The following is a 144,179-nucleotide window of genomic DNA, read 5'->3' as shown; positions in this document are numbered from 1 at the left end:
AAAGAGTTCAACAATTAGTCTGATAAAAGCCTTTCGCCAAAGGAGGGAACAGAAAAGCTCTCAGGGAGATGTTCCATAAGTGAGGTGACTTCACCAAAAAGCCTCTCTGATTACCATCCTTGCAGCATCTAAGGTAGAGACACATAATAGCCATATTTGGAGAGGAATTCCATTACCTAACAAGCTTTCCAGTCCTATTTAATACTGTGTAGAATCAACCATTGTAAAATTTAAGGAAAATTTAGAAATCTGGAGACAAGCAAAGGCAGTCTAGTCAAGTAATGCTATATTCTTATCTTGGGTAATAAATAGAGCTCATTTTTTAAAAAAATGTTTAATATCCTTCATGCCAGCAAACAGGGCTCATTGATATTACATACAGAAAAAACATAGGATCCTTGTTACTGATAAATTGTAATAAATTAAAAATATTGAATTCATAAGTGGGATGAGGAAGAAATCTTTTGCAACCAAATTATTCATACAAACAAGGCATCAATATGAAAATACTGGTATTCACAATTCTCTTTATCCAGTTTATTTGAAGCCAAAAAATATAAAAAGTATAAAAATCCCATCTTGGGAAAATTCTGAAAAAGCAAACTCCTAATCTCTTACATTTGATGTTACCCATTCTTCTTAAGTGGCATAACTGACTGTCAACATTCCCATATTCTTTTTCTTGTAAAGAGGTTACAAAATTTCATCTAAAATGGGAATAATAATAATAATACAATTAGAATAAAATCTTTTAACAGAGTAAATTTGCTCCATAAAACTGGTACATTTATTTTTGCTCTGTTTCTTTAATTGCTATTATACTGCTTACTGTCTTTATATTTTAAGGTAACTGTTCATTTCATTTTGTTTTCAAAGAACTTTTCTTTCATTTATTACAAATATCAAATTTAATGGATCTTCACAAATACAGACAGAGTAATATAAATTATCCTAGCTCAATATTTTGCCATAATGAAATAAATACTACAAAGCAACAAGAAAAATCTAGCTCTGCTGGTGCCAAAACTAATAGTCTTGGCAGCTCAACAGTGAATGCAGTCAAAAGACACATTGGCATAGACAAAGCATTTTCTTTGTGTTGGTAAAGGTCTAAAAGAGCTGTGCCATTTGACAAATATCTCTTGCTGAAAGAAGTGGTACCATGTAGCAGTACAATTGATCAAGGAAATATATGATTAAAATAGAGTAGTTTGTATTGCTGAAACTACTGTACATAGCATACTGAGATGGGGAGAGATATTTCTTTCTAGCCCTGTGAGACCAGATCAGAAAACTGATTCCAAGAGAAAGCTGGAATTAGATGCTACTGAGACAGGGTATAGTAACAGAATCTTGCAAATTTTGCATGCATTTTTCCTTTTCTCCCTCTTATAACTTAGGAAATCAAGGAGGAGCCAGTCGGGTTTTTTCCTAATACTTTCATACCCACCGTCTCTGATCAACATGCTTCGTCTGCACCCATCTTTCTTCTAAAATGGTTTCTGGATGCTTTCTCCAAGGTCATCTCGGAGGCTTCAGCTGGTGCAGAATGCAGCTGTGAGAGTTGTTATGGGAGTTTCCCGATACTCCCATGTAACACCTCTTCTCCGTGAGCTGCATTGGCTTCCGGTTGCCCTCCGGGTGAGATTCAAGGTGCTGGTAATGACCTATAAAGCTCTAAATGGCTTGGGTCCGGATTATCTAAGGGAACACCTGCTGCTGGCATCAACTTCCAATCGTCCTGTGCGCTCCCACAGGGAGGGCCTTCTTAGGGTACCGCCGGTTAGGGAATGCCGGCGGGTTATCCCCAGGGGAAGGGCATTCTCTGTGGGCACGCCGGCTCTTTGGAACCAGCTTCCCACGGAGCTTAGGACCGCCCCCAACCTTCACTCATTTCGTAGAGACTTGAAAACTTGGTTTTTTGAGTTGTCTGGCCCAGACTGAGGGGTTTTAATTTTTAATTAATGGGGTTTTAGTTAAGTTCAGGGATTAATTTAATCTTAGTTTTAATCATTTTTAATTGTATATGATGTATTTTAACTTTTAATTTTCCCTGTAAACCGCCCAGAGTCCTACAGGAATAGGGCGGTATATAAATTTAAATATAAATACAAATATAAATAAATAAATCTCTGAGGTTCCCTACATCTTTGAAAAATATCTCAAATGATTCCACCCTTTTATGGTTATGAGAAGAAATATGTTTATAAAATAAGAATCTAAGTTTATCTTGGCTACTTCTAGTGTTGTGAGAGGGAGATCATGCCCATATTCCCAAGAAATGCATGGAAAATGATGCTGCCAGGAGAAGTGGGGCTAATCTATTCTACTTTGGTTGGTTGACCCTTTCTGGGATTGAGAAAGGAGAAATGGGGCACAAGCTTCATTTATTTATTTCTTTATTATCTCAGGATCTGAACAGTTGAAAGGTGCCAAGTGGCTAATCGGGTTAGGCATCACTGGCCAGCTTTGGCCAAAGTACGCTAGCAAAAAAGTCAGTTTATACTTACAGTGGGAAGAGACTATATTGCTGGATTTTTCAACCCATGCCTCAAACCTCATTTCAAAAAACACTTTTGAGTGATGTTAGATATTTTCCTTCCAACTAAATAGCCACTTAGTCACTAATTAAATGAGAAAAAGGAAGAAAACCCTGTTTTTGACTTGGGCTTACTCCAGTGCTGGGTGAGATCTGATTGACCATCATGTCCCCAGACAACATCTTCTCCATATGATGATTAGAAATGAACTGCTAGTCAGAAGAGAAACAAAGAGCATCTCCCTCTGGAATTATAGTCCAGCAAGAAGAGGGAACAGGAGGAAAAGGATTTGGAAAGTATATTTGCAGGGACTGGTTTAAGGGAGGCTGAGAGTCCAAACCTGGTCATACCTCACCCTGTCAGGGAGTTAGGGCTAGGAATATTTTTAATGCTAAATATGCAAATATTGATAAGATCTTGTCAGGTCCCTATAGATCCCTGTCGGGATGCTGCCATTCTGATGGGAGGGGGGGCTTTGGAGCTTTCTTGTGATGTGCTTAGCTTTGCTTTGTGTACTTTGATTCTCTTTGCTTTGATTTACCTTCCTGGGGAATGGGAGGGGGAGGGAAGAGCCTGGGGCCATCTGCTTTGCCTCACCAAGGCCTGAGAAGACACCTGGGAACATCTTCTTTTTGCATCCTCCATCCAGAGTTCTCACAACACCTTTGCACCTCAGATCAGTTCCTTATGGACTGGGCAGTTGGGAGGGGTTTTGAACAATGCGGTTAACCTAACGTTTTCACACAGGAACTTCAGATCCTGCCTGTTTTTCCTCCTTTCACTATCTCTCAATAAAAGTTACTTTTGAAATGCTGCCAGTTTCAAGAGTTCTGCTTTCTTGAGGGAATCAGCTGAGGCAGGGCCTTACATTAGGCAGGATCTGCAAGGTGGTAAACCCAGAGAGGCTCCAGCCCTACCGTGGGGACCAAGCAAATGATGTCTAATCTAGGCAGTAAGCATGGAGAGGCTGAATGTTGGGGAGATACCTCTACAAAAACTCACCCCAACACAATCTCTGGCAAATGGATGAAGGAAGTTGCTGCCCTGGAAGATCCTGAGAAGCTGAGATGCCCCATTGGAGTGGGGAAGAAGGAGGAGTGGGAAGAAAGAGCCAAGGGAGTCACCCTTGCCTGCAGTAGCCAACAATGTGGCTGGAGATGCAAAATGGAAAAACTCTACGATGATGGTGAATCAGAAGAAGAAACAGACCATGGTGATCACCTCATGAAGTAAGCCATGTGCTTCATGATGGAAGCATTCCAAAGCCTGAAAATGCAAGGGGCTGTAGCCCACCTGGAAAGAGAGAGCAGGAAGTACGAGGAGGAGACCTATGAGGGGGGGAATCACTCCTTCCAGAGATGGCTGCAGGTGCCACCAAATCAGCTGAGAGGGTGATTGCCACACCAGCCAGCCCTTCCTGGAGGGACCCAGGAAGAGCAAACACTTTCAGGGCCCATGGGGGGCAGCCCCTCAGCAGGAACTAAAGGCACTTCCCCTAGGCATCAAATTCAATGGAGACCCTCAGCAACTGGGATGTGGATTTTTCCTCATCCACATCCTCACCTATATGCAAGAATATGAGTGAGACATCCCCACCCAGGGGACTAGGATGAGAGTAGTCACCCTAGCCCTGGAGGGAGCTGCTGCCTGCTGGATGGTGATCCTCCACAATGCCAACACTTCGGAGCTCTGGAATTTCAACCATTTTATGATAGCACTGAGGTGGAGGTTTTAGGACCCCCTGGCTGACCGGAAAGCCAGAGACCGCATCAAAATGGTGAGACATTCTGCGCCAATAGCAGAATATACTGAGGACCTAGCCTGCTGCTTCAGCTGGCCAGAAGACATCCTGGTGAGCTGCTTCAAGGATGGGCTGAACAACAACAACCATGCCTGCATTGCCAGAGGAGCCCTGGCTCACCTCCATGACTGGTGCATTCTGGTTGAACAGGCAGAGTTCGACCAAGTGGGGAACCAGTACCAATCAGGCAGAGTGTGGAAATGATCTCTGTCCAAGAAGAGAGGGGAGATGGTCAAACCCCAGACAGTGCTGCCATGCTCAACTGCCTGCTTCAAGTGCAGCAAAGAGGGTCACCAAGCAGCTGACTGCCAGATGAAAACCCCAGCAAAGAAAGGAGAGCAACTGCTGGTGGTGAAACAGGTGAAGCCCTCACCCTGTGCCAAAGATACAACTCTAAAGAGTGCCAAGGTTGTGGAGTTCCGCTTCCCTCCAAAACCAGGAGAGGGAACTCCGACCCCATCGGAAGACAACCTGGGACCCTTCGACAGCGATTACAATGACAACCTCCTGGTAAGTAGGCCGATCACACCAATAACCATGCCCATAGAACTATTAATCCCAAGCCTGGAAAAGAAAGTGGCCCTAAAGTCTCTGCTAGACTCGGGTTGCACTGAATGTTTAATAAGTCCAAATCTAGTAGGAAAATTGAGGGTCTGCCTGAGGAGACTTAAGAACCCAATCTCTTTTTACCAACTAGGTGGGTCGGTTGCTGGGGGCGTCCCTGCCACTTTCACCACTGAACCCATGGACCTAACCATGGGCCACCACTTTGACTTTTATTGTGGTGCCCGGGATGGAATGGTCCCTGGTCCTAGGTTTGACCTGGCTCAAAAAATGGAACCCACAGGTGGATTGGAGGAAGGGACTTCTAAAGTTCCCAAAGAAAGAGCAAACCCCATGTGACTGCAGCCATAAAGCAAGTAAGGAACCCAGCCAAGCGGTGGTGGGGTGCAGAGCAAACTGCAAGAATTGCTGCAGAGCAAACTGCAAGAATACCACAATCTGGCCAATATGTTTAGTGAGAAGGGCTCAGATGAACTCCCTCTCCACCGGCCCACAGACTGTGCCATTGAGATTATCCCAAGGGCCAAGCTGCCAAAGCCAAAGTTATACTCAGTGACCCCAAGGGAGCTGGAAGAACCATGCAAATTTATAAACAAGAACCTAGCCCAAGAACCTAGCCTTGGTGGAGCAGTGGGCTAATGCCTCCTTAAGTAACACCGGCTGCCTGCAATTAGTGCAGGTTCGCATCCCGCCAGGCTCAAGGTTGACTCAGCCTTCCATCCTTCCGAGGTAGGTAAAATGAGGACCCAGATTGTTGGGGGCAATTAAGCTGACTTTGTAATAATGCCGCTTGGGGTGTGTGTGAAAGCCCTAATAAGCAGGCATATACATAGAATGAAGGCTACTGCTAAGCTTGTAAGCCGCCCTGAGTCTTCGGAGAAGGGCGGGATATAAATGGAATTTAAAAAAAAAGATTTCATACAAGGCCCAAGATGGCCACCCTGGTTCTGTTCCGAGAAAAGAAGGATGGGACTTTTATCTTTCAATAAAAGTTCCTTTTAAAATGCTGCCAGTTTCAAGAGTTCTGCTTTCTTGAGGGATTCAGCTCAGGCAGGGCCTTAGATTTCTAGAACATTTTTAAAACTGAACCTGCTTACAGTTAATTTTTTTTGGTTATTTAATAAAAGTCCATCTGTTTCTTTCTTTCAGTAAATCATCCATCAATCCTCTCTTGCATCTTCCTCATATTTTAAGTTGTTTCACTGCCCCAAAGAATTTCTAAGCCAAAAATGCTTTACTGACAAAGCAGACAAAAATATAGGAAAAGAGGGTTTGCAAAGTGGGGCCAGTGGAAGTCCTAAACCTTAAGCCTCACATTTAGGTACTTGGTTTGTTTTAATTAAACGTTATTCACATATACTCTACATACACTCATCTTTTTTTTCAATATGTCATCATTTTTACTTTTATTGCTGCCAGAGGACTAAAAGCTGATATGATGAAATGGATCAATACTTTTCATTTACTGCAGTAAAATCCATCTGTTAAATGTAATCTCAAGCGTTATTTTAGTGTTTGAATTTCCTATATACCCTCTTTGGCAAAAAAACAACAACAGAGAAAACATACATTAAGATGTAACAAGAAGAAGAGAGAGAACTCTCAATTATATTTTCTGCTCCAGCCATCTGAAAATCTTTTTAAAAAACATGCTCCCACAGCAAACTGACCCACTGATCTTTCCTTTTTTAAAAAAAAGATATCCCATTCCCATAGACTTGCAAATCAAGCTTTTGAAAACTTGAAAACAAATAAAAACAGCTTTTACTGGTGAAATCACCGTGATGTCAAGAAGAATGTATCTGACATTTCCATCCATTTAAATGTTAATTAATCTCCTCTTTTTTTGATGGCCAAGAATGGCAATCTTTATTCCACTGAGATTCAGTTCTGTGAATCTTACCTGGAACCAACCTATCCTTCCTGGAAAACTGTTTGCTGATTTCAGTCACAGCAGGTGGATGTAAGGCATATCCACAAAAGAACCAAATGAGATCTGGTGTTTCATATTCCTATGTTACTGTGATGTAACAACAGGGTAGATCAGCTCTAGGCAGCCTCTGCTTCTTTATTTAACTGAACATCAGGGTCTTCAGAGTTCCTCAGAAACTGCAGAAAAACCGAAAATTGGTAACAGAAGAGTAGAAAAGATGAAAAAAATATAGTAATAAGTATAAGCACATATGATAACACAGAAAACCAACGAGGAGCCTGAATTTTTTTTAAAAAAAGACATGAATTGAATACTATGTGAACTTTACAAATTCCAACAACACAAAATTGTAAAACTAATTCTAAGTTATTGGAAGAGGGAAAATCAATTAAATATAAGAAGGGTGAAAGACACCATTTCCAGTTTCAACAAAGCTTGAAAAAGTCAGAAAGATTCTCAGTGAAGCCAATTTCCTACTGGTTCTTCATATTCAGAGGTTGTAGCAAGAATATGGATTATAATGGGATAAATCCCCATCATCCTCTGTCAACTTTATACAAGCTACCATTTTGGATCTCATCAAACTGTTGGTTCTATTCTTGAAAATTCTAAATAGTTCAGATCTAATTTATAACTCAATGAACATCTCGTATGAGTACTAAGATAATTAGAATTTTCTGATGAAGCCCATACTTTAACTTCCATTTAATAGGTTTATCCCAACTTTACCTAACCATTTAATAATCATCCTGTTGTGTTGACATCAATTCCAAGAATCTTCCACAATAGCTCTAATACAAAAACAATTGAGTATTAGACTCCAAGAAGTGTATCCAGTTCTGGGCACTACATTTTTAAAAAATTTCAAAGGCACTAGAACAGGAATGGAGCAATGAGGATGATTAGGACACTGGAAAATAAATTTTATGAGGAAAAACTGAGGGAATCTTTTAAAAAGTTGCCTACATGCATGTATGATGCCCAAAGGGGTATTACACATTGAAGTATCAAGACCCATTTTTCTGTATCATCTTACAAAACAGGTCGTAGACAAGCCACCAGCTGACATCATAGCATGGGTGTGATTATATTTGAGAGTTACACACCAAGAAAATGTCTCCAGATTTATATCAAAGAAAAACAGCCAGCAACTATTAAATAGTTCAGCATAATGCATTAAACATAAGATATAAGGATTGTGTCAGGTGTGATATGGAATTATATCAGGTGCATCCCTCAGGACTATTAAAATGAATAAAAGCATATGTTAAAATTATGTTTACATAATGCTAGTTGTACCATTTATTTTGAGCAAAATTGCTTCTTATTTATGCTTAGTATTTGTTTTGCCAATAGCACAAGTTTTACCTAGGCAAAAGATTCTAAAGGGAGGAGAAAAAAGTGCAGGGTAAAAGGGAAAATAAAAAGAAAAGCCCTAACTTCCAACTGTTATTAGCACAGTAGAATAAGGTAATAATATACAATCTCAACTTTTTAATTTTACATATTAATATGTACAAACCAATTCTATACCAACAAACCTATCTAATAATCAAAATCAAAGTTTCATTTTTTCCATCTCAAGCACAAAGTCCAGAATCAAGCGGTTTCCAAGTAGAAATAAAATTAGTTGTATTCTTTTCTTTAATTAAAACAGTCAATTAAGTCATCTCTGCTAACTCCATCAGCTTTTTCAACCAATCATCTATTGTGGGAATTAAGGTATCTTTCCATTTTGTGCATAGACCATTCTTGCTGCTGTCAGCATATATACGTAACATCAAGTTCCAATATTTTTTTAACTTCTTTGTCCACTAGACCTAAAAAAAACCTCTGTTGGTTTTATCTTTATATTCACTTTAGAATCTTCTCTGTTATGACTCCTGCTCCAATATATTTCTTTGCTTTTTCACAGTCCATCAAAGATGGTAAAAAGTTCCTTCTTTACATTTACACTTCCAGCATGCATCTGAGGTACCTTTATACATTTCTGACACTTTATCTGATGTTAGATACCAACATTACATCATTTTATTAAAAAAAAATTAAATGATAATTTAATATAAAATGTAAACCCTTCATCCACATGTTTTCTCATTGCTCAAGCATATTATATCCAAAATTCTTTGTCCATTGGATCATACAATGCTTCACATACTCATCCTCCAAATTTAGTTTCACTAACTTAGTTTAGTTTAGTTTAGTTTTATTTAATTTGTATACCGCCCTTCTCCCTAGGGACTCAGGGCGGTTCACAGGGCATATATAAATAGCAATACAATATAATACAAAAGCAATAATATGTTCATCATTACCACACAATAGAGTTTCCAATTCATTTTTTACAAAGTAAAATCCATAACCTTTTAAATCTAATTTAAACCTTTCTTTCAATTGTATGCATGTAAACCAGTGACAGACTCGTCTCACCATAGTTAAAAATATTATTTAATTGTAAGTCCCCCAGTCAGTCTGACCTTGCCACCATTTCTTTTCTAAAGAAAGCTTCCTGGGATGACCCCAAAGAGGCATCTTTGTGGAGAACCTTGTTTTATATTTATTCCAAACGTTTAGGATGGCACATCTAACAAAATGGTTGTTGAAATCCATATTTATTTTAATATCATACCATAAGTAAGCATGCCATCTAAATCTTAAATCATGGCCCTCCAGATCATGTAACTTCTTGTTCTGGAGAGACACATCCTCTTTAAGCCAGACCAAACAAGCATCAAAGTACAATTTCGAATCTAGTGAATCCAAATCTTCTCTTTCTTTAGCCTCATGCAGTAAATTGTATCTAATTCTTAGCTTTTTTTCTCTTGCCATATGAACTTAGAAAGTGTTCATTTGCCACTGTTTAAATGAAGTATCAGTTGTAAGTATTGGTAAAGTCTGAAATAGAAATAACATCTTTGGTAAAACAGTCATCTTAATTACAGAGTTTCTACCAATAAGGATAGTTGAAATTTATTCCATCTTAATAGGTCTTTTTTGATATCATTCCACAGAACAATCAGAATTGCAAAATTCTGTTATAACACCCAGTTTCAATAGAAAATATTTTAACCAGTGCGGAGTTGATTTCTTTCTCTGGTCTACTTGTGGTGACTGACAATCTAATTCATAATCTGCTCTTTGTTTATTAGTTACTTGAAAGGCAAACCTCTTGATTGTGACTCAAAATCCTTGCAGTAATTTAAGTTATCAGAAATGAAATAGAAAACAGAAATTAAATCTGAGTGGAGTCATCTTTTCACATGCAATGGGGAAAAAATCTCCCTTGCTATGAAATCAGTACTGTGAAGGAGGTACAACTTGAAAGACTCTTGAAAGACCAGATGATCAATCGCTGTATAATTTTTTTTCTGCCACCCTAACAAGAAAACTTGTTGCAAATCAGCTCACTAACTTTATTTAAGAAGAAAAATATTTTCACTCTTCCAGCAATTTATTTTCTTTGAACTAAGTCCAGTTAAAGATAAAAATAAGATAAAAGATAAAAATAAAACCTACTGAAAGTAGTTACTGCTAATCTCAGCTTCTTTAAAAAATATCCAGCAAAGCTTCTTGTGGGCCAATTTGATGAGAATGTCTAATCGATACTACATAGATTTAAAGTAAATTCCATGAACTCCAATCCAAGCATTATCAGATGCTATATTTGATTTGATTTTTATCTTGCTATATTTTTATCCCTTCTTTCTGCACCATATTAGTCTTGTAAGGTAGATTATCCTGCAATCGTATTGTGCTGAATAGGATTTGCACAAAGGTTAGTATGTGGTAGAACACATTAACTATTATATCACACTGGCTATTTTAACAGGCAATAAAAACTTGACATGTTTCATAGAGCCTTCTGCCATTTGGCTATTACCTTTCTGGTCAGTCTACATTTCCATGAGCAAAGATCACTTAATAAGCATGGAAGAAGAAAGTCAATTGAATAGGATCCAAAATTAATATATGGCACAAATAACTATACATAATACATGGCAATTTTAACCCATATGAAGATAATCAAAAGACACATTTACAAGAAAGTGTCCCTTCTCCCTTCTATAGAAAGAGATACAGATATCTCTCATTCTTTAGCCTGCTTGTTTCTTTAGAGTTTATGGTCTCCATAGCTATGTAATGCAGGTAAAGGTTTCCCTGTCTGGTGTGTCTGATTCTAGGGCGTGGTGCTCATCTCATCTCATGTCCAAAGACATTTTCCATGGTCATGTGGCCAGCATGGCTATATGCCAAAGGCACACGGAATGCCATTACCTTCTTATCAAAGTGGTGCCTATTAATCTATTCACATTTGCATGCTTTCAAACTGCTACGTGGGTCACCCCATTGAGCAGCACTTGGGTCTTGAACCCAGGCTGACAAGCTCAGCATCTTTAACCGCTGAGCCATCACATCCCGTTGAAATAAGTACTGCATGTTTAATCCATTCTTCATGTAGATACACACATTGTTTCACCTCTCAACCAGTTATAAAATTTATTTACTGGCTTTTTTGCATCAAAAAATCTAGCCAATAGATTTTTTTTAATGCAACTGACAGCATTATCCAATAGTGTGCATGACCAAATTGTGTATCCCACCCATTAACCCTAAAGGAATATCATGAAACACTGTATCTGTCAGGTGCGAAAGACCAGGACAACATGAAGTTCCAATTAAGCTGATTTATTACTATTCATGCCAATGCTCAGGAATCTACCCACCTAGTGGTTGGCACTATTTTGGTGCTGGATAAGGGTCAACAGATTTCAAGAGGGGTTGGACTTAGTCTGTTTGTAGCTATGTAGAGACTCTAGGCTGATTCCCTTTTGACTCTGTCCCCAGGTTCTGCCACTTCTTCTCCTTCAGTATCATGTATTAAGGCAAGGGACAAAAGTGACAGAAGAGCATGGAAACAGCAGTAGCTATTGATCATTTGCACACTTCCTTGCCTTCGATGATCCAGTTCCATACTAGAATCCAAGCAGAGGCTCCTCTAACATTTCAGATACTGACCTACCACCAAGGAAAATGAAGCTTTCAGATGGTCAAATTTACATTCCACCAACATTTCTATTTTGATCTAGTCCACCTTGTCAAACTTTCCTGCATATTCAAACTGTTAAGTCATTGCAATCATGAACAATGTGGTACCTAAGCCTGTGTCTGTGCTACAGATGTATCTGTCAGCCAGCAGCAATTGCCAACATTACAGCTGCTCTTTTGCTATGTATTATTATGCTCAGAAGGTATTGTTACTGGATTGCTGGGGCTCTTTGTTGGTGAGCTCAATTCACTAGCAACGCAACATGCAAATCCAGCTATACATAGCACATAAAAATATAGCAATCCACAGGCAATATCAGAATGTTAAGGATATAGTTTGGGATTGGCAGGCATATCTGAAGCGTTGAGAGAACATTGCCTGCCACAGGGAGCAGTAGAAGATTTGTTTATTCATAAAATGCTTGCCATAGCCAGTCACACAAACAACCCTCACCCCCACTTGTCTGAAAACAAGCTTGGTAAGACTGCTCCATGCTGATTACATGCTTTTACTCAGATCCCAAGCCAAAATAGTGTTTTGGAAAAGATGGCAGGTACATTTGCTCCATCTTTTAGCATCTTGAATACAAGCACAATTAAGCCCAAAATTTCTGTTGTTAAGTGATACATTTGTTAAGTGAGTTTTGTCCTATTTTACAACTTTTCTTGCCACATTTGTTAAGTGAATCACTGAAGTTGATTAGTTAGTAAACTGGCTGTTAAGTGAATCTGGCTTCCCCATTGACTTTGCTTGCCAGAAGATGCCAAAAAGTGATCACATGACGCTGAGACAGCAAAAGTCATAAATATGAACCAGTTGTCAAGCATCTGAATTTTGCTCACATGATCATGGGGATGTTACAAAGGTCATCACTATGAAAAATGGTCATAAGTAACTTTGAACAATCACTAAATGAACTGTTGTAAGTCGAGCATTACCTGTAGAAGCTGCACGGTCCTAAGAAAATAAGTATTTGAATTAAGGAGCATTTGACAGGATGTAAGAAGACCATTTTACCCTCCCTAAGGGCTCCTGAACTCAAACACACATTTTTGTGGGACCATGTGGCTACCATGGGAATGGAGGAAAAGTCACAACTTCTTTAAGGAGATGCTAAAAGGTTCAGCAAGATCCCCTTTTCCGTTTGGATCTGAAAAGGTGCATATCTCTATGGCCTACCAGCCAGGTTGCTGTCTACTATCCCATCTTCCTAATGTAGAGGATGTGCTTGCAAACACAGCAGTAGGACACAGCCACCCATTATAGTTATTTCCAAACATGCATCTGGAACTTCTGTGAGTCTCCGAAATTTCTTTGAAAATCATAGTTGTAGTAGGTGATATTGATTTGCATAATAGAAACTTCCCATTTATTTTTCATTTTAAAGGTGCAAAGAAAAAGGGAAAGAAAATATGGGGACTATGGTATGCATTGAAAAAGATCCTTCTTGGGTTTTAAGTTGTCTTTTTCACTTCACTAAAACCAAGGAAAATGCTGGAAAAAAAGATTGCAGATTTTTGCACAAACATTTGTTCAAATGAAGTTTTTTTATCCCCTCACCCAGATTAACGTAGCTTTCTTTTTAATAACACATAAAATTCATTTTTATAACTTGCCTCACATGGTAAGTCTACATAATGCAAAAACCCTAGTTTTCCTTTCCTTATTAGAACTTGAAAATCCAAATTAAAAGGGAATAAGGGTTGTGTGAGCATATATACATATAACGATTCAACCACTCTTTTGACCACAGTTTGACTTTTCTAAGAAAAATTCAATATTAATTGAGGCCCAAGAGAACAGTTATGCTCAGAAGCAAGTACAGCCTTTCATAGTTAATGGGATCTTTAATGCAAAGCATGAGAAATGAGGAACTCTTGGTTTTTTTGGTATCCTGAGATTCACCTCTAAAAGCATCAAAAGCATATTTTTACCTCTAGTAGGATACATTAAAAAAAACTCTTGGCAGGATAGTGATGTAGTCCCTACAGGAAAAAAGGGTGAGAAGGACCAATTTATAATTTAATTATGATCAAAGCAATAAATCCTTTGCTTACAACGTTAAATCATAACTTTAAAAACTCCCTAGACATTATGTTTGATTTTAACCCATAATAAGACAAATATTTATGTTAGTACTTGAGGGGCAATAATTTTTCAATAGACTTAGAAAGAATTTTAGGAAGAGAAGCCGCTGAATGGCAGGCATTCATTAAAGAAAAAGAATAAATGTTTCCATTCTTCAAGGTTCTTGGCAGTGACCTACCTTCCTTGCTGCTCATAATACAGAATTCCAGCTCAACCAATTAAACTGATTGGCAGAAAACTGGAATACAGGTAAAAGAAATAACTTCATTTACCATCTATTACATACTTAATACAAGGGACTGTTGTAGGATGCAGTGCTAGATACGTGTTGAGATGACCTCAAAAGGAAAAAGAACCCATAGAGAATAGCTGGTAGTATCCTTTTAATTCTCAAGTAGGAACAAGTGCTACTGACAACTGATTATTTGGGGTGGGATAAGAGAAAAGAAACAGCAGTCAAAAACTTGTGCCTTCCTAAACAGCTTCTACAATCTTCCAATGGGGAAAAAATCTGCAGTCAATGGACAGCTGGGTTGATTCTATGTTATTTTATTAGTACAAAGGTTTAATTCTTTTTTTTTTTTGCTTTATTCTTGTCCCCCTAAAATCTCCCTCTAAAGCAGAGGTTTCTGCTTAAGATTTAAACTGAAATAGATTTAAACTGAAATTAAATAGACTGAAACATTTTTGTATAAGAATTTAATGAAAAGGAAATCTTAAATATGACCATGAGGTTTATCTCCACCACCCAATAGCCAGAAAAGGCAGGCCACCTTCTATGAAGGACAAAAACAGATGGTATTGTCCTCTATTAATCCCCTACTCACCATCGAAGCAACTTCAGGACAAGTTTTAAATTTCCCTTTTTTAAGTTGGGTTGCCTCCAAGCTGCTCTCAATTTTGGAAAGCACATTTGTTAACCTAAGCACTTCCTTGGCTACCTTCAAAGGCTCTTTCAACAGTGCTTCTATAAGGCTACCTTTTTATTATAAGTCTCTAATAATACAATGGTTTTGGCTTCCAGTTTGCATGCGTGGCGCCTGAGGACGTGCGAGAAGAAGTCTCTCCCTGTCGTCTGATCTATCTTCCTTGGAGGACCCTGAAAAGGGTTGAAAGTCGCCCTGGAGGGGTGACCACCATGAGGAGGCCCTCCTTGTAATCACAGAAGGGCAGCAGCCCTCCGTTTGATCCAGAGCAGCTCCTCTGGCCCAAAGAAGAACAGATCAGCCGTTAAGATGGCCAATCATTAAGCCGTTCCCTGCCGAAAGCCAAAAGCACCATCAAGCACAACGAACGAATCTGGAGGATTTGGGTGAGACCTTACCTTTCTTATTCCCCTAACTACTTTCCTGTGGGACCTTTTTGAAAATCTCCCCCTTTTAAAAGATCGGCGACTGCTTACTTGGGGAACAAAAATTTTAAAGCCTTAAAAGAAACCAAATGACTAAGCTAAAAAATTAAGCAACCTTATTTGTACTTTTGAAATTCCTGGGCTATTAAAAGGCTTTTATTTTTGCGGGGACCTACTACTCTATTTTCTGCTTAAGCTGTGAAAGAAGAAGAAAAGAAAAATACTGGTTAATTGGATAAAAGCCTCATATCAGTCTGGAAAAAGATTTTACATCTTATTTTATATGCTATTCATGACATCTTGTGGCAAAACCTGGTATAGCAGCTAAATCTTTTTTTATTATTATGAGAGCTGGCTGAAACACAGATTTGTCCTTGACACTATCTTTAAAGATAAGAATTGGGAACACCTGGCACCGAAAACAATCTCTAGGAATAGTGGAGGTGGACACTCACTGACTTTTATTAAAATAGCCTCCACGAAAGACCTACCTGTAAACATCAAAGAAATGGAGGATTATATTCCACCACTTAACTATAAACTGATACTGGAAACAATTCTGGCACTGGCTGAGCAAATGAAAGCCAGACTGCAAGATAAATCTGACAGCTTAAATCTACCAAGTGAAACTTTGACTTTAAATGACGAATTGACAATTCAAAAACAAATAGAAGAAGAGGAAATTAACATCAAAATAGGAGACCCTAAAGAACAACAAATGCAATCTATTGAGAACCTCGATGCCCAAATCTCAACTTTAACTATAAAACCTACAATTCAAAAAACAATAGAAGCCGAAGAAGGCAACACTAAGATGGAAGATACCAAAGGCTTTCAAATACAGTACGTCGAGAACCTAGCCAACCAAATAATAACTATAACATTGGTCATCCCCTCTTATCTAAGCCAGATGGAATTGGAAGAAGAAGAAGACCAGACTGAACTAATGACAACTATACCATACCAAACATCGAGAATTGATTACAAAGGGGACACTTTCTTTGCAAAACTGACAATTGGATGGTCTCCCTGGATTCAAACAATGTGTGTTGGAAGAAAGGGAGATACATTTGAGAATCTAAAGGCACTGATATGGAAGCCTGATTGGCACAAAAAGAAGGCGAGAGTTAGATTTAAAAGATTGGATTTCTCTTTCTGTTGGGACTTGTAATGATAGAGCTTAAAATTTCTTTTAATGGGCTAAGGGGAATCTTTAAAAGATATAAACTGATTCTATACTTAGGTTTTAGCTCTTTAAGGGAAAGCAAAATTAGCTATCAGAACATAACTTTGAATTAACAGAGTGGCACTCACTCACTGTTACTCGTCCCAGCTTCTGCCAACCTAGCAGTTTGAAAGCACATAAAAATGCAAGTAGAAAAATAGTGACCACTACGGTGGGAAGGTAACAGCGTTCTGTGCGCCTTTGGCATCTAGTCATGCCGGCCACATGACCACGGAGACGTCCTCGGACAAGCGCTGGCTCTTCGGCTTTGAAACAGAGATGAGCACCGGCCCTTAGAGTCGGAAACGACGAGCACACATGTGCGGGGGGAACCTTTACCTTACCTATAGAATTTGGAATATAATAAAAACATTATTTTAATAATTGATGAACTATTAAGATGATAAATAGAATATATTTGTTGTAATGATAGAGATTAAAATTTCTCTTAATGGGCTAAGGGGAACTTTTAAAAGATATAAACTGATTTTATATTTAACTTCTAGACTTCTAAGGGAAAGGAAAGTTAGCTATTAGAATTAATTCATATTATAGAATCTGGAAGGATACAACTAAAGATATTTTTTCAATAATTGGTGAACTATTAAGATGATAAACAGAATATGCTTGTATAAAATAAGAATGCACTGAAATGAACAATGTATATATTTTAGACAGGATAATTACTACATAATTAAATGGGGGAAATGGGGATTACCCAAAAATTAAGTTTTCTTCTATATATTACAGGCTACTTTGAAATATTCTATTGCAATTAGGTGAAATTCAAAAACAGGACATGGATATGTATAAGTGAAAATATATTGAAAATTGTTCCAATTGATTGTGTCATAATTAGAAATGTATTAATTTCATTAATTTGATTATGCTATCATAACTAAGGGAATTGGAGAGGGAATTCTTGTTGATGTAACCTGAGCTATCTACAAATGATTTTGTTATTTGCTATTGTTTACTTTTAACTACCCAACCACCGTATTGCTTCATGAATGTAAAATTAAAAAAATAATAAAACTTGTATTAAAATAATAATAATAATACAATGGTTTTAGCTCTTGTCATGTTAACAAAATTTACTGGTTTGAAATGTGGTTCAAAATATTCCAGTGAATGGAAAAAGAATGAAACAATACAGAGGAATACGGAAACGTAGGGAGCTCAGGAAAAGATAAAAAATCTACTGGATTTCAAGCCAGCAGTGTTCTGTTTATGGGACAAGGAATATAGACCTCGTGTTATTACAGCATTAATGATAAAGATGGGTCTAATGTCTAAGGCATTAGAAAAAACCACCATAGTAAGGATATTTTTTAAAGCTGCTAGTTGTACCTACGTTGATTTTATATATAAACTCAGTTTAATTTTGTGTCTACAGTATCTTTGAACAAGCCGGCCTGGCCTGATGGGGGATGGGCGGGGTTTTTTATTGTTATTTTAATATTTGTATTTACTGGTTTTAGTGGGCATATATTTAATCCTTTTTAACTTTTGTATCTCTGTATTTTTTATGCTTGCCCTGTTCACCGCCCTGAGTCCTTCGGGAGAAGGGCGGTATATAAATAAAATTATTATTATTATTATTATTATTATTATTATTATTATTATTATTATTATTATTATTATTATTATTATTATCTATGTATATGGCCACCAGGACCTGCCCATAGGAAGGAAAGAAATTGGCAATCAATTGATTGTCTACTCTTGGCCACTAGACAACCCATACCATTCACTGCTTCCTATAAATGTTTATATTCAGGCTCATATAATTTCTAAATCATTTTTTCTTATTTTTAAAAACTGAAGAGCTGAAAACACCACTCCTCAGGAACTTAGACAAATGTGGGTAATTGAAGCTCAGGAACTGATGACAGCCAGAGTCCAATTATATCTGGAAGACTCCAGGTTTCCTTCTTCTGAAACCAAAGGCCCACCCACTAGCTCGATATGTTGTCACTTTAATGCTAAACTGGATACTTTTCCATTTTGAAACTGGACAATAATTGTGAAGTCCTCATAGTTGGCACTGTTACCCCCCGATCAGATCTACTTCAAGACATCCATTTTCTTTGAAATGCTTACTTCCCTGTCTCCAAACTATGCCTCCCACAATTTCTAAATATTGGGGCATACTTGCTGCATTATTCCGGGAGCTCATTGAAGTTGACCAGTGCTGTGGAAAATAAATTCTGTGTAGAAAATTGGAAAATTTAGATGCATTTAATCTGAACATACATCCAATGGGAAAAGTCTTTAAAATAAAGACAGTGTATTTATTATGCCAATATAAGGTTTACAAAATGGTTGATTTTTTTTCTACCAGTAAGGGAATATAGGTAGAAAAACAATAACAAAACACAACAAAGATGGATGATAGTATTCCTCCACAGAATGGTTGTGAATTTTCAGACATCCAAATTGAATTCCATTGGGAAGAGAGTTGTACCAGTGGAACTCCCAAATTTGTCAAAGAGAAACAGGCATCATTCTCTTAAGTTTTTCATTTTTGGAAATATAATGGAATAACAAAAACATTGCCTATTCATTCTGTCTAGATATGGAAGGGTTGCTGTGCAGAAGGAAATCACTCATTTTCTGCTTCAAGTGACAAGATTGGTTCTAACAAGCTTAAGTTATGGTGGATAAGTTAAGCAGTTGCTGTACATTAAAATAAACTTGTTAATGATTTCTTTAATTACCATGTTTTTATCCCAATTTTCTGGCAATTATTGTGGCTTGACATGTTAACAGTTTCTTTAATTGCTATGTTCTTATTTCAGTTTTCAGATGATTGTCTCCCACAGCAACTTACAACCACGGGGGATGCATCTCCATCAGGTTTAGGATCAAAAGAGAGAATAAAATACTGAACTATAAAAGGAAGGTTTATCTCCAATTTGACCTGGTTAATATATCTTTGCTGGTGTTTTCTTGTGAGTTTTTCTGTGGCTCTTAGGCAGATGGAGAGAGAATGTATTTTTTCTTCTCCCTTCTTTGTGCAGGTCCAGGACAACAAGCAATTAGAGACAAGTAGCTGGAAGCAAGTTTTAGCAGTAGCCCATGAAGACACACTGGCTGAGACAAAAGGGCCCAGTGTTTAAGTAGAAGAATGATCTAGTGCAGGGGTAGGCAATTAATTTTCCCAAGGTGCCACATGAAAAACTGGGATTGTTGTGGAGGGCCCCCACTATCTCCCAGCCCCCACTGTCTTTGTTGCTGCTCCCGCAAGCCAAACACAGACAGTCAAACGGCTGGATGTGGCCCATGGGCCATAAAATGCCCTGGTCTGATTTAGGGCAACCCTACCATGGTTATCCTATTGTTGGGTGTGTGTTTCACATTGTGCATTCCTTCTCTGGCAACATTAGTATTCATCCACTGTCCAGAGGCTCTAAAGTCCTGAACATGGCATTGAGAAGTGTAACATCTTAGGAATGTCACTCTGAAAATCCCCTCAATGATACGTACAGTATACAAGGATGGGCTGCTTGCTGGAGATTAATCGGTGCTGGTGCCACCAAGAAAAGGCTGAGAAGGAGGACACTGTGAAATTAGCAGCAAACTAACTGTCCTCTCAACTCAGGCTATCACCATCTCACAATGCAATTTGGGGACTCTCAGAGCAACAACTATAACAGGCAAAGGGCAGCAAGGCAATTGGGAGAGCATGATGTCTTCATGCAATGAAGCAGCTGCTGCAGAGACATATTTAGCCCAACATGTTGTTATCCCAGTTGACTTGGGCCTGGAAAATTCCCTGTAGCTCCTTCTTTTGAGGCTTGTTTGAGCAAAATACCAAGATTTATTATGTCCTGAAAGGTGTCCAGAGTTTTTAGATAAGGCAACTAAGAAGCAGTGAGCTGAAAAAGCTTTGTGTGCTAGGCCACAAAATTTCTAAAAGTTATACTCAAAACTGGGTGGTAAACTAAACTAACTGAGAATTAAAAGTCCACCTGATATTTATCACTATAGGTCACAGAACCTCAGAACAGTATGTATGCTAATACCAGTAGTCAGATTGGATAGTACATCAGTAGAAGCTCTTGATGAGTGGCTGTTTGGAATGTTCTTCTAAAACAGTGTTTTTCAACCTTGGCACTTTTAAGATGTGTGGACTTCAACTCAAGCAATTACCCAGCCAGTATACTGAAGTGCACAGACTGATTTGGGTTGAAGGCCACTGATTTGAGTTGAAATGCACTGCTCTAAAAGAGCACCAAGGATAAGTATCTCATTTGTTCAATACAATATGGAAAAAATGGACCTTCCTTCGGAAAGGAGCAAATGTTCAGGAGTTTAGAACATAACTTATTTTTCCTAGGCTAGAGGATTGCTGATTACTTTTATGAGAAACATGGCATTACTTAATAAGTGTTCTTCTCTAGTGAAAAAACAACAACAATTAATATTGTTAATTCCCCAACGTCATTAGATTTTCTGTCACAGGGTTGGGTATGTTCTGAATGTGAGAGACAAGTTTGCTCAGTTTGGGCATGCTGCCTTATTAGTGATAAAATTATTTTTGTTTTGCTTCTCTGTGCAAGGCTGCTGCCAACAGGCATTTGTGCATGATGGCCTCCACATCTAATTTGTTATTGTAATTATCAACTGTGCCATTTTTAAAATTAAGCAAATAAAATCAGGATAGGTATCTAGCATAATAGTGATCAGAGTAATAGAACAAGGAAGTATAAACTTGGTAATGTTAATTCAAATGTATCTATTCGAACCCAGAAAGAATATAAATCACCAAATGAAAAGAAGGAAGTAGGAAGGTAATGTTTCCATCCTTAGATTTTCAAGCCAACAGAGATTGTTTGTTGCTTTCTTTGCTTATAGATTATAGTTCTGAGAACAGCGTACATAAGACTTGCTTTGAATTCACTCTCAGTACAGATTTTGCTAATTCATTTCTTTCATGTAAAAGGTTTTGAGGCAACAGAATTTTTAATTATGTAACTTATATTTCCTGCAAGATTTCCTTAGCTTCATTAAGGCAGATTGTTGGCACCCAACACTGGAAACCCATAAAAATAGGGGATGTGCTGCAAGAATAGAACAGCCTTGTTAAAAAGTTCTCCATGGAGGTTGAAAAAATAACCAAACAGAGCTGTTTTGTTGCATTGCTAGAATGGCTGACTATACGCATGTTGGATTCACAGCTATTCTTATCAGAGTGGTAGTATCTCTGAAACAATCACAAAACAAACTGTTTCTGTTTCTTCCAGTGCATCATCCTAACTAAAACCAAGGAGGATACACAACTACTGTTATGGAGACCTAGCAAATACCAAAGGTCACTCCAACAGAAGTTCCTTTCTGTTCTTTATACTTGAGGGAACTAGAATAGCTGCCTGAAAGCATTACCTGTCTTCCACTCAGTAGCCAGAAACCTTACAAATACATTATGAATGATCCATTAAGGACCAAACTATATAGAATCTTAGTCACTGCATCTTTTTTCTGTCCCGTTTACCTACTGAAGAGATCATTAGTTTAAGTTGGGACCAGAATGCCATGGCACTGATCTAGAACACTTCCCATTTCATCTCCAAAGTAGCTACTATTCAGTAAAGAAATGCAGTAACATGTGAAGGGCTGTCATGAATGCTTTAGTAATGGCTATTTTAATCTGTAGTAAAATTATATGCCATAATGGGATTCTTTTTTGGACTATCATCCTTTTGACTGTAAATGCAATAAAGCATTTATTTATATAAAAAGATTCTATGATCACAAAAAAGCCCCTAAAGAGGTTTTTTTTCCCTGCATACATGTTGTTGTTAGCTGCGAAGTCGTGTCTGACCCATCGTGACCCCATGGACAACGTTCCTCCAGGCCTTCCTGTCCTCTACCATCTTCTGGAGTCCATTTAAGCTCACCCCTACTGCTTCAGTGACTCCATCCAGCCACCTCATTCTCTGTCGTCCCCTTCTTCTATTGCCCTCAATCTTTCCCAGCATTAGGCTTTTCTCCAGTGAGTCCTTCCTTCTCATTAAGTGGCCAAAGTATTTGAGTTTCAGCTTCAGGAACTGGCCTTCTAACGAGCAGTCAGGGTTGATCTCTTCTAGGACTGAACGGTTTGATCGCCTTGCAGTCCAAGGGACTCGCAGGAGTCTTCTCCAGCACCATAGTTCAAAGGCCTCAATTCTTTTGGCGCTCAGCCTTTTTTATGGTCCAACTTTCACTGCCATACATTGCAGCTGGGAAGACCATAGCCTTGACTATACGCACTTTTGTTGACAGGGTGATGTCTCTGCTTTTTAGTGTGCTGTCTAGATTTGCCATGGCTTTCCTCCCCAGGAGCAAATGTCTTTTAATTTCTTGGCTACAGTCCCCATCTGCAGGATCTTGGAGCCCAGGAAGTGAGTTGCTTTGTATCACCCACAATACACCTACACACCTGGATTTGTTTATGTGTAAGAAAGAAGTAAGCAGAAAATGTTGGGAAAAATAATTTTGTGAAGTTGACAATCTTCAAAATTGTTATGCCAGTGGGCTGGAGCATAGACTTTCTATATTCTTTCCAGTGACTTAGTGTGCACCCCAACACAATTAGAAATATAAATGTCATTTTATTTTCATCAGTGTGATGACTTGTCAGAATGCATTCCTACTGACTCTCACAATAGGAATGAAAATCTCCCAATGCAATAAATACCAAATTGAAATGAAACACATGGATGGGAGAATATATTTAGAAATTGGACATTAAAATGAAGTTATGCTGGGTGAAGTGAGGGAACAGAGAAAAAAATATAAGAGGGAGGTATGTACTATTGTTTTTCAGAAACAAAGTCTTATAGATTATAATTGTGTTATAATCTCTCAATCATCAACAATAGCAAGAGTATCAAATGCTGCTTTACTGTACAGTATAAACAAAGAGCTTTCAGTAGAAGATATAGAACTCCACATTATTCCAGAGTTAATTTGAGCAATATGGTGATATATAGGCATCTTTAGACTATTCCACAGATCTGAAGAGATCCAATGGCACTCACTATAAATGAAGAACACAATTTGTTTACCCTGAATAATCCAATCAGAGAAAGCATCAACATCCCTAGAGATGCCAATATAGCATTCCTCCAACATGATGCCTTTAACAAATTGATACAACACCCATGATTCTCAACCAAATTAAAGCGAAATCAAATAGTCCTATTTCACAGTATGCTTTTTCTATGACTTACTGGGGTAAATTTTACTGGGCTTCCATTTAATAATAATTATGGGAAAGTTTGTAACAAGAGCTTTAAAGACTCTTAGCAACCACATAGACTTTCTCTATGATGATCTACCCCTAACACAGCCTTTCAGGCCCAATGGTGCAATAATCACCACTGTAACTATGTCCATCTGCCATGCTGCTTCTCTTTCTTTCCACCTTTCCCATCAGTAGAGCCTTCTCCAGATAATTAATTCTTTACATTATGTGATTGAAGTAGGATAATTTGACTCTGGTCATTTATGTCTCAAGTGAGAACTCTGATTTGTTCGATGATTTGTTTGTTTTCTTGACTTTACATGGGGCTTCATCAGGAGGAGAAAGCAAAAAAAATCAGTAATTTGTATATTCTTAACCAAACTGGATCCCAACATGACATCTTTCACATCTCCTACAGTGCCTGACAGGCATCATCCCTTATCAGATTTTATTTTATTTGAATTCTTCTAATTGAAAAAAAAGGAGATAGCATGGTGTAAAGCCAATTACTAACTCGAACATATTTATTTCTAAGACTGCTTATGGACTCTTTGTATCTCTTGGAAGAATCTTTAGAAATATTTTGTCAATGCTGCAAACACTGACATGTTTTTGCACTGACAATATAAGAGACAGCCTTTGGTTTAAACTGCTTCACTTTGAATCTTGAAGGGAGAGAATTTTTCTAACGTCTATTCTGAGAAGATAAGAAGCCCGGGTACAGAATGGGAGACCTCATATGTGAAACTAATTGGATGTGATTTATGACGTGTAGATAAGGGTGGGGATTATGTGTGTGTTAGATGGGTTTTGGGGGAGGAGATTTCAGATTCTGGCATCCCTCCATGAGTGCCGATGTTTCGTTTCATTACTAAGTCTTTATAGATAAATAATATGCCTTCAATTTGTTTGATTTGTCTTATTCATCGGATCCATGACATATAAATAATGGGGAACTTCAGCCCAGTTTTCTGATTTGAAGTATGCCTACTTGATCTGAAAAACAGACAGATATAAACTGGAATGGTAGAAGACTAGAGCAGGTAGATGGGAGCAAACCTACTAGTTTGCCTTCTAATAAATGGATTTTTTGTCTTCTTTCACGCAGCAATTTTTAGAGTGCCCATTACAACCCTGCAACATTGAAAATGTACTCACTTGATTGCAAAGTTTAGAGACTTTTGACTTAGCAAGTCATGCAATAGTCTAATTGCAACCTGTCAGTCATGACCATGGCGGTGTCAGTCTCTATACATATAACTAAAGCAAAGACTTGGATACAGTATAGCAAGAGGACATATGCCCTGCTGGATAAGACCCCTTACCCATCTAATCTAGCAGTCTGTTTTCACAGTGGCCAATCAACTGCAGTAGAACGTCCGCTAGTTTCCCAGCAATGGCCTTCAGAGAACATGACCCCAACAATAAGTATATCCTTTGCATTCAAAAACTGCCAAGTTTGTTTGGTGGCATCTCCAGTTCAAATATATGAAAAAATAAAAGTAAAGATCCCTGCCAAAATACACAAAAGCAGCCACAGAACATACAACACAGATCACTATGGGCACTAATATGTGTATTAATATGTATACCAATATCCTTATACTTAACAGCTTTTTAGCTAATGGAGTGAACAAAAATCATGTGCTAATTTTAATTGCTGAACAACTTCATTTGCACAATATCACTAAGCCATAAACAATCAAACCACATTATAGCTTAGTGCAATGCGTGAACCCAGCTACTGTTTTGCCAATTCTATTAATGAACAATGTTGAGGCCAGGAAATGCTTTAGACAATAATTTCTGCCTTGACAATAAAGATGCTTGCATGTTATACACTGCTCTACAATATATCCCAAAATGCTGTGTACTGATTGGAAATTGAAAACATTTGAAAGGGTACCTCCAAATAAAGACAATATGATCCATATTTTCTAGAAAAGGCCCCATTCATTAATTCTAAAGGCTGTTTTCCCCTTACCTGAAAAACTACCACACATATTGCCTATACCACAAACACTCAGCCCTGGTAGAACTAAGCAGGGGGGAAAAATTGTACAAAAAAATTGACAGTTAAACGGCACTTTAACTCTTTCAACAGTACCACAATTTACATCCCAAAACTGTCACTGTTGCTGCATTCCTATCACTTTTTTTTCAGCTGCCAAGTACTTCAAAAAAAGAAGAGAAAGAAAATGTTTTTTTTTTAAAGAAAAGTACTTGAGTTTTAATGAGTGAGTTTACTTAGCTTTAGAGGACTTCTTAGAAAATTGAGCAGTACTATATAGCCCCTGGAGGATCTCAATATTTATCTGGGAGAGAATATTATTCTCAATAGCAGACTATAAAACTAAATATACCAGTTTTGTCAATCAATTTAAACAGATTAAATGGTTAATAAATAAATTAGTATACTAGTAAAAACAGAGTTTTCATTAGAACAAAAATATTCCTTTTGTTCATCTAGATTATCTGTTTATTTATTGAACTTGGAGTGACACAATGGCTCGGCCGTTAAGTTGCTGGGCTTGTCAGCTGGAAATCAGGGTGAGCTCCCATTCTTGGCCTTACTCTGCCAACCTAGTAGTTGAAAAGCATGCAAATATGAATAGATAAATAGGTACCACTGTGGTGGGAAAGGTTACTGTGTTCTGTATTTCATGCTGATGGCCACACAATGACAGAAGCGTCTCTCAGACAATGCAGGTTCCCTAGACTGAGAATCGGAGTTGAGCATCTCCTCTTTAAGTCAGTCACTACTGGACAGAGGGAAACTTTAAACTTTTTTTTTAATTAAACGTGAATGTTATCCATCTCCACTAGAAATTAAAATATTTTTTTAATTTTGTCTCATTATTAGCTCATAATTATTAGCTATAAAATATTGGAAGCAAACATTCTTGTATTTTTGTGATTTGTTCAAGAAATAGAGTAATATGTGTCATGTAAGAAATTCCACAAAGATCCACTGAAGAAATATGGATATAATATGCCACTAATCGACAGTTTCAGAGTCTTGTGCAACAGTGGAAGACAAATTAATTTATTTTCTTCAAGTTGTTTGAAATGTTTTGAATAAAACATGAACAAAATATACAGTAAAGCTTTACACTACATTAAGGATAACAATTTTAAGTCTGGAATCCCATGGAAGTCATATAACAACACCCCTCACCCTTAGTAAATGCTTTTTTTGTTCTATACTTCAGAGCTAAATATATTGACACAAGCTATGGGCTTCTAACAAATAATAACAAAATGTCATGTCTCTTGTTTCTGTGTCATCAACATACCTGCTAATGACAGAACTGTGATTTATTCCAAGTCTGTCAAATGCCTGAAAGTATTTCAGAGGATGCCACAGATATATATATTTTCAAAAGTAAGATTGAAACAAGAATTCTTCAGTGATTGCAGCAAAATACAACCCAACATGATACAATTTATATATACATAAACAGCACCAAAAGCATAGCTTTATGGTCATAATAGTATCCAGATCCAAAGCAGTTAAAGGTACTTTGGATCTGGCATGGAAAAAGTTCAACAGACAGAACAAGAAGATGCCTATGTCAGTTCTGAAGCTCTTCTGCCCACTTCAGGGCAGTCCAACTAGGTATCTGTATTATTGTTATGTATTTCCCAACTCTACTTTTCTGACTCTCTTTATGTATGTGGATGAGAAAGTGGAACATGATTCCTGAGGCTTCTTCTTTACTATTGCATGGGAGTAAGAGGGGACAAAATAGTTGGTGTTTCAGTTTAGAGATTATGATCAGAAAAAAATCACAAGTTCAAGTGGTTTTAGTTATGTATCATGAGGCACCGTTGATGCGGGAAATAATTCCATTTACAAAAGAATTATTTTTCCTTAAAACGTAGTCTTTTAACTCCTTTAGTTTGGTCCGGATTTCTTCTTCAGACATTTCTGTCAACGGCATTGATTTCACTTGAGAAAGGAAATCTTGAATTATTTGTTCCCCCTCCTGAAAAGGAAAAAAGAAATGTAAAACCATAGTGCCTGTATCCTTTAACTGGGAGAAACGGTGTATCATAGGGCAAAACTTTTTTGACCAAGGTACCTAAAATGAGCTAACTTACAGAATGCATCCAAAATCCAGGACCCCATGCCTCCAGTGGAATCGAAATTTGGCAAATTTTATTAAACATTTTATGACATAATACAAAATGTCATAAAATATTTCTGGGGTCAGCTGCTGATGTTTGTGCCACACTGTATGTTTCAACATGGGCTATTTTCAAAGCAAATACATTTCTGAGTATCTCCCTGAATTTCTTTTAAAAAAATTTAAGTCAAGATAGTACATGAAACTCTGCCACTGTTGAAGATATTAAGGAATCTGGCAAGGAAATATTTCAGAAATGATGACCTAATGAGTTATGGATTATCTAGTAACTTATAATATTGTTATAGGATTTGTCTGTCTTGGTAATTATTGACCAGCTCCAAACATTTTATATCAATATGCATCTTGGTATAAATGTTACCTTTTCCCCCCATTTTTCTTCCTATTGTTGCACTGTAATTATTTCTTTAAAGTTTTGTATCTACTGTGTGGCTCCACTCCACTATCCTGCTGCCCTGCTGCATCCTGCACCCCTGCCACCTCTGTTGCCCTGCCCTCCACCATGTACCTGCCATTCTACACTCTGCTGTCTCTACTGCCCTACACTTCACCCTGCATCCCGCCTGCCCCCCTGCCCTACACCCCTGCATTTTGCAGCCACTGCACTCTGCCCTACACTCTGCTACCCCTGTTGCCCCCAGCTGAACTTCAGTGTCTTCTTCTTCCTGATGCTGACAAGGTATGCCCAACCTGGCCCTTCATGAGTACAGGGTGGCAGATGTCAAGACTGAGATGTCAAGGTGGAGTGTAGAGCAGTGGAGATGTAGGACTGAGCACAGAGGGGCATGGGCAGCAGAATAGAGGGCAGCCAAAAGGACAGAAATTTGTGGGGGGGGGGAGGGAAGAGATAGGTAGATGCAGGAAACTGAAGTGCACACTGTTGTCAAAAATTTGAGAGGGCTGCCAATTACCCACAAGACTGCAGGAGCACTGCAACAGCCGTAACTTCAAGGACCAGGTATAAATACCATTTAAACAGTCTGTTCTGAATCAAGTCACATGACACCTCCACCCCTGGGCTCTCTGGGGATCCTGGGTCCCTGTGTCTGATGGCCCTGGTTCCGACTCATCCTCCTCCTCCAAGTCAGCAATTGAAGGGGCCATCATGCAACCATTGAACAAATGGTCATTAAGTGAGGACTACCTGTAGTTCAATATTTATTGAACTTAGTTAGGGTTTAACACTTTCCATCAAGGCAACTATAAAGAAAAATAGAGACTAGAAATAATCTTTTAGTTCATAACTCTTCAATTTTTTTCCTATGGTTATTTAAACAAGAAGTAGTACACAATGAAAGAAAAAAAAAGGAAACATTTACTCAGAAGATGCACATTTACCTAAAGAACCTAGTACATGATTAGGATTGCTTTCCCTTTCCCTTATACTTCAGCAAAGGCATATGAGCACAAATACTGTGGAAACAGCCACAGAAGTTTAGTGAACTGGCCCATTGATTAAGTTTTACTCCACCCATATGCCAGGTGGAGAAGGTCCTAAAGCCAGGCCCTTGTTCACTCGATTTCTGCCACCCACAAGCTCTCCAAGAATGTTCACTTAAAACAGCCCTAATTATCACCTTCTAGAAAAAAAACATATTTGCCTGGAAATGGTATTTAAAAACTCACCCATTTTTATTTAATAAGCCCTTGGAACAATAGGCTAATTCCAAATTGAGCTGACAAAAAAAGTGAGGAGAAAAGATGCACTCTCATACTTGCTCGGATAGCAAATGTTATTTATCTGGAAGAAGGCATATGACTTGTTCGACACCATAGTGACTGATGATATATCTCTGCATTGCAAAGTGCTCTCTTTCCAAACACAGAGATATCTAGATTCCTATGAATGGCCTGTATGTTTTTCTTATCCGTTGTAAAATGATTTCTTTGTCATTGGTCAAATGTATCCATCAGCTCAACTTCAATCTCTATAACCTTATATAAAAACTTGGTTGACTAATCTCCAATGTTTTTTGTTCTTTCTTAACAGCAGGAGACCAATGACTCAGTATAACTTGTTAGCTTTAATAAAACAATAGCTGGATCATCTCTAATTGTTGACATGTTCTGACATGACCTTTTCTACCATAACTGTGAACATTTCTCGTGTCACATCTAAAAAAGGATGTGGGAGAAGTGGAAAAAGTGCAGAAGAGAGGAACCAAAATAATCAGGGGGCTTAATCATTTCTCTACCACAAGTTGAGGTGATGGCTATTAGCTTTGAAGGAGGACTTCAAAGCTTTGTGCAGAACAAGTGTATCAAAAGTTATTGGTTTTAAGATTCAATGTTATCTCCAAACACTACTGCATGGGTACAACAGGGGGAGGAGATGCCTTTTCCTACTTACAAACATCTCAGAAGCCTCTGGTTGGCCATTGTAAAATAGAAAATGCTGGATTAAAATGAACTGTATATTGATTTTGCAAGCCACTCTTATGCCCAAGCAAACAAGCAAATTAACATTTTCTTCAATAAAGGGTGAGCACCAGAAATAGCATACAAGTTGAAAAGACTGCTTGAAATGGCTGCTGCTGATTCCCTAAGATTTCTTTCATAAAAAAAAAAAATCTTACAACCTGAAGCTAGAATCCAAATCTCCATTTAGCAATGTTCTCTGTTTCAAAATGTTCCTCTCGTATTCATCTTTGCTAGGCCCAACTATTTTTAATTCACAATGATAATCTATGTTTATTTTCAACTCAGGATTTCATTTATTTTTATTTTTTATTTATAAAGTCAAGATTATTGATTGTAAATATGAACTACATTTTTTTATTCGAAAGATTTGTATGGCTGCTCATCTTAAAAACATAAATCTGTTGTCAAGTCACAATGGTTGTGTTGACACATCACAGGCAAATGAAATGACATTATGGTAAGATATATGAATTTTTCCAAAGAATTATAGAAAGCAGAATATAGACATACAGAAAAATCCAACAAACCTGCTTCTCCCTGTGGCATCTTTTGGCAGCTGGTTCTTCATCTTCCTCCTCCTCCTCCTGAGACATTCCAATGTTCTGAAAGTCCTCCAGTTCCAGAGCTTTGGCCTTGGCACACTCAATCACATGTTTGGGAAAGGCAGCCAATTCTGCTACATGGATACCAAAGCTCTGGTCACAGGCCCCTGGAAGAAGCATCATGAGGAAATCCTTTTATTTTAATGTTAACTTAGTAACCTGAGAGCAGAAGGTGCACCCAAAACAAGATATTGGGTGCTCAAGTCAATAGCAACAATACAGGTAATCCTCGACTTATAACCATTTGTTTAGTGACTGTTCAAGTTACAATGTGCTTCACACTTAGGACTGTTGCAGCATCCCCTGGTCATGTGATCATAACTTAGATGCTTGGCAACTGGTTCATATTTATGACAATTGCTGTGTCCAAGGGTCATGTGATCACCTTTTGCGACCTTCTGACAAGCAAAGTCAATGAGGAAACCAGATTCACTTAGCAACTGTGTTACTAACTTAACAAATGCAGTGATTCATTTAACAACTGTGGCAAGAAAGGTCATAAAATGGGGCAAAACTCACTTAACAACAAAAATTTTGGGCTCAATTATGGTTGTACGTCAAGGACTACCTGTAATCAACCCTTTGAAGAGTTGGATAAGACATACCACAGATCTCTCATAGTTGATAAACGCATCCCAAATTGACAGAAATTAAATTGGATAATTTTTCTATTTTGGTACAATGTATAAAGTGCAATGTAATTTCCAAGACAATCTTTACCATTTGAATACGTTTTCCATATTTTATTGTATATTTTTAATTGAAATATCATATAATGATTTCAAAATGTAGTGACAATAATTATAAATAAATAACAAATGCATATACAATTCTATAGTACACAGTCACGATATCTTGAGCAGGGGGTTGGAATAGAAGACCTCCATGGTCTCTTCTAACTCTGTTATTCTATTATAATACTGCACAAATACTAACTTTCAAATTATTATTGACTTGACTGATTATTCTGATATAAATATTCAAATTGATAAGCTTTGTATCAGCTGTTATAAATTTAACTCCTTGCTTACAAAAAAAATGAATTTTAAAATGGGACAAATTGAAGATGGTCAATTTTGAGATTTTTAATTCTCCTAATATACGTTCTTAATTTTAAGTATATATTTTAAAAGTTGTAATCAATGAAACCATTTCTGAATCACTATCCTCTAATACCTCATTCTCCATTTCTAACTGTTTACTTAGATCTCATATTGAATCTGTTAAAATCAGTCCAACTCAACAACCCAACTGGCATTTCTCATAAAGAAATTGTTGTTAGATTAGATCCTAAGAGCTATATTTGCCCAAAATCAAAGAAAGTAGAAATATAGGAATGTACATTTTACAATATCTTAGACAATTTTTCAACTTTGCAAAGAAACGGTCACTCATTCTACAATAAAATGAAGCAGATTTTCTCTGTCCCAGTTCACTAATGCTTTTCACCTTTTTTCACACGGTACAACATTGTCAGGGTTTCCTTTGTAGTTAATGCCGTAACATGCAAGTTATTTACAGTGGGTATTTGATCAGCCAGTGCTGTCAGTTCATGAAAATGAGTAGCAAACATAGCGAAAGCTTTCATTTTGCTGGCAATATATTCAGAAATTGCCCAGGCCAATCCAAATCCATCATATGTCGATGTTCCTCTCCCTAACTCATCAATGATTATCAAGGAATGTTCCGTTGCGGTTCTAAAAGAAAAAAAAAGATATTAGACTCTACTTTTAAAGTAGAACAATTCAAAACAGTTTTTCATAACATATTTGTGTGTGTTATATCCACTAATATGTGCATTTTTGTTTGCACCTTCTTTGCACTTGCTTACAAATTTCTTTCTGTGTGTGTGTCTGTGTCTGTGTGTCGTGTATGTGTCTGTGTGCATGCATGCGTGCACAAGAAATTTACATTTCAGTTTACATGCCAGTTTGCAAATACATATTTTAAGTTTGTACTAAAATGTGACCTGATGAATTTCTCCTCATCTCTAAATAGAAAGCAGAATTTCTCTATATACTTGATCTAAACCTACAGATGGGTTTGAATCAAGCAGACATATTCAGGACAAGGGAAGTCTGTAAGGAAGTCTAATTTGCAGAATGCTGCAGCCCTACTATTCTCTCTTGTTCAATTCCTATATTTTCCATCCCCCATCCCAAACATCAGTATTCTGTGTTTGAACTAGAGATTTTCAAAATTTTGTGATTTCTCTTGAATCTCCCTGGCTCAATAAAATTTCCTTTTGCACAAGGACATTCTTGTGCAAGTGATCATTTATGCAAGCAATTAATTGGAGATAAGGTAAAGGTAAAAGTTCCCCCGCACATGCGTGCTAGTCGTTTCCAACTCTAGGGGCCGGTGCTCATCTCCGTTTCAAAGCCGAAGAGCCAGCGCTTGTCCGAGGACATCTCCGTGGTCATGTGGCCGGCATGACTAGACACCAAAGGCGCACGGAACGCTGTTACCTTCCCACCGTAGTGGTCCCTATTTTTCTACTTGCATTTTTACGTGCTTTCGAAGTGCTAGGTTGGCAGAAGCTGGGATGAGTAACAGGCGCTCACTCTGTTACGCGGCACTCGGGATTCGACCTGCCAAACTGCTGACCTTCTGATCGACAAGCTCAGCAGCGTCCTAACCCACTGAGCCACTGTGTCCCTTAATTGGAGATAGAAGATAATAAAGCCCCGAGGGTAGGCATAGAAAAGTAGAAAAAAGCTATTGATTTATGTAGGAGCAAGAGCAGAAGGAAAGAGCAATTTCTTATTGAAGCAACTTAGCTAGGAGAAAAAATGGTGGGGGGGGGGAAATGAAAGATAGCAGTAGCAATAGATAAGTGAAGGCAGAATAGATCTTACACTCATTTGTATGTTCTTTAGAGGCAGATCAGGAAGCCTGGAGAAACAGTCTTTACCTTTCACACTTCTGCTGAACAAAAGTTGTCACTGCTCTTACCTAAGGATGGAGGAAGTCTCCAGCATTTCTGCCATGAAGGTAGATACCCCTTTCAGCTGACTATCTCCAGCTCCAACTCGAGCCAGGATGCAATCAACAATAGTCACTTCTGCAGAGTCACATGGCACAAAACAGCCAATTTGGGCCATAAGAACAATCACCCCAGTCTGTCGTATGTAAGTTGATTTTCCTCCCATGTTTGGCCCTGCAGAGCAAGCATTTCCCAAAAGTTAAACACAGTTGCACAGGAGAATCAATGAAGCTTGAGTGTCAGGATTCTCCTGGTGACTCACATTCATGACCCAAATGCAGATAGCAGCAAAAGGACTTATTTTCCCAGCAATTAAAGCAACAGAGCCTTTGTTATAATAAGAGGAAGAGCCCTTCCTCTTATTATAAGCCTCCGCTGTTCACACCAATTTGCCTCCTGATGGTTCATGACCAACTGGTGAATGGAAGGAGGTAGCTCTGCCAAGATTAACCAGAGGTGAAAGGTCCCTTGACCACGGCCTAGCTTGGAAGAACTGTGGCAAATGAGACTCTGCATTTTTAGTTCTATGAAATTATGCCTAAACACACAATTTTATATATATATATATATTTCTTTTTAAGTACAGGATTTTGTGCAAACTCCATGAAACTAATGAGTACTAAAAAAATAATAATAGTAACCTTAGGCTAATGTAATCTTCTCTTCCCACCAGGAAAAAAAATAAAGCTTACATCTAAGAAACATCAAAATTAGAAATGGTCAGTTTCTTTTAAAAATAAAAAAAAATACAAAAAACATTACTGTAGGTTAGATTGCAAATATTAAAATTGTCTCAGAAGGCAGCAGTGGAAAAACATTTCTACACTGTTGCCAAGAAATCATCATACATTTACCGAGTTTGTAAATACTAGGAAAGTGTAGGTATGTCCAGGTTTGTTTTTTGGGGGGGGCGGGGCGGGGAGCTCTCCCCAGCAACCATAAAATCACAACAAAGCTGTTTTCCCAGAGGTGTTATGGGAAAGAGAGATTGGGAAATGCCTAGAGAACTGAGAGTAATATAACCAATAATGCATCCGTCAGACTTCCATGTGTTTATTTATAAGGGAGAGAATTAAAATCTTTGGGGTAAATGAAAGCACCATAAAATTACTTGGGCATTTTTTTGAGATAGTATTCTATAAGAGAGTGGAGAAGTCTGGCTTTGTTACAGGGAAATAAAGGAGAGTTGATGTTTCAAATACACAGGGATACGCGAGAATTGAACAGAACATTCAAATGCCCTCACTTGCACTGAAAACCCCTAAAGTCATTTTACAGATTAGAGTGCTGCAAATCGATCGTTTTCAAGGTATGAGTCATTAAATCTGAAGAATTGCTGTAGAAAACAATATGTTAAAAAAACCAAAAAAAAAACCCTTGATTTACAACTAAGCTGGGGGTGGAGGAGGGAAAGGTTATTTCTATTTGGGACTTCCCGGAAGAGGAAATGAAGAGGAGGAACAAAACAACAAGAACAGGGAACAAAGTGAGGGTGTGGGTTTGCTCCAGACTTTTTCCACAGAAAGCACAACTCCCACCTAGGCAGCCACAGCTGTTCCATGTTTATTGCTTTATTTGCATATCATGAAAATCATCCCCACTAATTTGGAGAGCAGCAGTGCATCAATTCCCTCCTTAAAAGTGAAATTTGGGAGCATTAAGCTTACTTGAAAATGCCTCCTTCTAGGTCAGGGGTGTCAAACTGCCAGCCCGCGGGCCAGTTTCATCATACTGAAGCCGCGCCCACCCCACTGCCGGCAATGGTGAAAAAGCTCCGATATGTTGCGTGACGTCACATGACGTCGTGAGTTTGACATATCTGCTCTAGGTGACTGCACACCTAAACAGAAAACACCCTTTCGGAACAACTGTTATGCCATCTTTTTCTGTCTGTTTAAAGGTAAAGCTTCAAGTCTTTTAAAGCATCCACATAAAAACTTGCAGCTAAAAGTGGGTCACAGGAGGAAAGACCATAAACATGATATAAAAATGAAGTCTCACCAGTAATGATGTGGAACGTCTGTGTGTCCTTCTCAAAAGTAACATCATTTGGGATGAAGGCAACATCATCTTGAACTTCAATGCAAGGGTGCCTGGAAGCTTTCAAGATTATTCTTCCTTGCCCTTTTTCTAGAATAACTGGGCGCACATACGGTATTGGTGCTGCATTTGATGCATGAGCAAAACTGACAATGGCATCTAGCTGGGCAATGACATCATTGAGAATTTGAATGGGTTCTTTATACCCTATTGAAAAGAAAGAATCTTCAGATAGTTTTCCCACTATGCAGAAAACCAAAGGGAATTCCCAGTGATATTTTAGTACCATTCTGTTTAACCAACTCTGGCCAGTTTAACATAGAATTTCACCCAATATATTCTTTTCATTTAGTGTTGGGACTTTTATTTCATTGTATCTTTATAACCAGGGGAACTAGACTGATCTTGAACTGATAAAGTTAGTCCTATTTAGTAACTTGGATGGGAAATCAACAAAAAAAGACCAAGACTGTGGGCTGAACTAACAAGGAAAAGAAAAAAAAATAAAACCCAGAATATAATAGGAAGTCACTCTCACATCATTGTTACATTTATTAAATCAGCAGGAATCAAATTGGTTTTTATAGCCTAGAGAGAAAAGGTCACTGGGGGTTCTAGCTTGATAGTTTCAGCTTTATATGTTTCAGTTTCAAAACCCTTTCAGATATTAAGATTCAAATTCAGTCAAAGTTAAGTTCCAGCAACTATGGATCTTAGACTGCTGAATCCAGCTATCCAATTAGTCCTTCTTCTCCAACTTAGTGTTTAATATACTAATGCCATCAGTAGGTTCGGTATTAAAAGCCCATTCATGTAAGAGATTCTCAGAACAGGATATAAAGAATGCTAACAAACCTGGCACGTACAACTGAAAATGAAAAATGGAAGACAGAAAGTCCATTACACAAAAGGAATCAATGGAAAAGGGAGCAGTGGGTTTGTATCAAAATGAGATACAACATCTACATATTGTTTCAAGGGTATGAGAAACTTTAGCCAAATTCACGCTGGCCTAAATGAGCCTGAAAAAACAGCATGTCGGAAGCAGTAAAGTTTTGTTAGGTCTGGTAGTAGATTGCCTAAGGATATGTTTAAATGTAACTATGAGTTTGTTGAAGAATAGCAGATTAAAGGATTAACAAGCTAGCAGAGGGGGGAAAGTATGGTAGTAGTGACACTACACTTTCATATCCTGAAATATAACATGTATGACACATGTTATGAGCCAGGCTTGCAAACAGACTTGCAAAAGCTACTAGTCTCCTCATACTATAAGTAGAACAGAACTGGATCTTACTTCTATGTGAAGGAATAATGAAGCGGTTTCCCATGCCATGTGAATTTTTGAGGACTTAGGTATCCTTTTTAGGTAAGGGCTTCATTTGGTCATCACTTCATATAAAAAAACTCAGACTGGTTTACGTAGAATTGTCTTTGGAGAATATTCATAAGCAGCAGCTAATACAGAATATTTCAGTTCATTTTCTCAAAGAAGTTGCAGACAACATACTCTCAAAGTCAACTGCAAGGCTACCATGCTTCTTCCAGTGACATATCAAGCCTGAGTATCTTGAAGGAGTTTCTTCTACCCTTCCCTCTCAGATAAAAACATGCTACAATGGAATGGTCTTCTCAATGGGATTCATTTGACAGTTCTTGTTAAGCAACAAGTGAAGACCTGGCAAATTATGGTCATAAATCATGGCAGCTGTAAAGTGTTTTTACCTTTGTTGCAGCAGTCATTAAGCAAAAGCCATGGTTTTAAAGTGACTGCCATGGCCATTAAGTGAAACTATTGCTTGTTATGTCCTGTTTTTGCCGAAAATCAGAAGTAAACACCAGTTTTCAGGACAAAGTTATACATAGTAATCATGTGACTAGGGATGCTGCAAACAGCCATAAATGGCTGAACACACAAAATGCAGTTATATGATTGAATTGGGGGGGAAGAGCGGAAAGCTGTTGGAATTTTACTACTGGGTGGTAAATACCTTCTAAGTTGTCTGTCATAGCTTCAAATGGTTGCTAAGCAATTGGCTGTTAAGGACTATCTGTATGTATCTATCTGCCAAAAATCAAATGACCTGATGGCATACAATCAATTTTGGTTTGATTTTACTTCTTTCGTTTTCAAACATATTGAGAACTATTTTTTTTAGTGTTTGCAAGTGCACTTTGGGTATCACTGTTTAAGCAGAAACTCCCATTGATAGTTATGTAAAAACAAGCATGCCAAATACATATAAACATAATTCATACAAATGAAGCATGTAGTTTTTCATTACTCATTTTTTATGTTTTGTAGAGTTTTCTTTTTCTGGCTAAAAAAATATATTTGATGAACAGATTTCTATATGAGCGAAAGTAGATTCTTGCTATACTTATACTCAATCATATTCAGACAAAAAATAGAACAGAGGGGATAAATGAGCTTTTTGCCTTTTCCCTCCCCTAGCCCATAACAGTTTAAGAACCATCGGCTTTAATCACTAAAGACTAGGAATGAAGGCAGTAAAGATACCACTATAATCATTCACCACAGGGGCCCTTTTGTCAGCTAACCATAAAGAAAAATGATTAAAAGAAATTCAGTTATAAGGATAAAATATTACTTTTTAATTACACAAAACAATACAAAGTAATAACTTTTGCTCTAACTTTTGCAATCAGAAATTCATGAATCCCGTGTTTATCAGCAGAACACGGGATGCTTGTACACAAGAGTTACAACCATGGTTATATACACCACTGCCTATTGCTTTGAGCAAGTAAAGGTAAAATGCCTTCTATCACTTAGCCACATTTGGTATGATATGCTAAATAATGAGTGGGTTTTATCAAATTCGGAATGTAGCAATATATGTGAGAAAGGACCAAAAATCCCATCTATAATTTTTTATAATTAGATGCTTTGATTTTAAAGGAACTATCGTTTATTTCTTTTCAATGGGAACTTCTCTGAACATTTGTACAGTATTCAGCAAATAAGCAGCTACACTTATTAATATAGATGGTCCTGCAGCGATGCAGTCATGAAGTGGCAATCCCTACAGTCCCAGTTACCATCATTAACTGAATCCCATGGTCGTTAAGAGAGGCAACTTCCTGCTGACTTCCCACAACCAAAATTAGTGGGGAAGCTAATAGGAAGTTGCATGTCCTAAGCTGTCAGGCAGGCAAGTAGCAGGCATATACATAGAATGAAGGCTACTGCTAAGCACATTGGTTTGTGCTTAAATTGTAAGCCGCCCTGAGTCTTCGGAGAAGGGCGGGATATAAATGGGATTAAAAAAAAAGTAGCTACTGCCAAATGGGGGAGGGAGGGAGGGTGCAGGAGAGGTGGGGGGAGGATTGGGAGGGTGTGTGGTGGTGCAGGAGAGGTGCCATGTGGGTCAGGGCAAGTCTGGGAAAGGTGCCACCTGGGTTGGGGAGGATATGCTGGGGTACACAAGTGGTCAGCAAGAGCACAGAGGAGCTGGGGAGGGTATGCAGGTGGAGACATGCTCACAACTTGTGATCTTCCTGCTGCTTCCCCACTGAGTTTTTGGGGAAGCCATCAGGGAAAGTTGCAAATGGTAATCAAGTGATTGCAGGATGCTTGGCAAGAGGTCCTAAGTGTAAATGGGCTACCAAGCACCCAGATCACAATCACATTACCATGGAGGTGCTGTAACTCTGAGGACCAGTTGTAACCACCGTTCATTCCGCACCACTGTAATTTTGATCAGTCACTGAATGAATATTCATACGTCAAGGACTATCTGTACATTAATAGACACAGTTATTTGAAGACTTTCAGCATTTAGTGGACAAATTGATAAATGGGCTTCATGGCATTTAATTATGTTTTATTTCATTCTATAGTGGAATGTTAAGATTCAGCAAGCAAGGAGGTTAAAGACTGTGTAAATGAACCTTAAATCTTTTTTTAAAAAAGAAAAATTCCTAGAGGTTTATACTATCCAGTACATTTAGAGACATGGGGAAAATGCAGCATAAAAATATATTGCTTTCCAGAGCATCTCGTAAGTCCTTCGGTGTCAATACATCAGGAGGATGCAACGCCTGTAATGAAGATTGTTGCACCGGAGAAGTTCCAGCACTCCGAAGAGTTTTAGGGGGAGGTTTAGCCGCCATCTTTTACTTTCAATTGTGACGCACTTTCACTTTAAGTTTAAAAAAACCATCAAGCTCGAGAGTAAAATAAAATAATCCTCTTCACCTTTTCCTCTTGTACCGCTCTGCCTGCTCTTATTGCTCCATAGTCCTTCCTTCAGGCAGGGGTGGTCGCAGACGCCTGGCTCCGCTCCATGAAGTCAGGAGCAGAGGCGCTGGCCAGCTGGGAGCGACCCAGGCTACGGGGGAGTTCGATCCTTCGGCCGCCCAAGCTGCAAGCTCAGGCGGCCCCGGAGAACTCGACCCCTACCTGGGGCCTCACCCCCTCCTCTTCTCCCGAGGAGGGGGCTTCAAATTCGCCCGAACAGCTGATCGGCGCTGTTTCGGGCGAAAATCACACAGCTGAGCCGCGGGCAGCCCGGGAAGGCTGTCTCCGGCGCCGCGGAGCCACCGGAAGTGCCCAGGTAATTTTGGAAGCAATGGGTGATAAATTTGCACAGATGGAGGAGAAATTGAAGAAGTTGGAGGAGAGAATGGAGGAGAGGATGGAACAGAAGTTCAGTGTGATGAAGGTAGACATTTTGTCTTCAGTGTATAAAGTGGCTGAATGTGTGGAAGATTTGGAGGAAAAAGTGGAAGATTTGACTCAAAAGAATGCTATATTAGAAGCAAAAGTATTGGAGAATGAAGATTTAAGAGACAAATTGGATAGAGAATTGAGTCTTGCCCAATATTTCCAGATGCAGTTTGCCATTAGAATCAGAGGTTTAAAGGAGAATATTAAGGAAGATCTAAAGCAGCTGGTTTCTGAGGCTCTCGAAGTGGTATTGAACCAGCCAGCATCTGAAATAAAAGGAGGCATGGATAAAGTGTTTCGTGTGAACTCATGGATTGCTAGACAGAGAAAGTTGCCTAGAGATGTGGTGGTTTATTTTGCAAAAAGGGAAATTAGAGATGAAGTTATACGAGCTGCCTATGATACTAAAGTCGTGATTGCTGGTCAAGAAGTTCTGGTTCTAAAAGAAATTCCTCCAAAGATTTTAAGGAGAAGGAAGGATTTTACATTTCTTGTGCAAGAGCTCAAGCAACGAGATATAAGGTTCAGATGGGAGATCCCAGCTGGGTTGATGGTGATGCATGAAGGTAAAAGGTACCGTCTGGTTACTGTGATGCAAGCACGTGATTTTTACAATAATGTTTTAAAAGCAACCCCATTAACACTTCTGGAAGCTGCAAAGGGATCTGGAGAAGGAGAACATCAAGAGGCTGAAGATGGACAGACAGAGGAGAATGGTGCTGGAGGAGATCAAGATATAACACCTTTGGATGATCCCAGAGAACAGAGGGTGACACGTGCTGCTTTAAAACGATCAAAAAAGATAAAAGAACAAGATCAGCAGAAGCCTATGGAACTTTTACAACGTACTTACAGCCAAGTAGTGGGAGGTGGGAAAAGATTTGGATGAGGAATGTATAATTTACACAAGTTTGAAATCTAAGAGAGAATTTTTACAAAATGTTTTATAGATGGTACTTAGATTTTAAAAAGCTAAGTATGTATCTGAATTATTAGCCTAAAAGTTGGAGGTGCAGTGATGAAGACGCAATATATTTTCATATATGGTGGACTTGTAAAAAGGCTAAGGCTTTTTGGATAAAAGTCTGGTGGAACACACTAAGTTGTTGTTGAATTTAACTACGGCAGTAAGACTTTTGATAGGTTAGTACTGGAAAGAGGAACTGCCGACTATAGAAGAGTGGACTTTAAAGGTTTCCGACCTGGTTGAAATGGCGAAGATTTCGGCCTATTTGAAAGATTACTTGCAAGAACGTTATATTATGGAAGGGAGAAAATGGCTTGAGTTTATCCAGAATAAGTATAGGGTTAAGAAGTTTCATATTTGAATAAGTCTTCTTTCTTTGTTTCTTTTTCTATATTATTATTATTATTATTATTATTATTATTATTATTATTATTATTATTATTATTATTATTATTTTATATATATATTTAATACTACTAAGGTTTGTTTTATCCTATATAAGCTAGAGAGTGATATATTTTAGAGTTTATGATTGTTAGTATATGGTTGTTTATGATTGTTTCTTTTTTATATATCTTGTATTTAGCTCTGGGAAGTCGGGGGGAGGGGGGGAGGGGGGGAGGGGGGAGAGGAAGGGGGGAGGGAGAAGGGAGGGGGAGGGGGGATTTTTTTTTTTAAGGGAAAAATTGTATGTTAAAACTTTTCAATAAAAAAATATATATATTGCTTTATTCAAAGCATTTGGATTGAAGGTGGATTGCGGACTGAATCTACTTTGTTAAATTCCCACAAGCCTATTCTGACATATATTCAATGTCTAGAATCAGAAATTACTATTTAGACTAATGAATGTAAAGTATTGGTTATTGCTTGGAACATTATGTACCAAATGTTTAGGCAGCCACTAGTCATGAGCACTCATGCAATCTGGAACAGCTTATGCAACAGAAAACTGCTAACTAGTCTATTTGCTTGTATCATAATCTTACTCATGCTTATGTTATCTATTCATCACTTCCAGGGAAAAGCTTTTTCTTGTCTACCTGCAAGAAGTGATCAATAAAAGTACTTTGATTTATCATTCATTTATACCAGGGCAAAGGTACAGATAGGCAAGAATATTTGCCAAAATTCATCTGTGTAAATGACAAGCATGATGCAAGTTTGTTTTTAAAATGGCAAAATTAGGATTTAAAACTCACAAACTGTTAATTCTAGTTAAAGCTAAAATCCCATTTAGTCAATGCTGTGACTTTTAAGAGACAGAAATTCAGAGATCCTGCATTCCCTATCTTGAAACCAAATATCTTGGGGTTCATGTTTGTCAAGACACTGTTGGATTTTTATTGTTGTGGTTGTTTTTAGACCAGGGTCTCTTTTATGGTTTTATGTTTTTAATACTCTTAATTATGTATTGAATTTTGTAAGCCAACCAGTCTACTGGAGTAAGCACCTATAACAAATTTAATTCATTCTATCTATCTATCTATCTATCTATCTATCTATCTATCTATCTATCTATCTATCTATCATCTATCTATCTATCTATCTATCTATCTATCTATCTATCTATCATCCATCCATTTTGGTTTTAAAGAAAAATGGATATAATTTGATGGGAATGAAGACTAAATGAGAATGGCAATATGTTTTAGCAGAAATTAGTTGTGGAAAGTTTCTATATGCCTTCATTTTTTTGTCTCTAGAACTGGTATTATTGTTTATTACACCAAATGATGAACCAAACGTAATTCTGACTGAGAATGGATATTAACATATTGATAAATTCTCATGCTAGAATTTAGGGGAAAAATGTACAAATTAACATTCCTCATGGACCTTTTGAACATTTCCAGAAAGATAATTATATCCTGTTGTTCTTTCAAGTCATCATCATCATCATCATCATCATCATATAATTATAATAATTGCGCCTTGGGTGCAATCCCAAAACAACTGGAGCACCACTTGAACATCATTGGCACTGACAAATTCACCATTAGTCAATTGCAAAAGGCAGCCTTACTAGGAACTACTTCCATCCTGCAACGATATCTGTAATACCATCAAACATCCAGATCTGCCTATCCCAGGTCCTTGGTAAGGACTCGATAGGTAGACAAAAATGCCAAATCCAGCCTGAACATCTGGCTGACTGTGCAATGATCAATAATAATAATAATAATGTTGGAAGGGACCCTGGAGGTCATCTAGACCAACCCACTGCTGAGATAGGAAACCCTATACCATTTCAGACAAATGGCTGGCCAGTCTCTTCTAAAAAACTTCCAGTGTTGGAGCATTCACAGTTTCTGGAGGTAGGTTGTTCCACTGATTAATTGTTCTAACTGTCAGAAAATTTCTCCTTAGTTCTAGGTTGCTTCTCTCTTTGGTTAGTTTCCATCTGTTGATTCTTGTCCTGCCTTCAGGTGCTTTGGAGAATAGCTTGACACCCTCTTCTTTGTGGCAGCCCGAGATATTGGAACACTGCTATCATGTCACCCCTAGTCCTTCTCTTCATTAGACTAGACATATTTTAGACATGTTTTGAAAGTTCTGCTGGTTCCCATGTGAATGCATGGCTGCTCTGCTCAATGCTTTAATCTAGTTTGCCCTTTCTATTGAATTATTCTAACATATATGGCAATTTCAGAAGGAAGCACATAGTCTTACCTGATGCAACATTGATTATTTCTTTAACTACAGCATCTTGCATTTCTTCATATTCTTTTCTGCTCTTCATATACTCTTCATTAATGTCTTTCAATGCGCTGGACATAAACAAAAAACTCAGAAATGTTTGCAACATTTCACACCAGACATGTCAAACACAAGGCCCGGGGGCCGGATCCGGCCCGCAAAGTGGTTTCATGTGGCCCGCGAAGCCATCCTGGAAACAGTGAGGGAACGGCCCCCACTGCCTTGGCCCTGGCCCAGAGACCCTCCTTCTGCCAGAGACCCTCAGATCTGTCCCACTCCTGCCCAGGCCCCCATAGGCACCCTTGATGCGAACAATGTAGAGCTGGCCACGCCCACCCAGTAGGCCATACACACTCTAGCCACGCCCACCCAGGCCACGCCCACACAGCCCCCTGAGGGCAACTGCAATGCTGATGCGGCCCTCAATGAAATTAAGTTTGACACCCCTGTTTCACACTGAACAGTAACATTCCACTCTTTTCCCAGGAACTCAATCATTTTCCAAGTAACATACTTAAGAGGCTATTCAGAGCTAAAAGCAGGAACAGAACTGACTGGTGATTATGACATTACCTGTTAGAGAATTTCACCCCATTCTTCTGGGTTTCCAAGATCTTATATTTCAAATTATTCCGCAGAACCTTCTCTTCTCTGTAGGTAATTCTGAAAAAATGTCCAAACTGTGCATTGCATTCTAATTTGATACTCTTGCCAGCTTCCAAACCTTTTTTTTTAATTTGGGAAGAGGAAACAGAATACATGACTGATTATGGCACCATATAAGCATACAAATGATACCTTCATTATCCTCACTCAGTGATCAATTTTTTTTCCTTGGTTTTGCTGCTTAATGTTGTACCAGGTCCCTTACTGAAAAGCCAACTGAGCAGTCATAGAGCTTGGAGAAAGTCGTCTCATCAATCTGGCCATATAAAAGCATCCAAAAAAATTTTCATTAATGTGTCTCCCAACAATAGAGGCATTTCTAACACGTAACATTATCACAATACTTAAAACAGTGGTAAAAGAACTAGGCTGTTATTAAATATTTTGTTTCAGAAATCCCCTTAAGCCAGTCTACAATCAAGAAGTATGCAAGTTTCAGTTTTAAAAATGCCCACCTCAATCTATATTCCAACTTGGTAAAGGCAAGGTAAGAATAAAGATAACCTAGAACTTGACTACAATGATAATTTTGAGGGGGGGGGATACAGAAGTAATTTGTCACTGGCTTCTTTTGGGATGTTTTTCAACTTCCCATAGAAGTAACAATTTAGGACCAATTTTGCTTAGCTTCGAAACTCAGACAAGCACATGCTGCCACTTGCTAAGACAAATAAAATGTAGGTATTTAAATAAGACCACTTATTGAATTGCTTTGGACAGCATTATCAAAGGAAATTATAATTAATCTGTCAATAGTGTAATCTAACCTTCAGTTCAAAATTACATTCTAGGACTAGCAATAGCCATTTTCTATTTATTCTTTATATAATAATTCCCATTAGGAATATCAAATTAGCAGTCAAAGTTACATCAGGTGAATCTCAACGTACTGACCTATACAGAAAGCCTAAGGAGAGATGCAGTTCAGATGTATGGTGCATCTGACTCCACAGCTTTTGCAGTTTTTAACATTTTCAGTAGTAGTGAAATAACAAGCAATTAATTGGGGGGGGGGAGGAGCTACAACATCGATGACTGGGCATCCTTGAATACTGAAATAATTTTCCAGAATTCTTCCTTCAGAGTGTCTTTTCCACATCAAGGACCCCTGAAGATACGCATAAAACCGGTATGTATTCATTGGAGACACTGAATGTGTAGAGTGAATAAAAGGAGGGTGCTACCAGAACCTTAGAAAGTCATGTAATTTTAAAGTAAATATTAGTAGCACTGAGAAACCTTTTCTGACTTTCATTGAAGAAACCCTAATAAGTTTCCAAGAAGAGATTAAAAGCAACAATATGTTGCAGCTTTACCTAACCTGGTGCCTCAAGATGTTCTGGGGTTATAACTCCCAGAAATACCCAGGTTAGAAAAGGCTGACATGCTGCACTGGATTTTATAGGCTGTGAAACTTTCTTAAGCAAGTCAATATGGATGATGACTTGAAAGGAGGGGAAAAAAAACCTCAACCAACTTAAAAGTACTTCATGGTAAAATAATTTCCACCCTCCAACATACTCAGTTCCTTGGCTGCAGTTTTCAGCACACCCTGCATTTTTCTTTCCAGATTATCCATATTTTCTCTCAATTCAGCAAGATTGGGGTCAATGGAAGGTTTCACAAGGTATTCATGGGTTTCCACCTAGGAAACAAATTTCACAAAATTTGCACTCATATTACAAACTCAGTTAACAAATGAAATATAGTGACTAAGACTTTCATTAATCAAAGGTTTGGGGAAATAGTCACAAAAATCATTTAATTTTTCAGCCAAAGGGCTTATCAGACCTTTCAGCAAAAATGATGATTTCTTGAACTGTACCACTAAAAAGCATGTGCTGGAATCTCCCTTCATGAATTATTTATTTATAGAAAATCAACACAGCAGCAGGTGAGGGCATTATGTTGATATAATGTACATTATTTCATCTAGGAAAGAACACCAGTATAACTCAAGGAAATCTGTTCAACTTTCCTTCTTCTAAAGAGATTCTATTTTTATCATTTCAAAGGTACTATATTCATATCCTATTTTCTTTCTTTAATAGAGGACTAAATACTTTTTAAAAAGATAAACAAAAAACAAGGGTTTGGAATGGAAGACAACATCTGAACCCTCTTCTCATTACACTGTGTGAACAAGGCAAGGAGTCTGCACAATCAAAGCTATATCTGGAAGCATCAATCATCTAGGAATCTGTGTCACAGGAAAAAGGCATTCTTTCTTCCATAAACCAAAGCAACAAACTGAAAATGCATCGTTCAAAAGAAATTTAGAATGCAATTTTGTTAAAATGATAGTGGAGTTCTACAGCACCATTTTATGATTTTTCATGCTACAGTTAAGTTTGTTGTTAAATGAATCTGGCTTCCCCATTGACTTTGCTTGGCAAAAGTTGGACACTTGACCCTGAGGCAAACTTCGAAAGAAAAACAGCTGAAACGAAAAGATGGAGATCCAACTGTCCGGTCGCTCCTACTGAAAATTGCAACCATTGAGATTCCTCTTCCCAGGTAGGTCTACGATCATCCAAGGATTATCTTGGGTCATTCCTAGTCGCTCCCATTCAAATCTGGGGAGAGCGCCACCAAAGCTGGCTCTTTGGCAGCAAAATCAGCTGTTTGTTGGCAGAAGGAAAAAATCGCCCTGCAGCTCAGTGCACCATTTTCAGAGAACTCCAGTCAAATCTGACTGAATGGCTAACAGAGCTATGGTTTACCACAGTTTTTAACTGACTGCTTTAATTACATAAAGATACTGATTTTTTTCTTGAATTTAAAATTTAAATCCAGTAAAGAACTGGGACATTGCAACCATCATAAATGCATGCCAGTTACCCTGCAAATGGTCACTAAGTGCAAGTACCAGTTGTAAGTCATTTTTTTCCCAGCACAGTGGTAACTGTGTTAAACAAATGGTTGTTCAGTTGAGAACTACCTGTGATGCAAATTTCTTTCCTTGACAACAGAAGTGGGTGGGTCAGCCAGACAGTCTTCAAATCCACCATGCCTCTCTCGTGGGAAAGCAACGTGGTGCGTTACAGAGAAAAATACAGCACTTAAAGGAACAACACTCAAGTCTTCAAATGCATAATCTTGATGGTTTACCAGTTGGAAACAAGAGGACAAAGAAATGACTAAGAATTAAAGTCTGTAAGAAAATATTATGGGGGAGGGGGGAGAATAACTGTCTAGGAAAAGAGGCAGAAAGCGTGACCATGGATTGTCCAACTTGGATTTATGGAATTCACCGTCAGAAGATAGTTTCAAAGTTTGAAATAACTGATGCTCTCTCCTAGCCTTTTAATAAAAAAACATTTTCTGTACTTGAATTATTTTAAAATTGTTTCTATGGTTGGACTGTATACTGCCTAGTCACTTCTCTTATGATTACATAAATGAATAAAATGCACTGATGGTTACTAATACAGGTGACTCTAAAAGAAACAGACAACAAAATTACAGATCTTTTTGTGGCTACTAACTACAAAGGCACAGCACTATCATAGATCCAAGCTGTTAAAGAGCAATAGTAAAGAATGGCTATTGCTAACATACATAGCTTACAAGGATTTTTATGCTCCAACACAACTGGGCAATCCTTGCAAAATTTCAACATGAGAACTCAACTTTTCTTTCTATTAGTCACATAGAATCAATACAAAACAAACCTGGCAGAGTGCCCTTTTATCTACTCTGGATATATAGGAAAGGGTGCAGTTGCCTGTTGATCATCTTGCCAGAATGATGTCATATTTACCCAGCACAGTTCAGTTTAGCAAGAAAGAAGAAGAGACCACAGATGCACAGATATGTCAGAATTGCTGATACAGTTCTACAAAGGAATTTATGAGTATGTCATTTGCACCTTTATAAGTGTCTGGTTTGGCACAACAACCAAACGAGGCAGGCATAGACTTCAACGAATAGTTAGGACTGCAGAAAAAAAATACTGCAATCAGCATGTCTTCCACTGAGGACCTGTATATACTGCACGAGCCAGAAAGAGGTCTATGAAAATATTTACAGACCCCTCACATCCTGGACAAAAACTGTTTCAACTTCTTCCCTCAAGATACTATAGGGTACTGCACACCAAAATCACCGGACACAAAAATAGTTTTCCCCCATGCCATCACTCTGCTAAGCAACTAATTCCCACAACACTGTCTTATGCCCTAGGACAGGGGTGTCAAACTGCCAGCCTGTGGGCTGGATACATCATAGCAAAACTGCACCCAACCCACTGCTGGCAATGGCTAAAAAGTCACAATACATCACAACACGTCACGTGACGCTGCAAGTTTAACATCCCTACCCTAGGATGTCAAACCATCTAGTAGGGTTGTATTACCTATTATTCTTCTCATATTGTCATTTTTCCTTATGACTTGTATGATTATGATCATGATTTATCACTTGTTGCTTTTATGTACGCTTGAGAGCTTATGCACCGGAGACAAATTCCTTGTGTTCAATCACACGTCTCCAGTAAAGAATTCTATTCTATTCTATGTAGAGTAATGAGACCACAGAGATGATCTATTCTAAACATCAGCATTGCCTTGAGAGAAGCACAGATGAGCCAAATCAAGTGAAAAGTTTAAAAGCCTGCTTCTGCATTTAGCAGTGTACAAGATAGCCTGAGTAGTGTGTTGCAAGATATCTAAATCCAGGGTCTATAAATGAACTATAGCTATACCCGAAACACTGAAAAACTAAAATGCTCCACTTGCTTTTACTACTGAACTACAGATTGACAATATGTATCTTATTATATGGAAAGCTGAACCATTTTATTTAAAGCTGAAAGACCAAATATAGTCTTTCTTTAAGGTGAATGCAAAAAATATATCCTACAGACGGAAATCTGGCTTATTACACATTATACAATGTGTAATGGTACAATTGTTCCTGGTTTTTGGAAGGTGTTGTCAGTCAAAGCTAAAAATGCATTTTTTCAAAGGTTTCTCAAAGGACTTTATCATTAAATTGACGCACTGTTTGCATTTTTAATATAGTCCAAAACTCTCCTGTAGTTGAGAGTTCACAACCAATATAGACAGTTTGGACAGGGGACGTAGATGTACCATAACCAGAATAATTACACAAAGAACTGAGATAATATTTTCCACAATGAAAAATCAATAGAGAAAAAGGGAAATTCCCATCCGAAGTTAAAGGAATTAAGACTAGAACTTTTAAAAATTAATAGCAAATACAATCCTTATAGTGAAAATCTGACTTAAATGCAAATTAAACCTGATCACTTTCACTACTCAAGAGATTTCCACTGACTTCCATACAGCAAAAATGAAAATGATTCGCAACTGTTCTTATGTTAGAAATGAAGCAGTAAAAAACCACAAAGAATTCAAATTAAAATCCAGCAAAGGGTTAGAATAAATCTGCATTCAACCAGTCAATTAACAGTTAAAGATAAAAGTCAAAATGAAGAAAGAAAGTTCAAGAACTGCAGTTAAAAACTGAGGCATACTTGGGAAGAAAAACAGCTGAAACGAAAAGATGGAGATCCAACTGTCCGGTCGCTCCTACTGAAAATTGCAACCATTGAGATTCCTCTTCCCAGGTAGGTCTACGATCATCCAAGGATTATCTTGGGTCATTCCTAGTCGCTCCCATTCAAATCTGGGGAGAGTGCCACCAAAGCTGGCTCTTTGGCAGCAAAATCAGCTGTTTGTTGGCAGAAGGAAAAAATCGCCCTGCAGCTCAGTGCACCATTTTCGGAGAACTCCAGTCAAATCTGACTGAATGGCTAACAGAGCTATGGTTTACCACAGTTTTTAACTGACTGCTTTAATTACATAAAGATACTGATTTTTTTCTTGAATTTAAAATTTAAATCCAGTAAAGAACTGGAAAGAGTTTACAGAAGAGCAAAGAGATTTGGAGGCTAAAACCTATAAACAGTGGTTAAAGGAATGAGTATGTATAGCTTAAAGAAGAAGAAAAAAAGAATAAGGGGAGAGTTGATAGCCATCTTCCAATACTTGGAGCTGCCTGTAAAATATAATTCTAAACAATGATTCTATATGAGAGCCAGGTTGGTGTAGTGGTTAAGGCATCAGGCTAGAAACTGAATTCTAGTTCTGCCTTAAGTCAGCAGCTCTCTCTCAGCACTAGAAAGGAGGCAATGGCAAACCACTTTTGAAAAACCTTGTCAAGAAAACTACTGATTAATCCAGGCAGTTGCCAGGAATTTAAAAGGGGACGTGAGGAGGAAAGGTCTTGAAAGGATCAAAAGAGGGGAGGGCTCTATATAACGAAGATAATGTGCCTTTCACAAGGTAACATGGTGGGTTCTAAATCTTCAATCTATACACGAAAAGTTTATTCAGCAAAGGTTAATAATTTGGTTGCTATGGTGACTTGTAACTTCACCATGCACTATGCAAAGAGGAGAATTAAATGATTCATAAAGGTTTTCATGTCGAACTGAAGCCCATAATATCTCCAATTACAAGTGTCTAGCTTTTTACACTTCAGAAAGTTTACTATCCCAGTAACCAGAGGTGAACTGTTCATGAATGTAAAAATACTAAACAGCCTGGCACAGAATGCTCTATTTATTTAGATGTATGCCCTGCTCAACCATTTCACATCACTGTGTGTAGGAGTTTCATTTTACAAATCGCAATTTTGTTGTTTGATTTTAAAGAAAAAACAGCTTAGCTGGAAGGAGTGGAAGGACAAAAGGGAACATTAACTGCAAAAGCAAGAACAGAGAGTACTAAGTAATTCAAGAGTTGAGTTCTAATTTGTAATAATTTATTTATAACTTTACCAGCATTACACAGTAAAATCTTATTCAATCCTTTTTTAAAAGGGCAACAAGTATCCTTTAGATCCAAATATTATATCTGCAATTTTTAATCCTTTAACTGACTGAATAGAAGCCTTTATATTTCTGGAATAAGATATAGTTTTACTGCATTATGGATAGGAAATCCAAAACTTGAGGCATGAACTTGGAGAAAGTTAATGTAAGCATTTGATGGGAGTGGAGGCAAAAAAACCACTTAATTTTTCTGTTCACCTCTGACTTTTGTTTATCATTTTTTGAGTGGGTCTTCCCAGAAAAAAAGAATTACTTATTCAAACAGTTCTGCAAAATTTTCATTGCTAAGACATACACACAAATACATAAGCTCTTTCCATAATATGTTACTAATATTAATCTGAACAATAGGAGTTGCAATACATTTGGTATACATGGTTCTGAGCTACTAATTTGATCCATTTTTCTGAGTGTCTATCACTATTCTACATGAACTTTTTCACTGATACTGATACAATACTGACTTGTAAGTTCTAAATTACAAATCCTAACTTCCAGAGAAGTGTGTGATCATGTTTGGGATAAAAGTATTATTGTAGCATATTGTCCAAAATGTACCAGAACTGAGAGTACTGTTCTTATTATTAAAAGGGAATGCTGCATGTGGCATTGGTATGACTAAGACAAGTTATTTTATAATATTAAAAAGTATTGCATGAAAACTGTGATTGATCAAAGCCATGATGGGCAGCAGAGGTTAAGCTATGGGCCCACTACCATAAAATATGCAAGACTGTAACATGCAATCCAGGAAAAAAACACTTTACTATATGATATTAATAGATGAGTAGAAACAAGAGAATATGAAAAATACTACTGGGCCATTTAGTCGCAAAAATGAATGAGAATAACAATTCCTTTGTAAGTATTTGCTTAGAAAAAGCTCTGTTTCAAATAAATGATTTATGCATAAGTCTATTCGTGCATATACATGGATAAAAAAACTGAATGGATTTAACTTGATTGCTTAGGAAGAAAGACAGAGAATATTAGTGAAGCGTAGAAAGTGATAAGAAGTTTTGAGTATGAAACAATCAAGAGTGAATCTTGGGAAATACAGACATCAAAGAAATGTAAGAAATAAGTGTGAAAATAAAGCTACTTCAGGAAGAGAAAACAATAATGAAAAGGTATTAGAAAACAGGTTACCTTCCCAACTGAATAAATAGAAACTGGACATTAAGAAAGGGAAGCCTTTGTGGCGTAGTGGTTGGAATGGAATATTGCAGGCCAACTCTGCCCATTGCCACGAGTTTGATCCTGACTGGCTCAAGGTTGACTCAGCCTTCCATCCTTCCGAGGTCGGTAAAATGAGGACTCAGATTGTCGGGGGCAATATGCTGACATTTGTAAATGTCTCTTATTGCTCAGAAAATGCTGTAAAGCACTGTGGAGAGGTATATAAGTCTACGTACTACTGCTATTGTTTAAGTCTAAGTACTATTGCACTTTATAAGTCTAAGTACTATCGCTATTGCTAATATAAAAGCTTCCTGGAAAGGAGGGAAAAGAATTATATCACTAAGTACCATTGGAGTATAGAGGAGGTTGGGGAAATATAAGTAGCTATGGTTGGAAAAAAAATAAGAGCAGTCATCATCATTCTTAATTATAGAGATGGTAAGCATAACTTGCTTACCTGAAAAGTAATAGCAAAATGAGGATGTAGTTATACAAGTACCCATGGATAGGGAAATCTACTACTGAAAATCTTATTATTGTATTATGCAATGTTCTTATTATTAATGTAATTAACCAAAGCATCCAGAATTATCAAAATGGCAACTAGAAGTACTGGAAAGGTGTCCAACCAAAAAAAAACTTTGGGTTAGACACATAGTGCTTCTAGTTGGTATACAGATAATTAGGAAATTTAAGTTCCTTTGAGTTTTCTGAACAGGTCCCACTGCATGTTTTTAGCACCTGGAAAGAGAAATCTGTGCTTGCCCCTTTCCTGGTATGGCAACATGTCTCTGCAAGTTCCTTCCTGACGAATTGTGCTCTATGCTATAAACTGGCATAGAATATATATGATAGGGCCATAATTCATTCTACTTTCATAGATTACCGTATTCATGTCCAAAGTTTCATCAATCATCTTTTGGAAATTGGAGAAATCACAGTTTAGCTCTTTAAGAGGTTTTGTAAATACCGCATCTAGTAGCATATTGTAGTTTCCTGCCAAAAAATAAAACACACAGAAAAGAATCACCAATAAGTAAATTGACTGACAATCTCATTTGAATTTATTAGCTATGTTTAAATAGGTTAGCACCTGTAGAGCAACTTACTAAATATAATTTGAGAATCAGTTTGGTTCAGTGGTTAAGGCTCCAGGCTAGAAGTAGGAGACTATGAGTTTTAGCCTTGCCTTAGACTGGAAGCCAGTTGGGTAACTTTGGGCCAGTCCCTCTCTCTCAGCCCAGGGAAGAAGACAAGAGTAAATTACTTTTGAATCTTGCCAGAAGAACTACAGGGATAGCCCAGGCAGTCTTCAAGGGTTGACAATAATTTGAAAGGGAAAAAATATAGTAATTTACAAAAGTGTACATTTAACTATATGGTCAGGACTAGAGAGAATTTTAACACTTTCATGGATCCCCAGAGTCTTGATCAGCTTAGCATTTTTCCCCTTTTCATAAGGAATCCTGAATGAAATCAATCCATTTCTAACATGAGAACAGTTAGACTCTTTAATCCAGTCATTTGGAATGTATGATAGAGATAGATAGATAGATAGATAGATATAGATAGATAGATAGATAGATAGATAAGAGACAGACAGACAGACTGAAAAAATGAATTAAATTAAATTTGTTTGCACTGCTTTCATTGTATCTTGAATAGAAAGGCTAAAAAAGTTCTAATTATTTTTTAAATTATTATTGCTTAAGGAGTCCACAATTCTAAACAAAACCTAATTTGTTCATAATTTGTTCCCACAATGTAGCACAATATTGTAAATTACTTCCATGCCATTAATGGAACAGGTGCAAATGCTGACTTTTGGGTAACTCTAGAAAATATTGTTCTGCCTCCCAGATAAATAGTCCAACAGAGAAAGGATAAGTCCTATTCAGGTGAGAAGCTGGGTCAGAAAGATTTTTTCTTTCTCTGCCCTTAGAGGGAAACTCTCTTTCACTATTATTTATGACAGCAGTAACAGAGGCCAAAGAAAGAGGGTTAGCATAGTAATATTCCTTAGGCTTATAGAACTCCCTGCAAAACCAACACTTGCATTCATGAAGCAATCTGTCAATCTTACAATGTCAGAAAAATATGGAATGGTGAGCCCAAGTGAGCCCAATTTGACTCCTAATGGGTTGCTGAACACGTGTGTGACATTATTATCCAGGTAACTATAAGATGGGGAGGCAGGAATCTTTCATCTCCAAAGAGGTGCAAAAGGCTCTTTTGTACCATTTATTTGGATACCAAGTACATGATGGAGTACAGTATATACTCTCCGTGGCAATCTCCTGTCTTCAAGGTCAGTTCCTAAAGAAGCTACCTATTTTACTTGCACCAAATCAGATTTCCTAATAGGAATGTACAAACAGGTTTTTGGGGTCCTTCCATATGTGGCCAGACTCTCAATACAAACAACACAAGCTGTATAAGTAAGGGAGGTAACCTTTGCAGAAATATGCAATAACTATTATCTAGATAAAGGGGCTGAAACATTCTTTCAGTCCTAGGAAACACAGCTCAAGCAAATGGTTCTCTGATTCTCTGTCTGGTCTATCTAGTATGGTTGATATAAACGGAGCTATTAACATCAGTATATTATATCCTTTCTCCATCAATTTTATAAGGCAATTTCTGCTTCTGTTCAACTTTAAGAGTATCTCTAATGTTGTAAAATAAATACTGTTTGCCTGGATTAAACTCACTTTGGCAATTACTAATATAACCACCTAAAATCAACCATATAAATGACGAAGTGTATACTACTAGCAGTGTATACTAATGTAAGATTTGCAAAGGCACATAGAAAAATTAAAAGAACAAAATCCAGAGGAGAGAAACTTTTAAAACTATTCAGTAAACAAGTAATATACAGAGTAAATTCAGTGGCTATAGAATTTTGACTTGAGCAAAAAGATAATATATAACAGAGCCCCTTGAAGAAAGTATGACTGATTGGCTGACATCTTCAACTAATATACTTTCACACTATAAATTTCTTTTCTAGATCCTATTTTTAGAAGCTAACACATTTCTGGTTTTATGATTTCAAATGCAGTTTGCTTCATAGGGGTATAATTTTTTTTTTAAAAAAAACCTTCAAATTTGTAGTAGCAGTCAGGCAGCAAACATGTTATAAAGGTTTTAATAGATAACAAATCTGGCATTTTTCATGCTGCCAAATTAAAGATCTTTACAAAAATGCCATTTAATTTTCTCAGCTACAGTACTGGCATATTTAAATCAAATGGGCTATTTTTGCAGAAGTTAGAAGGTTCACCTTTTGTTCACTTAATGAACAGTCTGATCTTTAGATTTGCTATTTGATGTCAGTTGCAAATTGACATTTATTATACTGAAAGCGAACAGCCTGATCATTCAGTTCAAGCTGTTACAAAATGTCCAAAAATGTCCAAAAGATTAGAGACTGTAGTGCACTTGGACTATTCATACAGTAAAGCAACAGCTCTGGTACACGCCCTCTTTAAAAATCAATTTGTTTTCATTCAACTTAATAGCCAGGAATTTCCATCAGATTCTGATTCATTCCTGGACGAAGTTACTTTATTTTTGCCACATCCTATAGACAATGAATGTTATTAAGCCTTTGTTTAAACACTTTCAATGAACCTGAATAATCTGTTTTCTTTTTGATATCCCACAACAATCAATTCCAAAATATACTCAGGGTTCCCTTGGATAATAGAATATTTATCATGAAAATTTCCCTTTTATTCTATAAATACTTGTATCCTATCCACATGTACAGACTTCAACTCCCAGAGTTATCAACAATGGCCATGATGGCTGGGGAGTTCTACAAGTTGAGATCTATGCACCTAGTGTTAAATTTGGGAAAGATTTTTCCAGAGATAGAATGTCAGTTATCTTTAGCCACAAACTACTTTGCCCATGTAGATCCGATCCCTTGGATCACTGAGCAGAGTCAGGAGTCAAAGAGGTGACTCTTTAGGTAGCATTTTTATCAGTGGTGGGATTCAGCTGGTTTGCACCACTTTGGCAGAACCAGCAGCTAATTTTTTGTTGCCCAGATGAAGAATGGACTTCCGGAAGCAGCATCCACACAGAGAACCGGTTGTTCACATATTTGAATCCCACCACTGATTCTTATATGTCTAACTCTATAACACAGTAGGTTCTAGTCCTTCTGACAGGGGGAGAGGAGGTAATTTGCAGAAGACTGTGCTACTTCTTAAGAGCTGCTAACAATATGGCTTATTCGTTTATTGGATGGACAAGCTGGAAATTCGAGATGTTCTGCCAAGATTTTTAGTCTCATACTCTCTTAGTCACAAACATGTTTCTACTTTCACAACTACATTAGATCTGGTCCCTGTGTATAATTTAATCAGTCAGGGCTTCATTGGCCACTCCTCTATTAACAGGAGTCTATCTATATCAGCCCCTTTAAGACTGCTCATTTTAGTATAACAAATATTGCTGGTTCTTTGTGGACAATATGCTATATAAAAGTCTCTAGACAAACAGTGTGAGCACTACATTTTAGAATAGAATAGAATAGAATAGAATAGAATAGAATAGAATAGAATAGAATAGAATAGAATAGAATAGAATAGAATAGAATAGAATAGAATAGAATAGAAATATATAATTGGAAGGGGGCTTGGAGATCTTCTAGTCCAGCCCCCTGCTCGAGTAGGAGAACCTATACCATTTCAGACGACTGACTGTCTAGTCTCTTCTTAAAAATCTCCAGTGATGGAGCGCCTACGATTTCTGAAGGCAAGCTGTTCCACTGGTTAATTGTCCTCACTGTTAGGAAGTTTCTCCTTAATTCCAGGTTGCTTCTCTCTTTGATCAGTTTCCAACCATTGTTTCTTGTCTTGCCTTCTGGTGCTTCGGAGAATAGTTTGATGCCCTCTTCTTTGTGGCAGCCCCTCAAATACTGGAATACTGCTATTGTGTCACCCCTATTTCTTCTTTTCTTTAGACTAGCCAAACCCAAGACCTGCAGCCGTTCTTCATATGTTTTAGTCTCCAGGACTTTGATCATCCTAGTTGCTCTTCTCTGTATTATTTCCAACGTCTGAACATCTTTTTTGTAGTATGGTGACCAAAATTGGTTGCAGAACAAAAGATAACTAATGCTTGCTATGATCAACCAAGGAATGGTATATTTTGGCTTCATCTTATTCTAAAGTAAACATATCCATTTATATCTTACTCTTCCCCCCCCCTATTTCTATTTATCTTTCCTTGTTAGCATTTGACTAATCCTGAGTTACAAATATTTCTAAAGATTAGCTCCCAAACTTGCTTTGTTATTATTCTAAAATTCTGTTTTTATTTAGCAAATTAAATTTCTCTGTCTTCCTCTCTTTCTATTACCACAATTTGTAGTAGCATGCTAAGCCACATAGTGGCTGTTATCACACAAACTGAATGGTTTTTTATTTAGCATATGAAGAATGTGACTTTTTAAAATGAAAAACTCTTAATAATTTGGAAAAAAGGCATACTTAACACAACTCTGAGAAAGATGTAATTATGGGTTCACTGGACATACAGGTAACTTTATATGCATATGTAAATAAGTTCATGCAATAATAAGTCATGATTGATACAAAAGTGTAGCTAATCCTGCTTTGTTGTAAACAAACTTGGTTATATCCAAGCATTCCTTACTTCAGAAGTGAAGTGAACTATCTTGTATAATTATGCTCTGAATAAAAAATAACCCAGCCAGATTTTTTTGCTTATTGCTCAGTTTAGAAATTTCTAATTGTTGAACTGTTTCACTGCATCAATTAGCATATTTTACTTGCCATTTTCTCTATTGATCATGATGTTTTTAAATTTTTATTGATTCAGTTCTTTGGTTGTTCTATACTTGAGAGATTGAGGCTATAGCCCTAATACCAAAATGACTGGTTTCCAGTCAATTCAATAATCAGAATTGTTTTTTATTTATTTATTTTATTTATTTATTTATTTTAATTCCATTTATATCCCGCCCTTCTCCGAAGACTCAGGGCGGTTTACAAGCTTAGCAGTAGCCTTCATTCTATGTATATGCCTGCTTATTAGGGCTTTCACACACACCCCAAGCGGCATTATTACAAAGTCAGCTTAATTGCCCCCAACAATCTGGGTCCTCATTTTACCTACCTCGGAAGGATGGAAGGCTGAGTCAACCTTGAGCCTGGTGGGATGCGAACCTGCACTAATTGCAGACAGCTGGTGTTACTTAAGGAGGCATTAGCCCACTGCTCCACCAAGGCTCCATTTTGCCTTCACTAATTGTTTTCTTCTTATATGAAAATGAACAAAGGAATACAAATGTCAGATGATAAAGCACTCCAAACCACAATGCTTAGCTTTTTACACACGTATGTATCACTAACACTGGCAGTAAAACAATTCTACTGATTCTGTAAAAATCCCTTTGGCAAGTGAATAGATTGTCTTTTGAGCTTATGAACCGGGCACACGATATTTAGAAAATATCTATTTTCTAAATATCTAAATTTCTATTTCCACAAATTTCTAGAAGTAAAATCTCTAATTTTTTCTAGAATTTAGAAAATTTCTAAAGATATTTAGAAAATAAGAAAAAAAATACCATTATTTTTTTCCAGTGCCTGTATCACATTAGGTATCTGATTAATTGCCTGATACATTTTGTAACAGTCCTGCAGAGTAGCTTTCTTCTGAAATTTTTTTCCTATTCGACTGAAGTCTGGGAAGCGGCGGAGAATATCTTCTTGAAGAATTTGTCTTACTTCTCCATCTTCCATGAAGGCCCCCACCATATCTAGCCTAAGTGTAAGATAAGTTAAAATAGACAGGAAAAAAAGTTTAGCATATGGGACTTTCATGATTTTGAAAATTATGACACATTTCCAAATTATCTTTTAAAATGGGAGTTTAAAATTAATCAGAGTTCTAGGCTGGGAATAATTATTCTAAGATGTCAATGACCATAACTATAAATCATTTCACCATCAGAAATACTTTTTTGTATAAATTTTATTAAGAATTTAAAAAGAAGATAAAAAACTAACAAAAACTAATACAAAGTAAAGGAAAAAAGAAAGGGAAAAGAAGAAAAACAAAAAAGGGTAAAAAGAAAAGATAAGAAAAAAGAGGCTTCCAATTTCCTTTGCAGCAAATACAAGTATGATTAGAAAATTATCTTACTCTATAGTTACAAAAAAGGCTCTTTTTCTATAATCTAATGTTTTCCCATCATCAAAACCATAAATCCAAAGTGGTTTTTTTTCCTATTTCATGCAAAAAGTGTATAAGGCAGTGGTCCTCGACCTTTCTGGCTTGGTGGCCTGGGAAGGGGGAGGGGGAGAGGAGATAGTTCCATGTGAGTGGCAGGCAGGCATGCGCAAGTGCACACACTTCCATTTGTGCAAGTAGTGGGCACACGCCACTCACATGAATGGAGCGTCATGCACGAAAGGAGTTTTGCACACGAGCTCAAGCGGCAGCCGCGTACACAAGGGGAGCTTTGTGCACATGCTTGCGCAGCCCAATTCCGAACAAGCCATGGACCAGGGGTTGGGGATCCCTGGAATAAGGGGTTTCCGGTAAGCAACAAATGTAGATGTTGTCTTTTCTCTAATCAAAGAAGTTAATTTAGCCATCTCAGGAAATTCCATCACCTTCACCATTCCTCCATTGTGGACAGTATCAAACCCTTCCCATTTTTAAGCATATCATAATCTTGCTGCAGTTATATATAAAAAGAAAATTCCATGACTTTTTTCCAGTTGCTTATCATTTCTAAAATTAAATCCTCTAGTTTCAATTGTACATTAGTGTTTAAAATCTTCTGAATTAGTACATGCCATTGTCAACCCAAATTTTCTGGCTTTTTCACATCCACTAAATATGATAAAGTGTCCCGTCATATTATTTCAAGAGAAGTTCAAGGACAAAGAAAAAAATTCCTACCAAATATTCAGCTACAGAATTACCAAGATCATACTCTAGTAGCAATAATCACAATCATAATGAATTTTTTACTAAATGTATATGTTGCTCAACCCCCAGTAACTTGAGTACCGTATATACTTGAGTATAAGCCGAATTTTTCAACCCACTTTTTGGGCTGAAAAATTCCACTTCGGCTTATACTCCAGTCAACAAAAAAACTTACCGAGGACTTGTGCGCGGCCGAGGCTTTGGTGCTTCCGGGATCGCGCGCACCTCTCCCAAGCCACCGCCGTCCGAGACCTGCCGAAGTTTGGGGAGGTTTGGGGAGGTGCGCGCGCACCTCCCCAAACCTCCCCAAACGTCGGCAGGTCTGCGCGGAGGAACGGAGACCTGGGGAGGTTTGGGGAGGCGCCCAAACCTCCCCAAACGTCGGTAGGAGGAACGGAGACCTGCCGACGTTTGGGGAGGTTTGGGGTGGCGCCCAAACCTCTCCAAGCGTCGGTAGGTCTGCGCGGAGGAACGGAGACCTGGGGAGGTTTGGGGAGGCGCCCAAACCTCCCCAAACGTCGGCAGGTCTGCGCGGAGGAACGGAGACCTGGGGAGGTTTGGGGAGGCGCCCAAACCTCCCCAAACGTCGGCAGGAGGAACGGAGACCTGCCGACGTTTGGGGAGGTGCCCAAACCTCCCCAAATATCGGCAGGTCTGCACGGAGGAACGGAGACCTGGGGAGGTGCCCAAACCTCCCCAAACATCGTCAGGAAGAACGGAGACCTGCCGACGTTTGGGGAGGTTTGGGGAGGCGCCCAAACCTCCCCAAACGTCGGCAGGTCTGCGCGGAGGAACGGAGACCTGGGGAGGTTTGGGGAGGCGCCCAAAGGTCCCCAAACGTCGGCAGGAGGAACGGAGACCTGCCGACGTTTGGGGAGGTGCCCAAACCTCCCCAAATATCGGCAGGTCTGCACGGAGGAACGGAGACCTGGGGAGGTGCCCAAACCTCCCCAAACATCGTCAGGAAGAACGGAGACCTGCCGACGTTTGGGGAGGTTTGGGGAGGCGCCCAAACCTCCCCAAACGTCGGCAGGTCTGCGCGGAGGAACGGAGACCTGGGGAGGTTTGGGGAGGCGCCCAAACCTCCCCAAACGTCGGCAGGAGGAACGGAGACCTGGGGAGGTTTGGGGAGGTGCCCAAACCTCCCCAAACGTCGGCAGATCTGCGCGGAGGAACGGAGACCTGGGGAGGTTTGGGGAGGCGCCCAAACCTCCCCAAACGTCGGCAGGAGGAACGGAGACCTGCCGACGTTTGGGGAGGTTTGGGGAGGCGCCCAAACCTCCCCAAACGTCGGCAGGTCTGCGCGGAGGAACGGAGACCTGGGGAGGTTTGGGGAGGCGCCCAAACCTCCCCAAACGTCGGCAGGTCTGTGCGGAGGAACGGAGACCTGGGGAGGTTTGGGGAGGCGCCCAAACTTCCCCAAACGTCGGCAGGAGGAACGGAGACCTGGGGAGGTTTGGGGAGGTGCCCAAACCTCCCCAAACGTCGGCAGATCTGCGCGGAGGAACGGAGACCTGGGGAGGTTTGGGGAGGCGCCCAAACCTCCCCAAACGTCGGCAGGAGGAACGGAGACCTGCCGACGTTTGGGGAGGTTTGGGGAGGCGCCCAAACCTCCCCAAACGTCGGCAGGTCTGCGCGGAGGAACGGAGACCTGGGGAGGTTTGGGGAGGCGCCCAAACCTCCCCAAACGTCGGCAGGTCTGCGCGGAGGAACGGAGACCTGGGGAGGTTTGGGGAGGCGCCCAAAGGTCCCCAAACGTCGGCAGGAGGAACGGAGACCTGCCGACGTTTGGGGAGGTGCCCAAACCTCCCCAAATATCGGCAGGTCTGCACGGAGGAACGGAGACCTGGGGAGGTGCCCAAACCTCCCCAAACATCGTCAGGAAGAACGGAGACCTGCCGACGTTTGGGGAGGTTTGGGGAGGCGCCCAAACCTCCCCAAACGTCGGCAGGTCTGCGCGGAGGAACGGAGACCTGGGGAGGTTTGGGGAGGCGCCCAAACCTCCCCAAACGTCGGCAGGAGGAACGGAGACCTGGGGAGGTTTGGGGAGGTGCCCAAACCTCCCCAAACGTCGGCAGATCTGCGCGGAGGAACGGAGACCTGGGGAGGTTTGGGGAGGCGCCCAAACCTCCCCAAACGTCGGCAGGAGGAACGGAGACCTGCCGACGTTTGGGGAGGTTTGGGGAGGCGCCCAAACCTCCCCAAACGTCGGCAGGTCTGCGCGGAGGAACGGAGACCTGGGGAGGTTTGGGGAGGCGCCCAAACCTCCCCAAACGTCGGCAGGTCTGTGCGGAGGAACGGAGACCTGGGGAGGTTTGGGGAGGCGCCCAAACTTCCCCAAACGTCGGCAGGAGGAACGGAGACCTGGGGAGGTTTGGGGAGGTGCCCAAACCTCCCCAAACGTCGGCAGATCTGCGCGGAGGAACGGAGACCTGGGGAGGTTTGGGGAGGCGCCCAAACCTCCCCAAACGTCGGCAGGAGGAACGGAGACCTGCCGACGTTTGGGGAGGTTTGGGGAGGCGCCCAAACCTCCCCAAACGTCGGCAGGTCTGCGCGGAGGAACGGAGACCTGGGGAGGTTTGGGGAGGCGCCCAAACCTCCCCAAACGTCGGCAGGTCTGCGCGGAGGAACGGAGACCTGGGGAGGTTTGGGGAGGCGCCCAAACCTCCCCAAACGTCGGCAGGTCTGTGCAGAGGAACGGAGACCTGGGGAGGTTTGGGGAGGCGCCCAAACCTCCCCAAACGTCGGCAGGAGGAACGGAGACCTGCCGACGTTTGGGGAGGTGCCCAAACCTCCCCAAATATCGGCAGGTCTGCGCGGAGGAACGGAGACCTGGGGAGGTGCCCAAACCTCCCCAAACGTCGGCAGGAAGAACGGAGACCTGCCGACGTTTGGGGAGGTTTGGGGAGGCGCCCAAACCTCCCCAAACGTCGGCAGGTCTGCGCGGAGGAACGGAGACCTGGGGAGGTTTGGGGAGGCGCCCAAACCTCCCCAAACGTCGGCAGGAGGAACGGAGACCTGGGGAGGTTTGGGGAGGTGCCCAAACCTCCCCAAACGTCGGCAGATCTGCGCGGAGGAACGGAGACCTGGGGAGGTTTGGGGAGGCGCCCAAACCTCCCCAAACGTCGGCAGGAGGAACGGAGACCTGCCGACGTTTGGGGAGGTTTGGGGAGGCACCCAAACCTCCCCAAACGTCGGCCGGTCTGTGCGGAGGAACGGAGACCTGGGGAGGTTTGGGGAGGCGCCCAAACCTCCCCAAACGTCGGCAGGTCTGCGCGGAGGAACGGAGACCTGGGGAGGTTTGGGGAGGCGCCCAAACCTCCCCAAACGTCGGCAGGAGGAACGGAGACCTGCCGACGTTTGGGGAGGTGCCCAAACCTCCCCAAACGTCGGCAGGTCTGCGCGGAGGAACGGAGACCTGGGGAGGTTTGGGGAGGCGCCCAAACCTCCCCAAACGTCGGCAGGAGGAACGGAGACCTGCCGACGTTTGGGGAGGTGCCCAAACCTCCACAAACGTCGGCAGGTCTGCGCGGAGGAACGGAGACCTGGGGAGGTTTGGGGAGGCGCCCAAACCTCCCCAAACGTCGGCAAGTCTGCGCGGAGGAACGGAGACCTGCCGACATTTGGGGAGGTTTGGGGAGGCGCCCAAACCTCCCCAAACGTCGGCAGGTCTCCGTTCCTCCGCGCCCTGCCTGCCTGCTTCTTTCCGCAGCGGAAAGAAGCAGGCAGGCAGGGCACGGAGGTCCGGAGACCTGCCGACGTTTGGGGAGGTTTGGGGAGGTGCGCGCGCACCTCCCCAAACCTCCCCAAACTTCGGCAGGTCTGCGGATGGCGGCGGCTTGGGAGAGGTGCGCGCGATCCTGGAAGCACCGAAGCCTCGGCCGCGCGCAAGTCCTCGGTAAGCTCCGGGCGGTCACTTGCTTCGCGTCTCCTGAGGGAAGGGGAGGCGACTGGAGCGGGCGTGTTTCCTCACCTGCTGGGCGCCGCGATTTGCCCAGGGAACGCGCGGGCCCCGAATGGCAGCGTGGAGCGAGGAAGCGGACAGCCAGGGCTTCCCCGAGAGCCGCGGCCACACAGGGTATTCCTGTGTATTCAGGCTTGCAAAATGGCGGATCGAGCCTCTGCTGGCGGCAGAGGCTTGCAGAACGGCGGATCGGCTTATACTCGAGTCAATAACTTTTTTCAGTTTTTGGGGGTGAAATTGGGGGTCTCGGCTTATACTCGAGTCGGCTTATACTCAAGTATATACGGTAAATTATAACATTTTCCAACTTGCATGTTACATATCCTCTAAGTATAAAGAAATTATAATCAATTACCATTTTCAGGATATTTTCTTTAATTATTGCATTTTAGCACCAAAACAAGCACCTAAAATGAGCCAAACTAGAATTTAAAAAATCAATTAAAAATGCAAAAACAATTCACAGGAAAAGAGAAATTTCAGCATCTATGAAACAAAAATCTAATTCTCCAACAAATGATGTTAATTGTCAAGGGCCTGTTTGGGGAAAAATGTGTCATGGAGTTAATGCCATTTTTCAAAGCAATGTTGTTCTGGTTGCCAAATATGGCCGAGCTGGCTAGCAACAAACAGCTACCTCAGGGCATCACAGCCCACTTGCTCAAGGGAACTGTCACTACATTAGACCTGTCAGCAGGATTACCTTGACAGATATTTGTAAAGATACAATATAGTCAGTTGTCCACATTTATTAAGCTTTAAAGAATAGGTCTTCAGGTCTACCATCCTAATGATGATCATCCCGCTATAAATCATCCTGACCACTTCCCCTTACTATAATACTGGTAGTCCTCAAGGTATGAACCTAATAGAGCCTGTCCATTAGGCTTGTAAGTCAAAAAAATTCATCAAATGAATCAGACTCAATTTTACAAATTTTTAAAATCAAATTCATTAATTAAATCAAATGGACTTTTAAATGAACGAACATCTGCCTATTTCCTCCGCTTTGTTAATTGATCTCTGCTTGAACTGAGAGGCCTCCAGCTGCTGCTGGCTGCCAGTCAGCTGTTTCCTTCGGCTCAGGAACTATATTGCCTGCAAGCAGACTGCAGAACTCTTCTTTTGCAAAATTTTTGCAGTTGCCACTAATTAGCTTAAGAGACTCCAGCCAGGCACTCAGAAGGAGATGGGGGAGGGGTTTATAGAACTGTTGGCTTGCAACAGTAACAGAGATGGAAGGGGCCTTGAGATCATCTAGTCTTGCTCCCACAAGACAGTATTTCTGATAAATGCCTATCCAGTCTCTTATTAAAAGCTTTCAATAATGGGGCAGCCACAACTTCTGGAGGCAATTTAAAATTAAAACCTACAAACTACAGTAATATATGCTAATCTCCAAAATAAAAGCAAGGAAACACAATGTTACAGAATGCTTAAAAAGTACTTAAAAAGAAGAGCAGTTTGCAAGCACTATAGAATAATAATTAAAAAAATTAAAATACTTACAGAAGCAATTCTAGTCCTGAAGCCCAGGCAGCAGCAGATTCTCCACCAACACCAACAAAAAAAAACCTCGACACTGGCCCAGCTCTTGTTTGGCCATGTGACCAGGGACAAAAAAATAAAGCCCTGCCAGTTTCATAACCCGAATGGCAGAAGGGCAAGTCACAGAGTTAAACATGGCCACCATAGCAGCAGACACTGAATTCAAGTCATATGGCTACACTGGCATCTTTTTGGTCGCAGTTTTGAATTTCTAACCTAACCTAATTTCTGAATAAATTCGTTTTTGTGAAAATTTATTAAATCAATGTTCGTACCTGGGGAACTACCTGTAGAATGCTTTTTTTATTGATTCCATGTTCAAGCAATCCAAAAATTCCACTCTAGAAAGGATTGCATAAGAGTTGCTACAAATACCCAAGGAAAGTGCTCATGTTTTATGATTGCTACTAAATTATACAAGTTCTTATGTGACAGTTATATATGTGACAATTTCAGACATGTATATTATTTATGGTTATTTTTAGTTGTTATTAGACAACCTGTGCCCCATTGGGTCAGTGTTTCAGATACATTTCCTTACCGAAACAGAGAAACAAAATGATCAAAGATGGGCAAAAAAGCAGTGGAGCAGGAACAACATCTGACTTCTTGCCAGCTTCCCCATTGAGTTTCCTTCTGGGAATTTGGCAAGGAACATCAGAAATCTTCCTCCCTTTCCCTTTCCCTTCCGTTCCCTTCCCACTAGGCCGGTAAGTGGCTACTGCTGGGTGAGGGAGGGAAGTGAGGGATTGCAAGAGTGGCTGGGAAACTGTCAAAGGAAATTAAAGATGGCTAAAATAGGATTGCCTATTTTTTACAATAAATTGCCATACATTTCAAAGTTTATTACTCAAAATGTCAGGAATTGAAGCCAAAATTTTTCATATGCAAAGCACTGAAGTAACGTCTAAAATGTTTTTTTTGTGGGCAATGCATTAACAATATTTAGCTAACTAATCTAATGCAGGGCTTCAATAATATTGCACTGGAGTGAAGCTACTGCTTTCATTTTTAATTTAAAGAGATACACTATAATTCTTTTCTATTTGCCAAATGGAAGCATATAATGGGACAAAAGACATATGATTAATAGATATTCAATAGCAATGACTCTCATCCTCACTAGTATTATTCTATTTCTAGCCAAAAAATGGGGTGAGTGTTAATGACCATCAAGCTCTCCACAGTGACATGTTACTGTGTATTTCTGATTCATTTAGGTCACTAAAGAGACAGAACATTTATTTACCAATATGGGTCAACAATAACTAATAGAGGTTTAAGGCAAGTCAAATTCTTCTTGTTTGGGAAGGAGGCTCAGGCACCCAGAGAATAGAAATGAATAGGAACTGTATTAGTCACTAGAAAAATCCAGCTTATGACTTTATAAGTAGTCTTTGGTTAACTATGGTAATCGGGACAGGAATTTTCATTGCTAAATTAAAGTGTTAATCATGCAATCACATAGTTGGTGATTGCAATATCAGCACTCCCTGATGTCATTATGCAAGGATCATGGGTCATAAAGCAAGTCCCAAGTGGTTTGCAACCAGACTAGGAGGGAGATAAGGTGTGATGTGAGCACAGCAGAGTAGCTGTTGCTGAGCAGGGAAAGATGTGCAGAGGGCTCGTGAAAAACATTGTGGCTAGGTGTGGCTGTTGTGGTGGGGGAGATGCACAAGTGACCCATGAGGCATGGCATGAGTGTGTCAGTGGCTGCTGCCAGACAGAGAGGATATGTCGGTAGCTGGCAAAGTGCAGAATGCACACCGGGGGGGGGGGTGGCTGCTGAGCAGGAAGAGTGCAAACAACTTACTGAAATGACTTTGAGACCTTCCCTGTCTGCTTCCCCTTTGATTTGCTTGTCGGAATCTGGCAGGGAAGGTTGCAAATGGTGATCATATAATTGCATATTACAACCATAATAATGCAAGACAGCTGCCAAGTGCCCAAATCGCTAACACATGACCAAGAGCAGGGGTAGGCAACCTTGGCTCTTTTATGACTTGTGGACTTCAACTCCCAGAATTTCTGAGCCAGCATGGCTCAGCTTGGAAACCTCTCCCTTTCTCATCAACATGGCTGGCTCAGGAATTCTGGGAGTTGAAGTCCACGAGTCATAAAAGAGCCAAGGTTGCCTACCCCTGACCAAGAGTGTTAGGATGGCTGGAACGTCACACTTTAGTCTTACGTACCATCATTCAGCATTGTTTGGAACTTTGAACAGTTGCTGAATAAATAGTCATTAAACAAGGGCTACCTATATTTAAGAAGCTACTCAAATGGGGGGGGGGAGAGCAGCTAATATCTGCTGGGAGCCTGTAATGCAGGAGAGAGCACTAGTAGAAGTGGGATTCAATAAATGGCAACAGATCTGTATAAAAGAATAAGCTAAGTGAAGCACTCACTAACCAGTCTGAATAGCCTTCAGAAAGCTTAATATAGGACATAAGAACTCATCCCTCTCTGTCTAAAAAACAGAAATGTATAAATTTCAGCCTCCAATAAAGTTATATTCAAGCATTCTAGAAAGGAATTAGAATCACCCCACTAGTCAAGGCCATGTGGATGACATCTCTTTTGTAAAAGCATCCATGTATTTGGCAAGGATATCTGTGCCAAGGAACTCTTCCTACATACACATGGAAATACAAACGTGGAAGTTCAAACCAGCGAATGAATGCATGGATGCTTTTTTAAATTAGACATCACATGTACTTCACAGGAGTTCATTCCTATCTACTGTATGTAAATTATAACCTTTTTTGTAATGCCTGGATGGGATTTATAGCATTCCTCAATCCAGGTCTGAATTTGCAATGAGAAAATTGAGGAAGACAGAATAAACTGAGCAGTTGTAAGTCTAGAGAAGAACTACATCTCCTCTGAAGCTAACTTTTTAATTGTCCTTTTACCTTTATTTGTATTTCTATCCCATTGTTATTCATTAATATTTAATGTAATTATCATTGTTATTGTTGATTTTTTCCATTTTGTAAGTGGCTCTTTGAAAGGACCGAATGACAGCAAGAGAAAGACAGGGAGGGAGCTTGTAAGAAGGTTGAGTGTTTCTGCTTTTTTGGTCACCTGCCTCCAGAAATGCTGGAGTTAAAGCATGCTATTCTTTATTTGTTTACAGAATTTGTAAAGAACCCAAATTACAAAATGGCACGTAATAATTTGGGAACATAATATGAAATCAAAGCAAAACCATAAAACAAAGGTTTTTAACATTAAGGAAAACATGAAAAGAACACATATCACATGCAGTCTTCTCCAATACCTCAATACTTGAATGAGAGAGGATGATTTCTAGAAATGTGAATCCTTTATAAATTCTCTTCCCTTCCCATTTTTACCATTTTTCCCCAAAAGTAAGACCCGGTCTTACTTTCTTGAGCTCTGAAATAAGCACAAGGGCTTACTTTTGGGGTAGGGCTTATTATTTTCACATACAGGAGGCGGAGAGCATGGGAGCCGACGGGAGTGGGAGTGCTGCTAACCGCCGGCCCTGCCCTCTCCATCCCACCATCTGCTTGCCTGCGGCCACAACAAACCAACCCTTCAGCGAGCTCCAGCCTCCACCCAACCTGCCTGCCTGCTGGCTCTATTGCTGCTGGGACATTTCTCGGCCATGTTGGGTGCCGTGTGGCTGCTGAGTGGCTGCCCGTGCTGCTTCTGGCCTCACGCTGCTCTGGGCTGCCGTTGGGCTGTGCCTGCCTGGCATGTGTCAAGTTGGCCCAGACCTTTCTTTTGACCTCCGGAGCGCCCCCCCCACCAGCAGCCTGCCAGAGGTCTTCGCCAGCAGCTGCCAGTGGAACCATGCTGCCCACGCCTCCACCTCTGGGCTGCTGAGCGCCAGCCTGGATGCCTACTTGATGCAGCAGGCACTGAGCTACGGGCTAAACCTGGCATTCTTCAGGCCCTGGCGGGCGCTGTAGCTATCATACCAGCTGTTCCCTCTTGACCTCTTATCGGCTGCTGCCACTGGCTCACCTTCTGCTGCCATGAAGTGAGGCGAGGCAGGTGGTGGGGAGGTGGAGCTGCTTCCCTCCACCTGCCAGACACCTTATGAAGCCACACAAGGTAAGACTGCCGCACCCCCACTGCCCAAATGTCCTCGCCTCCCTAAGTGTTTTTTTCACTAAACTGCCTTTCAGCTTCATTGTGTTTCTCTGTTTGTTTCTCAGCCTTCACTACGTGTTTGTGGGACTAAAAAAAAAAGTTCAATCAGACCTTCAAACTTCACAGGTGGCGCAGTTCCATCAGTAGCCACTGGCAAAGGGCCCTGGCAGGCCAGCGGCAATAGGGCGCTCCGGAGGTTGAATAGAAGATCTGGGCCAACTCACCCCACACCAGGCAGGAGCAGCCCAACAGGGCAGGCCAGAGCAGCGCGGCCAGAAGGTCAAGGAGCCCCCATGAGGCCAGAAGCAGCATGGGCAGCCGCTTGGCACCCGCCACGGGTGATAAGTGTCCCAGGAGCAGAAGGGCCAGCAGGCACAACAGGCGGAGAGCTTGGCCCACGGGCACCGCTAGAACAGCAGCAGAGCTGCAACCAGAGCCAAAGTTAGGCAGGGCACAGCAGGTTGTGCAGCAGCCACATGACCCACACAGGCAGCCACTCCTGTTGCCACCCATCAGCCTGGCTGAACAGCAGCCCAGCCGGGGCACCACTGGCCCCCAGCAGCAGCAGGTCCAGCAGCCCAGCATTGGTACTGGCCAGGCAGCAGCGGCTTCTGAAATCAATCCAGGGAAGAATGGACTTCCTTTCTTCCCTTTTAGCCCCTTCTGCAGCCCCTTAAGAGCCAAACGGCAATTGCTTGAGGAAAAGATAAGGTGAAGAAATCTTCCTCTCCCCCCCCCCCCATAGGCACTCCCGACGTCAACTGGCCACGTCCCACATCTGGCTGACGATCCTACTGCAGCTAGGGCTTACTTTCAGGGAAGAGCTTATATTAGCTAGGGCTTACTTTCAGGGGAGGGCTTAATTTTGGGGAAACACAGTATCTTCCTGAAGTAACTTACATTAAAAAAAAATCTTAAAAGAACACCACAAAGCAAAGACTGTTCGCTGCTGGATGACAAACAAGTCTTACAAATAGCAGGTGACATTTTCTCTAAAACAGAACAGAATCTTTTCTACAACTTCCTTTAGAAAACTTGTCATCTACTGCTACAAACGTTAAAATTTTATTTCTTCCTGCTCTGGCAGAGAAGTAGAACATGTTTAACTTTTATTGCTTCTCCTCCAATAGAAAGAATTGTGTCTATACCTTACTTTGTTATAGTCCAACATTTATTTTCTTTTTAATAAGGAAAGCAAATTAATATATGCTTTGATGGCACATCTCAGCCCTCAGTGCTTTTATTGCTTCAGTTCAGTGCAGCTGTCTTGTTAAAATGTGTTTGCTTGTATGCAGTTTCTAAAGCTGCAGACAGATAGATGTTTGCAGTATGAAGACAAATTATTAAGTTTGGTTTGTTTACAGCCAGTGGAGCATAGCAAGTGCTATAATTGTCTTTGTCATAGATTCACTCTAGGCTTTTGAAACATCAAGATCTACAACTGTGTGGCCTAACAAATCTGATTTCAAAAAATATCCTTGCCTTTTTCTGGCTTGCTTACTATTGCTCTTTCCTCTCTACACTTCCTGAACACTTGGAAGTCAACAGAAGATTCCCTCTTCTCTCCATGTCAGCAAATGGAAGTCAACAATCTGATAATATTTTATGACAAAGCTGTATTAACCACAGGAACATCACAAAGAATAAGGAGGGGGAAAGTGAGATGAGAAAATAAAACCATTACAGCAATATTCCTAAGAATAATGGACAAGATCCAAGAGGCACTCATGAATCACAACTAAATGTAGCACTAACTGCTAAAAAAAGAAAAAAAAGTTATTTTGGTTGCCTCAGAAAACCATCTTATTCTAAGATTTGCCCAGTAGTTGTTAGGCAACAGTCAGGTCTTAGCAACTATGGATTCTTTACTTTTAGAGAAAAATCCAGCAAGATATATAAGGAAACAAGGAGGTGACCGGAACTTAAGGAAAACAAGAAAATGATATATAAGGAGTTTGTTTCGAAAATTATTGATATTTATAAACCCTATTCCAGGTGCTAAAACATTTAGCAGGCATTATTTCAGGAATCTCCTTTAGGAGTCCTAAAGATAAGCATTACAATTATTTCAGCATTCTATGATATTTATAGAATCACAACAGTATCTCAGTAAGGATCTTTGGTTTACAAATCCAATGAAAAGCAGAGACAACTAAAAACTTTATTATAATATTCAAAGCAGATGTAAATTATCATTGGAAAATTTGTACTGAAGCCAAAATGCAGTACTACAGAGTTTTTCCACACATCTTTACTTAATTCTCAGAAACATTTATTAATTTAATAAATAATAAATACTGGAAATAATAAATATTGAAAATAATATATTTATCCCTATTTCTTGCATGATTCTTCCATAAAACAACTGGTGTCAGAAGTAATGGGACCTAGCATCTGCCTCCTCTAATACAGCAAATTGAGACTCTTGATTTTACAAACAAACCTCATTCTCTTACCGTGTTTCCCTGAAAGTTAAACCCAGCCCGATAGTAACCCCTATCTTGATTTTTGGGGATGGGCCTAATATAATCCCTACTCCAAAGTAAGACCTAGTTTTGGGGCAAGGTGTACCCCTAAAAATCAAGCTGCCCCATATGCCCCATACCCGCTCACCTTACTGGTAGGTCCACCACAGCCAGTGGCGGCAAGCAGCCGAAGAAATCAAGCAGCAGCGTGACAGGTGTCGGGGTGTGGGAGGCCTGGCTGTGGTGGTCCTAAGGTAAAACATTCTCCGAAAGGCACCTAGTGCCTCTTTTGGAGGCAAAAAAAATGTAAGATCGGGTCTTAATTTTGGAGAAACACAGTAAATACTTTATTATTTAAATACTATACTAATACTCAAAAAAAATATTCCCATATTCTATGAAACAGCTTCACAGCTACTTGGAAACCGCTTCTGGACTTTGTGCTTGAGGTGGAAAAAAACGATACTATGATTTTTGGGTTTTACTGATTGATCTGTTGATATAGAAATGGCTAGTTCACGCTACTATAGAAATGTAAAAAGTTGAGATTGTATGTTAATGCTTTATTCTACTGAAAGAAAGGAAGTCGGAAGTCAACACCTTTTTTTTTTCTTCCCCCCCTTTTCCACACTTTTTTCCCTTCCCCTACCATTGTTCCTTACTATTTGCTTTTATATTTTATGTTATAAGTGAATAAAAAACTTTTTTTTAAAAAAAGAAACAGCTTCACATCAAACAAAAACAAAGGGGGATCAAATAAACATTACACATGTATTAACATCTTAGTCTTTTATATTTAGTTACATTTATTTTGCCAAAGTCTTATCACAGATCCTTTAGTACTTTAGTGCTCTCTTGCTTTATGTGTTATGCACATATGTATACAAATTTACAGATTGTATAAGCACCTAAGTAGATACAGACATAAATACTATACATGAGTATCCTCTAGGAAACTGCTGCAAAATCAAACAGATTCATATAAACCTATAAACAATCCCTCTCTCCATATAATGTTCAGTTCACCTAGTTGCAACTTCATCCAAAAATTACCCTTGCTAAATCTAAAAACTACTCTGTCATTGAACTTGCATTATTACAGGCTATTTCTCCTTTCAATGATAGCACATTAACATCTGAATTTATATCATTCTGGCTCTCAAACCCAGAATTTTTAATTAGTTGCCTGGGTATCCATTACTGACTGCCACAGGACTAATTATGAAATACTGGGGTGTGTGTGTGTGTGTGTGTGTGTGTGTGTGTGTGTGTGTGTAGAATCCTATCCCAATAATCTCTTGCTCAGCCTCAGTGTTACCATTTATAACTACACAGCACATCATAAGCAATAAAGCAAAATATATTCAACACTTTGAACTACTGTATGGAAATGTAAATACACATATCACATGGTAAATTCCTGTCCTCTTTCACTGTACTGTATTGTATTTCTGAGTTTTTTCCAAGGCTGTGGTCTTCCCAGTGGGACTCACAACATTAAATGCTAAAACTAAACACAGCATGTGTGTACTTACCATTTCAAAATGTCAGGAAATTGTGCTAAAAAGAGCCACAAAAAGAAGGTTCATGGGTTCTCTACATTGCTCTAATACCTAAGGATCTTATTGATTTGTTAAATAAGTAAAATACTTCCTTTTAGAAAATGCCTGATCTCATACATTGGTACATTTCCTGGAACACTTAATCAATTACTGATTTTAAACCCAAGAATACAAATATTTGAGAAGCATACTAAAACTCAGAAGCTACAGAGGGTTCTGTCAGATTAGTTCTCTCCCCCTATGCATTTATAAGTCTCAAGGAAGTACACAAAGTTCTCAAAACTGTTATTTCAGCAACCTGTAGATGATGCATCCCTTCTCAAGGGACAATTACTAGACCCAATAATTTTTATCTGGTGGCCAACTTCCTCTTTTTAATGCTTAGGATGCAATTCCAAAGAATTAGAAGAAATGAATTCTCTGGATCCTTTTCAGTTAGATTTCAAATAGCGTTGAGACAGCATTGATTACACTTGTCGCAACTCTTCTGGTCTTTCTTGAATTCACAATGGCTTTCAGTACCATTAATCATTCTAGACTCTTTATGATTTGAAAACAGAGGCTGCTGTTTTACCTCTGTTCTTCAAGCTTGCTCTAGGCAATGTTGGTGGGGAAGAGAAACTGAATTCTAGGCACTTGCTGAACAGGGTTTCTCAGGGCTTGACACTTTCCCCTGTTCTATTTAATATCTATATGAGACCTCTAGAAGAAAAAATATGAAAGCATGGGCCAGATATCAGCAGTATGATAATAATATTTAGTTGTATATCTCAACCCTTGTGTGACCAATTGAAGTTGCTAAAGTACTGTACCAGTTCCTGAAGTCTGTTGAGGTCTGCATGGGGAATGACAGGCTCAAGAACGATAACAAGCAGAAAGTGGCCTGGCTGAGGAGCCCTGAGGTAAGCGGGTTTGGGGTGCATGGGGCAGCTCCACACACATACCTGCCTCGCCTTGCCTTGTGGCAGTGCCACGTGGCCTACTGCCCCGTTTCAGGCTCAAGCAACAGGACAGAGTAGATGGAGTCTTAACTAGGGTTTATTTGGGGGGGGGGGTTATATTACGCCCACATGTAAAAATCAAGCTAGGTCTTATTTTCGGGATAGCTATGTGCCTATGTGCTACCAGAACTTTTCAAGCTGCACTGGTTACCATTGGCTTCAATTTTGCAACTCAAGGTGTCTGACCCATCGCGATCCCATGGACAACATTACTCCAGGCCTTCCTGTTCTCTGCCATCTTCTGGAGTCCATTTAAGCTCACGCCTACTGCTTCAATGACTCCATCCAGCCACCTCATTTTCTGTCGTCCTCTTCTTCTATTGCCCTCAATCTTTCCCAGCATTAGGCTCTTCTCCAGTGAGTTCTTCTTCTCATTAGGTGGCCAAAGTATTTGAGTTTCAACTGATCAACAAATATAGTTAACTGAAAACCCAGAAAGGGGACTGATAACATTGAAAATGGAAAAGAAAAGATCAAGAAGAAGAACAAACCGAAGGGAAGATAAAACATTTCAGGACAAATACGTTGAGATGGAAAAATAGAGAGATGATTTGTTAGCCCTTCCAAAAAAACAGCAACTGGATGGCCTCTTTTATCTCAAACAATACATATAATAACGGAGGGAGATCTATTTGATGACTTAAAAGCATGGATATGGAAGGCGAGTTGGCAAAGAAAGAAAGCTAGAATAAGGCTGAAAAAATTGGGGTTTTGACTTATTAGTGAGGATTAAAATAGAATATACTCAAATAGACATGATGTATACTTTGAATACCGGATTGTGTTATGAACTGAAATAAAGAAAACTTTGGTTATTTAAAACTTGGAAGTATAAACATTAAAAGTTAAACTTGAATATTGATTTGTTTATAAAGGTTGAATGTAAAAGTAATTAAGATATATATAAGCTAAAAATTTATTGATAAATGTAATAAACATGTTTTTACTTAGCTGATATAATAAGAACTGTACTAGCTTAAAAATGAGATAGAAGACATTAAAAGAAAAAGAGAGGAAGTATTTGATGTTGAAACAAGAGAAACTTTTGTTACTAAATGTAAGACATTTGGAAATTAATAGAAAATAAGAATGTTATACTGTATATGTATGTAAAAATGTTATTTTTTTAAATTGATATAATAAGAATCGTGTTATTTTAAATATGAGACAGTAAATATTAAGGGGAAAAGAAAGGAAATAGCTAATGTGGTAGTTTGAGACTTGTACTAAATATACTTGTACGTCATTGAATTATCGATTAACTCAGCTGCCACATTGCTTTTTTAATACTTAAATGTAAAGTTAGAAAATCAATAAAACATTTTAAAAAATAAATTCAACTGATTATGATAATGACAACTCAATTTGAACATTTCCATAATTTGTCCAAATCAATCTAATTTAGCTCAGAACCCTCAATGTCTGATGCCACCATATTTTTTGGCAATGAAATTCCATAGCATCCATAAGGATAGGACTAATCAGAGTTCTGATTACAAGTAATTCAGCAATGGTATGCTGAACCCTTTCTGTAAACACCTTTTGCAAAAACACAGCAACTCTGTTATCACCAGTGACCTAGGAAAGTAGGAAATTGTCCCACAGATTTCTGAGTGCCATTTTTTTAGTTCAATTTAAGATGCAATCCAATACTGCAAAGTATTAAACACTGAAGCTACAGCCATGGGGAATATCATATTCATTTTCCTATTACAACAAAGAAAATACATTGGTTCAGTATTCATTTTTAACATGCTCCTCCAATAACTGAACCTTTGTATTACTTTTGCAACAAGAGCAGTACAGGACATTTCTTAAGCAGCAGGCCTTCATTAAAAAGCTGATTATAAGAATGTACATATATACATATATAGCTCAATTAATCAGAACAATCAAAACCTGTCTTATAGAATTTCCTGAACCTGCTTAGGAACATAGCTTTGATTTCTTACAACTATACTTTCAGTTAAAAGATCTGAGTACCAGAATTACTAAAAACTGAAAAGCTGCAATTAATTTTTTTCTCTAAAGCAACCAAAATTTAAGGCATTTCTAACACCAAGACAATTTAAAATCCAAATTCAAAATGTGGATTCATTCTGTTAAGAAAGGACAGCAATATATCCCATTTACATCAACAATGCTCTTACAGCAGGGGTGTCAAACTCAATTTCATTGAGGGCCGCATCAGCATTGCGGTTGCCCTCAGGGGGCCGTGTGGGTATGGCCTGGGTGGGCATGGCCTACTGGATGGGCATGGCCAGAGTGCGTATGGCCTACTGGCTGGGCGTGGCCAGCTCTACATCGTTCGCATCAAGGGTGCCTATGGGGGCCTGGGCAGGAGTGGGACAGATCTGAGGGTCTCTGGCAGAAGGAGGGTCTCTGGGCCAGGGCCAAGGCAGTGGCGGCTGTTCCTTCACTGTTTCCAGGATGGCTTCGCGGGCCACATGAAACCACTTTGCGAGCCGGATCCGGCCCCCGGGCCTTGTGTTTGACATGTCTGTCTTACAGTATAGTTTTCTTGCCAAATTATCATATTTTAGGGTTTCAAAGTACTCATAATTTGGGCAACTGAACATAACGCAAATATTATTATTTTTTAGAATAATTACATACACTGTTCAAAACAAATGCACAACTAATCAAGATTCTACTATTTTAGCCTACATTTTATGTGGAAATAAGACATGTGAGAGGAAAAGAGGAAAAGAGCAGTAATTAGGGGGGAAAAATAAAGGAACCCAGTAAGTTCCAGTGCTCCAACTCTGAAAAAACTTCTTCAGTGTGAAGAATACTCAATGCAATACTCAACGCAGAATCTGTTATGTAACTAGATAGGACTGGACTCACTTGAACTGAAACTCAATGCCATATGAAAGCTGCCTAGCACCAAATCAGGCCATTGCACTACTGAGCTCAGTATTACCAATGGAGGACAAGAGCAACACAGGGTTACACTTGGGACTTTTACCTAAAGATGCCAGCCTTTTGAATACAAAGCATGGACTTTATTAATGTTTTCCTGACTAGCTAACATTTCATAACTTTCCTGCTGCTGCTGTAATAAGAAAGCATTTTGTTAGGCCTAACATGTTTGGGTGCAACATTGAGACAACTACCAGACATCAGCAAAAAGGTGCAGAAAACTGATTCTTTGCTGCCATCTACTGGCAGTCTGTTTTTTACAACTCAGATATATGGTAGGTCTATCTCTATCCTTTTTGAATTACCATCCCTTTCAGCAGCAAGGAGAGTCCTAACACATCCTCAGAAATCTAAATATGTCTGCATGCCCTAAAATATAATCTACGTTGTAGTGCTCTAACATATGTGCAATTAAGGTCGGAAAACTGTCTTGCCAACTTGCCTGCAATGGCTTGTTAGGATTGTAATTATGAAATCAAGTGATCTCATAACATATAAGCAGATCTAAGTTGTTGCAAAAAGATAAAATACCATCAAATTCATAAAAAAGAGCTTTAGCTATCCTTTCCTGTTAGTTCCAGGGGAAAAATAACAGCTATAACTGCTATAATAAGGAAATAGTACCAAGCCCCATAGATGTCTTCAGATTTGAGAAAGAAAGAAAATTCCATGAACTGGAATATCTAACAATTGCCTATATACAAGAAAAACTCTTAAAGTATCAGTGGGGGAGATAATTACAATAATTACACTCCATGTCACTAGATGAACAGCAAATGAAATATTTCATCCTGGCCCCACTTTCCTTCTGGAGAAGGACTTCCCACATACCACTCAAGACCAAGGACAGCATTTGCCAGATGGTGATGCCTGACAGTGTAAACCAGGGGTGTCAAACTGCCGGCGTCACGAGGAAACCGCGCTCACCCCATTGCCGGCAATGGGAAAAAAGTTCTGATACGTCACGTGATCGCGAGTTTGACATGTCTGGTGTAAGCAATACTGAAGCAAAATGCTCCATTTTAGTGGGCAGTTACTACTTAAAGGCAAAAGGTATGCCAAATGCTATAGAAAAGCAGATTGTGTGTTGCTCTAATTTGGCTGGGAGTAAAACAATGAAGAGGGTCCCTAACTTCTATTTCTAAGCTTCTAAGTTGTTCTGCTGTTTAGGTAAACACAAAGAGAGAAATCACATAAGTGGTCTGTTGGTTATGTATTAAAGACCCCCCTTAGGCAGAATTATTCAATTTTACATTCATTTTAAGGGGCATATTTAGTGGGCTGGCATTGGCAGTTTAATGCTAGTTAGAAATTACATATTTTACATTAAAATTAATTGCTGCAAGAACTATCAAAATGTTATGTTGTCCATAATCTTACTTTAATGAATTATAATAATCAGACTTGAGATATGGGCACCAGAATTCAATCGCCCAATGAACTATTTTTTTTTAGCGTTCACTGTGATAAAAATGAGAAGCAGGAGAAGTTTTACAAAATATATTGGGGGAAGCTTTTTCAATTAATTACTATAAACACTCAGTTTTCTAGTCTGCACAGTACACTTGACAAAGGAACCCCTCTCAGTATTCAGAAGTGGTACACTCTAGAAAGACTAATGTTATATTTATTTATTCATTTATATATTTAACAACCATCTTTAATTTACAATTCCCATAGCAGCTGATGAAATGTACTAAATAAAACAAAAACACATCAAGCAAGCCAAATTAACAGAATGTTTACTTAAATTTCAGTCAACAGCAATCTATTTTTCTAGATATAATGTGAGAATAAAAGCCCCCTTGAATTCTCAGGCTTTAGCTTGGCATCTAAAAACCAGCAGATTTCTTAATACGTATGAAATGTCAGCCCTTCTAGATATATCACATCAAGAAATCAACTTCACAAGAAGGTTATTCAGATTGGCTATAATAAAAAAAATCTTGCATATCTGATTAAGTATATCTACTACTGCTAATTATTAGTTAGTAAATTAGAGAAGTATGTCTCAGCCTCTTCCAAATGTTATCTGCTATAGACTTAAATTATTAAATTATTATTACTATTTATTTTAAATTTGAATTTACTTAATAATTATTATTATTAGAGTTTTTATCCTGCCTTTTTAAATACATACAACAAGGGCACCGACACTTTTGCTATCCTGCTTCTTTAAAGTCCTACTTTAGTTTCCATAGAACATCACACAGAATTACTGAAGCTGAAACTCTGGCCACCAATTGAGAAGAGAGCAGTCATTGGAAAAAAATCCTGATATTGGGAAAGGTTGAAGGCCAAAGGGGATAGCAGAGGATGAGATGGTTAGATAATGTCATCTACTCAGTGGGCATGAGTTTGGGCAGACTCAAGGAGACAAAGGAGGACAAAGGGCCTGGTATGCTATGGTCCATGGGTCATAAAGAGTCGGACACAACTTAGCTACTAAACAACATGGGTGCACCAGATTAGTGACTGAACAGTGTGAGCCAGCAGTGTGCTGCAGCTGCCAAAATAGCCAACACAGTGTTAGGCTGCATTAACAGAGGGGTAGAATCAAGATCAATACCACTTTACAATGCCTTGGTAAGGCCACACTTGGAATACTGCATCCAGTTTTGGTCACCACGGTGTAAAGACGTTGAGACTGTAGAAAGAGTACAGAGAAGAGCAACAAAGATGATTAGAGGACTGAAGGCTAAAAACATATAAGGAACAGTTGCTGGAATTGGGTATGTCTAGTTTAATGAAGAGAAGGACTAGGCGTGACATGATAGCAGTATTCCAATATCTCAGGGGCTGCCACAAAGAAGAGGGAGTCAAGCTATTCTCCAAAGCACCTGAAAGCAGGACAAGAAGCAACAGATGGAAACTAATCAAGGAGAGAAGCAACCCAGAACTAAGGAGAAACTTCCTGACAGTTAGAACAATTAACCAGTGGAACAACCTGCCTCCAGAGGTGGTGAATGCTCCAACACTTGAAGTTTTTAAGAAGAGACTGGCCAGCCATTTGTCTGAAATGGTATAGGGTTTCCTGCCTGAGCAGGGGGTTGGACTAGATGACCTCCAAGATCCCTTCCAACTTTATTATTATGAACAGCAAAATATCACAAAGAACACCATGCTTTCACTGATCTTTGTAGGTGGAAACATATCAAGGTATCCAAATATTTCTTCCAACAAGGCTATGGCTGCTCTACCAAGTGTGGCATATTTTTTGACTGCTTGTTCTTTTGCTATTGAAAGTTGATTCTACAAGGCAGAAGCTATTTACCATTTCTATATTTTCATTATTAATTATAAGACTGGTTGTTGTACTCTTGTCATTACTTAGGGTTTTTTTTATAGATAAGAATATTAGTTCCATTTTTTTCACTATACTCCTATACTCTTTTAGACTTTGCAGATCCTTTGCATTTTCAACTATTAGAATAGTGTCATGAACACAGCATACGTTATTGATGTTTCTTCCTCCAGTTTTAAAACCATGGTCATCTTCTTCCAATCCAGCTTCATTAATATTTATTCAGTATGTAGCTCGAATAAATAAGGGAAGAGTGATCAGCTTAGCTGTAGTTTTTTGCAAACCTGGCATCAGTCTGTTTTACATATTGTCTGTACTGAGGTTTCCTGACCTGTATATAGTGTTGTTTTTTTTGTTAGAATGAGAACAATGAGATATTTTGAGGTTCTCATTTCTCAAAGTATAGTCCATAGCTTGAAAGATGATACAATTAAAGGCCTTTCTATAATCACTGAAGCTCATGTTAACTTTTTTTTTGTATTCTTAGGTATTCTCATTGTATATTATGATTTATAGCTTGACTATTCAGTATGGCTTTTAAAGGAAGCAGCATCAAGTTGTGATAGCTTCCTAAAATATTGTCAGTGCACAGATGGAATAAGTTCCTGGATCAATCAATTCTAAACATTATAAACTTTTTTCTTATCAAGATTCTGGAGTAAACCAACCTCTTTAAACACAAGCAATCAAATATATGCTTTAAACAAATCTTGGTGCAATATTTTTCTTAGGATTTAAAAGGTATTCATAAAACTTCCCACATAAGGTCTTCTTTTAAGCCCACATGCTATCTATGTAGAGCTTTAAGCCATATTGGTATGTTTGGAAGGAAAGTATCTTTGGAATATGAACTTTTAGTTTTTAGCACAATAATACTAACCCTAACCCTAACCTTAACCCTTTCCATCTTTCTTCCATGAGTTTTCTTTTTACGAGGGGAAAGAAAAAAATGCCTTTCCTTCCATATTAAGAACTACTGTAATCTAGTTGACCAGTTCTATGAAGCCCTACAGCACCTTATAAAACTAACACCAAAAAATGATGTCCTTATCATCATGGGGGATTGGAATGCTAAAGTAGGAAGCCAAAAGATAACTGGAATAACAGGCAAGTTTGGCCTTGGAGTACAAAATGAAGCAGGGCACAGGCTGATAGAATTTTGTCAAGAGAATACGATGGTCATAGCAAACACTCTTTTCCAACAACCCAAGAGACGGCTCTACACATGGACATCACCAGACGGTCAACACAGAAATCAGATTGACTATATGCTCTGCAGCCAAAGATGGAGAAGCTCTATACAGTCAGTAAAAACAAGACCAGGAGCTGACTGTGGCTCAGATCATGAGCTTCTCCTTGCAAAGTTTAAGCTTAAACTGAAGAAAGTAGGGAAAAGCACTAGGCCACTCAGGTATGAATTAAATCATATCCCTGTTGAATATACAGTAGAGGTGACAAATAGATTTAAGGAATTAGATCTGATAGACAGTGTGCCTGAAGAACTATGGACAGAGGTTCGCGACATTGTACAACAGGTAGCAACCAAAACCATCCCAAAGAAAAAGAAATGCAAGAAAGCAAAATGGCTGAGGAAGCTTTGCAAATAGCTGAGGAAAGGAGGGAAGCAAAAGGCAAGGGAGAAAAACATAGATATGCCCAATTGAATGCAGAATTCCAGAGAATAGCTAGAAGAGATAAGAATGCCTTCTTAAATGAACAGTGCAAAGAAATAGAAGAAAACAATAGAATAGGGAGGACCAGAGATCTTTTCAAGAAAATTGGAGAGATGAAGGGAACGTTTAATGCAAAAATGGGCATGATAAAGGACCAAAATGGCAGGGACCTAACAGAGGCAGAAGAGATTAAGAAGAGGTGGCAAAATTACACAGAAGAACTATACAAGAATGAGCTTAATGTCCCAGATAATCACAATGAGTTGGTCACTGACCTCGAGCCAGACATCCTAGAATGTGAAGTGAAGTGGGCCTTAGAAAAGCTGAGCAACAACAAAGCTAGTGGAGGTGACAGTATTCCAGCTGAGCTATTCAAAATCTTAAAAGACAGTGCAGTAAAAGTGCTACACTCAATTTGCCAGCAAATTTGGAAAACTCAACAGTGGCCACAGGATTGGAAAAGATCAGTTTACATTCCAATTCCAAAGAAAGGCAGTGCCAAAGAATGTTCAAACTATCGCACCATTGCACTCATTTCTCATGCTAGTAAAGTCATGCTTAAAATCCTACAAGCTAGACTTCAGCAGTATGTGGATCGAGAACTACCAGAAGTACAGGCAGGATTTCGAAGAGGCAGAGGAACTAGAGATCAAATTGCCAACATACGCTGGATCATGGAGAAAGCTAGGGAGTTCCAGAAAAACATCTACTTCTGCTTCATTGACTATGCTAAAGCCTTTGATTGTGTGGATCATAACAAACTGTGGCAAGTTCTTAAAGAGATGGGAGTACCAGACCATCTTATTTGTCTCTTGAGAAACCTATATGCGGGTCAAGAAGCAACAGTGAGAACTGGACACGGAACCACTGATTGGTTCAAAATTGGGAAAGGAGTCCGGCAAGGCTGTATACTGTCACCCTGCCTATTTAACTTATATGCAGAGCACATCATGAGAAAGGCAGGGCTAGATGAATCAAAAGTTGGAATTAAGATTGCCGGAAGAAATATCAACAACCTAAGATACGCAGATGATACCACTCTAATGGCAGAAAGTGAAGAAGAACTAAAGAGCCTCTTGTTGCGGGTGAAGAAGGAGAGTGCAAAACTTGGGTTGAAACTTAACATTAAGAAAACCAAGATCATGGCATCTGGCCCTCTCAATTCCTGGCAAATAGATGGGGAAGAAATGGAGGTAGTGACAGATTTTATTTTCCTGGGCTCCAAGATCACTGCAGATGGGGACTGTAGCCAAGAAATTAAAAGACGCTTGCTCCTGGGGAGGAAAGCCATGGCAAATCTAGACAGCACACTAAAAAGCAGAGACATCACCCTGTCAACAAAAGTGCGTATAGTCAAGGCTATGGTCTTCCCAGTTGCAATGTATGGCAGTGAAAGTTGGACCATAAGAAAGGCTGAGCGCCAAAGAATTGAGGCCTTTGAACTATGGTGCTGGAGAAGACTCCTGCGAGTCCCTTGGACTGCAAGGCGATCAAACCGGTCAGTCCTAGAGGAGATAAACCCTGACTGCTCTTTAGAAGGCCAGATCCTGAAGCTAAAACTCAAATACTTTGGCCACCTAATGAGAAGGAAGGACTCACTGGAGAAGAGCCTAATGCTGGGAAAGATCGAGGGCAATAGAAGAATGGGACGACAGAGAATGAGGTGGCTGGATGGAGTCACTGAAGCTGTAGGCGTGAGCTTAAATGGACTCCAGAAGATGGTAGAGGACAGGAAGGCCTGGAGGAACATTGTCCATAGGGTCGCGATGGGTCGGACACGACTTCGCAGCTAACAACAACAATCTAGTTGCCTTTTGGAAGAAAAAAAAAGCACCTTTGGGACAACCATGAGCCAGATGATTGAAAATCTCCATAGATATTGTAGTATAGTTACTGTAAACGTAAAAAATAGGCCAAACTTGCTATATTAAAAATCAGAACTACTGGACCTTACCTTAAATATCATACCTGCTTATATCTATTAAAATATGTACAAAATATTTCCCCAAGTTATTTCTTAGAATAGTCATAATTGTTCATTTCCAAGCGAAATCCAGTTTTTTACTTTTAAAGTAGAAAACAGACTGGTAGAATTCTACTAAAAAAGAAAACTTTATAGCAAAAACTTTCTTCCAACAATTAAAAATCAACTCTATACATGGATATCAATAGATGGACAACTGCAAAATCTGACTATATTTTCTTTAAACATAAATGGAGACGCTATATTCATGAATCAAAAAAACAGGACTTTGTGCTAACTCTGACTTAGATCATGAACTCTTGCAAAGATATGGCTCAATATCAATCATCAAGCAAAAATATCCTAAAATGCAGAAAACAAAAGTGACATATCTACTGATACAGTAGAAAATGACAGAAGGAAAGAGAAAAAGAAACAGATGTGTCCAGCTAAATCTTGATTTCCAGAGCACGATGGACTTATAAACGAATACTCAAATAAACTGAAGATAACAATCAAATAGGGATAGGAAAATTACACAAAATCAAGGAAGATGCAAAGGATGGGTAAAATAGAAGAAAATGAACGCAAAGATATACTGATAAAAGAGAACATAAGAACACACCTAGGACTTAAGGGCTAGACTGTAGACTGCCTGTACAGGCATCAGATAAACAGGTAAGCCTGCAAAGAAAGACCCAGAGTCCTTAAAGTCTCTAGTTTGTTAACTTTTGGAAATGATTTTTTCCCCCTCCAGTTAAAGGGAAAAAGATTTTCTTTCCCATGCTTGCTTTGCTCCTCTACTCTTCAGCTTGGAGTCAAGGTATGGTTTTATAAGGGACAGAGATTGGAGAGCACAGGCAGTTTAGTTTAGTACCTAATTGGGGGTGGGTGGGTGTCAGCAAGTCTCTCCCTCCCAGCTTTTATTTATTGAGGAAATCTTTATCTTTATCTTTATTAGACTTATATACCGCCCTTCTCCCGTAGGACTCAGGGCGGTTCACAAGGTTTTTAAAATAACAATACAACAATTACAAAAATTAAGAACAGTTAAAATAATTACATTTAGACCTTGAATAAATATAAAACCCCAATTAAAATCCAATTAAAACCCCAATTAATACTCTCAGTCCAGGCCAGAAAGCTCAAAGAGCCAAGTCTTCAGGTCCCGGCGGAATGAGCGAAGGTCAGGGGCAGTCCTAAGCTCTACGGGCAGCTGGTTCCAAAGGGCAGGCGCACCCACAGAGAAGGCCCTCCCCCTGGGTGTTATCCGCCGGCAATCTTTTACCGGCGGTACCCTGAGAAGACCCTCCCTGTGGGAGCGCACAGGACGAAGGGAGCTTGATGCCGGCAGCAGGTATTCCCTCAGATATCCCGGACCCAAGCCATTTAGAGCTTTATAGGTCATCACCAGCACCTTGAATCTTGAGGCTTTCTTGGGGAGGGAGGGGATTAAGCAAGGGAAAAGTTCTGGGAAGCTCATCCTGAAGCTGCCATCTTTTATATAGGAGTTGGCTTCCCAAAGTCTTGAGAGGGAAGAGAGTTTTGCAGCCTCCAGACGGCTAGCCGATCAGCCAGAAAACTGAAAGACTAGGAAACTGGTCCTTTTTCTGCCCCAGAAAGGCAGGGCACTGTGGCGGTAGGAAGGGCAGGGAAGAATTAGGAAATGCAGGCACTCCCGGCATTTCCTTCCCCATTGTTTTTTGCTGGCAAGACAGTCAACTGTGCGGTGGGCCAGCATGCAAGGCACCCAAGGGGTGGGAAGTGGAGCATGGGGTATCTCGGGGTGAGGAAAGGCAGGCCTGTGCCTGCACTAGGCCCCCCAGAACGACCCATGTATTCATATAACAAATGCACTGGGGAAAGCAAGGATGGTTGGTCGGTTCCTGAGGCAATTTAACGTCGTTTTGACTTCCAACCCTAATGAGTAGGCTCCATTATAGTCGCAACTCAAGGGCTACCTGTATTACAATAAATGCACCTTTCCCAAAGTTTCATTGTATTGTTTTCATTGTTCATTTGTATATGAACAATGATAGTAAAAAGTTTAGCAATCCTTGGTTTAAATCCTTCTTTAAACTGCTCCTTTTCAACATCTATATGAAACCGCTGGGTGAGTTCATCCGCCACCGTGGTTTGAGGTATCTGCAGTATGCTGATGAAATCAAACTCTTTATCTCCACAGCCACCCTCTTGTGGTGCTTGCAAGCTGTGGGTGCTCTGGATGGGGAATAACAGGCTTTGACTGAACTCTGGCAAGACCAAATGGCTTTGGGTACATGAGGCTCTGTGATCCGTGACTTTGCCATCTCTGACTCTTGATGGGGTGGCACTACCTGAGATAGATCTGGTCCACAACTTGGGGGTTCTCCTGGACTCACGACTCCTGCTCAAGGAGCAGGTGGCAGTCACAGCTACGACAGCCTTTGCACAACTTTGGGTTGTGTGCCAGTTGCGGCCTTTCCTGGATCAGATTGGATTATTGTAAGAGGCCCTACATGGGACTACCCTTGAAGAGCATTTGAAAGGTACAGCTGGTGTGGTGGCATGGGCAGTTTTGAGGGCTCAAAGAATGGCCCATATAGCACCACTGCTGTGCAAGCTGCATTGGTTGATAGTTTGCTTCTGGGTGCAATTCAAGTTGTTGGTAATAATTACCTTTAAAGTTGTTCATGGCACAGTTGTGTGTGTGTGTGTGTATAGACTAAGCTACATTCTTAATGAAATTAGCTAGGAGCAAGCAAACAGCACAACATCAATTCTTTCATACTTACTTAATTGAATTATTCTCTTTCACAGACCTCAAAGCAACACACTTCATTAAAAATGCAATGCAAGATTAGCAAATGAGCGCAAAACATAATAAAATGCTATCAAAGCAATAATAAAAGGTCAGTATCAGCAGCTAGATCAATCAGGCATAATTTCAGGAATGATACTTTCAGAATCTGGTTAGAAATTTTTCTTATCACTTCTCCCAAGCTAGAATCACACACTCACGGGTGTGAGTCTCTCCTACTGAGATACGGCCCGGGGGCGCAGTTGGGCCTGCTGCTGGCATACCTACCACCTAATCGTGCAGCGGCAGCCCTGCCCGAGCTACTCGATGTCCTCTCAGGGTTGGTGGTTGAATTCCCAAGACTCATGGTCTTGGGCGACTTTAACCTACCGTCCCTGGGAGGATCGTCCGATCTGGCTCGGGAGTTCATGGCTTCCATGGCGGCCATGGACCTGTCGCAAATAATTTCTGGACCGACTCATGAGAGAGGCCACACCCCAGACTTGGTGTTCTTGTCTGGACGGTGGCGCGATGATATCGGTGGGGGTGCCACGACTGTTATGCCCCTGTCATGGACCTATCATCACCTCGTGCGGCTAGACTTCCCCTTTGCCACCCCCCGCCGTGGGTGCGCGGTGCCAACCAGATGGTACCGCCCTAGGCGCCTAATGGACCCTGATAGGTTCCAGGCAGCGCTTGGGGACACACATGCACTCCCTGCTCACAGCTCGGCGGATGCCTTAGTGGAAGCCTGGGAGAAGGCAGCCACGGAGGCTCTGGACCGAGTTGTACCCTTGCGGCCTCTGACCCGGCGCAGATCCCAGCGAGCCCCATGGTTCACCGCGGAGCTCCGGGAAATGAAGCGTCGGAGACGGGGCCTAGAGAGCCGTTGGAGATCCAGTCGATCCGAATCCGACCGATTGCGATTAAGAATCCTCACCAGGTCTTATCTCGCTGCGATAAGGGTGGCAAAATCCAACTACTTTTCCACCCTCATCGCGTCCGCAGATAATCGCCCGGCCGCCTTGTTCAGGGTGACTCGCTCCCTACTGAACCAAGAGGTGAGGGAGGAACCCTTGCAGGGTCGAGCCGAGGAATTCGGTCAATATCTGCTGGATAAAATTGCTCGGATCCGAAATGGCCTGGACTCCAACTGGGCTGAGTTGGAAGAACAAGGCATGGACAGTCTTGTCGACGTCATCTGGGAGGAATTTGATCCTGTGACTCCTAAGGAAGTGGACAGGATTATGAGGAGGTTGAGCTCCTCCACATGCTTACTGGACCCGTGCCCTTCCTGGCTGGCATATGCAGCTCGAGAGGGGACACGAGGCTGGTTCCTGGCGGTCATCTCCGCTTCTCTGAGTGAGGGTCACTTCCCCACAGCCTTGAAGGAGGCGGTGGTGAGACCTCTCCTCAAGAAGCCCACCTTGGACCCATCCTCATTGAATAACTTTCGTCCAGTCTCCAATCTTCGCTTCCTTGCGAAGGTTGTTGAGAGCGTGGTGGCGCACCAACTCCCTCAGATCCTGGATGAAGCGGTTTATCTAGACCCGTACCAATCGGGCTTCAGGCCGGGCTACAGCACGGAGACGGCATTGGTCGCTCTGATAAATGATCTCTGGAGAGCCCGGGACAGGGGCCATTCCTCTGTCCTAGTCTTATTAGACCTCTCGGCGGCTTTCGATACCATCGACCATGGTATCTTGCTGCGACGCCTCAGGGGACTGGGAGTGGGAGGCACGGTTCTGCGTTGGTTCTCCTCCTTTCTCCAGGGTCGCTCGCAGTCGGTGTTGGCAGGGGGACAGAGGTCGACCCCGAGGCCTCTCGCTTGCGGAGTCCCTCAGGGGTCGGTCCTCTCGCCTCTCCTGTTCAACATCTACATGAAACCGCTGGGCGAGATCATTCGCAGCTTTGGAGTAGGGTACCATCAGTATGCTGATGACACCCAGCTTTTCATCTCAACTCCAAACAACATCAGTGATGCCCTCGACGTGATGTCCCGCTGCCTGAAAGCGGTCCGGGAATGGATGGGGAGGAACAGGCTTCAACTGAACCCGGACAAGACTGAATGGCTGTACGTACCGGCAAGCCAGGATACTCAGAACATCCCATCCCTTAACATCGGGGACAAGTTACTACCCCCTGTTGATAGGGCCCGCAACCTGGGTGTCCTCCTTGACTCGCAGCTCTCCCTGGAAGATCACATAGGAGCTGTGACCAAGGGGGCCTTCTCCCGGGTTCGACTAGTTCGCCAATTACGGCCTTATCTGGACCTGGATGCCTTACGTACAGTCACCCATGCTCTTGTGACCTCTCGCCTAGACTACTGTAACGCTCTCTACTTGGGGCTGCCCTTGAGATCCACTCGGAAGCTTCGACTGGTGCAAAGTGCGGCGGCACGGACACTCTTGGGAGCCTCCCGATACTCCCATATCACACCTCTCCTCCGTGCGCTGCACTGGCTTCCAGTTGCCTTCCATGTGAAGTTCAAGGTGCTAACAATGACATACAAAGCCCTACATGGCATGGGTCCGGACTACCTACGGGAGCACCTTCTGCCAATGTCAGCACCCCACCGTCCTGTGCGCTCCCACAGAGAGGGCCTCCTCAGGGTGCCACCGCTCAAGGAATGTCGGCTGGTGGCCCCCAGGGGGAGGGCATTCTCAGTGGGTGCGCCAGCCCTCTGGAACAGCTTACCAACCGAAATCCGGATGGCCCCCGACCTCCGCACCTTCCGGCGCGAATTAAAAACTTACCTGTTCCAGCAGTCCGGCCTGGCCTGATAGCTCTAATTGGGGTCCCAGTTTGTATTTTACTATTGTTTGTTTTCACTATTGTTCATTCTGTATGCCTACCTTATTCTGTACACCGCCCCGAGTCCCTCGGGAGAAGGGCGGTTTATAAAAACAAATAAATAAATAAATAAAAATAAATAAATATATGTCAGTACATAAGACTATTTTGGGTTTTCATATACAACAAATGCACTGATTGCTATTATCAAACTGATTTTCGTTCCCATAAATAATGACACAGCTTTGAACTAATTCAGAGTGTCAATTTTAAGATTGGGTTTGTAAATCGAATATACGCACATTCCTCCCATGCACATAGTCACATAAACAGGTTAACACTTGTTATTCCTGTTTTCCTAATTATCATCCTCAATGTAATGTTCGTTCGTTTCTAACTATAAAGACAGTCATTTCATTTTTTTTACCTGTAACAAAGAACTGAGTTCCTAGTAAAGTAATGATATAATATATACCATATAATAGTAAAACCAGCTGACAATATAGGGGCTTGAATCCAGACTATTAACTGCTTTTAAAACTCAATGACTCCAACTTACTTTATACTGTAAAAGGCAATGGGTTAGAGCAGGGGTGTCAAGCTCACAATGTCACATGATGTGTCGCGACATATCGCAACTTTTTTCCCACTGCCAACAATGGGGTGGGCGCGGTTTTGGCATGATGCATCTGGCCCATGTGCGAGCAGTTTGACACCCCTGGGTTACAGCTAAATTACCATAAACACAAAATAAATTTAGTCTACATAATGACGCAATGTCTAAATAATGAGATGCTTAGTCTTAAAATATGGATTTAATACTAGAAATATCTTCACCATCATAAAAGACAGCAAATTGTAGTGTTTTATTCAAGATATCAGACGACTGCTGTAGAACACCAAAATGAAATATTGTTTTAAGACATTGCCTAGACTTGTGTCATTTCAAGATTTTCAAGAGTGAGAGCACCTTGAACTAGTTTCTTTTTTCATAATTAAGAAGTACCTCGAACATCTACCGTATATACTTGAATATAAGCCGACTCGAATATAAGCCGAGACCCCTAATTTTACCCCCCAAAAATGGAAAAAGTTGGTGACTCGAGTATAAGCCGAGGCTGGGAAATGCAGCAGCTCACCTTATGCTCCTCTCCAGAGATCTTCCCTCAGCAGCGGCCGGCAAAGTAGCTCGCACGCGAAACAAGCCCGGCAGAGGAGCCGGAGCGGCGAGCAGAGGCGCCCGGCCCAGATCCTGCAAGGCCCGGCCGAGACGCGCCCCCAGCAGCGGAGCTGCTCCGGCTCCTCTGCCGGGCTTGTTTTGCATGTGAGCTACTTTACCTGATGCTGAGAAGACCCGCTTGGGCACTTGGGTTGCTGTCAGTCTCCGCAGGCCCTTCTCGTTTCCAGGAACGTCAAGCACACTTGGCTCTCCACCCCCACGGCAGGGCAGGGCAGGGCAGAGACTTGCTCGCCCTTCTGACGGCCCTGAAGAGAAACGAAGGGCTTGCAAACTCCCCGCGAGAAGCTGGGCGAAGCGCGCGGCTGGGCGAGTGTGTGCCTGCGCGCGTATTTACGAAAGAAACGCTCTGAGAGTTCTTCTTTCTCCGCCCCCTTGGGGGGAACTCTAGCGACTGCTGTAGCCGCGCTTCTCTTCTCGGCTCCGAAAATAGGGATTTCTACTCTCTCTCCCCTCCCCACCCCGCATTCTCCTGCCTCTTCGATTGCGACAATAAAAGGGCGAAGGGTGCGCTGGTTTCTTCCTCCTTCCTCCCCCCCTCCCCTCCCCTCCCCGATTGTCAGGTGAGGCAGCTGGAGGTCTGGCCGGGAGATTGTAGCCGTTTTGAAACGCCGCGTCTTGAAACGCCCGATCAGCTGATTTTCGGGTGGAAGAGCCGCGGCTTGAATCTGTTTGCATCTGCCTGAATTAGACCGAAACGGCCTGAATTTGACCAGAGTTGCTTTGTAATGGCTGGAGGAACTGCAGAGGAGGTCTTGCCGGGAGATTGTGGCCGTTTTGAAACGCCGGGGCTTGAAACGCCCGATCAGCTGATTTTCGGGGCGGAAAGAGCCACGGCTTGAATCTGCTTGTATTTGTTTGAACTTAACCAGAAACGGCTCGTAATGGCTGGAGGAACTGCGGAGGGAGTGAATGCTCCAGCCTGGAATATTTGGAAAGGCTGGGGGAACCGGATGAACTGCAGCTTAAGCGACTGTTGCCGGAGGAGCCATGGCTTGAAACGCCCCAGTTTTGGGGCAGCGTTTGCTTGTTCCCTCCCTCCCTCCCTCCCTCCCCTTTCCCTCCTCTCTAAATCCTTCCTTCCTTCCTTCCTTCCTTCCTTCCTCCCTCCCTCCCTCCCTCCCCTTTCCCTCCTCTCTAAATCCTTCCTTCCTTCCTTCCTTCCTTCCTTCCTTCCTTCCTTCCTTCCTTCCTTCCTTCCTTCCTTCCCCAGCCCTAATCCGGAAAGTGGAAGGAAAGAAGAGTAAAGGCTGGGCGGAGGAGGAGGGGAAGTTTAAAAAGGGGGCGGCGTTCCCTTTAAAAAGCCGCCCGCCACGCCGCGCTCCCTCGCAGCACTCGCGGCGGCTGGCTTCTTGGCTCCCGGTCTCCCCCAGGCTTCCCGGCTGTGATTGGCGAGCGAGCCTCCCGAGCTCCGGCGGCCGTGACATCAGCAGAAGCGGAGCAAGCAAAAGCGAAGGGGGAAGGAAGTTCACCAGCAGCACCTCGAGCCCGCTCCGAGCGCTGGCGGACGCGGAGCCGAAAGAGAAGCAGCATCTCTGCGCGCCCGGGCTGCTGGGGTGAAGTTGCAGCCGCCGCACCAACCAGCCGAGGAGAAGCAAGAGAAGGAAGTCGCCGCCGCTGCCCAGGCTGGGTTTCCTTGAAGGCTGCTGTTTGCACCTGGGAAGGAAAGTGCAGGAAAAAGGGCAAAGTGGCGAGCTAGCCCGGCATTCAACGTTTCTTCGCCGCTGCCATCCCCGAGTAGGCGAAGGGCTCCTATTTACAGCCACCCATCCGAGAGAAAAGCGGATGTCGGTGCTTCGTCGGCCTTGATCCGGGACGCAGCCTGACCTCCCCTCGTCCCGGGAGACTCTCGCTTCCCCCCACCCCCCACCCCCCACCCTCCCTACATCCCGAGCCTTCCAGATCTTTGCCTGCCTACTCGCGAGCAGGCATGTTTTCCAGCCAATCCGGGCCTGGGAGCAGGGCGCCGGCGGCACGTCCACTTTCCCCGCACTCTCCGTTCAGACGGCGCCCTTTGAGCCTGGAGTGATGCGGACGTCGGAAAAGGGCGCCGGGCGAAAGCAGCGAAGCGGGATCGCCGCGTGCCCCCCACTCCTCCTCCTCCTCCTCCTCTTCTTCTTCTTCCTCCTCCTGGTCGGCTTGACACCCCCATTTCGGCTGCTTCGCAAACTGCTTCCTCCACCCCACCCCACCCCACCTCACCCCTCCCCGCAAAAGATGCCGGGGTCGACAGCGTTTTTTCTACCCGGAACAAGCAAACACGCAGGCAACCCTGCACTATTCAGCTCAGTGCAGTCACGCTTGGTTAAAAAACAGATTTAATAATAATAATAAGAAGAAGAAGAAGTTGGGCTGATCAAATGTTTCAATAATGACTGAAGGAGAGCTGCTTGTACCTTGGTCTTTGTGCTGGTGTCTTGACATGCCAATACACTAGTACGGAAAGCTGCTGTTCACTTTCGGGGGGAGGAAAAAAAACACAACAACACCGCACGCTTTCCGCCCCGAAAATCAGCTGATCGGGCGTTTCAAGCCGTTTCAAGCGTGACTTCACTGAGCTGAATAGTGCAGGGTTGCCTGCGTGTTTGCTTGTTCCGGGTAGAAAAAACGCTGTCGACCCCGGCATCTTTTGCGGGGAGGGGTGAGGTGGGGTGGGGTGGGGTGGAGGAAGCAGTTTGCGAAGCAGCCGAAATGGGGGTGTCAAGCCGACCAGGAGGAGGAAGAAGAAGAAGAGGAGGAGGAGGAGGAGGAGTGGGGGGCACGCGGCGATCCCGCTTCGCTGCTTTCGCCCGGCGCCCTTTTCCGACGTCCGCATCACTCCAGGCTCAAAGGGCGCCGTCTGAACGGAGAGTGCGGGGAAAGTGGACGTGCCGCCGGCGCCCTGCTCCCAGGCCCGGATTGGCTGGAAAACATGCCTGCTCGTGAGTAGGCAGGCAAAGATCTGGAAGGCTCGGGATGTAGGGAGGGTGGGGGGTGGGGGGTGGGGGGAAGCGAGAGTCTCCCGGGACGAGGGGAGGTCAGGCTGCGTCCCGGATCAAGGCCGACGAAGCACCGACATCCGCTTTTCTCTCGGATGGGTGGCTGTAAATAGGAGCCCTTCACCTACTCGGGGATGGCAGCGGCGAAGAAACGTTGAATGCCGGGCTAGCTCGCCACTTTGCCCTTTTTCCTGCACTTTCCTTCCCAGGTGCAAACAGCAGCCTTCAAGGAAACCCAGCCTGGGCAGCGGCGGCGACTTCCTTCTCTTGCTTCTCCTCGGCTGGTTGGTGCGGCGGCTGCAACTTCACCCCAGCAGCCCGGGCGCGCAGAGATGCTGCTTCTCTTTCGGCTCCGCGTCCGCCAGCGCTCGGAGCGGGCTCGAGGTGCTGCTGGTGAACTTCCTTCCCCCTTCGCTTTTGCTTGCTCCGCTTCTGCTGATGTCACGGCCGCCGGAGCTCGGGAGGCTCGCTCGCCAATCACAGCCGGGAAGCCTGGGGGAGACCGGGAGCCAAGAAGCCAGCCGCCGCGAGTGCTGCGAGGGAGCGCGGCGTGGCGGGCGGCTTTTTAAAGGGAACGCCGCCCCCTTTTTAAACTTCCCCTCCTCCTCCGCCCAGCCTTTACTCTTCTTTCCTTCCACTTTCCGGATTAGGGCTGGGGAAGGAAGGAAGGAAGGAAGGAAGGAAGGAAGGAAGGAAGGAAGGAAGGAAGGAAGGATTTAGAGAGGAGGGAAAGGGGAGGGAGGGAGGGAGGGAGGGAGGAAGGAAGGAAGGAAGGAAGGAAGGAAGGAAGGAAGGAAGGATTTAGAGAGGAGGGAAAGGGGAGGGAGGGAGGGAGGGAGGGAGGGAACAAGCAAACGCTGCCCCAAAACTGGGGCGTTTCAAGCCATGGCTCCTCCGGCAACAGTCGCTTAAGCTGCAGTTCATCCAGTTCCCCCAGCCTTTCCAAATATTCCAGGCTGGAGCATTCACTCCCTCCGCAGTTCCTCCAGCCATTACGAGCCGTTTCTGGTTAAGTTCAAACAAATACAAGCAGATTCAAGCCGTGGCTCTTTCCACCCCGAAAATCAGCTGATCGGGCGTTTCAAGCCGCGGCGTTTCAAAATGGCCACAATCTCCCGGCAAGACCTCCTCTGCAGTTCCTCCAGCCATTACAAAGCAACTCTGGTCAAATTCAGGCCGTTTCGGTCTAATTCAGGCAGATGCAAACAGATTCAAGCCGCGGCTCTTCCACCCGAAAATCAGCTGATCGGGCGTTTCAAGACGCGGCGTTTCAAAACGGCTACAATCTCCCGGCCAGACCTCCAGCTGCCTCACCTGACAATCGGGGAGGGGAGGGGAGGGGGGGAGGAAGGAGGAAGAAACCAGCGCACCCTTCGCCCTTTTATTGTCGCAATCGAAGAGGCAGGAGAATGCGGGGTGGGGAGGGGAGAGAGAGTAGAAATCCCTATTTTCGGAGCCGAGAAGAGAAGCGCGGCTACAGCAGTCGCTAGAGTTCCCCCCAAGGGGGCGGAGAAAGAAGAATTCTCGGAGCGTTTCTTTCGTAAATACGCGCGCAGGCACACACTCGCCCAGTCGCGCGCTTCGCCCAGCTTCTCGCGGGGAGTTTGCAAGCCCTTCGTTTCTCTTCAGGGCCGTCAGAAGGGCGAGCAAGTCTCTGCCCTGCCCTGCCCTGCCGTGGGGGTGGAGAGCCAAGCGCGCTTGACGTTCCTGGAAACGAGAAGGGCCTGCGGAGACTGACAGCAACCCGAGTGCCCAAGCGGGTCTTCTCAGCATCAGGCAAAGTAGCTCACATGCAAAACAAGCCCGGCAGAGGAGCCGGAGCAGCTCCGCTGCTGGGGGCGTGTCTCGGCCGGGCCTTGCAGGATCTGGGCCGGGCGCCTCTGCTCGCCGCTCCGGCTCCTCTGCCGGGCTTGTTTCGCATGTGATTCCGGGCCAGGTGCTGCTGAGGGCGAGCAGAGGCACCCGGGCGACCCCAGCAGCATCAGGCAAAGTAGCTCGGCCGCGCACAAGTCCTCGGTAAGTTCTTTTTTTTTGTTGACTGGAGTATAAGCCGAAGTGGATTTTTTCAGCCCAAAAAGTGGGCTGAAAAATTCGGCTTATACTCAAGTATATACGGTATATTTATTCAACAATTCAGTGAAAGGCCTTGTTCCACATTATTTCTATCATAACTTATGACATGATAACCAGTAAATATAGAGAAAGCTAAGACCTCAAGTAAATATCATCTACTCTGTCCTGTTAACATAAATCTTATCTTTGTCAACTAACCTGTTTCCAAAGAAGGGGAAAGAAAAGGCAATTTTTTTTTGCTGGAGTACTAGGTAAGAGCCATTTCTCCACAAAAAGATGCAGTGGAATGTAATATGAATTCCCAGGAAGGCAAAGAGGCAATGAAACACAGAAAGTTTGGTCAGGAGGAAGAGTTAAGAAAGCTCCTCCCCAGCTATTCCCAGAGTGTATCTATAATGAGGCAAATAGTTGCTTTAATTTGGCAAGACTTTTGTCTACAGATGAGGGACAATGAAGGAAACTGCTCTTGGACCCTGACAAATGTCCTCATTAACACTCCAGCCCCCTCACCGAATTATTTAAAATGCAAATGCTGCAGAATTTAAGTATATGTCTCCTCCAAGTACTATACAATGCATATTACATGACTGATTTGAAGCACAAACATTAAATGGCTAAAAGTTATAACTCCAAAATGGTAGCAACAAGGCAATGCAGTTTCCAGAACAGCTTTCCCCAACCAGGTTCCCATTGGTATTTTAAGACTACAACTCCCAGAATATGTAGCCAGCACAAGCAATTTACCACTGAGAAGAAATGCATTATTTATTTACTACCTTTCTTCTATTTTGTTCTTATCCATCAATGGTTGTTTGATCCACTGATTCACTAGCCTTTGTCCTTGAGGTGTTCTGCATTTATTTAACAAGCCAGCCAATGAATGTGTTCCTTGGGCAAATTCTGAAGCATCCTGAGGAGACAGAGAAGGCATTTTTGTGTCATCAAAAACAAAAAAGTCTTTACTTTGAACTAAAGAAAGAGAGGAAGCTGAGTTATTGCTAGTCTTCATGTTTTCAGAAATGATGATCAAAGCATTGCTTTTTTGTTCCAAGATAGTACATGTGAAATCTGATTCCTTAACACACACTAGCTACCAATTAATTCTCTTTGCAATCTCTATAGACAGTCTGCAGTTTTAATTCAAATCTCTAGCCATAACACCGGGCCTCATTTTTCCCTTTTCCTTTTCTTCTACCATCGTTTTTTTCAGTTCTTCAAGATCTTGTATGAAAAAGAACAAGGCACCACGGTTTGTCCTAGGATTTGTTCATCAATTAATAAAATGAAGCTTCCTTCATTCCTACAAAATGTTTCAAACTCACATTCTGATCTTAGAACAAAGCAATCCATGTCCCATAGTTCTGCCTTAACTGATTTTTTTCTCTCTGCTATTTTAAGTGGCTTATTATTCAGATTAGAAAAAATTAAAAACAAGTGCTTCTCTGGCCATATCATAAAAAAGGAGAGAATAAATTTGTTTTAAGATCCTACTATCTCGTATGTCTGAAAACCTTATTTGGACTTATTTCGACTAATTTCAAGGCAAAACAACAGAAATGTCTAATGGAATATTCTAAATTGGATTTTTTTAAGCTCAGAACAAAATTTGTTGACCTTGTTTAAACTGTTCAGAAAAATAAGAAGAATGGCAACAAAATATGTTATATATTTTGTATTTCAATGTTTTTTTAAGTACAGTAAACAAATTAAATTTATCAACAATTTCATAAATTGTAGCCTACCCATTAAAGACATCACAAGGATAAAGAGAACAGGAATTAAATATAGCATTCTAGGAGGTAAAAAGACAAAGGGTAAAACTTTACTTTCCATGTTTATTGAACAAAAAGAAAAATCAGAAGCAACCTTAATGGAAGTCAAAAAATATTTAAATGAACAAAATCACTTAAAGCTTTGAAATAACCATTAGGCTTCCCAGAGGTTCATATTCTAAGGTCAATAGGACTCTAAAACATATCTAACATATCTGACAATGTGTGCAGCTAACAAGTAGGCTGGCTTGGTTGCTCAACAGTGAGAAACTGGTGAAGCGGGCACAGCAGCACCTGCATTTTCTGTGTCACATGAGAAAAGTACATCTTCCTTCCCCTGTCCTGACCACTTTCTACAGTGGGACAATCAAGAGCATCCTGTCATACAGCATCACAGTCTGTTTTGGAAGCATCACTGCTTCAGACAGGAAGGCAGTGCAGAGAGTGTTGAGGATGGCCGAAAGGATCATTGACAGTTCCCTCCCCTCCATCCAGGACATAGCACAGAAGCGTTGCTTGAGCAGGGTCTGTAAGATCATCTGGGACACTACACATCCTCTTCACAACCTGTTTTCCTTGTTACCTTCTGGGAGGAGGCTTCGTGGTATCTGTAGCAGAACATCCAGATTCAGCCATAGTTTCATTCCATTAACCTTGTGAACTCTCAAGCTTCCTCCTTCCATTATATATGCAAGTTGGACAGTATTTAATATTTTATTGTTATGTATATATAGGGGTATGGGTCTATACATATGTTGTATATAGTATGTTTAGGTGTGTGTCACGCATGTGTTTCACTTTGAGAGCGGGCAACTAAATTTCATTTTTGGTGTGTGCCATTGTGCCCACAGTAAAAAAATGACACTAAAGTTTAACTTATCTAATCTTATCTTATCTTATATCTTATCTATCATTAGCCCCTGCTTAACTGAGGGTAAGTTCAGGTAGTCCTCAACTTACAAGTGGTCACTTAGTGACCATTTGAAGCTACCACAGACCCTGAAAAAGCTACTTAAGACCTGGTCTCAAAGTTACAGTTGGCATAGCACCCCCACAATCATGTAAACAAAATTCAGGAACTTGGCAACCTCATGGACACTGCAGCAGCCCCCTGCCTATCTCCCCACCACCACATGACATCCTGCCGGTCCCTTTAGGCCCTGGGGAATTTTTCAGAATTCTGACTACCAGAGTACGATGTCAACTCAGATGTCTGACTTGATATTTTCCCTTTACAAGTACAGGGTCTCTTATCATATTTTTCTATATAATCTCAAAACAGATGGATGGATGAAGCTAAAGTAAGCCTCATCTATAGTCTTATTTTACAGAAGTAAGACTGTTAACAGAATTTAGATGTCCAAGTGAGTGAAAGGATATTTCTACCCAACAGCACAATGGAAAAATCCAACAAATGTACTTTCCCATGTAGTAAATAATATGAAAAAAGCATACAGCAGGGTTGCTGTTGTTCTCTATATCATCAATGTTGACCAGAAGATCAGTGCTAGAAGTGGCTCTTTCTAAAGTAAAGGGGAGCATAAATCCATTTGGCTCAGACGGCAACCTGCATATAAAAATCAAGCTAATTTTTATACATCTTGAATGGGAAACTGTTCTGTTCCAGCCTATGACCGGCCCTGTCTGAATGTCAGGGACAACCCCTTTTTATAGTCAACAGGCTGGAAAAAACTCAACCAAATTTATTTACAAAGAGTTCAAACAAGAGCTAAACAGGAATAACAGACCAGGACTCTAGCAGATCTTCAAACGGTTGCCTTCAGCCACCAGCACCTCCCACACCTTCCCCTTTTATCAGCAGTCCCAAGGCGTGGCTTCTCTTTGCCTTCTCCTGAGTTGCCTCATTGCCTTCCTCTGTTCTGTTCTGCTAGAGTGCTTCCTGCTCCTAGCGTCCCTGAACAGAGCCAGCTGTGGATCGTCTTCTTCCACTACCTCGTGCTCACATGGCTGAGTCTGATGAGGAACAAGATGGGAGGGGCCAGGCTGAGAGTCCTGCAGTGCATCAGAACCTCCCTCTGACACCAAAGGCTTTCCAAACCCCATCTCCTCCTCCTCTTCTTCAGAATCATCAGACCCAGCTGCTAGAACCACAGGCTGACGCTGAATCACAACAGAAACTATCTAACTCTAAGGAAGTTACTATGATCCTTTAATATTCTTAATAACTGTATCAATAAATACCTCACAGATTTCATAAATTCCTTAATGTAGTGATAGAAATCAGATATAAGGACAAGTTCTACTTAGAACATCTTACCTGAAAAAGGTTAAGGGCTCTGACAGCAGCGTGATCCAGGGTCATATACTGATTAAGGTCAAACGTGGTAAGTTCAAATTGTCCAAAGTTAGACTCATCGTTTAAGAGCTCTAAGTATTTAATCACAGCAGACAGAGAAGAGATGGCAACCTGGAGAATAAAAGTCCAACAGAAGTATAATCACATACGTAGTCAGCCTGATAACTGCTCATGGGGCATTGGTGGGACTAAATTTGAATCCAGTATGGACAATAAGTTTGTTCTGGAACAGCAGTTTTTCAAAATTAAATTATTGCCAAAGACATATGGTTTGCAAGTGTTTCTCTAGAGGTTTTTGAAAAAATTAAGGGAAATAACAGAAGAAAGAGGATCAGACAATCAAGAGGGAAGAATTTTCTATAAAGGGAGAAGTTTCCATGGCATTCAACAAGGATTGCTTTTGTATTTTATCTACAAAACAGAGATGAATATTTTCAAGGGCAGGTTTCCAAGATCCCTAATTTGCTGTGGTATAATTCCCATTATTGACAGACAGTATGGACAGTTTCTACTAGCTCAAAATGGTGGGAGTCATGCACCAGCACGACTGAAGAATACCTATTGAGGAAGGTTAATGTTAAAACACATGGATATCATTCTATGTGAAACTGTGGCTGCTTTGCCATTACTACCTCTATTTAGAAACTTCTAATAAATCTAATAGCAATAAATAGTAGTTATGCATCACTTTAAAACTATAGCAAAAAGTAAGAACTTGCCTGAAGTAATTTCTCTGACATTCCTATACAGAATTCAACTTTATATACTCCTTCTCCAAGAAAATGATTTCTCCAGCATCATCAGTTTAAACCAGTTTGTTCTCAAGCTCTTATGTTAAAATGGCTCCAAGTGGCAGTTAGGTAGTAACATCAGAGCTGCCAAAAAGAGCTGCTATAATCATTCAAATAGCAAGCTGTAAAATTTTGGAAAGGCATAGGGAAAAGCCTTAGTGCAATATTTCATTAGTTCAGAACCTTTCATTTAGATCAGGGGTCAGCAACATGAAACAGTGAAGGAGCCACTCAGAACCGGTTCCCTCACAAAAGGAAAAACTGGGAGCCGCAAAAAAATGTGTGCACTTGCGCGTACATGCGCGCATGTGCAGAACAGGGTTTGACTGAAGAGTGGAGCCAAGGCGAGATATGCACCTACCCTGCATATTTGAATTGATTGGTTGAACTTTTTTAGTCCCACTTTTTTTTTTTGGACTGCACATGGCAGAAGACTGGGAGCCGCAGGAGATGGCTGAAAGAGCCGCATGCGGCTCCGGAGCCATGGGTTGCAGACCTGTGATTTAGATTGATGGTTATGAATGCTGTTTAAGGAGCAAACTTCATGTTTCTGCCTAGAGAGAAAGACAGGCATATTTGAGCACTTATTAATTCTTCCCAAAGAGGCATTCTTCCCTTCACTTGTAGACTACAATTCTAAAATGAACACACACTTTCTATCTACAAAGTGAACTGCTTGTTTATGATTCATACCTTATAGAAATTTAACCAACAGTTCACTGATCCAAGATTTATAAATTTTTTCCATTATCCATTCCATTCCCTGAAATGTAACATGTATTATCAATGCCATCCAAGAGAAAAAGAAATATACATGTAGTCAGGGGTCCTTGGTGCTCTCTGAACTTGGTTGTTTTCTTGCAAACATTTCATCATCCAAACTAGGTACATCATCAGGGATAAAAGGCAGTGGGGCTTGCTCTGAGGTTATACTCTAGTGGCTTGGCTTGTCAATGTTGGTGAGGGTGGTTTTGGAGCTTCTTGCAATGTTTACTGTTAGCTTGTTTGGCAGTTTCTGGATTGGGATATTGTTTACTTGTTGATTGTTGGTTTGATGTTAATCTTAGAATTAATCTGTGCTCATCTGGGTGCTGATTGCTGGTGTGGGGAGGGGGGGTTGTTTTGGTTTTTTTGTTCCCTTTTTGGCTTACTGTCTCTTTGCAGTGCGTAGATATTGTTTATGTCTATGTGTCTATAATTTGCCAGTGTGCCAAGCTTCTAGAAATTCCCTAGCAGTTTTGAACTTGGCTTGGTCTAGGACGGTCACAAATTCCTAGTTGAAATTATGGTTAAATCTGTCCATGTTGTGAAATTAAAGAGTTTTCATCATATCTTCTCATTGCCAGTTGGTGTTCATGGATGTGTTTTGCCAGTCTTCTGCCTGTTTTTCTTTCATAGTGGCTGTTGCAATCATTACACTGTATGCTGTAGATGATTCCTGTTTTTATCTCTGGAGTCCTCTACGACATACAGTGTTATCTTTTTCGCCAGAACCAACTGCTGTTGCTAAATGAGGACTACTTGTACTCAAGTTAGGTGACATGAATAAATGAATAAGAATGCGTTTGGAGAAATGAAGAGAAAAAGAGGAAGGAGAGAAAGAGAGACTGAGCCACTGAGCGACCCAAGAGGAATGACTAGTAGTTATGCTTAGAAAAGTGTTTTGAAAACATTTTTCAATTTAAGCATTCATACATACATATTGCAAAAAGGGAATATGAATCCAAAAGCGTGATTGGTTTTATGGTTTATGATCGATGAGATTGTGAACATTTTCAAGGATGCAAAACATACAATGTTACTGAAGCCAGCTGCTATCCTTGTAAAACTAACACACACTTCTTCTGATTTACGGAACACACCCATTCCCAACTCACTCACCTGCTTATCCATTTCAGGTAATGCTGCACTAGACACGTGCTCTTTCTTTCCTGATTGCAACAAACGGTTGAGATCTTGAACAGCATCTACTGATGAAAATTCGGTCTTTTTCCTATCTGTGATCAGGATTCCTCCTCTTTGAACCACCTTTACAAATAATTAGAAATAACTTTATTTCAGGTTATAGGTTTAAAGCACTCTTAATTGGGTTCAATGAAACAAACACAGAATACGACAGCACCTTATAAACTTAGAATGGACTCAATATTATAAGACCTTAAGAGTAGACTTATAAGGGAGGGCAGGGAGAAAAACAAGGCGAGAAGAAAATGGGTTCATAAAAGCAGAGAGTGAAAAAACTCTCAAAGAGGAAGGTAGAGGCATTTATCTTATCACTTAGCAAACGTGGTGACTTAAGAACGCATTGTTCTTATTCAAGATTTCTGTAATAGACTAGACTTTTCTAAAGCACTTTAATTCTATTGTATTGACAAATTTTCACTTGAATTACCATTGCTGAGATCTGTATGATTAGTGATGGATTGACTTGAAAGAATTTAATGTCTCATTTGCAACTGATAATGTAACACCAGGCTCTTTTCTCAGTTCCTGCTATCACAGAAACCCATTAGCTTCCCACTGTTTTTCATCCATCTTCTCCTTTTACCGTAACTCTCTACAATTGAAGTCCCATACCAGTAATAGCAAATCAATATAAGTTGTTGCTCACAAAAAGTATGCCCCAATAAAGCTGTTTGTCCTGAAGGTGCTACCAGACATTATTTTGTTGACATAGATTGATCCACCTTCTTCCCCATCCGTACTATAATATTCAGTATTTTCTTAAATCAAGACATGTCAAACTTGCGACGTCACATGACGTTGCGCAACATATCGGGAGAGTTTTGCCATTGCCAGCAATGGGGTAGGCATGGCTTCCGGATGACACATCCGACCCGTGGGCTGGTAGTTTGACACCTGTATCTTAAATAAACTTTTATTACTTTTATTTTAAGGATTTTCACTGTCACTTATTCAGAGTATCCTGGACAAAATCTAGATTATGGCACTGAGTCAACACCAATTTGATGACACATTCAATCAGTCAGTCATATACACTCATGCGGTTACCTAATGAGACTACCAAAGAACTACTAATCAGATGCAACTTTTAACAATGAAGGGGTAAAAAAGGGGTAGCCTCACACATATAATCAATTATTATTTCAATACACTCAATGTTTGGTGCAGATCAAACTCGCATGGTGAGACCCAATGAGAAGCCGCATACTTGCCCAGCTATTCATTATTTCAAGCTGAATAAGACTGTACATGAACGTAATAGTGAGGTTACGCTACATGCAGAAAGAATAGTTTGATATTACTTCAGTGAGTTGATGATGTCTCCATTAATAAATTATGTATCTGACACACTGTACTGTATGTAACAGAAGAGCATCAGATTGGAAAGGCTGATGCACAGAATGTAGAAAATAGTAAATCACAACAGAAAGCTATTTTCAAAGTGAGCCAAGAATGACTTTCACACCTAACTGATCCACAAAGGAAAAGGAGAACTTTTAAGGTACAAAGAGAGATGCAATCAGCATTGGTAAGGACTAGAGCTCTTTGATCACTCAATAAATTTCATGAGTGGCACTGAAGCATTACATCATTTTCGCATCAATAAAAAGCCATGGCAATGCATTACTTACGAAGAGTCCTCACTTAACTATAGGTAGTTCTCACTTAGTAAATGTTCATTCAGCAACCGTTTAAATTACAATGGTACTGAGCAAAGGAACATATAATCTGTACACAAAGTTATGGCCGTTGCAAAGCCTCTGCAGTCATGGAATGAAAATTCAGGCAGTTAGCAGTCTGCCCACTGTTACAATTGAATACAGCAGCACTCCACCTGTTCCACCTGCCCCCAGTCTCTCTCCTGGCCCAGCAGCAAGGGCAAAGCTACTGTGGTCCTGGAGGTCCAGGCCTGTTTCCCACCATACTGGGGAGACCTCAACCAGTTACAGGGCCCAGTAGAATGCGTAAATTGCTTCATTTATCTTTGCGGAGGGTTTTGCAGCTGCTGACAGATGGTTCTGTCACCCAGCCTATGTGAGGCACAGCCCTCCTATAGAGACCTCGTCGCACCATTCTGCAAGCAGGCGCCATTCTCATGGAAGACTCCTTTTCCAAATGACACAATTTGAAGATGGAGCATTCCAAAATATAACAAGAATGGCCCAGGAGGCTCTTTCTAGCTCTGATTCCTTCTAGCTATCATGTTCACTAGCTTTCTAGCCTTTCTAGTCTAGAAGCCTTCCTAGCGATTGTGAGAATGGCACCCGCCTGCAGAATGGCACAGGGCATCCTCTATAGGCAGCCCACAACTTGCATTGGCTGAGCATAGCTGTCAGCTGCTGACGACAAATACAAAGGCAAGTGGAGTAATTTACAGGCACCAGTAAAAGGATCAGATCCAAGAGGTATCTATATATTTAGTATTCCCACTGGAAATGGATGCCAAGCCATGATAAGACACTGCAGTAAATATAAACCTAATCTTAATGAACATAATGTGTTTATCCTCCTAACTGAATCTTCAAAAAATGCCTCTGGAGGAACATAAGCCCAGAAACACCATGCATACCTAGATGATTTGCAGTTCCAGGGATACTTTTGTAAATTAATGTACTGTATTATCATTAGTTGTACAATATGGAAATTGCCTTAAGATTCAGTATTAATTTAAATATTTGCCTTTTCAGTTAACTGGCATTACAGACAACCAATGCCTTGGTTCTGTTATTCAGCTTTTACATCTTCATTGAACCTGGACTCCTTCAATTCTTCTCTGATCTCTGAAAATGTCCTTGTGTTGCCTTTTGTGGTTTTGTGACCAGCATTTGTTTTGCCTTCTTGACTCCTGATGCTACAATACTCCAATTTAGAAGGCCTTCAAAGTGGTTAAGTCTTAACCATTCCTGAATAATTCCTCCAGCCTTAGGCAAATAAATAGAATGCCCAATAAGTAGAAGGGTCATTAATGGTTGGGTTATACTGCACTAAGCTACAGGTTCCTCTTTGACTTCACATGCTGTGGAAACCCTGACAAGTGTACTTTATTCCATAAAGCATAGGTACCCATGCCACAGCTTAGCATGGTAAGTGATTATAGTCACCAAGTGAAGCTTAAATGAACCCATCAGTTAACCTAACTAGAGCTTACAGATACAAACCAATACAAAATAATTATTAATGTTTACTACGGGAACACCAAGAACTCCACAATTGAATGAGCTGCTCCATTTTCTGCCCATTTAAAATTAATTTCCTAGAGGATTTTTCAGTTATAAGTTCATGTAAACAATGTCTGTGATTTCAGAATTTCCATGGCTTACCTGCCTCAGTTTCTCCATATCTCCAGCAGTCTCCCCAACAGGCAGCAAACATTCCTTCGGCCCCATTTGTATCAACAGTGCTTCAAGGTTGGAAAACTGATCATTATCTGTAAATTCAGATACTTCTAATTTTCTTGCCAGTGAATCCACATATCCTACTCCAACAACTTTCTGTCCATCAACTGAGGACAGCTTAATGGCTACAACACCAACTGAAGAGGACATATCATGGTTACTAAAAAGAACATCCTCAAATTGAGCAAGGTTACCTGGAGAACCCTATTTGAGAGAAGAATAACACAGGCTTAATTTCCATACAAATACAGCAGTGAATGTCAAAAAATTAATCTGGATTTTTCTATACACTTATATAAATTATCTGATACAATGTTACAGGGGTCGCTAATCAAGTGCACTTCTATTGCAACAACTCTCTTCCTCTCTCTCTCCCCTTGAACTGCGAGACTAGAAAAAATATAGTTCAAGTCAATAATTTCAATCAATGTATTTTGTTCATAGTCAGAAGGCTTAAATGTCTTCTTTGCTCACTGATTTCTCCTCATCCCACAAATGTCCCTGTTTATTAAAATGTCTATTAGTTTAGGAAAATAAGCAAAAATTTATCCAGTTCAGAGATATGACACAATTACCTAAATATGTCTACCTCATGATTCCTGAAACAGAATTTCTTTGTTTCTTTTACCTATCTATTCAATCCACTGTTTTTCATAAATTTCCACCCATGAAGCTGTACGTTTGAATTTAGCTTTGTGGCTTAAGAGGGGAACCAAGAAAGTAAACATGGTTACATTCCCAATCAGTTTCATACAAATATTTTTCACAAGAAGGTTTGATCAAAGCTAAGGTGAAACTGCTCATTTTAAAGTGGAGGAATGTAGGAGGTAAGTTATGATCAATAGAACAAGCAAACAAAATCCTGCATCCTTCAAAGGTGTATTGATAGGGGGCATTATATTGGTAGTTTTGGAAGTTTTTCCATTTTCCTCCCAGTCATAAAGTTAATGTATTTCACATCATTCTAGTTTTTCAAAAACTGAGCACGGAAAGGAGAGCCATTTGAGCCATTTGCTCAAAAGTAGGGACCTGAATTTCACCACTAACTACCGTTGTTTCCCGAAAATAAAACCCGGTCTTATTTTTTTGGGGGGCCTTATTTTAACGGGATTTTTTTTTCACATACAGGAGATGGAGAGCATGGGGGCCAATGGGAGTGGGAGCGCTGCTACTGCTAATCAAGCCCAATCCATTCCAATGTCTGGTTGCCTGCGGCTGCAGTGACCCAAACCCTTGGCGCGCCTCGGTCTCCGCCCACCCTTCCTGCTGGTCCTGCTGCTGCTGGGACACTTATCGGCTGCGGTTTGGCTCCAAGCAGCTGCCCACGCTGCTTCTGGCCTTGTGGGGGCCCTTCACCCTCCTGGCCACGCTGCTCTGGGCTACCCTGCTAGGCTGCTCCTGCCTGGCAAGAGGTGAGTTGGCCCAGATCTACTGGTACCATACAACCTCCAGAGCGTACTGCTACCACTGGACTGCCAGGGCCACTTTGCCAGCGGTGGAACTGCACCGCCCACCCCTCCGACTGAGCGCCAGCCTGCACGTCTGAGGCTGGCGCTCTTCACACCCTGGCAGGTGCTGCAACTCTCATGCCAGCTGTGTGAGGCGGGCATGGGGTTGCCTCTAGCTGCTTTTGGCCTCTACCTCACCTGTGGCTGCTCTGCCACTGGCTTGCCTTCCACCTGGCCGGGCCCATCCAGCAGGCTGGTGCTGCCACCATGAGGGGTAGCCCCACCCCTGCCTCGCACAATTGTATGAAAGCTGCAGCACCCGCCAGGGCCCAAAGAGGATGGGGCTGCCCCTGGCCCCTGCCACCATGGAGCTGGAGAGCTTGCCGCACCACCACCCAGAGGCCTTCTGTACAACCAGACCTTCCAACTTTGTGAGATCTTTTTTTTTTTGCAAGAAGTTGGAAGGTCTGATTAAACTTTTTTTTTTTAGCCCCACAAATGGTGGCAGAGAAACGCGACGGAGAAACACAATGGACAGAGCTGAAAAGCAGGTTAGCAAAGAAATGCTTGAAATACTTGGGGGAAGCGAGGGCATCTGGGCGGTGGTACAGCAAGGTCTCCAACTCCGCTTGGCACCCAACACGGCTAATAAGTGTCCCAGCATCAGTAGGGCCAGCAGGCAGAGAGCAGGGCACACCAAGAGCTTGGCCCGCAGGTGCCACGAGAACAGCAGCCGAGTGGCAACCAGAGCCAAGGTCAGGCAGGGCAGCATCAGGTTGTGCAGCAGCCGCATGGCCCGCGCAGGGAGCCACTCCTACCATCGACCTGGCTGAAGAGCAGCCTGGCCCAGGGACCCCAGCCCCCAGCAGCAGCAGGTGCAACAGGCCCAGCAGCCCAGTCTAGGGGCCGGCGAGGCAGTGGCAGCAGCTACTGAAATCAATCTAGGGAAGACTGGACGGCTGAGGAAGCAATTTCTTCCCTTTCAGCCCCTTCTGCAGTCCCCTTAAAGAGCCAAGCGGCAATTACTCGGGGAGAAAAGGTAAGTAGGGGTGAATAAATTTTCCTCTCCCACACAGGCGTGAGCCACACCCCTCATCTGGCTGACACTCCTACCATAGCTGGGGCTTATTTTGGGGGTAGGCCTTATATTAGGCCCACCCCCAAAATCATGTTAGGGCATATTTTCGCCATAGGTCTTATTTTCGGGGAAAACACAGTATCAGTTGTGGCCAATATCTCCCCATTTCCTTCCTGCAGAGAAAAAACGTAATTGTTAGGAGAGTCCTTCAGCTCCTACTTACAGACTCTGATGAAGCCAGAATGTTATCAATTTATTTCTTCTTAGGAAAGAATGGAATAATGGGCTGAATACGAGTAAAATTGCTCATTTCTTTCTAATTGTCACCATTCAATTAGCAGTCAGTTTTTGGCTCAGCTAAGAAATACCGATCAACCCAATGAGTCACACCATTAGATAACATTATGGGATAGTATATGTAGAATATTTACAAGGTTTCAGGTTCCTTACTTATTATTCTGATGAGATAAATATACAATTATAGATATTTAAATACAGAGCCAGAATTCTTAGACATACAGAAAAGCAAAACTAAAAATTAATCAGGCAAGTTGAAACTCAAATACTTTGGCCACCTAATGAGAAGGAAGGACTCACTGGAGAAGAGCCTAATGCTGGGAAAGATTGAGGGCAAGAAAAGAATGGGACGACAGAGAATGAGGTGGCTGGATGGAGTCACTGAAGCAGTAAGCATGAGCCTAAATGGACTCCAGAAGATGGTAGAGGACAGGAAGGCCTGGAGGAACGTTGTCCATGGGGTCACGATGGGTCGGACACGACTTCGCAACTAATAACATTAACTACTTCCCATGAACTGATTTCCATACAGACTTCCATCTCCGGTTAATCTTATAGATAAAAGCAAACAGCTTGATTTTTCACCAGCATAATAAACTCCTGACTCCATCAGTTATTCATATTACATTTCATAATGAAGTATCTAGATTGAAACTTAGATGCTTTGTACAGCCAAGAACTGGAAAAATAATTTGAAATCCAGAACCTGTTCCAACTTTCTAATTTAGTGCTTCTAGATGTAATAGATAACTTCCATAGCCTTTATTTAGTTTATCCAATAAATTACGGGTATTACATCCAACACATCTATAGGGAACCAGGGTTGGAGAAATCTATGTTCCTCAACAGAAAATCTTTCATGCTCCAGATCTTAGGATAATAAAGTGAACTTAGACAAATGGGTATACAAAATAGGCCCCTTTTCTAGGAGCATCCCAATAGGAACATTTTTCTGAGAATTATTGGGTAAGTTCCATGGCTGTTGTTTTATTATGCAATAAGATCAAATTGTAGATTTTTAAATTGTTTTAATATTACTCTAGGCTGCTTTAAACATATTTTGATTTTACTATTATTTTATTGCATTATAATATTAACAGCACATTTTTTGCCATTAAATAAATATTCCAAGCTTGGTTCTCATAAACGTATATTTGGGCTAAACCTGTTAAGGTTGCTGAAGGGTGGGTCTCATGAACGAATACAAATAATTTTCAACACAACAAAAAAGCTATGCAATTGAAATTTTTTAATCTGGCTTCTTTGCCACGTGTTAAGTAGAATGCATGAATAAATATTATTTTATTTGGAGTAGTTTATTATTTTTATTTGGAATAATATTCTGAAATAACATTGCCAACACATAAAAAAGTACCTCTAGCAATTAAAGAACTGAACATTCCCTTAATGCAATTTTCCTCAAACTGGCAACCTGTAGATGTAATCCACAGTTTTATTTCACCAGATCTATATAACATTAGACTGAGCTGCCCTAACAGAAACATCTGCAATTGCACAAGTTTTAAATTTAATTGTCAGTGAAACACTGAAAAGTACTTACAGATCTATATACAGAGTAACATATATATATTTCTGAACACAATGATCACGTACCTTGTAGGCCAAATACCACTCAGTCTCTTTGGTGGATTTATTTCCTGCCTTATTTTTATATACTTCAGCCCTGTACTGACGAATCAGAAGAAGATTTCGCAAAAAAAATTCAAAATTCATCTTGCTGAGTGCAACACTCTCAAGTTTCTGAATTCCTAAAAAACAAGAAAAACCTTGAAGGAACATGGTTGACACATTACAATTAGAAGTTACAATTTGGTTAAAATAAACATTATTAAATGCTATTGTTTCTGATTGGGAAGTACAGTAAAAAAAAACAATCCCTGCCAAACATACTTAAATTATACTACAGGATGTCAGATTACAACTCAGTTGGACAAGATGGGGCCATATGGAGGAATGCTGTTCCAAAGGGCAGAAACTGGAACAGAAAAGGTCCATTTCCTTTGTTCCACTAGATCAGACATGTCAAACTCGCGACGTCACATGACATTGCGCGGCATATCGGAGCTTTTGTCCCATTGCCAGCTATGGGGTGGGCGCAGTTTCCTGCTGACGCGTCGGGCCAGTAGGCAGGCAATTTGACACCCCTGCACTAGATAGTATTGTTTAATTCACAGGACCTGAAGCAAGCCATCTTTTGGAATGCACAGAACAGGCTGACATTATGGAAGACAAGCAGTCTCTCAAATTAACTAGAATTTAAACTATGCATTAATTTGTAATTTAATTATTCATTTATTCTATGCATCTGATAATACTCATTAGGAACAATTAACTAATTAGGGATAAACCTGAATACGTTTCTCCTCTCTAATCACTGTAATTCCTTGTTTCCCTATTCAGTCAATACAAGTCTAATCAAATTAACTGTTCTTATTTTATTTTTCACATATGTTGCAGGCTTTTCTATACTTATTTTGCAGTATTTAGTATTATTTGAAGTATTCCCAAAGCACTAAAACTTTTATCTGAAGGAATGCCAAATATCCAGAAAGAACACATGAAGGGTCAGATGAAAGAATATAGGTACAGATGGAGAATGAAGGTTTAGGTGAAATAATATATGTGCAGATGAGGCCCTGGGGATCAGAAGGATCATATGTAAAGATAGGACCCAGGTGTGGGTGTAATGGACATGAGAGTGAGGAAGATGAATTGTGAGAGAAACATTCACTCTTAGACAATTAAAAAGCTTTTTCTTTCCGCTAAACTAGGAGATTTGCAGTACAAGCTTGCTACCAGTTGACATACCTGATAGCATTGTAAGGAGTTATACAGTGGGGGGGGGAGCCCTGCGAGACAGATTCACCTGTCATAAACCACTTAGCCATGTTATAGGGTACATGAATAGCTCACTTACAAGAAAACCCAAAACCACATAGCTGGAACAGGAAACTAGAAGCTTTGCAAGATTCCTATGACCTGGGGTGGTCAACAGGTGGCATGACATTTAGCTATTTTGCATAATGAGAAAGCTTTAGGAAGGCTGCAATCCAGATAACCAATCAATATTATACAGTCATGCTCGAAATTGTTGGCACCCCAGAAATTTTTCCAGAAAATCAAGTATTTCTCACAGAAAAGTATTGCAGGAACACAGGTTTTGCTATACACAGGTTTATTCCCTTTATGTGTATTGGAACACAACAAAAAAAGGGAGGAAAAAAAGCAAATTGGACATAATGTCAAACAAAACTCCAAAAATGGGCCGGACAAAATTATTGGCACCCTTAACTTAATATTTGGTTGCACACCCTTTGGAAAAAATAACTGAAATCAGTCGCTTCCTATAACCATCAATAAGCTTCTTACACCTCTCACCCGGAATTTTGGACCACTCTTCCTTTGCAAACTGCTCCAGGTCTCTCTTATTGGAAGGACGCCTTTTCCCAACAGCAATTTTAAGATCTCTCCACAGGTGTTCAATGGGATTCAGATCTGGACTCATTGCTGGCCACTTCAGAACTCTCCAGCACTTTCTTGCCATCTATTTCTGGGTGCTTTTTGACGTATGTTTGGGGTCATTGTCCTGCTGGAAGACCCAAGATCTCGGACGCAAACCCAGCTTTCTGACACTGGGCTCTACAGTGAGACCCAAAATCCTTTGGTAATCCTCAGATTTCATGATCCCTTGCACACGTTCAAGGCACCCAGTGCCAGAGGCAGCAAAACAACCCCAAAACATCATTGAACCTCCACCACATTTCACTGTAGGTACTGTGTTCTTTTCTTTGTAGGCCTCATTTTGTTTTCGGTAAACAGTAGAATGATGTACTTTACCAAAAAGCTCTATCTTGGTCTCATCTGTCCACAAGACATTTTCCCAGAAGGATTTTGGCTTACTCAAGTACATTTTGGCAAACTGTAATCTTGCTTTTTTATGTCTCTGTGTCAGCAGTGGGGTCCTCCTGGGTCTCCTGCCATAGTGTTTCATTTCATTTAAATGTCGATGGATAGTTTGCGCTGACACTGATGTTCCCTGAGCCTGCAAGACAGCTTGCATTCCTTTGGAACTTTTTTGGGGCTGCTTATCCACCATCCGGACTACCCTGCGTTGCAACCTTTCATCAATTTTTCTCTTCTGTCCACGACCAGGGAGATTCGCGACAGTGCCATGGGTTGCAAACTTCTTGATAATGTTGCACACTGTGGACAAAGGCAAATCTAGATCTCTGGAGATGGACTTGTAACCTTGAGATTGTTGATATTTGTCCACAATTTTGGTTCTCAAGTCCTCAGACAGTTCTCTTCTCCTCTTTCTGTTGTCCATGCTTAGTGTGGCACACACAGACACACAATGCAAAGACTAAGTGAACTTCTCTCCTTTTTATCTGCTTTCAGGTGTGATTTTTATATTGCCCACACCTGTTACTTGCCCCAGGTGAGTTTAAAGGAGCATCACATGCTTGAAACAATCTTGTTTACCCACAATTTTGAAAGGGTGCCAATAATTTTGTCCGGCCCATTTTGGGAGTTTTGTTTGACATTATGTCCAATTTGCTTTTTTTCCTCCCTTTTTTTGCTGTGTTCCAATACACACAAAGGGAATAAACCTGTGTATAGCAAAACATGTGTTCCTGCAATACTTTTCTGTGAGAAATACTTGATTTTCTGGAAAAATTTCTGGGGTGCCAACAATTTCGAGCATGACTGTATGTTATGTATATAACAGTGAGGGGGGAAAGTAAAGGGGTGTATATATGAATCACCTTTGATTATAAAAACTGCTGTAAAATTGTAATCAGGTCCTTGGTAGCTTTCAAAGCCAAGGCCCTTTATATCTTGTACCAAAATAAAAGTCTTGTTTTGTTTCACACCTTGTGTTTGGTGGTCAATTGGCTTCAACACGAAGCTAAGACCCAGTTTTGGGGACAACACACATACATTCTGCTTTACTCTCCTTTCTTTGATAAAAATTTGATATGCAAAAGTCAACAAAAGTTTCTTCTGATATGGAACTAAGAAAGACTTAACATAGATGAAAATATTGATTGTAAAAAGGCTGGATATATCTGGATACTATTACAGCTAAAATTGGTATCATTTCTTAGTATTAATGTTCTGCTTAAAGTGCTGGATTAGAAGCCATGAGACCTAGTGTTCGCATCCTCCCTTAGGCACAGAAGTCGGCTGAATGCCAGTATCTTTGATTCAGACCCCCTCTCTCAGCCTAAGAGGGCTGTTGTGGGAAAAACAAGAGGAAGCCACTGACTTGCCAAGCTAAGTTGTACAAAACAAAGGTGGGGTAACCTAATAAATAAATTTGATCTGAGATAGTCGAACGGGCCAATACAGAAACTTGACTTTGTCCCTTTTCATACTGCCTTATTTTATTCTGTGTATATATTAAATCCAGTGTGTTGGCAACTGATTCATTTTCCATAAATAATGAAATCTGACTAGAAGCTTTTAGAATTTGAAGCCCCTATAACTGAAAGTACAAGGACTCCTAAACAATTGGCTTCTAGCCTAGCCCTTCTAGTCAAAGTATTACTCTGCATAGTTACTTTATATTTCAGTCTTTAATTGATAATCTAAAAGGGGGGGGGAAGATGGAGCAACAGTGGAAAAATATAAGGTTATATTACATACGAAAAGCATAGTTTAGACTCTAAATCATTACGGATCATTATCAGCCATAAAAAAGGCAGGCAAAATCTCTTCTAAATCACCCTAAGTCAGCAAGCTTAAAATCAGTACTGGATCAGTCCCTCTCTGGAACACAAGGCACCTGCTTACTCTTCCTCTCCATCAACTGGATTTGAGAGATGTCCTTCGAGACTAACTTTCATCAGTCCGAAACTCATCCAGACACGTGGAACTAGAGGTTCCACCTCCAGCTTGTTGGACGAGACAGACTGTAACTGGGAAGGTCAGCCTACGGATTACAACGACTTCTCAAAAGCATTTTCCAGCGCTACCTAAAATCGTCAGACTGAGCGGTTCGCCAGCATGAGCAAGGCGTCTAACTGCAGCGCTAAGAGGAAATAGCGAACTCCGGGAGCGCAATTGCAGCACCCTCGAGTAACCCAACCCTGCTATTATAAGCCCGCCAAGGAGAAGCCGCGAAAGCCCCTCAGTTCAACCTGAGCCCAGGATCCGAACGAGCGCTCGTGTTTTGAAGACCTCCGTCGCCGCCAGCTTTGCATCTTCGCCATGCACCGTGTAGTAGTCGCCGCGCTCGAAGAACCTCACAGTAGTATTCGGTTTGGCAGGCAACGCCAAGACGGCGCGAATAAAACCGCTTTCGGCACCTGAGCCTTCAGGCCAGCATGCCTCCCGTGGAGCAGAAACACAAGCATCTATGGAGGCCGCCATGTTGAAACCACCCGCCACTTTAATGCCGCTAGCAAATAATAATCCTTCTCCCGCCGCCAATCCGGAAGAGCGAGACCTATTTCGGCCACCGTAATAGGCCCGCCCCCATCGCAACGCGTTCTGAGCAAAATAGGCCTTTCGGGACACCGTCTGTGGTATACGATAGTTCGAAGATGTATCGCTGTTGCGAAAAGAGCGGATATGATGTACTGTCCTTTTACACCAGGGGTCTTCAAACTTGGTCCTTTTATGACTTGTGGACTTCAACTCCCAGAATTCCTCAGCTAGGCATGCTGGCTGAGGAATTCTGGGAGTTGAAGTCCACAAGTCATAAAAGGGCCAAGTTTGATGATCCCTGTTTTACACATTTAGTTGAAAAATATGCTCCTCTCCATTTCGTGAAGAAACTTTAAGGGCATTTTTAGAATGTTATGCTAAATATGTATTGTTGTTAGTTGCGAAGTCGTGTCCGAGCCATCGCGACACCATGGACCACGTTCCTCCAAGCCTTCCTGTCCTCTGTATTTGAAATAGTCGCATTGTAATTCTGCAGCCCTTTTTTCAACAGGCTTTCTAATGCTGTGAATCCTAGGAACTCTGATCTGAGCACGTGGACGGAGGCAGTAAAAATCGAAGAGCAGCTAAATCTTATTTCAAACAAATAACGCGTTTACTTGGAAGACAATTCTAGCATTTCAAAGTAAGATCTCACAAGCTGTAACTCATATTTGAAACAACAGCCATTTTCTGCTTTTTTCCCCCTCCAGTATAATCGGCGTTCTTACTCAAGAGATTTTCATTGTTTCATTAGAATTGTTTCAGAGCAACTAAAGTGAACTACCTTTACAGACAATAATAGCCTTCAAAATAACTGTAGATAATATTTGGGAGAAAGTCCAATGTAATTCAGTGGCTCAATACATATATAACTCCAAGCCTTGGTTTGTTTGGATGTTTTAAAAATAAGCCACCTTGTGTTGCTTCATCTATTGCATTAATAATGTAATTTATTGATTTTGGGTTAATAAAATGAGTGAACCAAGGTACTGTTTATAAACCATGCCTTGTGACTTATTAGGTATACAACAGGCAATTGCATATTTATTCCATAAATCATTGTTAAGCAAATATAGTACTGTAATGTTTTAGTATATTATGTGAAATCATTCAGTGGTTAGATTCATACATTATGCTAAACCAAGGGAACTTCTCTAACTTCACTGTTAGAAGATGGAGTGGGGGATGTTTGTGCAGTACTGTGCAGGTGATTACTATCTAGAATAATATTATTTTATCAATATCAAGTGGATTACTGCAACATTTGCTTCATCCAGCTGCTCTTGAAAGCCATCTACACGCTGCAGATCATCCAAAATGCAGTGGGACAGATCATTATAGGTACACCTTATACTTTATTTATTTATTTATTTAATTTATATACCGCCCTTCTCTCAAGAGACTCAGGGCGGTTAACAGGGCAATACATAAAAGACAGATACAAAAGTTAAAATTATTAAAACATGATTAAACAATGCCCATAGTACAAATTTAAAATTAAAGTCATAATAACAAACCCACCCCATCCCATCAGGCCAGGCCCGCTTCCTTAAAGAGATGGGTTTTAAGGTCGCGCCGGAAGGAGCGGAGGTCGGGCGCCATCCGGAGCTCTACCGGAAGATGGTTCCATAAGTCCGGTGCACCCACAGAGAACACTCTCCCCCTGGGGGCCACCAGTCGGCATTCTTTGACAGGCGGCACCCTGAGGAGGCCCTCTCTCTGGGAGCGTACTGGGCGGAGGGAAGTTGACGCCGGCTGCAGGTGCTCCCCAAGGTATTCTGGACCCATGCCATGGAGGGCTTTGTAGGTCATTACCAACACCTTGAACCTCACCCGGAAGACAACTGGCAACCAATGCAGCTCGCGGAGCAAAGGTGTAACACGGGAGTATCGGGAGACCCCCGACACAACTCTCGCGGCTGCATTCTGTGCCAGCTGGAGCCTCCGAGTGGTCTTCAAGGGTAGCCCCATGTAGAGAGCGTTGCAGTAATCAAGACGAGAGGTCACGAGCGCATGAGTGACCGTGCGCAAGGCATCCCGGTCTAGATAGGGCCGCAACTGGCGCACCAGGCGAACCTGGGCGAATGCCCCCCTAGTTACAGCTACAGTATGGTCTTCTAAAGAGAGCTGTGAATCTAGGAGGACTCCCAAGTTGCGAGCCCTATCTACAGGAGGTAATGACTCACCCCCCATAATGAGGGGTGGGATATCCTGAATATCCCGGGATGCCGGTACGCACAGCCACTCCGTCTTGTCGGGGTTGAGACGAAGCCTGTTCCTCCCCATCCAGACCCGGACCGCCTCCAGGCACCGGGACATCACGTCGAGGGCATCACTGGGGTGGTTTGGGGTCGAAATGAAAAGTTGGGTATCATCAGCATACTGATGATACCCAACTCCAAAACCACGAATGATCTCACCCAGCGGTTTCATGTAGATGTTGAACAGAAGGGGCGAGAGGACCGACCCCTGAGGGACTCCACAAGCGAGAGGCCTCGCGGTCGACCTCTGCCCCCCCGTCAACACCGACTGCGAACGTCCCAGGAGATAGGAGGAGAACCACTGAAGAACTGTGCCTCCCACTCCCAATCCCCTGAGACGCCGCAGCAAGATACCATGGTCGATGGTATCGAAAGCCGCTGAGAGGTCTAATAGGACTAGAACAGAGGAGTATCCTCTGTCCCGAGCCCTCCAGAGATCATTCACCAGCGCGACCAATGCCGTCTCCGTGCTGTACCCAGGCCTGAAGCCCGATTGGTACGGGTCTAGATAATCCGCTTCATCCAGGACCAGAGGGAGCTGATGCGCCACCACACTCTCAACAACCTTCGCAAGGAAGCGAAGGTTGGAGACCGGACGAAAGTTATTCAAAACAGCCGGATCCAAGGTAGGCTTCTTGAGGAGAGGTCTCACCACCGCCTCCTTCAAGGCGGCGGGAAAACTGCCCTCACTCAAAGAAGCAGCTATAACCGCCTGGAACCAGCTTCGTGTCCCCTCCCGGGCTGCATAAACCAGCCAGGAAGGGCACGGGTCCAATAAACATGTGGTGGAGCTCAGCCTCCCCATGATCCTGTCCACTTCCTCCGGAGTCACAGGATCGAACTCCTCCCAGATGACATCGACAAGATCACTCGTGTCCTGATCGTCCGATACTGCCCAGTCGGAGTCCAAACCGGTCCGAATCCGAGCGATTTTGTCCGACAGATGTTGACTAAATTCCTCGGCACGCCCCTGCAAGGGATCCTCACTGACCTCCTGGTTGAGGAGGGAGCGGGTCACCCTAAACAGGGCGGCCGGGCGATTATCTGCGGACGCGATGAGGGCAGCGAAATAGTTAGATCTCGCTACCCTCATCGCAGCGAGATAAGACCTAATATGGTTCTTAGTCGCAATCGGTCGGATTCAGATCGGGTGGACCTCCAGACGCTCTCTAGGCCCCGTCTCCGACGCTTCATCTCCTGGAGCTCCGCAGAAAACCATGGAGCCCATTGGGATCTGAGCCGGGTCAGGGGCCGCAAGGGTACAACTCGGTCAAGTGCCTCCGTGGCCGTCCTTTCCCAGGCCTCCACTAAGGCATCCACTTAGGTAAGCTCTGTGAGCTTCATTAGCTCCCAATATACTTCCTAGAGGACCCCAAGTTGTCATCTATAAAGTTCTCCATAGCATGAAGCTGGGTTATTTGTAGAACCACCTCCCCAGTTGTTTTTACCCATGCCACTATGTCCTGCAAAAACTTCAGATTCCCCAATTAGAGAATGTCATGTAGAAAGGATGCTTTTTTTGCCACACCCTTTGGAGCATATCCTCCAGGACTAAATCCTGACTCTTCTGACCTTTTGTAAAATGTTGAAGACTGGGATGTGTTTCATTGGTTTGGGATCTAGGAATTTAGATCATTGACAGGTTTTCAATGATTATTTTTTCCAGGTTTATTCTTGTGACCACTGTAATTTTTTCCTCTTTGTTAGTATTGGTTTTATGAGTGTTGTTCAAAGCTGTATTTGCAAGATAGGCAGATATATAAATTGATTTAATAATAAATTGTCAACAATTTATTATTGGATCACATTATTAGAGCCATCTTGATTTGAACTCCGTATGCTCTCTACATGGGACTGCCCTTAAAGTGCACCCGGAGGCTTCAGCTGGTGCAAAATGCGGCCGCGCGGGTGCTTATGGGAGTATCTTGATACTCCCATGTTACACCTCTCCTGCGCGAGCTGCATTGGCTTCGGTTGCCCTCCAGGTGCGATTCAAGGTGCTGGTAATTACATTTAAAGCCCTACATAGCTTAGGCCCAGGGTACTTGTGAGACCACCTGCTGCAAATGTCAATCTCCCATCGCCCAGTTCGCTCCCAAAGAGTCGGCCTCTTCAGGGTTCCATTGGCCAGGCAATGCCGGCTGGTGACCCCCAGGGGGAAAGCCTTCTCTGTGGGCGCGCCAACCCTCTGGAATGAACTGCCTCCGGAGCTGCAGACGGCCCCTGACCTTCAATCCTTCCGCTGTGACCTGAAGACATGGTTGTTCCAAAAAGTGGGCCTGGACTGACCATGGTTTTTAATTTGGTTTTTATTGTTAAATTGTCCCATATTTCCTATATTCATTGTTTAATTCTTTTTTAATTTTTTATTTTATGTTTCTTAATTTTTATTGTTGTGAGCCACCAAGTCCTTAGGGAGAAGGGTGGCATATAAATTTAATAAATCCTAATCCTAATCCTAGAGGAGCATATTAGAGGATGTAAATTTGGCAATAGTTTGTCCTATCACTTATGATTCGTTTAGATATGGACAGGATGTATGAGAGATGCATCTGCTACTGGCTCCCTAAAGATGGAACTGTCCTCAGCATTAAGAGAAGTGATCAAGATGTATACCCTTCTCTCTATCTGTGTGTGTGAGAGAGAGAGACAGTCAGATTTTGACTCATGGCAATTGCATGGAATAGTCTGCAATTTTCTTGGCAAAATTCTTCATAAGTTTACCATTGCTTCCTTCCTAGGGTTGAGAGAGTAACTGGTCCAAGGCCATGCAACTGATTTTGTGCCTAATGCAGGACCAGAACTCAGAGTCTCCCAGTTATGAGCCTAGTGCCTTAGCCATTACACCAAACTACCTAAAGGGATAATAAAACTTATATTGATACCTTCTTTTGATTCAGGAGATTTTGTATAATTGAAGGCCAGTCTCAAATATTCCATTACTTAGAGAAGTAACTTTGCAGTGCCAAATTCATCTAACATATCCTTTTTTACCCATTTCAGTCAGATTCTTGGTTGATATATAGTATTAAACTGCCTTGATACTTTTAGCAGATGGCCTTTGCCAGAAACTGATGAGACACAAGTGTGGCCCTGGTATTTTCCTGCATTTCTTGGCAGCTTTCAATAAATACCATCAACCATGATATCCTTTGGACTGCTCCCTAAGTTGGTCCTTAGGAAAAATGTTTTATAATGGCTCTAATGTTTCCTGCCAGGCTATACCCAAAAGGCGATGCTGAGGAACTTTTGTTCTACATAAAGACTGTTGATCTATAACACGGGTGTCAAACTCGCTGTGACATGTATCATCGCAACTTTTTTTGCATTGCGGAAGCGGGTGGGCGTGGCCTTTGTATGATGCAACTGGCCCATGGGCCAGCAGTTTGACACCCCTGATCTATAATGTCCCACATGCTTCCATTTTGTCTCCTGTGCTGCTTACCATCTATAAAAATGTATGGGAAAGTCTTTCAACACTATGAACTAAGAAACTCTCAATATGCTAATACCCCACCCTTTTATTCCTTACTATCCAGTGGTAACAATCAGTACCCTAGCCTAGAGCTTTACCACTGCTATGTAAAGCAAACTGAATCCCAACTCCAATCCCAGTTTTTTATATACCAGCAGCACTTTCATTTTTCCTCAGTATGATTTCAGCTTGATCTCTCTCATCCAGTCTATGTTAATAAAAATAAGTAGTGTGCACTCGGAGGAGCCATATATTAACAGTAATCTGAGTACTTTGAACTCTGCAGCACACGCCCTCTGACATATGGCTTCTATATCATGGAAAGAATAATATTCTTATAGTTTAATAATTAACAAACAATGCTGTAGTTGCAGCTTTTGCCAACCCTATAATATGCTGTTGCAAAACTTTATACTTGCCTAGATTCTTGTCTATTGAGCTACAAAAAGAGAAGGGGCAAAACCACTTTCCATATAGGCTGGCAAATAAAGCAGGAGACTACCATTTCTCTTTCTGCTGCATCGTTAGAGCTTCCCCGGCATGTGGCACTTCTTGCAGGGTGGTTATTTTTTCACTCTGCAGTGCATGCTTCCTATGTGTTGAGCACTTCATGAGGTAGCACTTTGCGCTAATGCCATTGGAGCTTCCTGAGCATTTGGGCAGAAAGGCACTCTTGCTTGGTAACGGGAGCAAGACGACAGGAAAGCTCAGCTATGGCAACAAGGGTTGTGGAGCACAGCAAGCCCAAAAGTCATGGGGGAGGGATAGGTGGGGAGCTGCAATGCTCCTGCCATCATAAGTGCAGATGAGTTGCAAAATGCCTAATTTTGATCATGTGGCCATGATGTTGCTGCAATGGCTGTAACTATGGGCACAGATCATAAGTCCATTCAATTTTGTCAAACAGTTGTAAATCGCAGACTCCATATTTGGAAGCATCTCATGTAAGCAAATCTTAATACCAAGAAAGAACTGGTAAGGACCCCTTACGAGAACGGGCCGAGGAATTTAGTAAATATCTGGTGGACAAAATTGCTCCGATTCGGGCTGGTCTGGACTCTAACTGGGCAGTATCTGACGAGAGGAAAACGATGAGTTTGGCCGAGAACATTTGGGAAGAGTTTGATCCTGTGACTCCGGATGAAGTGGACAGGATCATGGGGAAATTAAGTGCCGCCACGTGTTTGTTGGACCCGTGTCCCTCATGGCTGGTCTATGCATCTCGGGAGGTTACACGAGGCTGGCTCCTAGCAGTTATCAATGCCTCACTGAGTGAAGGGTACTTCCCTGCCGCCTTGAAAGAGACGGTAGTAAGGCCCCTCCTTAAGAAACCTGCATTGGATTCAGCTATTTTAAACAACTTTCGTCCTGTCTCCAACCTTCGCTTTCTTGCGAAAGTCGTTGAGAGCGTGGTGGCACGGCAGCTCCCTTTGGTCCTGGAGGAAACTGAGTATCTGGATCCGTACCAATTGGGTTTCAGGCCCGGGTATAGCATGGAGACGGCATTGGTCGCGCTGATGAATGATCTCTGGCGGGCCCGAGATAGGGGTTACTCCTCTGTCCTGGTCCTATTAGATCTCTCAGCGGCTTTTGATACCATCGACCACGGTATCTTGCTGCGTCGTCTTGAGGGGTTGGGAGTGGGAGGCACCGTTCTACGATGGTTCTCCTACCTCTCGGGCCGTTCGCAGACGGTGTTGGCAGGGGGGCAGAGGTCAACCCCTAGGCCCCTTAGTTGTGGGGCGCCTCAGGGATTGGTGCTCTCGCCCCTCCTGTTCAACATCTATATGAAGCCGCTGGGAGAGATCATCCGTGGCTTCGGGGTGAAGTATCATCAATATGCTGATGATACCCAGCTTTTCATCTCCACCCCGAACCAACCCAGTGATGCCCTCGATGTGATGTCCCGTTGCCTGGAAGTGGTACAAATTTGGATGGGAAAGAACAGGCTCCGACTCAACCCGGCCAAGACTGAGTGGCTTTACGTACCAACATCTCGTTTAGTCCAAGAGGTTCCATCTTTGATTATAGGAGAGATGCTACCTCCCATTGATAGAGCACGCAACCTGGGCGTCCTCCTGGATTCACGACTCAGTTTTGAAGATCATATTGGAGTCGTAGCTAGGGGGGCATTTGCCCAGATTCGCCTGGTACACCAGTTGCGCCCCTTTCTGGGCCGAGATGCCCTACATACAGTCACCCACGCACTCGTTACCTCCCGTATAGACTACTGCAATGCTCTCTACATGGGGCTGCCCTTGAAAACCACCCGGAAGCTTCAACTGGTGCAGAATGCAGCTGCATGGGTAGTGATGGGAGCACCCCGATACTCCCATATTACACCCCTCCTGCGTGAGCTGCATTGGCTACTGGTTGCCCTCCAGGTGAGATTTAAGGTGCTGGTACTTACCTTTAAAGCCCTACATGGCTTAGGCCCAGGATACTTGCAGGACCATCTGCTGCCAGGAACGAATTCCCATCACCCAGTACGCTCACACAGAGAAGGCCTCCTCAGGGTACCGTCGGCTAGACAATGTCGGCTTGCGACCCCCAGGGGAAGAGCCTTCTCTGTGGGAGCGCCAGCCCTGTGGAACCAGCTCCCCCCTGAGCTTCGGATGACCCAAGATCTCCAGTCCTTTCACCGCGGCCTCAAAACACTCCTTTTCCATCTGGCTGACCTGGACTGACAGGGATTTTAATTATGTTTACAATTTTAACACTAATCTTTAATTTATTTTAATTTTTAATTTTAATTTACTGTACAGAGACCTTTAATTTTTGTTGTTGTTAGCCGCCCTGAGTCCCTCGGGAGATAGGGCGGGATATAAGTCCCAGTAATAAATAAATAAATAAAATATACATTTCAAACTTTATTAAAATTCACTGTGTGTAAAAAATGATTAAATGTGAATATATACAAACATACACTCTTGTATTCAAGAGAGTTACCTGGTAGCCTAGACATAACAATTATCAGATACTTCAACAAACTTTAAGTCATCCAAAAGGACATTACTAAGTTACATCAGAAATAGTGACAAAAGAATGCCACTAATCTGGTTAGGCTAATTATAACATTTAATAGAATCTTTAAAAGCTTCAAAATGCAGTAATATGCCAGTTTAGTAGAAAGATTGCTTAAAGATTCAGACAATTTTTTTTAAAGTAGCAGTCCATGATATTCTGTCAATTTTTTTTATTTACCACAGTCTTCCTTTCATTTCATGTTAAAGATGTTACGAGTTTAGTTGTCTGTGCATTTCATTCATTTCCTTTACCTGAAGACAAAAAAAGTTATTTCTTAATGGGTTGCCTTTTTAATAATTTCTACCAGTACAAAGAATACTAATCTGTCTGAGGTGAACAATTTTTTCCTATGCCACAATTGTGCAAACAAATACGAATACATACTACCTTCAATTTTACATTATTAAGTATAGGTAATTTAACCATGTTTGCAAAACCAGTCTGAATAAAAAACACAGATTTTAAGACTGCTACAGTAACTGTTCCACTACAGAATTCTCTCTCACAGTTTGCTTTTCACTACAAAAAAGCTATTTCACAAGTTAATCATATTAAACATTCTCCCAACATTAAAAAAATGAATATAGTTGTTATACAGTTGCCCGTGAGCTTATACAGCAATGAAACCCTGGATGTTTATGTGAATTGGATCATTCTTACCAAAATATTCTTAACTATTAAAGCTAGTTTATATCTTTACAGTAGTCCACAACTTATGCCCATTCATTCAGCAACTGTTTGAAATTACAACAGTGCAAATCAAAGGGACCTATGACCCATGAGTAAGGTTATAGCTGTTGCAGTACCCCTGTAGTCACATGATTGAGATCTGCATGCTTGGCAATCTGTTTGCACTTACAACAGGTTGCAAAGCACTCTGCGATCAGGCAATTGTCATATGCAATCTTTCCTGGCAGCTCCCCTAGAAAGTCAATTGGGAAGCCTGCAGGAAAAGTTGCAAGTTATTGCCATATGCCAAGAAGCCTCCCTCTAGTCTCTGAAGGCTGGCTAAAAAAGTTCCATGCCAAAATCCAAGCAGTATTTTCAGTCCTAAAATAGAGAAGCATATCTGTCCACATGGGGGCTGAAAATCCACCTCCATGTTAAAATTCAAGCGGTATTTTCAACCAGAAAGCAGACTCAGTGGCTGAAAATCTTGCATGGATTTCAGCATGGATTTGCAGTGCTTGAGTAGAAAGGCAAGTCTCTGCTCAGGCACCAAAAATCCAAGCAAGACTCTCCCCCAACATGCATGCAGCCTGCATTGGGCCCATTAGGACCTCCTCCACCTCCTTGAAGCACCCTGCGCTCTTTATCTGGAACCCTGTCCAGTTAACAACCGGCAAGATCACTTAACTACCACAACTGGGAGTGCGGGAATGTCAGTCACTGTGTGAACAACTGAGATTCCAGGGGTCTTAAGAACTACTTGTAATAAAATATATATAACACTTGTATCATAGTTTAAAAAATTAAAAAGATTACTATCTAAATAGTTACCTCAGCTTTTTCATACTTGCCCGTCTTTCTTTGAGTAAATATCTACATGGAGAAAACAAAACAGCTCAGGTATTTTTCTATTGCAACACATTCAAGAATCAATTTAACAGAACATAGATACAATATCCAGAAACTATTGATGCCAATTATCCATATGATGTATCGCATAGTCACCTATAAAACCATTCCATGTTACTGATGAAATGTGCAGTCTTTGGCTCATCTATTTGGACTATTACAGATTAATACTACATGAGGCAGGTTTTCACTTAAAGCCTCTGCTAACTTTAAAGAGTGGGAACAGAACTAAATTTTTGGAGGGTTACTGCACTACTAATCAGTGTAGGCTAAGAAATAAGTCATTTGGTGATTTCTAGATGTTCTGAACTCTCACTGAGGTGGTTTAAATGTTTCCTAGATAAATTGTTAGTTTCAGCAGTAAGGAATAATTTTACAAAATACTGAGGACATCAGATTCCCTGAACCTTCTGTGGGCAGTTTTGAACCAAAGAGATCAATTGTAATATAAAAATTATTAAAATAATAATATACAAAAATATAACAAGGCTAAAATAACATTACACATTGCATAATACATCATCCACCCCAATATTATAAAGAATCATGTCATATGAAACAAGAATATTTTTTGCTGGTTGGCACTTTTAAGTAGCTGTCCAAGTCCAGTGAACAGCTCCTATAGTTTTAGCTTCTGTGGCAAGAATAAATGTGATACCACTAACATAAAGAGAAGCGCCTTAAGAGTCAGAATTGGTAGTTAAAAATTTATAAAACTTAGTATATATTTAACTTACATCTTTATTTGTCCAGACTGGCTATTACTTTCAAACATTACTACCCCATAAGAATGCCTTACAGGTAGTCCACAACTTACAACCATTCATTTAGTGGCTGTTCAAAGTTACAACAGCACAGAAAAAAGTGACTTATGACCACTTTTCACACCTGCGACCATTGCAGCATCCCCATGGTCATGTGATCAAAATTTGGATGCTTGGCAGCTGGTTCATATTTATGACAATTACAGTGTCCCAAGGTCATGGGATCACTTTTTGTGACCTTTTAACAAGCAAAAGGACTGCCCCCGACCTCCGTTCATTCCGCCGGGACCTGAAGACCTGGCTCTTCGAGCTCTCTGGCCCAGGCTGAGAATTTTTTTAATTTTTAATTTTAACTGGGTTTTTATTTTTTCTCAGGGTTTCATTTAATCTTTTTTAATTTGTTTTAACTTTTGTATTGATTTTCTTTTAAATATCCTGTAAACCGCCCTGAGTCCTTCGGGAAAGGGCGGTATATAAATCTAAATAAATGTTACTAACTAAACTGGTGATTCATTTAACTGTGGCAAAAAATAAATAGGGAAAACCTCACTTAACAAGTATCGCTTACCAACAGAAATTCTGAACTCAGTTGTGGTCACAAGTTGAGGACTACCTGTATTTTAGATATAATAAATGATGTCTGATAACCAATATGCTTATCAAGTTTTTTCCACCATCTATAGTTTTTTCCAATATCTATAGAGGTGAAGAAGTTGATGGCTCACCTGAGGGTTTTGATATTCAGTTTTACAGAGTCTTAAGTAGTTATTGTATTTCTTTTGTTAATAATCTTCTATTTTAACAATACAGCATTTATTGTTTATCATGGACTGGTTGAATTGTAATGGATCAGGGGAGAAATGGAAAGTTCAAGAGTTGTCTAAAATAATAGGCTTTATGTTTATCTACTCTAGGATACTTTTTATTTGAACATCAGAATTAAGATCTTCTAAATAAGAAAAACATACCAGTACAAGAATACCAGCAACTATTGCCAGAACTACAACCACAATTACAGCAATAACTCCAGGTGTCAAACGTTTCATTGTAAACTCTGGTTGTTTGTCATCAACATAATATATTACTGTGTTCTCAAATTGAAGAGGTTTTCCTGCAACATTGATTCCAAATCCATCATTAATGATTGGATCATCTTTGACCTGAAAGAGCAGGAACATGAATGATTCAATTATTCCTTTGAAATACAAACTATTGAAATACAGCATAAATTCATACCATTAATTCCACTTTCCTTTCCTTTAAAAGCTCCACATACTTACATCTTTCTCAAAATAATATGCCACATCAGCTATATCCACATCAGTATTTCCTTTTTCTGAAACATTTTGTTTGAGATTGATAATCATTAAAGGCTCTTCATGCTGAAAGAAAAAATACTTTCACTTAAAAAAAATCACACATCAAGTTTAATCATAATTTTTGTTTTATTTCTTAATTAACCCGGCTTTTAAAAATAAATAATTCAAAATTTGAATTAACAAAATATTTTAGATGAGGTCTTGATGTAATACAATTACATATCTAAAACTGACATTACACTTTCAATCAGGGTTGATTCTAAACCTTCAAAAGTAAAATATATATGCCCCCATGAAAGATAACCCAAAGTAATATTTCCATGAAAGCATCCAGTAACTGTTATACATACCAAAAAACTTATGTGCTTTTCATTCAAAAGATAACGGTCCTTAAAGATTTTTCCAATGGTACTGGGAATTAAGGAAACAAATAAAAACCTCTGAAAGATCTTTATGAAACAATTTAGTACTGAAACCCCTATCAATCCCTCCATCACTTTCCCCCTATGAAATCTAGCTGGATGGCAGTTTTGAGCAACTTGCTGGTTGATTATTTTATACTTCAATACATGAGCTATGGTTTAGTAAACCTGAATGTTAATAAAATTAGCCTAAGAAGTCCATTTTGCTCATGTTTTGCCTATTTCTTTGCAAGGTTAGGTAAGTGAGTCAGGAAAAAGATATATAATATCTGAACCCAGCTTGTTCTATGATTTATTACACACACAAAGTTTGAATAATGAAAGACAGACACCAATTTATTTTTATGATCTCTTATTTGTTCTGGTGTAAGACATCACAATCTCGTATTAGGAATCATGCACAGTACATTGTGCCATTTTCTTTTCAACTATATTGTGAAAATCATTTCGTCTACTAAATTCTTCACTTAAGTAGGCAGTGATAATTACCAAGACATACCTTTCAATGGAAGCTTTGTCTGGGTGTGTATTTCCGTCACGATATTTTGTTTCTATAATAATCCAGCTAAAAATAAAACATGAAACATTATGCTCAATTATTCTGAATATTAATCACAAACTTAACAAATAGGACACTCAATTTGTGTATTTCTAATTTTTTAGACTCAATTTGTTACGGCAGTATAAACTATTAAAATGTTACTGAAGTTTTAACCTTAAAAGTAGAATGGTACAACATACAGTTCTCAAAATAAATTCAATTTTATATCAGGAGGTTTACCTTGTCCTTACTACTTCTTGGCATGTAATGTTTTGATCACCCTTATCAGTTCTTCGCACTCCAGCACTGTTCACACACCAGCAAGTTTTTGTTCCATTGCATTGTTTAGGTTTGAAGTTGCCCTTTGCATCACATTCTGGATCATATATGCCATCATTGTCTATATATGCATATTCTGGTCTTTTTCTTCTACCTGATTTTAAGCCACTCACTTCTGCTTTCATCAACAGGCATTTTGAAGTCACTAAAAGGTAGTAAAAACAGTAAAAAGTAACTGGATTATTTTAACTTAAATACAATATTTTTGTCAGAAAGCAATGGAAATAGAATGGAAGGCGTTCAGTTCTTATACTTACATGTCTGACAGTTCACTGTGGTATTAAATCCAAATGATTTACAGTGGCAGGCACCATTAATAAGAGAACAATTTGTTGTCCGTTTGTTCTTCTCACATAGACATCCTTCTGTAATATTCAAACCAAATGATTACAAAATAGCCCTTTGTATTCTGCACCAAATAGATAACTGTCTCCATTTTTTTGTAGTAGATATCTGCGAAATCATCCTACTTCAGGAAAGTTTCCTTTGCTAACAGACAATTCAAATTAATGACAGTTTGGAATTCTGACTCTGTAATAGCCAATACCACATACCATATCTGAAATTTTCTCTATGTTGCAACTCCATAAAGATTCTTGAGTAGGCTTTAAAGCAAAGGATGTATCTACTTACTGATACTCTAGATAACATTTTTATGTAAGATGTTCATCATTATAGCTTTCAATAATAAACTCAGAGGGAAAAGCCCCAAAATATTAATTTTGATAGTTTCAGTTAAAAACATAATTCCAGTTCGAATTATAGGTCCCAGGAATTGCCAAAGCTGCTACTTCTAACGTTTATTATGTAGACCTCCTCTTCTGAAGAATATTATCTCTTAGTTCAGAACCTGTAATATATGGTTCTGCAAAAATAAACTAGTAGTACAGTATAGGTCCGTGGTGGCGAAACTGTGGCACACAGAGCCCTCTCTGTGGACATGCACGCCCTTGCCCCAGTGTTCGGCCTGCAGCTGGGTTTTATAAAACCTTTTCGCTTTAGACCTCCGCTGTGTGCAAAAAAAAAAGGTTCAATCAATCAATTTCAACTACTACTGGGGGAAAAAAAGATCTCGCAAAGTTGGAATTGATTGAACTTTTTAGTCCTTCCCAGTCTGCCATTACCACCACAGCCACACCCACCCAATGGACCACACCCACCCAGTGGGCCACGCCTACTTGGCACCCGACAATACATAAGCGGGTTTTGGGTTGCAGTTTGGGCACTCAGTCTCTAAAAGGTTTGCCATCACTGGTATAGATGAACCTTCTTCTCAAATCCCAAAGGTGCTTTTTTCACGAGGCAACTGGACATTTTCTTTGAAGATGTTTTGCTTCTTATCCAAGAAGCTTCTTCAGCTCTTCTTCAGAGCTGAAGAAGCCTCTTGGATAAGAAGCGAAATGTCTTTAAAGAAAAACAAGAAAGTCCAGTTGCCTTGTGAAAAAGCATCTTTGGGATAACTATGACCTGGATGACTGAGAATCTCCATAGACTCCTCAATGTACCATACCCTTTTTCCATTAAAGTAGTACTAAAAAAAACTCCAGTTGAAAATTCCCACGTTATCTCCACCCAGTTCAGTGAAAAAAATTATTTGGGAAGCAACAGCAGTCTATTTTAGTGTTTAACAGACATTAGCAGTCTTACTTCCTTTTAATCAGCTGTAGAAAATTACATTTTTTTTCTTTTTATTTTGATTTCTATACCGCCCTTCTCCCTAGGGACTCAGGGCGGTTCACAGGGCATATATAAATAACAATACAAAAGTTAAAAGGAAATTAAACCAGTGCCCAGTTAAAAAAAAACAACAATAATAAAGTACTAAAAATCAATTTAAAAACCCATATTCCCCCATCAGGCCAGACCAGCTAATTCAAATAAGTGGGTCTTCAACCCGCAACGGAAGGATCGGAGGTCTGATGCCATCTGGAGCTCAACCGGCAGTTGGTTCCATAATGCCGGAGCGCCCAGAGAAGGCCCTCCCCCTGGGGGCCACCAGTCGACATTCCCTGACCGGAGGCACCCTGAGGAGGCCCTCTCTGTGGGCACGTACTGGGCGGAGGGAAGTTGACGCCGGCAGCAGGTGGTCCCCGAGGTAACCCGGACCCATGCCATGTAAGGACTTAAAGATCATGACCAGGACCTTGAACCTCACCCGGAAGACAACTGGTAGCCAATGCAGCTCACGGAGCAAAGGTGTAACATGGGAGTACCGGGAAACTCCCAGGACAACTCTCGCGGCCGCATTCTGTACCAGTTGGAGCCTCCGAGTGGTCTTCAAGGGAAGCCCCATGTAGAGAGCATTACAGTAGTCAAGGCGAGAGGTCACGAGCATCCCGGTCCAGATAGGGCCGCAACTGGCGCACCAGGCGAACCTGGGCGAAAGCCCCCCTAGTCACGGCCACTATATGATCTTCCAGAGTAAGCCGTGAATCTAGGAGGACTCCCAAGTTGTGAGCCCTATCCACGGGGGGGTAAAAGCTCACCCCCCATAGAAAGAGATGGAACATTTTGAATGTCCCGGGATGCCGGAATGTACAGCCACTCAGTCTTGTCAGGGTTGAGTTGAAGTCTGTTCCTCCCCATCCAGACCCGAACCGCCTCCAGGCAACGGGACATCACAGCGAGGGCATCACTGGGGTGGTTTGGGGTCGAAAAGAAAAGTTGGGTATCATCGGCGTATTGATGATATCCAACTCCAAAACCACGAATGATCTCACCCAGCGGTTTCATGTAGATGTTGAACAGGAGAGGCGAGAGAACCGACCCCTGAGGAACTCCACAAACGAGAGACCTAGGGGCTGATCTCTGCCCCCCTGCCAACACCGACTGCGAGCGTCCCAGGAGATAGGAGAAGAACCACTGAAGAACTGTGCCTCCCACTCCCAATCCCCTGAGACGCCGCAGCAAGATACCATGGTTGATGGTATCGAAAGCCGCCGAGAGGTCTAATAGGACTAGGACAGAAGAATATCCCCTATCCCGAGCCCTCCAGAGATCATTCACCAGAGCGACCAATGCCGTCTCCGTGCTGTACCCGGGCCTGAAACCCGATTGGTAGGGGTCCAAATAATCCGCTTCATCCAGGACCAGAGGGAGCTGATGCGCCACCACACTCTCAACAACCTTCGCAAGAAAGCGAAGGTTGGAGACTGGACGAAAGTTGTTCAATACAGCTGGGTCCAAGGCAGGCTTCTTGAGGAGAGGTCTCACCACCGCCTCCTTCAAGACGGTGGGGAAATAACCCTCACTCAGAGAAGCAGATATAACCGCCTGGAGCCAGCCTCGTGTCCTCTCCCTAGCTGCATAAACCAGCCAGGAAGGGCACGGGTCCAATAAACATGTGGTGGAGCTCAGCCTCCCATAATCCTGTCCACTTCATCAGGGGTCACAGAATCAAACTCTTCCCAGATAACATTGACAAGACCGCCCGTGTCCTGATCACCAGACTCTGCCCAGCTGGAGTCCAAACCGGTCCGAATCCGAGCGATTTTATTCAACAGATGTTGACTAAATTCCTCGGCACGACCCTGCAAGGGATCCTCCCTCACCTCCTGATTAAGAAGTGAGCGAGTCACCCTAAACAGGGCGGCCGGACATATATGAAACCAAAATTATCCTGTTACAATGTGGCAAGAACTTGAGTATGCTGGAATGAAAATTTTTAAAAATCCCAAAATAGAGGGGGTGGGGAAGCAATGGTTGTTTCTACATGAACGCTTCGTCATAAGAAAAGATAAAGATGTCATGTTCTACTTGACTATTTATAACTATATAGTCACAACCATGGTTTCTCAACTATGCAAAAAATGCTTTCTTCTGGGAGATTTTGTGACTTCACAATTGAGCCTCTAACCCTGGTATTCTCTGATTATCTAAGCATTAACCACACAATCCAACTTTGCTTCCAGTATTGACAAGGTTAGGCAGGACTGAAATCTACTTTTCAGTCATTTATATACTTAAGATATTTTTTTACTCTCACCCAAGCATGCCCTGAAAACATCCTTATTCTGCCTTCATATTGTCCCCAAACCCTGAATGGAACAGCGTTGTCAGCTGTATTTCACCTTTTATTCTGACACTAAGGGCAGACTCAAGTTGTTTAAAAGCTTCTAGATTTGTCATCTATTACCTTGGAGAGAAGTCAGGTGACTCCAGCAGCTTAAAACAGACACAAACGATCAAAAATGGGGACAGCAAACTTTATACCAGCATAGCTTTGTACCAACTCAAGATGAATGGCTAGAATTTCAACATTAAAATAGGGAAACACCCTAAGAAAACTTTAAAAGAGCTCAGATAATGCAAAACTATTATATTCAAGGCTTTACAAATCATAAAATACAGAAGCTTCCATTTTAACCGGGAAATACTGTAAGATGGAGTTGCTACTGATCTACGTCTACTATTATTGGTACACGGGCACTTTGTCCACTCACATTGATTTAAGAAAATCTACCTGGATTTAGTTTAACAAAAAATTAAACCCGTTAAGAGTTCTGCCAGTCTTTTTATGTGAGTGAACCCATAAAGGAAGTTTATAGTTAAGTTTATTAAGAAGTTAATTTCTTCAGACGATTCTAAAACAAATCCAGTTTTGAAATTATTTAGGACAAAGTTTCTATCCCTTGGAGAAAAGTGTTAGGGAAAGTTTCATGCTGAAGAAAAAAGTCTGGGAACTCCAAATCGGCCTCCCCTCTAGGGACGGCTGGAGCTACCCAAACGCCATGGCTCTGCAGGGCGTTGGCTCCACGCGTTCGCCTCCAACTCTCCGGGAGTTGCTACTTCCAGAGCCAGCCTGCTTCCAACTGGCTCCAGCCCGACCCATAAGTCGCGGCCAAGAAAGCCCAGCCGCCGCTCTTCGTGTCCACCAACATGAAAGCAATCTTGCCCCCCCTCCCCGCTTCTTCCACGTGAAGGCCGGGAATCATGACGAGGTGCCATTTTGTGTTCCTCTTCCCCAAGGCGCTGCCCCGCGCGCACGAAAACCCAGGAGCTGAAAGAGGAAAGTCCGGGAATACAAACCTTCTTCGCTCCACACTGTAGCAGCGAGCGCCAACAGCGCTCCCAGAAGGAAAGCCGCCCTAGAAGGAAATCCCATCGTCCGCGATTTAAGAAAGCAGGTAGAACAAGGCAAACGCAAACAGGTGCGGGCGACGCTCCGGTCTCTTGTGTCTTCGCTTCCCCCTTTTCTCTCAAGCTGTTCAACAAGTTCCGCAGGAAAACCGAGCTCCTTTCAGCCAGCCGCGCCCGCCTCCTCGGGTTACACCTGGTTCCCCCCCATACACGTACACCTCAGCACCTGCGTCGCTCCTATTCCCTCGATTTCCGCTTCTCCAAAGGTGAACCCGTGGATCTCGTTGGCTCCGAGCTGTTATAACTCACAACGCCGCCTGCACGAAACTGGGAGCGGCCGACGGGCGGGGTTTGTGCAGTAAAGCGGCGAGGACTCACCTGCGCGCCCGACTAGCCATATATAGACTTTTCCGGGTGAAATACGTTGCGGGAAGAAGGTGGTATAATGGAGGAGTGTTTCGAGGGCAGTGTGAGGCAACCATAGGCGAGGCGATTTGAATATTTTAAAACGCCTTGTCGATAGTTGGGGAGATCCATGAATTCATTGTGGTTTTCTTGACTTTCAAAAAAAATAATAATCCATTCTTGAGGGGGCCAACTATCTACCAACTTGTTTAGAATCTAAATTTACAATGGAAGTCGTAGGAAACTGGGAAAAAAGGTGTGAAACAGACGAATCCGTTTGGTGTAGAACACTGTCGTTTTAAATGTGGCAAGGGCTCAAATACATTTTAGGTTTTCACAATGTTGAGTTTAACAAAATCTTGCTCAAATAGTTCGTACAAATTAATAATAGCAACACAAATCCATCAATGATCTATTAAGTCTTTGTGATGAGCATCCTTTAAGAATGAGCTGCCCCCCCTCCCCCAATAGCAAGGCAGGCTCTTGATGTTAAACCAATTTTTTTTATCTAAAGTCGAGACCCTGTTAAATTACTTATACCTAGAATTCAAAAATATAAAAATGATGCATAATCAAATAATAATAGGGTAAAGATACTTATAAACTACAGATATTAAGTGCCCTGTAATATAGGGTTTTTTTCCCTTAAAATTCTTTAGACCCTTCCCTTTGTAGCCACAACGAAAGTTTTTTTTTCTCCTTTCTATATTTTCACCTGAATAAATTAGGGCTCTTGTTTGTATTACATGCTGGTTTTTACTGTCTTGCCCTAGATTTATGAGAACAAACTTGGAAACGCGCTCACATTCTCTAATTGCTCAGGCTCCATTAATATTTAAGGATGTGACAGAGTGATTTCACACGTTTGTGTTCAGAGGTAGATATAAATCAAATGTATTACTTAACATGTAGTTCTTTTGTTAAGATGGCACATTTCTTAGCATATAGTTCAAACATTTAGAGAAATCAGGACTTTATGTGCCTGCTCTGTATTGCTTAGGTTTTGTGATCTGGAAAGTCAGAATAAACTATTCTATTAGAATTTGCCCAATTGTTTTTCCAAATTCCCATAGCACCTCAATAATTGTTTATTTAGCATCCCAATAATTTGTTTATTTACTATTTCACTAACATATTTTTTTTCCTTAGATAACTTGCATCAGAAAAAAATGAAAATATAGCACAGGTCGTCCTCAACAGTTCATTTAGTGACTGTTTGAAATTATGGCATTGAAAAAAGTGATTTATGTTTGTTTTTTACACTTAAGACTATTGCAGCAGCCTCATGATCACATGATCAAAACTCAGACGCTTGGCAACTGACTCATATTTATGATGTTTGCAATGTTCTGGGATCATGAGATCACCTTTTGTGACCTTCTGATGGGGGAAGACAGTGGGGAAGCCAGATTCACTTAGTGACCATGTTATTAACTCAACAACTGCAGTGAGTTACATAACAACTGTGGCAAGCAAGATTATAAAATGGGGCAAAATTCAACTAATGTCTTACTTAGCAACAGAAAAATTGGGCTCAATTGTGGTCATAAGTTGAGGACTATCTGTAGTCATCATTCAATTTACAAACTAAAAACCATTTTTTAAAAGTTGACTGAAGAGAAAAATTACATGAAACAACAAAGTGAGGTTTCAAGAATTAAAGTATATATTTTTAAAATAATTGGTACTAAGTTCATCTCTCTTTACTGTTCTCATTCTAGCTTGAATTATGCCAATTTTCAGGGACTCTTATTATACTATTATAATAGTATTCTTCTGGATGAGGGCAGGTTCTTAAAATCCCATTCTTTCATTTGTACAACCATTATGGATTTTCCTTCTTAAATTCAGTTCTAATCATCTCAATGATAAAAAAATGCTTATATTTGAAATTTTACAAATAAATGGCCTTAGACTCACCAAAACAATGTTGGGATGAGGAATACTTAACTAATAGGTTTCCATGAAATAATTTTTCCAATTATATGCATCCACATGAAAATCATACACATTCTCAAAAAGCACAGTGACCCAGTTTCATGAATACCATACATCTAAAAATACACTTGTTTATTCAGACTAATCAATCCAAAATAACCATTACCCGTAGCTGTGGAATCACTAAATGATTATGCCAATTGCTTCTCCACCCAGAAGTATGTAACATGTGGTAGCAGAAAGTTTACCTTATTTCATCAGTGTACATTCTTTGACAAAACGTGGAAGAATTGAAATTGGAAACAAAGATGAAAAGCAGAAATTACTTGCCAAATTTTCTTTCTTTCTTCTCCATTACTTTCTGTTTTTATCTTACTCATACTGTTTCCTATTTCCTAGATACAGAAAAATATAAAAGTTTAAATGTGTCTTTTTAAAAATTTTAACAGAAATTTTTATTGTTGCCATGAAAAGCCTTTCAAAATTAGTACACACTTTAAGAATCCATTTTTAAAAATACCTTTACAACTTTTAAATTATGACAACATAAGTATAAGTGGTAGTGAAACTGCATTAAGTTTATAGGTTCCATATCTGCAAAATTTGTTTCTTAAAAGGTACAAGCTTTCTCATTTAGAATAAAATATGTTGCAGGATCTAATCTGATCCAGTTACCCAGATCAAAGATTTATTCTTCCAAGCTTTCAGGCTCATGCTGGAGCCCATCCTCAGGGAACTTTTTTCTCTCCTGAATATGTTCTCTTTTCTGGACAGAAAGAAGTTCCCTGTTGATGGGTTCCAGTATGAGCCTAAAAGTTTGAAACAATCCTTTGGTCTCAGTGACCAATTCAGATTGGATCCTGCAATATTATCCTGGGACACATATTGCCTTATTGCCTTCATTTGCAATAAAATATGTGTTCTTGCAGTACAATTAGGACAGTCCAAGCAGAGCTGAAAGATCCCAGATCCCTAGTATTTTTTTTTAGTTCAGCAGGTCATTATAGTGCCTTAGGGCATTTGAACAGGAACAAGGAAGGAGGAGGAGCAAGCAAAGAAAGATCATCAGGATGATAATGCATAATAAAAAAGAAAGCAAAGGGCAAAGGGTGGATACTAGACAGGTAATTCAACATCATTGAAATCCTTTTTCTGCTAGATAGAGGAAACTATTAATGTCTATTCTGTTTGGTGTTAATAGAAACAGCCAGTTTTCATGACACATTTTGTCAAATACTTGCAAAATTCTCGCTTACTCATCCACACTGTTTATTTTTTTAATGATCAAATAGAATTTCAGAAGATTAGTATCATTGCCAAACGATATACAAGTTGTTTCACATAATCTGAAATGAAAAATGTGTGAAATTTTAAAACTCACTTGGGCTGTTTTAATTATAAATCAAATATTTATTCTAACTTCAGGGAATTCTACTTATTCATTCATTTGACTTGTATGGCTGCCCAGTGCATAAAACGAATGCAGCTTAAAATGACCAATACTGACCAAAACCAAACAGAATTGATTGGCATCTAAGAATACCTATTAATATACTATACCAACTCTTAGAGATGGTATTTGGTACATTTTGATCCAATACCTATGGGAACAGCCAGATCTTCAGCGCTTTGCAAAAAAGTCTATAGGGTCAGGCCCATTCAGGGGAGGTGCTGCAACAAAGAATGCACATTTCCTGGGTCACATCACGTAGCAATGCTTGATAGAACCTGCCAACTCTGGCTGATTGGATGGGACAAGCAGACCTAATGGGAGATGGGTGGAACCACAAATAATTCAGCTATTAACCATACACAAACACTTTCTCTATTTTTAATGACATCACACTGGTCTATACTTAACTGAATGCTGTGCTGTCCTCTAACAAGATTACAAATTATTTAAAAGATATCTTAACCAAACCCACCCTTGTGTTAAAGGTGAGAAGCAGCTGTCCATATTGCAGGCTGGGGCTTGGAGACATTAAAAGTTCAAGTTGGTAGGTATCAAGAACTGATCTTAGGGTCAAAGGTAATCAACTCACTATTCAGTCTATTGCCTCACCTATATTAGCTTTGGGCAAAGCTATGTCAGTGTAGACTAACATCTCACTTGGTGTCTATATCTAATACTCAGGCGTGGCACATAGTCATTTCCTTCCCTGTTTGTCTTTAGTAAAATTAGTAACACAGAACAGAGGAATCCTTCTCACCTGATACATATTCACCTGATACATATTCACTATTCTCCAAAGCACCTGAAAGCAGGACAAGAAGCAACAGATGGAAACTAGTCAAGGAGAGAAGCAACCTAGAACTAAGGAGAAACTTCCTGACAGTTAGAACAATTAACCGGTGGAACAACCTGCCTCCAGAGGTGGTGAATGCTCCAACACTGGAGGTTTTTAAGAAGAGACTGGACAGCCATTTGCCTGAAATGGTACAGGGTTTCCTGCCTGAGCAGGGGGTTGGACTAGATGAGCTCTAAGGTCCCTTCCAACTTTATATATTATTATTATTATTATTAAGTATCCAGGGAAATTTTCATTTTTAAATCTTTCTAAGATTCTATTTAGGGAAACTTTAATTAAAAGAGACCTGCTTCTTTATCACAGTGTTTAGGGCGCCATACTATACTGAGGATCCAGCTGGTAACAGAAATATAGTGTTCAGCAAAACACTAACTACATTAATGGAGCTTGAAAGGTGTGGTAGAACACAATACCTGAATTGTTCTTGCAAAGAGATGCCAGTGCAACATACAGAAAGAAAAATGCCATATAACTCATTTAGTCCATAATCAAACCTACTGTAAACTGAAAACAACGTGTGATAGAACTAGTTTAAATGAAGAGACAAAAATAGGAAAAAAACCCATCTAAAAGTATCTAAACTATCTAAAACTTTTCTTGCTATGGCTCAAAAACCCAAGATATGGCTTAATCTACACCCAGATTTGTGGCATGGAATTATATCACTCTGGCATGGCATTACATATCTGGACAGACTTGAACACTGGGCGCTATCTAACAAAACGAAATTCAGTGGTGAAAAAGTAGGGTTCCACATTTAGGCAAGAAAAACCAAATGTACAGGTATAGTATTGGGGTACCTTGCTCAATAGTAGTAACTGTGAGAGGGATCTCAGAGTCCTAATGGACAATCACTTAAATATGAGTCAGCAGTGTGCTGCAGCTGCCAAAAAAAGCCAACACAGTGCTAGGCTGCATTAACAGAGGGATAGAATCAAGATCATGTGAAGTGTTAATACCACTTTACAATGCCTTGGTAAGACCACACTTGAAATACTGTATCCAGTTTTGGTCACCACGACATAAAAAAGATGTCAAGACTCTAGAAAGAGTACAGAGAAGAGCAACAAAGATGATTAGGGGTAAAAGGTAAAGGTTCCTCCGCACATGCGTGCTAGTCATTTCCGACTCTAGGGGCCAGTGCTCATCTCCGTTTCAAAGCCGAAGAGCCAGCGTCTAGTCATGTGGCTGGCATGACTAGACACCAAAGGCGCATGGAACACTGTTACCTTCCCACCGTAGTGGTCCCTATTTTTCTACTTGCATTTTTACGTGCTTTCAAACTGCTAGGTTGGCAGAAGCTGGGACAAGTAAAAGGCACTCACTCTGCTACGCGGCACTCGGGATTAGGGGACTGGAGGCTAAATTGTATAAGGAACGGCTGCTGGAATTGTATATATGTCTAGTTTAATGAAGAGAAGGACGAGGGGGAACATGATAGCAGTGTTCCAATATCTCAGACTGCCACAAAAAAGAAGGAGTCAAGCTATTCTCCAAAGCGCCCGAAGGCAGGACATGAAGCAACGGATGGAAACTAATTAAGGAGAGAAGCAACCTAGAACTTAAGGAGAAATCTCCTGACAGTTAGAACAATTAACCAGTGGAACAACCTGCCTCCAGAAGTGGTGAATGCTCCAACACTGCAAATTTTTAAGAAGAGCCATTTGTCCGAAATGGTATAGGGTTTCCTGCCTGAGCCATGGTGGCACAGTCGTTAGAATGCAGTATTGTAGGCTAATTCTGTTGACTGCCAGTTCAGTCCTCACTGGCTCAAGGTTAGCTCAGTCTTCCATCCTTCCAAGGTCAGTAAAATGAGGACCCAAATTGTTGGGGGTAATACGCTGACTCTGTAAACTGCTTAGAGAGGGTTGTAAACCACTGTGAAGCAGTATATAAGACTAAGTGCTATTGGTATTGCTATTTAAAATTCTTTGACTACTGGAGTGCAGGAAGAAAACCTCTGCCGTTGCCCTATCCTGTGGAATATTCTCTCCCTGGAGATGAAAGAGGCCCTCACTTTCCTGGACTTCATGAAAGGAATCAGAACATGGCTCTGCAGCCTTGTGTGGGGAGCACAGAGGATCATACAGTTGTGGGGCTGGCTAGATCCCTGAAAGCCTTCCTTTCACCTTTCCATTTTATCAGTGTTTAATCATCCTAGCTTTTTTCTAAATTTTAAAATTTTATATACTGTTTTTATGTTTTAACATTCCTTTTTCCTTTTTTTTTGCTTGATGACAATGCTCATCCATCCAACTGTGTTTGATGGTCAAACTTCAGAGATGTTAACCTTTCAAGCACAAGTTGGAAACCTACATATCAGAGGGGGCACGTTCTATTGAGGAAGACATCAATAAACAAATCAATGATAGTTGGAGTAGCAGTGAAAATCCCAGTTTATGGCAGGTTGTGAACTAGTGTGTGCTTAACCCTGAGTGATTTAGAATATATCTGGCACCTTTGTATTGACTTCTTTATAACATTAAAGGTAAAGGTAAAGGTTCCCCCGCACATGTGTGCTAGTTATTTCCAACTCTAGGGGCCGGTGCTCATCTCCGTTTCAAAGCTGAAGAGCCACCGCTTGTCCAAGGACGTCTCCATAGTCATGTGGCCGGCATGACTAGACGCCAAAGGCGCACGGAACACTGTTACCTTCCACCATAGTGGTCCCTATTTTTCTACATGCATTTTTGATGTGCTTTCGAACTGCTAGGTTGGCAGAAGCTGGGACGAGCAACAGGCTGTTATGCGGCACTCAGGATTTAACCCGCCAAACTGCCGACCTTCTGATCGACAAGCTCAGCGTCCTAACCCACTGAGCCACTGCGTCCCTTTATAACATTAGCTTGAATTAAATGGTAAATATTATTTGTACCTCTTACATATTTTAAAGAATGATTTTGAAAGCAGTAAATTAATAACGAATGAGCAGACCTTATCAATCTCAGATGAACTGTAAAGAATAAAAAGTTAATATTCTCTTAACATTGATGTTTCTAAGTATGAATAATTTTTACTGCCAGATCTTCAAGAGATTGAACAATCATTTTCTGAAATGATATAGGTCTCTTATTTGAGCAGGGAGTTGAACTAGAAGTCCTCTGAGGTCCTTCCAATGCTATTATTCTATGTTTTTTGACATACATTAAATTCTCATCCCCAATAGACTGTGTTTTCATTCCTTTCTTTTTATGTGTTGTGTTCTAAAAATTGATAATGAAGAGATAAAGAGACATGAATCTTTACCTATAAGAATACTTCAGAGTCTTACAATGTAGGAGTCATTGATAACTATGACATCCAATGATTAGTTTTGGGTTGAAGAAGAGATGTCTCTTAATTATTGAAACAACAGTGTCTGCTTCCATATTTGTACAATATGTGGTTGTTGTAGCTGGTGGTCTATAATTGATTTGGGTGAGAAGATAGATTGAAGGGGATAGTATGCCTTTTTTCCTATTGTTTTTATATACCATATTTTTCACTGATAGGTAAGCTAGCATAAGTTACTGTGGAAATAATATGCATTGCTTCATCATCATCGTCATTGGTTCCTTTTGTGAAGCAACTCTGCCTGCAGTGAGCACTGAGTGGATTGAGTAACTCATCAGCCACCATAGTGTTATTCCATAATTATTCCTGGAGGATTTCCACAGTTTCTTGAACCATACAAGTTTCTGTGAGATGACTCCTACCTACAACAACCAGCCCTTGATTTACAAAGACGATCGAGATTGGGATTTTGGTCATAGGTTGTTGCAGTCATTAAGCAAGAAACTTACC

At 41.0% G+C, this 144,179-nt stretch overlaps 2 protein-coding genes across 4 annotated transcripts; both read right to left on the bottom strand.

Annotated features, from left to right (window-relative positions):
* Positions 1-26,805: 26,805 nt before the first annotated feature.
* MSH2 (mutS homolog 2) lies at positions 26,806-116,887 on the bottom strand. Of its 3 annotated transcripts, XM_083350464.1 has the most exons (16): positions 116,651-116,887; positions 112,101-112,255; positions 107,589-107,867; positions 104,185-104,331; positions 101,474-101,623; positions 98,200-98,333; positions 59,661-59,857; positions 53,937-54,046; positions 46,528-46,651; positions 44,914-45,064; positions 44,314-44,411; positions 35,942-36,187; positions 33,910-34,114; positions 32,404-32,651; positions 30,880-31,061; positions 26,806-27,769 (listed from the first exon to the last, which is right to left on the bottom strand). In XM_083350464.1, exons 1-16 carry the CDS (start codon positions 116,880-116,882, stop codon positions 27,599-27,601), a joined length of 2,829 nt encoding a protein of 942 aa, XP_083206590.1. In that variant the 5' UTR covers positions 116,883-116,887; the 3' UTR covers positions 26,806-27,598. The 3 variants fall into 3 exon arrangements, with proteins under 3 accessions (XP_083206590.1, XP_083206591.1, XP_083206592.1); XM_083350465.1 differs by lacking the exons at positions 101,474-101,623; positions 104,185-104,331; positions 107,589-107,867; positions 112,101-112,255; positions 116,651-116,887 and adding an exon at positions 65,353-65,404 and having other exon boundaries at positions 98,200-98,220; XM_083350466.1 differs by lacking the exons at positions 59,661-59,857; positions 101,474-101,623; positions 104,185-104,331; ... (1 more) ...; positions 112,101-112,255; positions 116,651-116,887 and having other exon boundaries at positions 98,200-98,219.
* An 8,648-nt stretch (positions 116,888-125,535) lies between these two features.
* Positions 125,536-136,017, bottom strand: EPCAM (epithelial cell adhesion molecule). Its single transcript, XM_083352845.1, has 9 exons — positions 135,694-136,017; positions 130,923-131,030; positions 130,567-130,810; positions 130,285-130,350; positions 129,714-129,774; positions 129,325-129,426; positions 129,013-129,204; positions 127,203-127,244; positions 125,536-125,953 (listed from the first exon to the last, which is right to left on the bottom strand). The coding sequence occupies exons 1-9, from the start codon at positions 135,767-135,769 to the stop codon at positions 125,912-125,914; spliced, it is 933 nt and encodes a 310-aa protein (XP_083208971.1). The 5' UTR covers positions 135,770-136,017; the 3' UTR covers positions 125,536-125,911.
* Positions 136,018-144,179: the final 8,162 nt, after the last annotated feature.

This window comes from Vipera ursinii (genome assembly GCF_947247035.1).
Source record: "Vipera ursinii genome assembly, chromosome: 1".
NCBI classification, from domain to species: domain Eukaryota; kingdom Metazoa; phylum Chordata; class Lepidosauria; order Squamata; family Viperidae; genus Vipera; species Vipera ursinii.
Note: the sequence above shows the minus strand (reverse complement) of the source record. Positions and strands in the feature narration are given on the sequence as shown.

Excerpts from the sequence above, each read along its gene's own strand:
- MSH2 (XM_083350464.1), bottom strand. The coding sequence starts at position 116,882 with ATGGCGGCCTCCATAGATGCTTGTGTTTCTGCTCCACGGGAGGCATGC. Across the intron at positions 107,868-112,100 it reads AGTGGTATTTGGCCTACAAG|GGTTCTCCAGGTAACCTTGC; the intron begins GTACGTGATCAT and ends TCTCTCAAATAG. Across the intron at positions 104,332-107,588 it reads ATATGGAGAAACTGAGGCAG|GTGGTTCAAAGAGGAGGAAT; the intron begins GTAAGCCATGGA and ends TTATTTGTAAAG.
- EPCAM (XM_083352845.1), bottom strand. The coding sequence starts at position 135,769 with ATGGGATTTCCTTCTAGGGCGGCTTTCCTTCTGGGAGCGCTGTTGGCG. Across the intron at positions 130,811-130,922 it reads CACAGTGAACTGTCAGACAT|TGACTTCAAAATGCCTGTTG; the intron begins GTAAGTATAAGA and ends ACTACCTTTTAG. Across the intron at positions 129,427-129,713 it reads AAAAGCACATAAGTTTTTTG|CATGAAGAGCCTTTAATGAT; the intron begins GTATGTATAACA and ends TTTTTCTTTCAG.